The following is a 144,179-nucleotide window of genomic DNA, read 5'->3' as shown; positions in this document are numbered from 1 at the left end:
GGGGCTAGTCCAACGAGATCTCAGTTTTCCTGGAAATAAATGGAGCCTAGAATTATACAAAAGGACTTTTTTATGTGGCTCGAATGTTTTACGAAGAATATTCTGTTCATAGAACTTCTTCATCATGTCCTTGTAAATTCTAGAACTTTCATAAGCATTGTTTTGGATTTCTTCGAGTTCATTAATTTACAATTTGCACAGCAAGCTAGCATTGTCTAAGTTAAAGTTTAAATTTTTGAGTTCCCAGTAGGCCTTATGTTCCAGCTCCATAGGAAAGTGATAAGCTTTCTCATAGATGAGTCTAAAGGGAGACATTCCAATGGGGGTCTTATAGGTAGTACAGTGTGCCCATAAAGCATCAGTCAATCGAATTGACCAATGTTTATGATTAGGGTTAACCATCTTTTACAAAATTTGTTTGATCTCTCTGTTGGGGATCTCAACTTGGCCGCTTGTTTGTGGGTGATAGGGGATACTCACCTTGTGTTTAATGTCGTATTTCTTCATTAAACTTCGACCTATTACAAAAGTACGACCCTCCATCACTAATAATGACTCAAGGCATACCGAATCAAGAGAGGATATTTTCTTTTAGAAATTTTATGATCATATGATGGTCATTGTTTCAACATGAGATCGCTTTGACTCATTTGGTAACATAGTTTATTGCGAGCAGAATGTAAAGATTTCTAAAAGATTGGGGGAATGGTCTCATAAAATTAATGCCCCCAACAATCGAATGCCTTAATGGTCAGAATGGGGTTTAGTGAAATCATTTTTCGATGGGACAATCCTCCCAAATTTTTATAGTGCTCGCATTCTTTATAAAATTCATTAGTGTCCTTGAATAAAGTGGGCCAGTAAAAGCCACACTGAAGAATTTTCATTATGGTTTTGTTTGCTAAAAAGTGGTCACCACTGGCATGAAAGTGACAAAAGTAGATTATACTTTAAAGTTCATTGTCTGGCACACATCTTCTTATAATTTAATTTGGGCAGTACTTGAATAAATATAGATCATCCCATATGTACTTGTGCAGCTTGGTGTAGAATTTTTTCTTATGTTACTTGGTCTAATAAGTCAGCCTAATACCTAGAGCAAGATAATTCACAATATAAGCATACCAAGGTTAATTGTCGACAAATAAAAGTTGTTTGTTAGGGAATATATCATTAGTCTGGGTCACCTCAATGGAATACGTGATAGGAAGCCTGGAAAGGTGATTAGCTACTGCATTCTCTGCTCCTTTCTTATCTCTGATTTTTATATCAAACTCCTGGAGTAGGAGGATCCATCTTAATAATCAGGGCTTAGCATCCTTCTTAGAAAGAAAGTACTCAGTGCTGAGTGGTCCATGAATATTATGATCCTGGATCTGATCAAGTAGGACCCAAACTTGTCCAGTGCGAAGACTACTACTAGGAGTTCTTTCTCTGTAGTAGAATCATTCATCTGGGCAGAGTTTAAAGTTCTACTTGAGTAGTAAATCATGTAAGGCTTTTTATCTTTTCTTTGGCCTAATATCGCCCCAATGGCATAGATGCTCACGTCACACATGATCTCTAAAGGAAGGCTCCATTTGGGTGGTTACATGATTGGAGTGCTAGTCAACATGCCCTTAATCTTGGAGAAAGCTTTGTGGCATTCTTCAGACCACTCGAACATGATTTTCTTTTAAAGTAGATTACATAAACGACGAGAGATATGGCTAAAGTCCTTTACGAATCTTCTATAGAAGTTGGCGTGTCCTAAAAAGGAATGCACATCGCGAATGCTCATGGGAGGAGGTTGGTTAGAGATAAGATCAATTTTTTGCTTCGTCCACTTTGAGTCTATTGGACGATATAATATGTCCAAGTACAATTCCTTTGCAAACTATGAAATGACATTTCTCCCAGTTGAGCACAAGGTTCTTTTCCTTGCATCTTTTCAGCACTTTTTTTAGATTTCCAATCCATAAAGACCTCTAAAAATTCTCCCACCATGTCTGAGAAGATACTCAACATGCATTGCTAAAATGTGGTGGGGGCATTACATAATCTGAATGGCATCCTTCGGTATGCGAAAGTGCCAAAGGGACATGTAAACATCATCTTCTCTTGGTCTTCAGGGGCTATCTCCATTTGGTTATAGTTCGAATAACCATCTAGAAAATAGTAATATGAATGACCAGCTAACCTTTCTAGGATTTGATCAATGAAAGGCAAAGGAAAATCGTCTTTTGTAGTGATGGTGTTCAGATTTTGGTAGTCAATGCACATTCTCCAACTGGTTGTAACTCTAGTTGACACAAGTTCATTGCCAGCATTAGCTATGATGTTGATCACGAACTTCTTAGGAACAACCTGAATTGGACTCACCCATTGGCAATTGGATATTGGGTACCACATCCAATAACTTAAGCACCTCGGCTTTAACCACCTCTCTCACGTTTGGATTTAATCTTCATTGTGGTTGTCTAGACATTTTTGCATTATTCTCAAGGTTAATGCAGTGAGTACAAATCAAAGGATTTATTCCCTTAAGGTTTGTGCTGGTCCATCCAAGGGCTCCTTATGTACTTTTAGAGTAGCTAGGAGCATACTCTCTTGTCTTCCATCCAAGTGGGCAGAAATAACCACTGGATATGTCTCATCTTAACCTAAGTATCCATATTTAAGATCATCCAGCAATGGTTTTAAGTCAAGCTTCGATGCCTTGATGCTTAACGGTAGAGGCTTTGTCTCATTTGGGAGCAATTGTTCAAATTGTGGCCTCCACCGGTTAACTTCAAGTACCAGCATTGAATTAAGGCATCCATCTCCCTAATCATGTCATCATCCAAATCGAGGGAGTGGGCTAAACACATCTACAGAGCATCAGAGTATAGAGTTAGGATAGCTCTATCTTCCACGAATGAGTTAATCAGATTGATTTCGTGGACATCATCAAATTGCTCGAGTGGTTTGCACATATTGAAAATATTTAGTTCTAATGTCATGTTCCCAAAAGTTAATTTCATAACTACATTCCTACAATTGATGATTGTGTTTGTGTGGCTAGGAATGGGTGGCCTAAGATGATTGGAATCTGAGTGCTTGTATCTATAATAGGTTATGTATCCAAAATGATAAAATTTACTGGGTAGTAGAATTTATCAACTTAGACAAGCACATCCTTTATTATTCCTCTCGATATACGAACTGATCGATCAACTAATTGAAGTATTGTCCTGATGGGTTTTAATTCACCAAGGCCAAGTTGTTCGTAGAGCGAGTAAGGAATCAGATTTACACTTGCTCCTAAATCTAGAAGTGCATGCTTAATCTGGTGGACCCTGATTATACAAGAGACAGTTGGATTACTCAAATCTTTGTGTTTTTTTGGCACATCTTTCTTTAGGTGACACTCACTTTTTTAGTTAACAGAATTTACTTTTGTATGCTTGTCGTCTTTTGGTCGTGCAAAGGTCTTTCAGGAGCTTGACATATGATAGTATTTATTTAATGGCATCTAAGAGAGGACTGTTGATCTTCGCTTGTTTTAGAACCTCTAAAATATCTTGAGAGTTAGATAGAGGTTTTGGTGCAATCAACCATTGGGGGAATGACACAACCAACTTGTATGTTCTTTCCAGCTCCTCTCATGGAGCAATGCTAGGTCCATCATCTCTCTCAGCTTCTCCCCAGTCCTTAGTTTCATTAGCCCTTGTCGGGATAGTCTTACTAATTATTTTCCACTTCTAAGAGTGGTGATGGATTTAACTTGCTCTACATGATGAGAAGAGCTCAGGTCACTTATTTCACATTGCAGTTTCAGATTGGGTAGAGGTTAGGCTAAAAAAGTCCCTTTTTCCCCAATCAGTAAGTGTGACTCAATCCTTTATATGGCCTTAGTAAGGTCTTGGAATACTTGTAGTGTGCCTTGATGAAAGAGGTCTTGGTTTTTAATGTGCTTTAGGACCGGTTCCTCTCGAGGTTTCCTTTGATTGAGAAGTTAAGTAAGGGCCGCTTGAGGATTGGCCATTTATTCGTTACTCCAACTGAAGTTTGGATGGTTCCTCCAGCTGGGACTATAAGTATTTGAGGTGGGTCCATTGAATAGTCGTTGGTAGTTGTTTACGACATTTGACTATTCATTAAATAATTCTTAAAAATTAGGAATTGTGGGACAATCTTGGGTTATATGTATGTTGTTAGCACAAATACCGCCAAAAACTTCCACAACCTCAACGGGTTTGACTGTTTCCACCTTCTTAAGTTCCCTAGCCTCGACTTTCCTTATAAGATTGGCCACATTTGCACTCATGTTGTCTTCTTCCTTTAAGATATAAATTCCTCTCCTTTCTTTTAATTAAGTAGGCTTAGAAGTGGTGGGTCTTGGGGAGGTGTCCCATGATTGCATGTTTTCATCGAGTAAATCTCATGCACCAATGGCCTCCTTGTTCATGACTTCACCATTACACATCATTTCTACAAACTAGAGCATGAACGAAGTTAATCCATTATAGAAAAAGCTTATTACCCACCATATTTCATAGCCGTGATGCAGACACAAATTTATGAGATCATTGAATCTCTCCTAACATTAGAAGAAGGTCTCTTCCTCTTTTTGGCTGAAATTCATGATCTCCCTCCTTAAGGTGTCTGTTTTGTGCACCGAGAAGAACTTTTTAAAGAACTCCCAGGTCATCTCAGCCCATGTGCTAATAGATCGTGGTTTTAAGGATTGCAGCCACAACTTAGCCTTCTCTTTCAATGAGAAGGGAAACAACTTCAGTCTTACTATGTCTTCAGACACATTTGGAAAGAGCAATGTGACGACTATATCGTCAAATTCATTTATATGCAAGTATGGACTCTCAGAGTCTAGTCCATGAAATTTAGGAAGGAGTTGTATCACTCCTAATTTTAAATCTATGTTTCCTGCATTAAGTGGAAATACCATGCAGTAAGGTGTACATACCCCCGCTGGTTGTAAGTAATATCATAAAGTTCGAGGTGGTGGAGCATGATGCACCTCATTCTCATCTTGAATCTCCACAATTAGGTGTTGAGGTTGATTTGCAGCCATTACTTTAATTAACTCAAAGGATCTTAAGTGATGTCTAATCCAGCGATGGATAGACAACCCCTTAACAAATCCTCATTCACTCAAGAGACATTGAGTGTTGTTATGAACCCATTTGGTCATAAAACACTCATATCCTTCAAGTACTAAAAACTAGTCCTACCAACAAAAATTCAGAAACTAGAAATTATAAAAGGAGAAAAAGTTAAAAGGATATTACCAAAGAAGAATTGCAAAGTTAGATGCTCCAAAACAAAAGACAAAGGTAGTACTTAAAAAAATTTTCAGGAAATCTAAGAAGAATAGGAAAAAAAGTTAGTCATAATCCTAACTAATTCTGAACTTGAATAATTCAAAAAAATATAGCACGTTGGAATCACTGGCAACGGTGCCAAAAACCTTTTTACTTGTACACCAAGTGTAGGGTTGCGATGTATTAATAATCTCGGTGAGGCCGATGTTGTACTCATAGGGACAACATATATGTAACTTTTCTGAACTAATTTAGAATTAGAACTAGAAACTAAACTTAAAACTATAGTTGAAGAGATATTATTGTGAAGTAAACTATCAATAAAAGAAACATTAGAGCTCCAAGGATCCACTTATAGTCATCTCAATGCATCCCTACTTGATTCAGTCAATACTTCAATTGGAATCGAAGTCCTAATCTATCCAGTTGAGCGGTTAAAACACCATAAACAGTTCCAAACATATTTTGAACATTCATAGCAATGGTTCCCATATAAAGCTGTCTTCTTCTTTTTTCGTAGAGAGTTCAAATCATCTACCATGCCTGTAGTCAATGGTAGATCAAAGAAATTTATAGATCAAATAATCATAAAAAGAGAAAGAAAGCATTCATGGAAGTTCCTAAGCATCCACCGTGCCTAGAGTTGACGATAGATCAAAGTAATAATCAAAATACTTCCTAAATCAAACCATAACTATGAAATATTCAACATGAAGATCATGAATGTGAGTCAAAGTAAAAAAAAAAAGTAATAAAAATAAACTGCAAGCTTCATCTCTTAGATTTAGTTAAGAGATTAGCCAACCAAAAACATGATTAAGCTACAACTCTTAAAGAAAAACATGAAAAACTAACTAGAAAAGAAAAGAGAACTCCTTATAATTAGCTACACCCTTGCTCTACTCCTCTGAGCCTAATTCGTGCTTAGAATCCCTTGTAAAACCCAAATATAATGTATTTGTCCGGCAAACTTTAGAAAACACCTCAAATTTATGCACTCTACGTAACCTTCAATGTCACCTTCAATGACACTTCAATGTCATCGAAGGTCCAAAACCCAGTTGGATTTGAACTCGAAACTCGCACTTTTCATATTGCATGTCTATCAATGTCATTATTTGACCTTCCATGTCATCTAACATGCTTCGATGTCATCGAACAACTCCTCAATGGCATTGGAAATCGTCCAGAACAATTCATCGAGCTAGGCTTGAAAATAATGAAATTCTCAATGTCATCAAATTGGCTTCGATGGCATCGAACCCTATCTTCGATGTAATCGAAGGGTCGCCGATGGAATCGAGAATGACACCCAATAGTCTAACAACCAAACTTGATTTTTCTCTAAAATTTTGATAGGATTGAATCTCCTTCGATGACATCGAACACTTACTTTAATGACATCAAAGTGTGTTCGATGTCATCGACAATCAAGTTTAGCAACTTCTAAATTTTGCACTTTGCAAAATCAATTTTCTTCCTTCTTCACTTGGTTTTCTTGTATCTTGGACTCTTGAAATCTTCAATCTTGATCTCCACAGTCCATCCTTGCCTTGGTAATTCTTAAGCATCAGTTTCTACGATTTTAACATCCTTTACATCTTAAGCTCTCAAAATCCCCTTTTAGGACAAACATGCATAAATATATCGATAAAGTGATATCATCTTCATAAAACCAAGGAATAAATAGGGAAAGTAAGCAATATTTGACACTTAACAATGTACATGTGTAAGTCTCAGTGGAAGCCTCCTGTGGGAATGTACATTTGTAAAGGTTAGGGTTGAATCTATTGAAAATTCCTAAGATAGTGAAATCTGGTACGCTCAAGGAAAGGGCGTGCACCAGGAGTATAGTAGGAAATTAGCTGAACCACTATACATCCATATGTTTATAATCGCTAATGTTTGCAATTCTATTCATGCTTATGTGTTTAATTAGTTGAATTATATAAATGCTTGAATTAGATTATATGTTAAGCAGTTAACTTGTAAGCATACACAAGATCACTATCTCTAATCCATAGATTAGTAGCTTAATTAGTTGAATCTTTTGTAATCTATGAGAATTGGATCCTTATGCTTTAATTATTCATAATTGGTAAATTTGTTAATTAGGAAAAGAACTTTTAAGTGGTCGTATTCACCACCCTCGTGGATTAAGCTGTAATTATAAGCTCCACTAAGTTTTGCATGCTATAGTAGACAATCCATGCAATTTCAATTGGTATCAAAGTGGGTTGCTCTTAAAGAACTTAACCATTTAGAGTAAGATCCATCGGGAGCTTTAGAATTATGTCTACCCATGTGGGGAGTACCATTATACAACTGCTTTATTTTGATGGGTCTAACTATGCCTATTAGAAAGCTAGTGTTGAGGGTCAAATATTGTATATTATTTCCCATTTATATCTTGGTTTTATGAACATGATACTACTTAATGTCCTATTTTACTCATGTTTGTGTTACAAAGTGAATTTAAGAGCTTTAATTGGAAAAGGTGCTAAAAGCATGGATTTGATGCTCAAAGATCACCAAGGCAAAGAATGGATCTTAGGAGATAAAGATTGAAGATTTCAAGGTCTTAAGATTCAAGAAAACCAAGTGGAGAAGGAACGGAGTCGAAAGAACAAGTGAAGAATTCACATTGACTGTGTCATTGAAGACACATTCGATGACATTGAACACGGGTCGATGACATCGAATTTATAAATGAAAATCGAGTTGGTCGCTAGAAAAATTGAAGACATTTTTCGATGACTTGAGAACTCGTTCGATGACTCGAAGCCTCGCTCGATCACATCGAAGCCAGTTTAATCACATCGAATTTTCTGTGGATTTTCGGCAAAACTTGTCGAACTGTTTTGGACACATTATCAATTCCTCCAACAACGCTCGATGACATCGAAGGTAGGTTCGATGACATAAAACATTACCTAGTTCATACGAAGTTATGGGGTGTGGAAAAAGCATATATCAAAGTTACCATCGATGACATCGAAGGCAGTTCGATGTCATCGAACCACTTACGTAGGGTTGCTAAAAATTACGTGGAGTGCGTAAATTTGAGGCAGTTTTTAGATTTTTCCAAGGAGGCGCAAAAGGAGGTGTTGCAAAACTATAAATCGGAGTCCCCAGGGCATCCCTAAGAGGAATCTAGGGTTTGGAGGAGTAAAGCACAAGGGTGGAGAGCCGTCACCGAGCATTTTTCTTATTTCTTCCTTAATTTTTCATGTTTTCTTCTAGGGTTTTGGATCCAATCATCTTTATGGTTGGCTAAACCTCTTAGATAGGGCTAAGAGGTGAAGCTTGCAACATGATGGGATGTTTCTATTGCTTTGATTCATGTTTATGTTGAATTCTCTTTGATTCTAGTTTCATATTTAATGAATACTTTTAGTTTTTAATGGTTTGTTATGACTTAAATTACAATAGATATGCAATAGCTTTGAGTATTTTCTTTTCATGGTTTGAGATTGTGGAATTGGTATATCCTGTTGTTTGTCATTGTCTCCTAGGCATGGTTAGGTGATGGAATCACTTCTAATGCTCATAACTCTCATCCATTGAGAATTAGATCAATGGTAGTTTAGATTTGATCTTAATTATTATATCTTCCAACTGGATAAGATAGGACTCTGATTCCAGTTGTATCCTTGAATCAAGTAATAGATCTCCCTGATTGCTACAAGTGGATCCTTGGAAACCCTAGTTCCTACCTTTGAATTCTTAAGTTTCTAATTAAATCCCTCACAATTACTTCCAATTTCGATTGACATCTTCTTCTAGTTCTACTTCTAGTTGCTTTCAGAATACACACGAGATTACTCCCTGTGGATTCGACCTCAGTCTCACCAAGATTATTACTGCATCCCGACTCTACACTTAGGGTTGTGAACAACTAAGATAAGGGTGTTCTTGAGATCCCTTGACCCTATGGTTTGGACTATTGTTGAACAAGGATGAATTATGCCCGTTGAACAAGTCATGGTTGACAGAAGATACATTAGCACTAACAAAGATAAATCCAAATGAAGTTCGATGAGAGCTCTTGATATGCCTTTGATGTCAAAGCTCTTAATACAGTTTACTATGTGATTTTTCTCAATTAATTTAAATACATTCATACATGTGAAATGAGAATGGAAGCATGGGGCATCTTATAAACCACCCACGAGGGAACTAGCATAGTAAAACAACCCAACCTTCAGCTCTTAATCGTATAATTTGATAATATTAAGATGGAAAAGTCAGGAACTTTAATTTAGTTTTATGGTAAATTGAATGATATTTTAATCAAACCCAAGGGTTTACAACCCTAAGTGCAGGGCTATGATGTAGTTTTTACTTGGTGAGACCAAGATCTAATCATCAGGGACTTATATTAATACATTCTCAAAAAATTTTATAACTAAAATTAGAACTATAACTAACTATAAAATTTGAATTAGAAGAGGCAATAATGGAAATCTAAGTAATGTAGAGAGAAAATTAATAAAATAAAACACTAGAGCGTCAAATATTAACTTCTAACCATTCTCAATGCCTAATTCACTTTATTCAATTGGAATCGAAGTCCTATCCTATCCAGCCAAATAATAGAGCGATTAATTTAATATTCACAAACTAATATAGATTTGAACTTCAACTAATTCAGTTCCAACATAAAACACTAAGTTATTAATTGTAGGGAATCCAATGTATCTATCATGCTCATAGTAAATGATAAATCCATGAATTTTACAGATCAACCCCTTACAAAACAAATAACCAATCAATCTTAGCCTTCCTAAGCATCCAAAGTGCTCGGAGTCGACAATGAATAAAAGTAAAGTAAAATTAAAGCTTTATTCAAACTAAAATCAAAGAATTCTTCATCATTCAAACCATCAAAATTGAATCAAAGTAAACTTAATATATTAAAAACAACTACAAGCTTCACCTCTTAACCCTAGGGAAGAGATTTAGCAAACCATTATCATAGTTGAACTAAACTCAAATAAAATTATATAATAATAATAAAAAAAAAAAACCTTAGAACCAAAACATAGAAGAAGAAAATCAACTCCATAAAAGCTTTGTAACCTCTTGCTCTCTCTCTCCCTCTCTCAAACCCTAATTTGTGTTTAGAATAGCTTAGATCACCCCTTTAATATAGGAAAATTATGCACCAACTTTAAACTAACTTCAATTATCCGTACTTTTATTATGCTTTGGTTGCATTGATCAACACCTTCCGTTACACCGAAGTCGAGCCAAATTAACTTTCGGTTGCAGTTGAATTTGTTTAAAACATGTCTAAACTCTCTGTCTCCTTTTAGTCACACCGAACCTATCTTTGGTGGCACCAAACGTCACTTCGATTGAACCTAATAGTTGAACTGAATTATCCCTAAAAATCAATGTTTGTTGAAGGGTTGTCTTTGGCTTTTTCAGTCAGACTGAACCTACCTTTGATGGAACCGAATAGTTTGTTATTTTTGTTACTTAACTCTGTGATTTTTCAGACTTTCTTGGATAAGTGGTCTTTGGTTTTCTTGGATCTTTGGTAGTTGAATTCTTCAATACTTTCTTCTAAATATCCAATTCTCTACTTGATCATTCTTTAAGCTTTAAATTATTAATTTAATCATTCTTTTCATCTTTAATCTCTAAATCACCTCACATAAAAAAATACGAGTAATTGGATCAACTTAACACATCTATGGGTATAAAATCAATGAACAATTGAGGGGTAGATATATAATATTTCATCCTCAACACTTCCTTTAACCAACATTTTACTAGTCTCGAGCAAAACACATGAAAACTAAATCCATATCCCAAACTTCAAACATATTTCAAAAGAACGATGTTTTGTGTAATCAAAGGCTACGTGTTGTAGAATTCAGAGATACAATGATTAGATGTTATTAGTCTAAATCTTAATACGACTAGTTATAACACCCTGAACTTTTCAATACCCGAGTATTGAAAGTTCTTGAGTGTTACCATGAAATTCAACTTATTATGTATATGTGTATGATACCAATCTCGCTATCCTAACCTTATATCTATTCTTCAATACGAATTTGACCGTTGGAAAAAATCTTCATTCAGAGATCAAGTTATTTGACCGTTGATTTTAAGATAAGATCATTATCTACCTAAATATTCTCACTTGTCCACCATAACCAACTGCTCAGTTAAATATACACTGCTAAATAGAGACATCCAACGGTCCACTTTGATTTTGGACTACCCGATCATAGTAAACTAGCTACTTGATCTCTACATCCGCTCGTACACACATCAAGTTGAGATTCTAATCTGTTTATCTCGTTCATCACCTATGAATATGCTTAACCCATAATCAAAATTACAATCTGAGAAACTTATACATATGAACAAGACACTTGAATCTAACGATACACATGTTCTACCCCCTAATCGCTCCAGAAACCCACTTTGTGCTCTTCTGTTCACAAAGTCGGTTGTATATATACCAATATACACTGTTAGAATACCAACCATCAAGTCTTCATATTTTATATGACATCTAACCATCCATTATGTTGGTTGATATATGTATGTTCCCTGAGTTAATTTGGTGAATATTTATTTATTTATAATGATTTAAATATAAGTTTTTTTGTAAAAATTACTTAGAAACATGCCTATAACCATGTAGAACCATTAGATTTTTCAAAACTCTCATATCAACAATAATTACAAAAATGCTATTAACCTATACCCTAAATTCTAGATTACATGGTTCTCATGATCCGTTTCATGTGAAAATTCATACCATGCTTATGCATCATAAATTAACCACACACTTTGAATTTTACCTATTAGATCATTATAAGTGTCCCAATTGACAAATCGGCCCCTTAACCATTGATTTTGTTGTGCATTGAGTGAAGAAAGGTCATGGGTAGTCGTAGTAGGATATATCCCTTCATATGAATAGCTTGGATTGCCCATAATATGGACCAAGTGTGAAATATTATTGAGTTGGCCATTGCCATTCTCCTCTTTGTTGAGTTAGCCATTGCTACTCTCTTTCTTATATTACTAGCCTTATGTTATTTATTTTTAAGGCTTAGCCATGTGTCTTGATAGTCTGAAGTTCCCATGATTCAATGGATTTCTATCTTTGTGCAAGTACTATGTGTGAATCCCACTAATAGCGATCAAATAAATATCGTGGACGTAATAAGGTTTTGGTAGCGGCCCCTGGGGCGACACGTAATTCAATGTATCATGGGTAGTGGTGCACAAATCGATATAAGTAATTCACAATGCATGTTATATCACCTCCGGGATTAGATGGCGCAAATAGTCACTCCATGAACAAATTGTGTCACATAATTTATCCAGTTATGTATTGCGTCATCTTGGGATAACCATGTAAATCCATGTTAAATGTGGGACATGCCGACGAATCTTTGTAGAATGGGATGCGGGCAATCTGGATAATTTTAAATCATTTTTCACATTGTGGAGATCACTAAATGTGATGAACCGCATATACTTTGCTAAGCATGCATTTCATGTAGGTTACTTACGCATATTAATACCTCTCATAGTTGTGGAGTACGGGACGTATCAGAACCCTTACATTGCTCTTATGAATCTCTTGAGTTATTATTAATCTTAAAGGATAACCATCACTATGAGTAGGGCATTGACCCTCTCCAACCGTACAGTTGATGCAAATGATGTACAGATTGAAGACCTAGAGGACCATCTCCCTATGGAAGATTTTACTAAAAGAATAAGAAAGTTTTATGATTTAGTTTTATACTTCCACTGCAAACTCGATAAATGTAATAAGCTCCAATTGAGTGGGCACCCGATTTTCTAGGGCACGAGTATAAATCTGGACATGAAAATTTGAGATGTTACACTAGTAAACAATTAAACCATGTTCTCATCCATTAATCAACTAATATTAATGCATTCAAACATCAATTCCTAGTGTGTTTACTGGATTCCAACTCATCATCATTAAGAGCCAGTCTTCCCACAATAGGTTTAACTATGGAAATTACCCAAAATCATTCATATCAACACAAGTTAATGATTCTAAACCCAACTCCCTTTCCACTTATTTCTCCACCTTTCAAAATTTCGTTGACGAATTTTACATTATCGCATTTTTCTTTTCTCTCTCTTTTTTTATTTAAGCACATGCAATAGGTAACCCCTTTTTATTCCACATTTTTTTAGCTCATCCTCTTTTATATAAGGATAGACAAGGATATTCATGCTTGGTTCCTAACACTTCTGAATAATAATCAAGCTAAGTGTTATGGGCTCAAGTTGGCCTTAAAGACTATGAGTCACATGTGAATTGTGAATTGTGAATTGTGAACTATGAAATTGCGTGGAATAGGATACCACGACTATGTGCAGAAGGTGTCTAAACTCTAAAGAGAGCTTGAGATATCATGATGGTTGGGTTCAGAATCATTATTTACTTAAACACAATTATTTACTTAAACTAATATCCAATTTAAGCTATACATGTCAATTAACTTTAAGGCTTTTAAGCCATTAGAGGGTCCAATCACATAGACTACAAAGTATGTGGCAATTAAGCAACTAGTCTATAAACATGATGGTGTATATCTGTGTGTGGGATGTGCTAACTATCAACATCTATTATTTATCTAATCATGCATACATATAATTAAACATTTACCACGTAAGCATAATTAAATAAGTGTTTAAATAAAAAATTCAAATAAAAGCATAAATAGTGGTTCGGTTTTCCTATTCCACTCCCAACGGACTTACTCAACCCATAAGTGTACCGGATTTCACTATTAGAAGTTTTAAATTAGGTTCACCTCTAACCTTTACAATCCTACAGAAGGATCGGCTCACGCAAGATACTTTACATGCTTTTCTATAAGCTCATCACGAACCTCGGTCCTACACAAGAAGCTACTAACGTACATTCCCACTAGAGGCTCACGCAAGAGACTTTAAATGGATTTTTTTATAGGCTAACGACCAATTTCAATACTAATCCAAAGACCTATGTTTACTCCTGTTAGAGGCTCACTTGAAGACTAACATGTACACACCCATATCAAGTGGCCTGCATAAAGACTTTGATTTAGGCCCTACAAAATAAACAAAATCCTACACAAGAACTTAGTCGAGTTTGGCAATTCAAACTCTTACACTCAATCCAACATAAAGAATGAGTGTATACAGACTCTTACACATGACAACTTGTCTGATTAAGCCCCTTTTATAGTGTCTTCTCGATTTGGTAGATTGATACTCTCTAGTACTTCAATCAGTCCCCCTTTGCTCTCTCAATCATAATGTCGATGCTTTGACAAGACTTCAACTTTAAGATCAAACACCTTACAAGAGATACTCTGATGTGGTGACCAAGGTTATGGGAGGTTGGGTAGAATCTCCTATAATTAATGGAAAGTTGTAAAGCTTAGGGTATTATACTTGATGGACACTTTAGAGGTTGATAGACACTTGAATTTTCTAAGACAAATGGTGTCTAAACTCTAAAGAGGGCTTGAGATCATGATCTTCAAGTAGAGGAGCATGGAATGCTTATTACAGTAAAGAATCACTAAGAGAGTATGCATCTCATTAGGATAGAGTTTAAGAGGTTTGGTAGAGCTTGGGATGCACATGGGTGTCGAAAATGTCAAAATCTATCATTTTCACAAAGATCTAGCTGTTAAACTTATAAGAAGAAAGCTCCAATGGATCTATATAGCAATTGTTCGATCGTACCGAATTATGTTCAGTCACACCAAACTGAGCTTTGGTCAATCCAGATTAGACAGGAAAGTTACTGGATAGATTTGGACATTTTCGATCGCACAGACAGTGGTCTCCGGTGAGACCAAAGATGACACTCAGTTGTATCTAAATTATCGAAGATTTTGCCTAAGCATGTTGTCCTATTTTAGTCATTTTTGGTCGGATCGAAGGTAGGTTCGTTGGGATCGAAGGTTGCCGAAATTGTGCAGTTTTTCAAGCAACACCGGACCTCTAAAGCCAATCTAAGATGGTCCATTTAGGCTCCTATAGCTTAAGGTATGATCAATGAAAGGTTTATTTATTAGGTTTAAGACTATCTAGATGTTTAGGTTATTTTGGGTCAAGGTTTAGGGTCACCAAGGCATCACACTTTCCTGTTATTTGCTCCTCGATGCTCCACCTTCACTCGTGTCTTCGGTTTTCAGTTTCCAAGGGCTTAACTGACTACATGACACAAGGACTCACATGATTGACAAATAGGGTGCATAAATCAGTGCACTAACAAACTAGACTCATTTGATGTTTAAAACTTCATATTAATTAATTCATTAGAGGAACTTGTCAAAAAATCACTAATCAAATAGACTTTAGGCTTTTCAAAAATTACATTGTATCTTATCATCTCATACATAAACACACTCCGGTATGCAAAAAATCAGTCTTCAAAAAGTGTTTTGAAATGAAGGAATTGAGAATTAAAAAAGCAAAAAATTAAAAAATTAAAAAATTAAAAAAAAATGTTGATAATTCAGCTTGAATCTTACCCCAACCTAAAATATACATTTCCCCCAATGTAAAAATATATATAATGCATCATAAAACAAGACAATAAAAATAAAAGAGGAGTGTGTAAGAGAGAGTACCTAAGAAGGATCAAAGTAATTGCATGAATTCTTCATTCACTAAGGAGGTTTTCTAGGTTGCCAAACAAATAAAAACAAACTAACAAAAGATAACCTAAGCAACTCTAACCTAACCTAAGAAAGTAGTAAGAGGGGAGAGGGACGTCCATCAAAGTAGAAGGTTAGTCCTAGTAAACAAGATCTTTAAGAGGAACAAACATATCCTCTAAATCAAAGTTCTCTGCAAATGGCTTAAGGCATTGACCGTTCACTTCAAAGATATTACCATTCGTTGTATTCATTATCTCAACAACCCCATGAGGATAAACCATTTTAACTATAAAGGGGTCGGTCCAACAAGATCTCAATTTTTCATTAAAAAAAAAAAGATTAAGTCTTGGATTGTAAAGAAGTACTTTCTTATGAAGTTCAATCTTTTTTTAAAGGATGTTCTTATCATGGAACACCTTCATCTTATCATTGTATATCCGAGAGTTCTTGTAAGCCTTGTCAAGCCCTAAACTTAGGAACCGGGCTAACAAAATTCCTGGCTGTTGAATCTGGTGCTGACAACCTCCGCAGTACTCCATTCTCAACTCCTAACTCCTATGCATCAGGTTCCGATACTTGGATCCTACAAGGAGGATTTTTAGGGTGATTTTTATTATTATTATTATTATTAAGAAGCATAACCAAAAATGTACGAAAGTCACAAAACATCACCATATATCCACTAATATAATCTTTGAGTACAATGTTGAAAGGAAAATACATGATATAACAAAACTCCAAAAGATCGAGTAGATGCTCCTGCCTCAATACTACTACGGTCTAGCATAATCTGCACGTAATGAACGTGCATAAGCTTACTATGAAGCTTAGAGAGTGTGTGCGTATGTTCCCAATGCATGTGCCAAGTATACAAATGTCAGAAGTCAAACCAGCGAGTCCATAAATACCATCAACCCTATTCAGGCTATGTGATGTAAAGACATATTGGGTCAAATGTCATACGCTGAGGATGCAATACAATACACAAATCCCGACAAGTCTATAAATACCATCAGCCACACCCAGGCTATACAATACAAAGACATACTTGGTCAAATATCATATGCCGAGGATGCAATACAATATACAAATCTTAATGTCTAATCCATATCTCAGTATGGTTCTCGTTTGGAATCATCGGGGTCTAGTACACTCTGACATTGGCCTATCGCCCCATCGTGCGCATGACACTAGGAGTGGAAGAGACCTCACTATCCACCTCGTTAGTAGTATGTCAATCCCCATCTATCTCGCCAATAACGGACCTATTTCACGAGCTGGTCAGGCTCAACCTAGGTTATAGCCCTGTTCACCCGAGCAGGTAAGGTCACATCCCCTTCCAACCGACCACGACACAGTGGGAGATATGGTCTACTTGTATTTGACAATCAGACACTCATGTTATCCACTGGGTCTCAACGTTGGAGCATCCTATTGGCCCACAGGGTTTAGAGACTTTCACCCAGCGACATCCTATGTGCCCAGTAAATGTAACCAGATTTTCGATATCCATACTCAAGCTACCAACCATGACAATCATGTGGTGGCCACAACCCTGATGTCGCTAGTGTGCAGATGCAAATGCATTGTGCAATGCGTGAATGCATGATTCCATCATTCAAGTCAAGCAACCATGTCTTGCAAGTCATGCATACATACATGCTGACCCTATCTCATACAAGTCCCCTAAAATGCCCTAAGCCATAGGGACATCAACTTTGTTGTACATAAGCAAGCCAAAACCATGAATGAGCCATCATCCACACGTAATGCGAATGAGATTTGATAACATACAATCATAACCACTATGCATAAGGTGTTTAATACCATGTCAAGCATAAAGCAAGGCTAAATCAATATAAGGAAATGTTAACTTGAATATAAAAGCAATGCTACATCTAATATAAAATAAGTCCCGCATCGATATAAAGAAAGCACCATATCAATGTGAAGGAAGTATTATAGCAATCATAAGCGTAAACATCGCACAAATCCCTAAGGTAATGCTACATAAATTATCAATGAAGTATTGTACAAAAATAGATGTAAAATATCGCCCCACTTATAAGGAAAATTCATCATTCATAATGGGTGGATCCCACTTGGAAACTAAGTCCATCAAGACCCACAAGGCTCTACTGAATGTTCTTTCAAGCCAATGAGCCTACTCAACAAGCTCGCACATAAGCGGCCTAAAAATACTGATATCAATGTCCTATCAGGGCATCCATTATAGGGTCCACAAATAATCATGATAGGCCTGGGATAGACATCAAAGGGGGCCCTCCAACCATCCCCAAGTAAGGGCCAAGAGTGTGGTGTAAAAGTAACCAAGCACGGGCTAGAGATATGCTTAACATAGGCAAAGTGTGAGGCTCAAACGGTAGGTCCCCGCACATCTTAAGAGAGTCCCATGGAAGAAAAGGCATGGCTACAATACACATATGAAGGAGGGCCGCAGCCGAGTTGGATGACGAACAAACATCATAGCGGGCCCCATGGTACATATAACTCCTACATAAGGTTAGGCTCCAAACAGTTGGATGGATAATAGACATTACGGTGAGCTCCAAAAAGAATCCAACGGTGGCCATCATTATCCCCGTTATTGGCCTCAAGCCTGAAAGTAGTACGGTAAAACGGATGAGCGACATGGCTAGAACGTGTGTCACGGCAGCCCCAAGATGGCGTCAATGGTGGACTTCCCAACAACAGTATCTCTAGTGGTACACCCCACTTTATCATCAAATCCACTTAAATATTGGGACCATGCAGTAAAATGAGTTGTCAAAATAGATGGACGGCTGGATATTAATACATCAATCAAGGTGGGGCTCCCCAGCATTTCCCACATGCTGACCAGCAAGGTGCGCCACCTGCCAGCGTGGCCAAACACAGGTCAGGGTGGACCTCGCAAGAGCGGCGTGGATAAGACACGTACACCGATGGACGGTTGAATAAAACATAAACATCATGGTGTGGTCCACAGATGGCCACTTCGATGGCGAATAAACATCACGACCAACTTTAAGAAGGTTTTTTTTATAATGGTGGCTGTTACCCACTAATTCCAGTAGTGTGGCCCATCTGAATTTCGATATGCTGCCTATACCTGGGCTGGAAAAATGGATGGTCGAGATATGTTTTGCTTACGTGCATTAGGTCGGCCCCATTAACCAGCGGACCTACACAAAGTGAACTAGAAAGAAAAAGGATGGGTCCTATTGAAATAAAACAAATACGTCAAAGTGGACCCTACAGCCCAGCAGGTGCACAGTGGGCGTATCTCTCACTGTTTCAAGGATTGGGGCCACCACAGCTTTGGGTCAAGTTGATATTCATGATTTTCCTTAAACTGAGGTCTGTGTGATCTAAACAACGGATGAATAACGGATAAACAACATGGTGGGCCCATAAAATGGTTCCAACGGTAGGTGTCATTACCATATTCCTTCCTATGGCATGGTCCACCTGAGATTCGGATCTGATTCATTTTTATTTTTTTTTGGGTTTAAGCATCAGGGGTGCGTGACAAATAAAATTATAGTGGAACCCACGGTGGGGCCCACCTAAGATTTAGATCTGCCTCTAGTTTGGACCGCGCCCATTAGGTGGACCGACTTGGCTGGCATCACATTGGCCCTGATCTGACTATAGAAGGACAGTGTAGATGTGAGACACGTACATTATAGTGGGTCCCACCCACTGGATGAGCCATGTGAATGAAAGGCACATATGCCCAGTGGGTCCCACCCACTAGACAAACAACAGTGATGCAAGGTACATACAACACGGTGGGCCCTAGGAAGTTACAATGGTAGGTGTTCAATTCTCAATGTTTTGTTTGTCATGGTCTGCATGAAAGCGGTCCCCACGCCCTAAAATGATAGGAGAAGATGAATGGACAGTGTGGATACATGCATTCATCAAGATGGGACCCTACAGTGGCCCCGCAGCGTGGGAGAACACGCTGGATAGCATTGTTGTCTAGCGGTGTGCTCCACATGAGATTTGAGTCTGCTGGGTTTAGACGGCCCATGGCCCATACTAGCGGCTAAAATTGGTGGGCCACCTGGTCATGACCCATACACCATCAATGAAGTGCGCGGTGGGTCTCACAGCCCTCAGGTTGGGCGGCAAATAAAATCACAGTTGGCCTTGGAAAGTTTCAAAAGCACTATCATCATCACTGCTGTTGCTATGGTGCGGCCCACATGAACTCTGGATCTGGATGATTTTTGTTTTTTAGGCCAAAAATAATTTGGCAAGATGAATGAGCAGCATGGATGAAACATATACATCAGCGTGGGCCCCACGAGATGGGCCACCGTTGGGCAGCATACAAACTCGTGCTGCCAACATGGTCCACGTGGGTGGCCTCCAAGAGTTTGGAATAATCCGCTACTTGTGTTTTCTCTTCACTCACGTCAGTGACCTATGAACATGATAGGTGGGGATTAAACCTCCTGATGGAGCCTTAAGAAGGTTTTAACGGTGGACATCATTGTTTTACTGTTCTCCGTATTGTGGTCCATCTGAGATTTGGATCTATCTCATTCTTGGGCCCAAAGCTAAAATGACCTGAAGAAATGAATGGACGGTGTGGATTAAACATATACATCATGGTGGGTCCCATCGGTGCCCCCGTTTAACGCCCAATAAGGGCTCGTCCGACTTCTTGACACTGCAGCGTCCAGAGGACGTTGTCTGTTTTCAGTGTTTCATCTTCTTCTTCTTCTTCTTCTTCTTCTTCTTCTTCTTTTTATTTTTGTTTTTATTTTTATTTTTATTTTTTATTTTTTATTTATTTTTAATTTTTTTATTTAAAGTTTGGTTCATGTGTGGATGATCCATTCCATCCATCTGTTTGGCCATCTCATGGTAAGTCCTAAAAGCTTTGGATCAATCTCATCTCTATATTTTTCCATCACCCAGATTTGTATGATCTAATTAACAAGTTGAATTGAAAAAAAATATATCATGGTGGTCCACTCTGTCTCACAGCCTGGCCCACTTGTTGGCCCCACAATAGTCCACTAAAGTAAGGGAAGGAAGGGAAAATGAAAAGGGAAAGATGGAAAGGTGATCCTGATGATCGGGTGGGCCTCCACTATTATTGAGCCCTCCATACACATCTAAACATATATTAAGGTGGGTCCCACCCTCGTGGGCCCACGAAATGAAAGAAAAACAAGGAGAAATGGAGATTATGTCCTCCCTTACACTCACTTTTTGACTATCGGATGGTGTGATCGGATGGTCCGCCGAGCTCTTAACCTCCTCTCTTTAGCTTTCTTTATCTCTCTCTCAATCTCTCTTTTCTCTCAATCTCCCTGTCTCTTTTCCTTTCTTTCTTTTCTTTTCTTTCTCCCTTTTTTATCTTCTTCATCTCTCCTCCACTAAGATTGGATATGTATGGGGTTTTGGCATTTTGGGTTTGTTGTAGAATGGAGTGGGATAGAGAGGGAGATTGGGGAAGAAAGAGGGGGTAGGATGGAGAGAGAGAAAGAGAGATGGGGATGGTTATCGTGGGAGAGAGAGTGGGATGGTATGGGAGAGGGCACAAAAGGCACGGGTTCTCTTGACTTTTGTGGTGAGAGGGGTATGGGTAGTAAGGGCAATTTGGGAATGTAGGTGGTAGGTAAGGGGTAAAGTATAGGAAATTTAATTCTCTTGGTTAAGGGATAGTCAGGGTGGTATGGGTGAGGTTCAGAGGGTGGAATGAGAACTTATGAAAATTAACTATTAGATATTCACTTCTAAATTACTTGCATGTGAACCCCACTCACCATGCGACGTTGTGTGGCCCACCTCAGATTACACTAAAAATTGCAACTTTAATCTATGGTTTGTAATGAGGCGTGTCGCGTAGCATTGGAATCATAGAGCCCTCGTGGTTGTTAGGGTGTAAGTCTCAGGATGTTGCGGTACTAAAATAGGGTGACAATTAAAACTCGCCGATCTGCTCCACCAATAATGTATTGGCACCAAAAATGAAGTGTATAGAGGGTTAATTAGGGTATGGGTCTTACAATTCTCATTCCAAATTTTTTCAAGTTCATTCAATTGGAACTTGCGCAGCGAACCAGCTTTTTTGAGATTGAAATTGAAAGTCTTTATAGCCCAATACGCCTTATGGTTTAGGTCAACAGGAAAGTGACAAGCTGATTTTTCCTAAAGGATGACAACCCCAAGTACAAATAGGTTTGAGGTTTAAACAAAATAATAAAAGGCTAAGGATCCAGGAATCCATTCATAGCAATTACAACATTTCATTAATTGATTAAGCTTTTATAACTTAATTGGAATCGAAGTCCTATCCCATCTAATTAGATAATAATTCTGGTAAACTAATCATTAGTCATTAACACCAACAAAAACATGAATTCGATTGAACATTTCTCTCATGAAGCACTTAGATATCAATCAAAGGGAATCAAAAGTATTTAGTGTACTCGAAGGTAACACTAAATCAATCAATTATACAGATTGATTCTTTCTCTAATCCACCATTCTAATTGCACTTCCAAGCATCCAATGTGCCTAGAGTTGATAATGGATCAAAGATAAAACAACACAAAAGCTTCAAAGTGAAATCCAAATATATTTCAATCTACTATCATCATTCAAACCATTGTTATTAATCAAATAAACTAAATATTATAATTAACTACAAGCTTCATCCCTTAACCTTAGCTAAGAGATTAGCCTAACATGGCTAACATCCTAGAACAAAAACAAAATAATTTTATATAAAAAAACATAAAAGACATACTAGAATTGAGTGTTTAAAGAAGAACAACTCAAAATAAGCTCCACCACCCTAGGTCTCTCTCCCAAGCCCTAATTTGTACTTAGAATAACCTAAAACACCCCTTTAAATAGGAAAATTTTGCACCAACTTTATACCTACTTTATAATTTTACATTTTTGTTACGCTATGGTCGTACTAACGATAACTTTGGGTTGCATCGAAGTCGAACCAAGTCCAGCTGAAGATGCCTTCGACTGCTATCAAATTTTCTAAAAATATGTTTGAAGTCTTTATCTCCCTTATGTCGCACCGAACCTTGCTTCGGTAGCACCGAACATGACTTCAATCAGACCTAAGTGTCGATCCGAATTAAGTTTGAAAATCACTTCTTACCGGACTATCTTGGAAACTTTCATTCGGACTGAACCAACCTTAGGTGAGACTGAATAGGCTGTTATTTCTATTATTGAACTATGAGATTTTTTATTCTTTTCTCCATCTTTTATATTTTGTTTTCTTGGATCTTTAGCATATAAATTCTTTAATAATATCTTCCAAATATCTAATTATGCACTTTATCATTCTTTGAGCTTTAATCTTTCCTTTTAACCATGTATTTATCTTTACGTCCAAAATCACTTTACATGTAAAAAAATATATATAATTAGATCAAATTAACACTTAAATACGAGCAAAACTAACGTAATTGAAATGATAAATATGTAATATTTAGGTGTTATCACATCCCAACTAACATTTTGTTAGTCATAAGAAAAACATGCAAAAGATATTTGGAAATCAACTGAATAAATTCGACTAAACTCAAGAAATTCTAAAATCAATCTAGATTCTAGAAATCTAAAATACATTAATGGAGAGCACAACTTCCACCTAAACTCCAGTAATTGGTAAACATCCTAATCGAATTCGAGGTATTAATTCTCTAATAAGAAATATTCTAAACATTGAGTTCTATGTGTGTATAATGAAATCTAGACTTAACACAACCTAAGGTTTAGTTATCTACTTTCATTTTAACATTTATAATCAAAAGAGTATTCAAGATAACCAAAGCCTAAACTAAAACTTGCCTTATAGTTCAAAACTCTATTCTTCTAGCATTTTTTAATTTTTTCCATCGATGAATTTCACACTATTTTTTTTTCTTTCCACAACAATCATTTCATGGAATTTCGATAGGTAAACTTTTTCGATGGCAACTATTTTTTGGTTAGGTATTACTTTTCTTCTCTTTTTCTTACTTGAACATGATGGACAAATTCTTTAGGCTTGGTTCTTATCATTCTTAATAATCATCAAGTTAACAATTTAGTATCAAACTAAAATTTTATTGTATAAGCTAGATGTGAAATGTAAATTACATAACTCAATCTATCTTTAAAAAAACAAATAAATAAATAACTTTGAAATCTATCAAATAATTAGAATCAAGCTTAATTTTAGTAAAAAAAAGATTCAAAATTCAGAACAAATCTGAAGAATTTCCAAAGAAAACCTACCCCCCAACCTAAATTTTACAACTTCCTTAATGTATAAACATATGCAACAAGAGAAATATGATAACAATGAAACTAAAGAAGAAATGATGAAAAGTAACCAAGAGACAATGAATATACAAGTGCAAGTACGAACTTCCTATCAGTTGGTGTTTCAACTACTAAACGAAACTAACAAAGCAAATTAATTCCAAGAACATAATAAAACTCCCAATCTAAAAAAATCAAAGTTAAGATCACTGACAACCCATTTTACAGTAGGCTTGGATGTCATGGAGCCCGAATGTCTGGAGAAAATTACTAACCCCAACAAAATATCTTCTTGCAAATTTTTGAGGTATCCAGCATGCATACAATTCACTTGTGATGAATAAGAGACTACAATTAACTATAAAGATTTATCCTTTATTGTTGTAGTCTTAAAAAATTCAGAAATTTCAAATTTTGATTCAAATTCCTTCTCCTCCACCTCTAATGGTAAGCATTCAGAATTAGTGGAAAGAGGCACTTTAAAACAAAATTTTCCCTGGTCAGTGCCAACTACTAGGGTAAGGTCTTGCAAGGCATTCACTTTGTTTTTAATCATATCATCAATAAAATCCTCAAAGTGTTCCAAAAAAAACTTCTATAAAGTCGAAACATTCAGAGAAAAGTGACTCATTCTCCACAATGGAATCAAACATGTGATGTTGGTGGATTAGATCAATATCATCATGTTTGAAACTTTCATGTATTTCTTGATCATTAACTAAAGATTTAGATGAGGTAAACCTTTGGGGAAACTAGACTATAGGATCGTAAATTGTTGAGGGTCAAATATTGCATATTATATCCCATTTATATCTAGTTTTATGAACATGATAATGCTTAATGTTTTATTTTACTCATGTTTGTGTTGCAATGTGAATTGAAGAGCTTAGATTGAAAAAGGTACTAAAAGCATGGATTTGATGCTCAAGAATCACCAAGGCAAAAGATGGATCTTAGGAGACCAAGATTAAAGAATTCACATGCCAAATATCCAAGAAAATCAAGTGAGGAATGAAGAGAATCAAATATTTGAAGTGAAGAAAAGGAATCCTGAAATTGTCCTGAAAACAAATATATTCCTGAAATTATCCCGACGAAGCATATTTTGAAACTCCATGTCATTCTATGAAATTATGCAGAGTGAAGTCTATTTTGGAAAACTACATAAATTTGAGGCGGTTTCTAGAGTTTTCCAACTAGGTGCGAAATTTAAAGTTCCACAACTATAAATAAGACTCCCTAGGATGTTCCTAGGCATCTTCTAGGGTTTGAGGAGTAGATCAAAAGCATGGAGAAGCCATCACCAAGAGTTTTTTTCATTTTTCTTAGTTGTTTTTATGCTTTTCTTAAGAGATTTTAGTTCACGCATGTCTATGGTTGGCCAAACTTCTTAGCTAGGGTTAAGAGGTGAAGCTTATAGCATGGTGGGATGTTTCTCTTGCTTTGATTTATGCTTATGTTGGACCTTCTTTGATTCTAATTTGATATTTAAGGAATACTTTCGGTTTTTAATGATTTATTATGACTCAAATTACAGTAGATCTGCAATAGCTTTGAGTATCTTCTTTTCCTGATTTTGAGATTATGGGATTGGTAAATCCTATTGTTGGCCATTGTCCCATCGGCATGGTTTGGTGATGGAATCTCTTCCAATTATCACAATCATCCTCCACTAAGAATTAGGTCAAGGAAAGTTCAAATTTGATCTTAATTGTTATATCTTCCAATTGGATAAGATAAGACTCCAATTCCAATTGTGGTACTTGAATCAAGTAAGAGGACTCCTTGATCACTGCAAGTGGATCCTTGGCACTCTAGTTCACTTTTGATATTTGATAAATCCTTCACGATTACTCTCTTTTATTCCATATTTAGATTTAGATCGTTTTCTAGTTCTAGTTTAGTTCTTTTTAGAATACGTACAAGTTTAGTCATTGTGGATTTAACCTCATTCTCACGAGTTATTACTACATCGCAACCCTACACTTGGGGTTGTGAACAAGTTTTTGACGCCATGGCCGGGGACTAATAGTTGCGTTTTCTGAATTTAAATAGTTTTGGAATTAGGTTAAGATTTGGATTTATTTTCTTTTTATTTCTGGATTTAGAAACTTTCCTAATTTGTTTTTAGAAACTAACTTAGCTTTCTATTTCTAGGTTTAGAAACTTTACTTTTTCGTTTTTAGAAACTTTTCTAATTTGATTTTAGATTTTTTTTAAAAAAAATTTTAGAAACTTTCCTTTTTCATTTTTAAAAACTAGGTTTTTTTTTTTTTTTTTTAGTTTTTTTAAGAAACTTTCCTTTTTAGTTTTAGACACTAACTCATCTTTCTATTTCTGTTTTTAAAAACTTTCTTATTTCTTTTTTGGAAACTAGTTTACTTTCCTTTTTCTTTTTTTTTTTTTAGAAACTAACTCACTTTCTATTTTTAGAAACTTTCCTTTTTTTAAGAAACTAGGTTGTTTTCTTAGTTCTTTTTTTTTTTTTGAAACTAACTCACTTTCCTTTTGCTAAGTATAGAAATTTTCCTAATTTATTTTTAGAAACTAAATCATCTTTCTATTTTTTATAAACTTCTATTTCTCTTTTTAGAAACTAATTCACTTTCCTTTTTCTTTTGTAGGATCCTAACATAAAAACTTCTAATTTGGTAACTTCTTTCTAATTCTCTCTCCTTTTATTTCTAGATTTCTATTTCCCATTTCCTTTTTAGGTTTAAGTTAGATTTGGAAATTGAGGACTGAGAGTGTTTCATGCCCAAGTAAGTCCGTGACAACACTCGACGTCTCTTGAATGAAGGAGGATTGGTTGAGGGGTTATCTATCCATCATAGGATTAGACATCACTCGAGATCCACAGAGTTAACTAAAGTTATGGCTAAAATCAACTGGCCAATCAACCTCCAAATCCACCCCAAACTAGGGTGGAAGAAATCTAGGATGAGAACAAGGTGCATTGAGCACCCCCGCCTGTATGATTTTTTCAGAAAATACAGGAAACATAGACATCAAGCTAGGAGTGATCCAACTCCTTCCAAAGTTCCTTGGACTTGAATCTAAAAATCCATATTTACACTTAAAAGAGTTTGATGAGATCATAGCCACTTTATACTTTCCTAATGTATCTGAGGACACAATCCGACTGGAACTCTTCCCTTTCTCCCTAAAAGAAAAGGCTAAGACATGGTTACATTCACTACGTCCACGATCCATTAGCAGATGGAATGACATGACAAGGGAGTTCATAAAGAAATTCTTCTCATATCATAAAACGAACACCATCAGAAAATTGATCATGAACTTCGCCCAAAGGGAAGATGAAACATTCTTCCAATCTTGGGAGCGGTTCAAGGATCTTGTCAGTCATGCCCGCAACACAGTTTTAAAATGTGGCTCATAAAAAATTTCTTCCATGAAGGACTAACATCTTCCATTCGCCAATTTGTCGAGACAATATGCAATGGGGAATTCTTGAGCAAAGATGTTAATGAAGGTGGGATTATTTTGATAAACTTGCTGAAACCGCACAATCATGGGACATCTCCCTAAGAACGAGCATCATGTCTAAGGCTACTCAATCAAAGGAGAGAGATGGAATATATCTTTTGAAAGAGGAAGATGATATCAACATTAAAGTGGTCAATCTCACAAGGAAACTCGAGGCCATTGAACTTAGGAAGGATAAGGACGAGGAAGTTGTCTGCGGTATTTGTGCTTGTAACATTCATACAACTGACTTACTTCGAACACAAACAACTCCAGCAGGAGAAATCATCTGAATTTCAGTTGGAGGAATGGACAATCTGTTACACCTCAAGTAATCCCTAATCAATTCTTAAATTAAGGGAAACCTCAAGAGGAATTAGTTCAAAATCCTCAAGAGCTCATCTAGCAAAGTACTCTTCAAGCCTTATAAGAACTCACAAAGGCTATACAAAAGATAAACTTACGTGTTACGATTATGGAGAAAGGGATACTTCCAGCCCAACCTATCCCCTATCCTAAACCGCAATACGAAGTTAGTGAACCAAGCTCTTCAAATTCAACAGAGCAAGCGAAGTCTATCACCACTCTTAGGAGTGGGAAGATAATTAACAAATCTCTTCCAGTAAGGGCTGAAAAGTCTAAGTACCTAGATGTAGATGAGAATGATAGACCAAGAGATGCTTCACATGAGGTAGAACCGGAACTTCAAAGCAAACCAGTTGCTCCATTCTCCTAGCGGTTGATTGCACCAAAACCTCCCTCTAACTCTTATGATATTCTAGAAGTGCTTAAGCAAGTGAAGGTCAACATTCCTCTACTAGATGCCGTAAAACAGATACCTTCATATGCCAAATTTCTGAAAGACTTATGTATGACCAAAAGACGACAAAATATCCAAAAGAAAATATTTTTGATAAAGAAAGTGAGTGTCATCTTAAAGCAAGATGTGCCACAAAAATACAAAGATCCCGGTAGCAAAACCATTGCTTGCATAAGTGGGAATTACCGGATTGAGCACGCACTTCTTGACTTAGGTGCAAATGTAAATTTGATCCCTTACTCCGTCTACAAACAATTGGGTCCAGGTGAATTAAATCTCACCCAAACTACATTACAACTTTTTGATCATTCAGTTCATGTACCGAGAGGGATAATTGAGAATGTGTTGGTCTAGGTTGTCAAATTCTACTACCCAGTAGATTTTATCGTCCTAGGTACTCAACCCATCGTGGACATGAGCACTCAAATTCCCGTCATCCTTGGTCGCCCATTCCTTACTACATCAAATGCAATCATCAATTATAGGAATAGAGTCAGGAATTTTTCTTTAGGGAGTATAACATTGGAGCTCAATATCTTTTTCAATATGAGTAAACAAGCAGAGGATGATGACGATGCCCATGATGTTAACTTGATTGATTCTTTCGTAGAAGATAGAACTCCGATGACCATATCCTCTAACCCTCTAGAGACGTGCTTACCTCACTCCCATGATTTAGATAATGATATTATTAGGGAGACAGGTGCCATGCTTGATACTGTGCCAGTACTTGAAATTAACCGATGGAGGCCATAATTTGAAGAATTGCCCCAAACTAATGTAGTGCCTCTATCATCTAACCTCAAGGCACCGAAGCTTAACCTAAAACCTTTACCCTCTAATTTGAAATATGTCTATTTAGGTCAAGATGAGATATACCCAGTGGTGATTTCTTCCCACCTGGAGCAAGAACAGGAGAGTATGCTTATCTTTGCTCTCATTAAGCACAAAGGAGCCCTTGGATGGTCGATTGCAGACCTCAAGAGAATTGACCCTTTAATTTGTACTCATCGCATTTATCTAGAGAATAATGCGAAAACCTCCCGACAACCACAATGTAGACTAAATCTAAATATGAAGGAAGTGGTTAAGGCCGAGGTTCTTAAGCTATTAGATGTGGGTATCATATACCCAATATCCGATAGTTAATGGGTGAGTCCAACTCAGGTGGTTCCTAAAAAGTCAGAAATCACCATCGTAGCCAATGTCGACAATGAACTCGTGCCAATTAGGATCACTATAAGTTGGAGAATGTGTATTGACTATAAAAAAGTTGAATATTATCACGAGGAAAGACCACTTTCCTTTGCCCTTCATCTATTAAATTTTGAAAAGGCTAGCTGGTCATTCCTATTACTGTTTCCTTGACGGATATTCGGGCTACAATTAGATCGAGATTGTAAGACCCATATCCTAAACTGTACCATTCCATAGGCTTCCGTGGTCTTTCCGGTCGAATTTCGGCAACCTTTGACCCTTAACCGATATTTACGCGCGACCCTGCGTCGCACGCTGTCAACCTGAATCAACTCAAACCGAGACTTGTACCCTTGCGACGACGCCGTCGCCACGGTTCCGATGCCGTGTCTCGCGCGCTGATCCGAAACTCCAGCCAGGGGATGCGGGTCAGCGCTCGGTGCGAGGAAAACGCTGTGCATGCAAATTCTGAGAGAATCTCTACATTATGTCACATCAATCAATCCCATCATGTTAAGTACATGTCAAGTACACATCACCTTTCACCCATTCCCAAGCAACCCCAAGTCAAAAGTTTCTTACACAAGCCCGTACTTTCCTTACACAAAAAACCACAAAAGTCAAAAAGTTCTTACACCCATCACTCACCACATCCATCACTCCACTCCATCACCCATTTCTCTTTACAACCCTCTCTCTCCTTCATTTTTAAACCACAATCTAAGCAACCCAAAAACCTCCATACGTCCAAGCTCTTCCACTCCAAGAGAGCCACAAGTGTGGCCCACCTTTCCTACCCTTTCATCTCTCATCTCAACCATCTAAACCTCATCTCCTCCATTGGAATCAAAGCTAAGGAGCTAAGGAAGCTTAGGGTGCAAGAAGAAGCCGGTGGGTGATTTTGGATCTTCATTTCTTTGTCTTTTTGAGATGTAAGGGCCCACTTATTGTGGGACCCACCTTGATGTAGGCTTTGTATGAAAGAGGGGCCCATAGTGGCGGGGCCCCTCCATCTTCGCCGATGTCTCTCTCTCTCTCTCTCTCTTTCTATGATCATGGCCCACCTCTAATGTGTGTATTTCATCCATGCCACCTACCGGTGGACCCCTTCCATATGGGACACACTATGATGTTTATATGTGATCCCAACCATCCTTAGGGTGGCCACCTTGATGTGGCTAACGGTGGGGCATGGCTGTTAGTGAAGTGTGATCTGACGTGGGCCCCATAGCTCACGTGGTGGACTAATTGAAAGGTGCCTTGTTTCAATGCTGGAACCACCCAACACTTAGCTCAACTGGTAGATTGAGTGAGGACGCCTCGTTGCAGCACCTGAGGTCTTGGTGTTGAACCTATGGAGGTGGCTAGCATGGTGTGTGTGTGTACTGACATGGGTGTGACATGACGGTGGGGTCCATGGGACCCACCCACATCATCCATCCATTTTGGTGGGGCCCCCTTAGTGCATGTATTATATCCTAACCGTCCAGACAGTGGGACCCACGTCCCTGAGGGACCCTCCCTGGTGCATGTGCACACCCAGCTCCATAGCTCAACTGGCAGACTGAGTGAAGCATACCTCATTTCAACACGTGAGGTCTTGGCACTGTCTTCCTAGTGGGGGCAGCTGACAGTGAAATGTTGACTGACGGTGGGCCGTGGGATCCATCCACACCGTGCTTTCATTTGGAGTGGGCCACACCACCATGCACGTGTGGTGTCCACCATCTTTGGACAGTGGGACCCACCCCCACGTGTGGGGCCCTCCCTGGTTTATGTGACCATCCAGGCCCTGGACGGCCTGGACATCTTGCATATAATATATATGTATTTTAGTATATATATTATATATATTATATATTATATTATTATATATATATATATTATATCTAATATTTATAGCTACTGTGGTGGGCCCTACGTGGGACCCACCTCTGTTTTGTCTCTGACTAGAGAAAGGAAAGGATAAAGTAGAAAAAATAATAATAAAAATAAAAAGGGCAGCTATGCTGCTCATTTCAGCAGCCACGTGCTGCTCTCTATCTCTCTCTATCTCACTCTCTTAACGTCCAGAGCTCTGTGGTCCTACAATGACGCATGTGTGATCTGATGGTGGGACCCACCCTAGATGTATGTGTTTCATCCCCCTGACATGGGCCCCAACGATGTATGTGGTCTATCGACACCGTCCACTCTTTGAACGGCGGGGCCCACCATGATGCATGTGTTGTATCCATGCCGTCCAACCATTTGTGAGATCATTTTATAGCATGAAAAATAGTGGTGAGCCAGATCTAAAGTTCAAGTGGACCCCACCATTTAAGTAGTGTATCGTGTCATCCACCGTTCAAACTCCTAAGGGCCACAGTAATTTTCAAGTATTTTCATTTCATCTATCTCTATGATAACGTATGGATATGTCAGATCTCAAACACATAAGGGTGGGCCCGATTTAATATACATTTGGCCCATTTGACTCGACCATTTAAATCGGCCCATTGATTTGACCCATTTGATTAGGCCTAATGCAATGTACTTGGGGCCCAGTTGGTTGGGCAGATATGATATACGAGGCCCATTGTTGAGGCCCACCTGGATATGTATGAGGCCCATATGATTAGACCCATCTTGAAGTAGTTATGGCCCATCCATTGAGGCCCACCTGATATACATAAGGCCCATGTTATGCGGCCCATTTGTTGTATCTAAGGCCCATGGGTTGAGGCCTAATTGGATGTACACAAGTCCATTACAATGTATGACTCTACCATGGTTTGAGTGATGATGTTTATGACAGCCGTGCCTTGGAAGGAATGTTGGTTTGACATCCACATTGTAAGAATAATGTTGGTTAAACGTTCGCATTATAATTCTCCCTATGGCCCATTGCTAGGCACATACTTGTAGGCCGTCTAGGCCCATCTTCGTTATGAACAACATCCATCACCATATAACATGTTTAGTATAGTTCCATGATTCATGATCATACGCATCATATGTATGCTTGATATGAGAAGTGACTGATCATAGCATATGCCTTCGGGCAGATTTTTTAGGGGCTCCCGGTTAGGCAGTGTTGCCCTACGTGAGCGCACGATACACAGGATTGCCGCATGACTGGATAGTGCGATTCATGCATTTCACATTATGTGACATGGTTATTATATGCCCTAGCGACATCAGGGTCGTAGCCTCCACAGGCGTATCGTGGTTGGCAGGATTGGATACCAAAAATCTTATTCTACATGGGGTGCTATAGATATCCCGAGGTGAAAGTCCCTAAACCCTTATGGTACCAAGAGGTTGCTCCAACGTCTAGACTGAGTGGGTGTATGAGCGTCGAGTGCCGACTACCAGATGGTCGCACTTTCACTGTGTCGTGGTCGGTTGGAAGGGGTTGCAGCCTTACCCGCCCGAGAGGAGGAGGCAAAGCTAGACTGAGTTTGACCAGCTTGAGGAATGGGTCCGTTATCGACGAGTCGAGCCCGATATTTGCAAGTGGATAGTGAGGTCTCTTCCACTCGCCTTATTGTACGCAATGGGGTGGCAATCTGGTTTGGAGTGTACTAGACTCCGGTGATATTCCAGAGTTGAGCTATATTGATATGTGAACTTAGATGAGGATTCGCATACTTGAGCTACATTTCGCACCGCATGGCCCTGGTATGGCCGACATCATTCATGCCTTGCACTTCATGGCCTTAGTATGGCTAATAGCATTCATGGATTCATCAACATATTCTACATTACTCTGACACTACATAATTGTATTACTACCTTACGCACACACTCACACCACCTTCCAAGCTTTCCATAAGCTTATGCATGACTGTTGCGTGCAGGTGACGTTGGACCGCAGCAGCGCTAAGGCAAGAGTGCATAGCAGATCATCTTGGAGCTTTTTTTTATCCATTATCATTGTATTTCCCTTTATGCTCATTGTACTTGTAAAGTTTCTAATCATAGTGGAAATGTGATGGAGTTTTTGGTTGTTGTTTGTGGTTTATGCCTTTGGTTATGCTTATTACGAATCAAATTGATGTTGAAAATCCTCCTCGTAGCATCCCAGGATCGGAACCTGGCGAATGGGCATTGGGAACTGAGAATGTGGTACTATGGAGGCTGTCGGCACTGGATTCGGCGATCGAGAATTTTGTGAACCCGGTTTTCGAGTTTGGGGCGTGACAGAGATAGCCCTTAAAGATCAGGAAAAGACAACATTTACATGTCCTTACGGCACCTTTGCTTACCGAAGGATGTCATTCGGACTATGTAATGCTCCCACCACTTTTTAACGATGTATGTTGAGTAATTTTTTCTGATATGGTTAGGCAATACTTGGAGGTCTTTGTGGATGACTTCTCGGTCTTTGGCTTATTCTTTAGTGAATGTTTAAAAATTTTGAAAAATGTGCTGAAGCGATGTGAGGAAAAGAATTTGGTACTTAATTGGGAGAAGTGTCACTTCATGGTTCGTAAGGGAATTGTCCTGGGACATATTATCTCTTCCAAAGGAATTAAGGTAGATAAGGCTAAGATTGATCTTATCTCTAACTTACCTCCACTCAAAAACATACGTGACATGCAATCCTTCTTAGGACACACCGGATTTTACAAAAGATTATAAAGGACTTTAGTTACCTCTCTCTCCTTTATGCAATCAACTTCAAAAGGATGTACCATACGAGTGGACTGTACAATGCTAGAAAGCTTTTTCTAAGCTCAAGGGCATGTTAATCACTACACTTATCATGCAGCCACCCGATTGGAGCATCCCTTTTGAACTTATGTGCGATGCGTCCGAGTATGCTCTTGGAGTGGTATTAGGTCAGAGAAAAGATAAGAGGCCCTATGTTATACATTATGCAAGTAGAACCTTAAATCCTACTTAAGTGAATTACACTACTATAGAAAAGGAACTCTTAACTGTAGTATTTGCTTTGGACAAATTTATGTCCTACCTAATTGGATCTAAGATCAACATCTACACGGATCATGCAGTGCTCAAGTATCTTCTTTCTAAGAATGATGCTAAGCCCCACTTGATAAGATGGATCCTTCTATTACAGGAATTTAATTTAGAAATAAAAGATAAAAAGGGAGTAGCAAATGTAGTGGCTGACCACCTTTCCCGCATTGATCTCTCTGATTCTCTTGAGATGACACATATAAACGACATATTCCCTGACGAATAATTGTTTAAAGTCTCTCGATCACCCTGGTTCGTGGATATTACTAATTATCTTGCCACAGGTTCCATGCCAACACATTGGACTGTGCAAGATAAAAAGAAATTCTTTGCTGAGGTACGCAAATTCTTCTGGGATGATCCGTATTTATTCAAATATTGTCCAGACCAAATCTTCAGGAGATGTGTGTCAGATAATGAACAACAAAGTGTCATCTCCTTCTGTCATTCTCAGGCCTGTGGTGGTCAATTTTCTGCTAAAAAGGCCACGACTAAAATTCTGTAATGTGGCTTTTACTAGCCCATTATGTTCAAGGATACTCATAAGTTTTGCAAAGCTTGTGAGCATTGTCAGAAATTGGGAGCATTGTCCCATCAAAATATGATGCCCTTGAACCCCATTCTGATCATTGAAGCCTTTGATTGTTGGGACATCGATTTCATGGGACCATTTTCCCAATCTTTCAGAAATTTATATATATTGCTCGTAGTAGACTATATCACTAAATGGGTCGAAGCAATCCCGTGCCGAAAAAATGATCATCAGATGGTCATTAAATTCTTAAAAGAGAACATCCTTTCTCGGTTCGAAACACCTCGAGCCATCATTAGTGATGGAGGTTCACATTTCTGTAATAAGTCATTTGCAAACTTAATGAAGAAATATGACATCTGCCACAAAGTGAGCACTCTATACCACCCACAAACAAGTGGGCAAGCAAATTTTCTAATAGGAAAATTAAACATATTTTGGAAAAGAAATGGTTAACCTTGACCATAAGGACTGGTCAATCCGATTGACCGATGCTTCATGGGCTTACTGTACTGAATTTAAGACCCCTATTAGAATGTCTCCCTTTAGACTTGTCTATGGGAAGACTTATCACTTGCATGTGGAGTTGGAACATAGGGCCTATTGGGCGATTAAAATTTTGAACTGCAATTAGGCTCACTGCCCAAACTTCAGTTGAATGAACTGGAAGAAATCTAGAATGATGCATATGAGAACTCAAGAATTTACAAGGACAAGATGAATGTATCTCATGACCAACACATTCTTCAGAAATTATTCACACCAGGTTAGGAAGTCCTTATGTATAATTCTTAGTTACACCTTTTTCCGGATAAACTCCAATCTCGTTGGATTGACCCTTTCACTATTACTAATGTTTATCCTCATGGGGTTGTTGAGATTTGGAATCCAAACAATGACAATCAATTCAAAGTAAATGGACATCGTTTAAAGTCATTTATTGAGAATTTTGATTCAGAGGGCATGTCAATACCTCTGATTGACCCTGTTTATCATGATTGACCTCCTAGTCTGATGGAGGTATAGGTAGATTTATTTACTTTCACATGATTTAGGATTAGGATAGTTTGCTTTCCGCTGTTTAGGATAGTTTACTTTCCACTATTTAGGATAGTTTGCTTTCTATTGGTTTAATTCTTGTGCTAACCCATTTTCACACTGAGACCATTTGAAAAGCCTTAAAATTCCTTCTTTAGGTATTACCTTTCCATTACTTCTCTTCTCTTTTCATTGCCTCTTTTGCATTACATGCTTATTTCTTTTTACAATGAGGGCAATGTAGATTTTTCGGTTGGGATGGGGGATTAGGTGAACTAATCAGTGTTTTCTCAATTTTGAGCAATTTTTTTTAAAATTTTCAATGTTTTAAGTTGAAATCTATTTGGGAAGCGATGAGTTGTGTACTTAAGAATGCATCGGGTATAATAAAAATAGAGATTGAATTTTAGATTGGAGTTTGATCAACTAATTAATCTATCACCTAAGTTCTTGCGCTCAATTAATTAAGAGATAGTTTGAATATCATGTTAATCTAAATCATAAGACACATTCAATTTGTCTTTTGTAAGACATGCTAGAAGTTTTGATTGTTAGTATGTGAATCATTGATAGATAATGAAAATCGAGTCTGGAGAATTTTATCCACCTTAAAAGAAGAAAAGAACCAGTTAAAAAAAACAGGAGATCGATAAAGAGGTCATGAAAAAGAATAAAAAGAATGAAAAAGTATGGAAAAGAATGCAAAAATAAAAAGAATGAATAAAAAATTGACCATCGGTATAGAATTAAAGACTGGAAAAAGAAGGAAAAGGGGATAAGTTCGGAATTAGTAATTGATTTTCAAACTGATCTTGAAGTGATGAGTATGGCTAACATGATGAACTAATAGTATTCGTATAGGAAGTTGATTTTACTGAGCACATTGAAAAACTTGATATGCAAATTATACTTGATTTAATGGATAAAAAAATTTACTTAATTAGTTGCTTGCGTGGTTCAGCTCTAAGTTTTCAAAACCCCACTTTCGTATCTTAATTATACTCATTCATACTTAAGTGTATAAAAGATTGTTTTCCTAAAAAGGTTTTGAACATTAAGCATTGAGATTTATTTCATGCATACTTTGCTCAGGACTAGCAAAATGCTAGTTGGGGATTGTGTTGAGGGTCAAATATTGCATATTGTCCCCCATTTATATCTTGGTTTTATGAATATGATAATGCTTAATATTCTATTTTACTCATGTTTGTGTTGTAAGGTGAATTTAAGAGCATGGATTGAAAAGGGTGCTAATAGCATAAATTTAATGCTCAAGAATCACCAAGGCAAGGGATGGATCTTAAGAGACCAAGATTAAAGAATTCACATGCCAATGATCAAAGAAAATCAAGTGAGGAATGAAGAGAATTAAATATTTAATGTGAAGAAAATGAATTATGAAATTGTCTTGAAAGCAAACATATTCCTGAAATTATCCTGAAGCATATTCTGAAACTCTGGGTTATTCTGTGAAATTATGCAGAGTGAAGTCTATTTTGGGAAACTACGTAAATTTGAGGCGGTTTCTAGAGTTTTCCAAATAGGTACGAAAGTTGGAGTTACACAACTATAAATAAGACTCCCCAATATGTTCCTAGGCATCTTCTAAGGTTTGAGGAATGGAGCAAAAGCGTGGAAAAGCCGTCGTCAAGAGTTTTTCTTCTTTTTCCTTAGTTGTTTTTATACTTTTCTTAAGAGAATTTAGTTCAATCATGTCTATGGTTGGGTAAACCTATTAGCTATGGCTAAGAGGTGAAGCTTGTAGTGTGATAGAATGTTTCTCTTACTTTGATTCATGTTTATGTTGAACCTTCTTTGATTTTAATTTGATATTTAAGGAATACTTTCAGTTTTTGGTTTATTGTGACTCAAATTACAGTAGATTTGCAATAGCTTTGAGTATCGTCTTTTCCTAAATTTTGATATTGTGGGATTGGTAAATCCTGTTGTTGGCCATCATCCCATGGTCATGATTTGGTGATGGAATCCCTTCCAATTATCACAATTCTCCTCCATTGAGAATTAGGTTAAGGAAAGTTCAGATTTAATCTTAATTGTTATATCTTCCAATTGGATAGGATAGGACTCCAATTCCAATTATGGTACTTGAATCAAGTAAGAGGGCTCCCTGATCACTATAAGTGGATCCTTGGTGCTCCAGTTCACTTTTGATATTTGATAAATCCTTCACGATTACTCTCTTTTATTCCATATTTAGATTTAGATATTTTTCTAGTTCTAGTTCTAGTTCCTTTTTGAATACATACAAGTTTAGTCCTTATGGATTCGACCTTGTTCTCATGAGTTATTACTACATCGCGACCCTATACTTCGGGTTGTGAACATAAACACTCTCTGGCTCTCCATCGAGTTAAACATTCACTACAAGAAATTGGCATTTTACTGACGAACGTATTACCGACGAAATAAATTTCGTCAACAAACATGACTTTCACCGGCGATACATAATTTCATCGGTAAAAGATTCCCGCCACGACCAAATAGTTCCCACCACCATTTACAATGACGGGCTGGACCCTTTTACCGATGAAATTATGTATCGCCGGTGAAAAATATTTTCCTGAGGGTTAGTTTGTCGGTAAATGTTATTTTTCCTGATGAACAAAATAGTTCGTCGGCAAAAGATTGGAAGGTGATTTTTACTGACGTAGTACAATATCGTCGGTAAAGTATCTTTTTACTGACGAAAAGATTCGTCAGTAAAGGATCTTTTACCGATGAAATAGATACATCGTCGACATAAATCGGCATTTTGATTTGATGTTAGTTAAGTTTTGTGGGCCCCATCATGATGTGTGTCGAACATCAACACCGTGCATTTGATGTGTCCATTTTAGGTTATGAGATATCTCAAAACTCATCCGTATACAAAACTCAGGTGGGCCATACTGCCTAAAACTATGTGAAGACATCATAAAAAATATAAAAGCACTTGGTGGGGCCCACATGAGTTTTGGCTGCGGCTAAAACTTGGTCTAACCCCTCACCCAAGTGGGACACACATAATGAGTGGGTTGGATATGTGAATCATATCTAGGCAGGCACAATATATGATTATGAATGTTTTAAGGAAACCCATATCCACTACATTTAGGTGAGTTACTCATTACCCTTAGCATACTGAGTAAATTCTGTGGGGTCCACCATTATTTATTTATTTTATCCACTCCATTCATCCATGTTAACAGATGATTTGAGGTCTCTAAAGAACAAAAAGGGAGCATATCCAAAGCTCAAGTGGACCACACCATAGGAAATTGTGTGATTGAACCTCTACCATTGCAAATTTCTTGGAGGCCATAGAAGTTTTGGAACAAGCTGATGTTTGTGCTTTCTCTTCATTCATATCTTTTTGATATTATGAACAACCTTTTACCATTTTTGGACAATCTGATTAGTCCAGATTGAAGAGTAAATAACTTCAGATGTTTAAATCAAAATTCACTCAAATTGTTGACCAATCTTGTATGCCCAATATCTTTCTCATATGTAGCATGATCAAATTGAGGGTATTGATTAGTAAAATAGAGTGAATGGACCAGACAAGTAAAATGGACCAATATTCTGGTCAAAATTGTGACCCAACTTATCGACCCTGTGAGAACCTAAGAATTAATGTTAGTAAGTTTTGTGGGGCCCATCATGATGTGTGTCGAACATTAACACTGTGCATTTGATGTGTCCCCTTTAGGTTATGAGATATCTCAAAAATCATCTGTATACGAAACTCAGGTGGGCCATACCATCTAAAACTATATGAAGATATACTAAAATATATAAAAGCACTTAGTGGGGCCCACATAAGTTTTAGATGCGGCTGAAACTTGGTCTGACCCCTCATCCAAGTGGGACACACATAATGAAGGGGCTGGATATGTGAATCACATCTAGGTGGGTCCAATATATGATTATGAATGAGACAGGTCCAAGGCTTAAGTGGAGCACAAAGTGGGAATTGAACGTCCACCATTAAAAACTTCTTGGGAGTTGGGGAAGTTTCAGATCAAGCTGATATTTGTGTTTTCATTTCATCCACGTCTACATGACATTATGAATAGATTGGATGGTAAAAAAAAACATCATGGTGGCCCTTTGAATGGTTTCAATGGTGGGCGTCATTATCATTGCAACTTCCTTTAGTGTGGTCCACAAGAGTTGTGAACCTGCTTCATTTTTAGGAGCATACCTTAAAATGATCTAAGAAAAGTGATGAACGGAGTGGATAAAACAGTTACATCATGGTGGGCCCATAGAGCCCTGCCTGGATGTAATGAACTTATTATCGATGAAATAAATTTCGTTGATAAAAGCTACTTTTACAGACGAAATAATATTTTGTTGGCATAAGATTCCTGCCCATACCAAAAAAATTCCTACCAAGAGGCTATTTTCACCAATGATATACAATATTGTCGATAAAGGAGATTTTTACCGATGAAACAAATCGTCGGTAAAGGCGGACAAAATGACCGGTGGACATATTATTTCATTTTATGTGGTTGATCATGGATATTGATTTGTATTTTTTTTTCTATAGCTAATAAGTATATTTAAAAACATATGTATGGAGTGGATGGGACTGATAGAGCATGGGTGGGCCCAAATAATTTGGAATCCTTTTACCGACAAAATGTTAAAACTATCACTGACAAAAATGTTCGTCGGTAATAATATTAAGTTTTAAATCGAAACGTCTCCAGCGCCCATCTCCACTATCATTCTCTCTCTCTCTCTGATCTCTCTCTCTCTCTCTCTCTCTCTCTCTCTCTCTCTCTCTCTCGCTGTCGCTCTCTCTCACTCTCACTCTTTCTCTCGATGTCGCTCTCCACCGACGCTCTTGTTGTCGAAGCCCTACCCACGCATGCCTTCTATCACTCTCTCTGAAGCTCGGTTGAGGTATTTCTCTCTCTCTCTCAATCTCAATGACGATTTAGGGATTTGGGGATTTTAGGGTGGAATGTCGAAAATAGGAATTTTGGGGATTTTTTTCTAGCCGTCCATAATCCAAGGAGGGGCCCACTCTGTGAAAAATGATGGGACAATCTATGGCTGCACTTGTCCTGAAGAGAACGCGGGTTCCACAACGTGCATGACCCATTGTTCATCCATTTTCCATTTCATTTTAGGGCATGAGCCAAAAATTGAAGAATATCCAAATCTCAGGTGAACTATACTTTAGAAAACAGTGGTGATTGAACACCCACTATTAATTCCTAGGGGCCACCATAATATTTATTTGTCATCCGACTTGTTGATAAGGTCACACAAACTTGGATGATGTATGTGTTTTATCCACTCCGTCCATTCATTTTGGATCATTATTTTATGTCACACAACAAACAATTAAGAGTATCTTCAAATTTCTAAGTGGATCACACCACCTGAAAACAGTGGAATTGAACTCTCACCATTGAAAACTTCTTAGAGCCCACTATAATATTCATTTGCCATCAAACCTGTTGATTAGGTTACAAAGACCTGGATGAATGGAAAAAGGCAACTATCAGCTTGATTTAAAACTTTTGTAGCCCCGAGAAGTTTTAATGGTGGTCGTTTAATCACCAGAATTTTCCTGTGGTGTGGTCCTCTTGATATTTTGATCTGCCTCATTTTTGGGATCACTCCCTAAAATGATATGGAAAAATGGATGTACGGTGAGGATAAAATGCATACATCACAGTGTGGCCATAGAACACGGTCCAGTAGTGTGTCCGGTGTGTCATTGCCCTTTGGGGCCACATGCTGAGATCGTCGATGATTTGAACCATTCATATTCTCTTTGCTGCCATTGATGACCCTAAACTTAGAAGTTTCAGAGTTAATGCAAGCCATTGTATTACAAATATTATTTTCAATCTCTTGAATTCATCTCTAAAGTCATCCATTCATCCTATGGTGGGCCTTGAAGCATATATTCCACAATGTGGATGGTTCAGATCATCTAGCCACTCAAAATGTGGGTTGTGTCTTCGTAAGTCGCGAGAGAGTCAAAACACTAGATTAAGAAAAATCCTCTTTGGTTTGAATTTTAAATATTTTCCATGTAAACTATAATTTTTTTCCAAACTAGTATGGGTTGGATTGAGTCACTTGAAGCCTTAGCAAATCTGAAGCTAATCTAGCTAAGTTATGTAAGGTTGAGGATTTTCAACCCAAGTTAGATAAAACAAAAACAACTACAGTGGGCCACAACATAAAAAAACAATGGACAACCACCCAACAACCACCAATTCATAGGGTGGTCCACCAGATGATTGGATTGGCTTAATTTCTCGAGCATCACATAACTTCAAGGTGGGCCAGCCCTTCTAGACAGGTTGGATTCAATCAAAACATCACAGTGGGCCCCATACACAGGTCATTAGAGTAAGCTTGTTTCATAAAGGAGGTAAGGATAGCCTCTTTCTCTTCTCCTTTTGCATATGAAACTGCGGAAAAAAAGTTGTGTTTGCCCTAATCAAGCAATTAGAGGTGGACTTAGCAGCAAATTGAAGGCACATGTATCATATCCACTTTGCCACCATTCGGTGGATTTCAAAACGTAGGTCGATACAAGGCTTAGGTGGGCCACACTATAGGGAATGGTTTGAATGCATTCATAGAACCTCTAAATTCACATCATGTGGCCCACACGATTTCTAAAATATCTTGATTTTTAAGGCGTCCCTTCATTGTAGTGGAACATGTCACGTGAGTAGGTTGGATGGCATATCCACACTATTGTATAACCATTACATAATGTGGAAGATTTTTAAATGTGGTCATCTTCATCCCAACCGTTCCTTGTGGAGTAGGTGAATTGAGTTTTGGATTGATTTGATTTTTGGCAGCAACTTATAACAGAGTGTGGCCGTTCTAATATGCTTAATATGGGAAGTATGCTTAATATGTATTACATTTTTTTCTTAAATTATTATTGCGACTTGTTAGTTTATAGTTGTGACTTGTGATTGTGATTTGTAAGTTAGATAATTAGTTACCCGTTGAGGATTTCTATGTGGCCATACATAGATATGGTGTATTTTTGGTGGCATAGAAATCGTTCAAATTGTCCCATTTTGGACAGTTCAAGGTTAGATGGATAGTATGCTTTCATATAATCTATTTAAATGTTCATGCCTGATCTGCGGTCCATCTCCTTATTTCTCTCTAGATATGTTTCTTCTATTTCGTATCCAATGCCAAATATCATTACATTGCTTTAGATATTTGGCATCAGAATGTAATGTAAGATCAACTTATCTGAAGAGGCATGAGAAATTGCTGCCGGATTTTTCACGTGGACGTTTAAATGGGAATATGAAAGTATTACAATCTATCCGACCTTGGATGGGTAATTAATTTAGGATTTAACTGAGTAGTGGTCCCGGGAAGGTGGGAACTACTGTTATGACCATGACGAAGTTGTCCATTTCCTATGGAAAACAATATGGGTGAATGGTCAGGCTTGTGTTTATGTATTAGCTCGAAATTGATGGAGCATACCCGGATGTGCATCGGAGTTATCCGGATGTTGAGTGGGGGTCCCTGGAAGGTGGGAGCCGCTGTCATGACCATGATAAAGCTATCCATTTCCTATGGACAACAAAGTTTAGCTCAAAATCGATGGAGAAGACCTGGATGTGCGTCAAAGCTATCTGGATGTTGAGCAGGGGTCCCTGAAAGGTGGGAACCGTTGATATTTATTTTTTCCCGTCGTCACTGTCTATGTGATCTTGTGAACAGGTTGTCCCTAAACCTAAACCTATAACTTAAAACCTAAACCTATAACCTATACCTAAACCTATAACTTAAATATATTCTTAAATCCCTAAACCTATAACCTATAACCTACACCTAAACCTAAACCTAAACCTAAACCTATAACCTATAACCTACACCTAAACCTAAACCTAAACCTATACCCAAAACCTATAACCTATAATCTAAACCTAAACCTAAACCTAAACCTAAACCTATAACCTAAACCTAAACCTATTCTCAAATCCCTAAACCTATAACCTAAACCTAAACCTATAACCTATAACCTAAACCTAAACCTATAAGCTATAACATAAACCTAACAGTACCAAAAAAAGGGGCAAAGGATTCAGACTACGTTACTTTTTTACGATGGATGTAAGCCTTAGCTAATATTGCTACGGTTTTAATCCGTAGCTAAAAGTCAATACACCATTAATATTTAATAGTGATGTAGGGGGCTCTATGAGGCTTAAAAGAAACTATATGTTCTATCTAAGCCATCAATATATTTTTGAATATTAATTTATAGGACTAGAAAAAAAATCAGCTAGATCGAAGGCTCAGGTGGACCACACAGTAGGAAACATTGATATTAAATTACAGTAGCTTCTTATGGTGTGGTCCACTTGGATCTTCAATATATATGGAATTTGTTGTAGTAAGCTAAAATAATTTATTTAAATTATATATCGGAATGGATTGAGTAAGTACATCATGATGGGCCCCATGGAGCCCCTGATCGGACCGTCGATGTCCGTCTGTCAGAAACGCCTAAGAGCGCGCGCCCAAACACAATATTTCTCTCTCTCTCTCTCCATTCCCTTATCAGAGCATTCCCTACGTTCTTCTTTCCCTGATCCTCTCTCTCCCTCCCTATCTCTGCTCCATCTCTCTCCAATGCATCAGCCATGAACGCCCTCCTCTCTCTCTCTCTCTCTCTCTCTCTCTCTCCATTGCAGCAGCCATGAATCTCCTGCCCGAAGATACACACGCTGTGAAGCTTCTCTCCACAGGTTTGATATCTTCTTCTATTTATATCTCTTTTCCTGTCTTTCAGATTTGATATACGCCATCTGTTTCTTGAAATGGCATGTTATCTGTTTGTTGAAATGGCATTGTATATATTTGATGAAATGGCATGCTATCTGTTTGTTGAAATGACATTCATGCTAGGAGATATTGACCAGGTTTTTTTATTTTTTTATTTTTATTTTTATTTTAATGCAAGGTCCCCATCCCATTTAATTTGTGAGCCTTAATTTTCAGCTTAGAGTCCAACCTCATAGAGTTGTTACCAAGTTGTCACGAAGTAGGCTGTCCCTGGAAGTTCATCAGTACAGGATAGCCCACTCGCACCCTGGTCCACCAATTCAACAGTTTGGATAACTGGCTTCTTTTCTCTCTCTCTCTCTATCTCTCTCTCTCTCTCTCTCTCTCTCTCTCTCTCTCTCTCTCTTTCTGCTATCTCAGCAGTCCCCCCTGTTTCCCTATTTTTCATTCTTATTAAATTCCAGTTGCTTTAAAATGCAGACATGAAAAACCCCTATGAAATCCTCAGGAAACGAAAACTGTGGAATTTTGGATTTGATGTATGGTCAAGTAGTAACTTGCCTTGCCGCTCAGAACCATGGAAATCTAGATTTAACATGTTTTTTGGGGAATCATTTTACTCATTTTTTGAGGAAACTGTGGAAATGGAAATCAATTTTCACCTACAATTGGGTATTCACAATCTGGGGAAAACATCACATTTGTGGAAATAGATTTCATTTCCATGATTTTCCATTGTTTGCCACCAATCCAAATACCCTCAGTTAATTCTTGTGTATGTATCTTCAGAGATGAATCCATGGCGAGATGGGCAGCTTTATAAACATGTAGACTTATTATCTACACCCCATCTCGTGCCTACCCTGCCCAATGGTCCATAAAATCTGTAATGGCCACATGGACCCTCAAATCATTTCTTGGAGGTAGTCCTAACTCAACCTACTATAGGGGAGTTTGATAAGAAAGATCAAACCCACTGAAACTCTCAAGATGACAGCAAGATGACCATTTAAAGTTATTCCATTTGGTTATGGAAGAAAACTGAAAGGTGGGAACTTCGTATGGACAATCATATGGATGTGCTACTTTTCATGTTCCGAACAAGAATCCGCACTCCAACCTAACATTGTCTGGTTTTCTCTTTTTTAAATTTTAACAAACCAAGTGAAATTTCCTCTTGCTTGGTATTTTTTTCAAGAACTGCATTCAGCACCCTAAATGGTCGCCAAACCATTTGGACAGGAAAAGAAGATGTCCCAAAATAGTTGTTTGGCTGCTATGATGCTAGTTTTTCACAATCCCAAACAGAAAGTCTGAAACATTCAACACAACATTTATTTATTTTTTAGCATTTCTTCATGTTAATAGTTCCATAAAAGAGTGCCTAAAAACCACTTTAAACATCCATGCTGACTAAGATCACACTCAGAAGTAAACAATCACAAAAATCACAACTTATTTGTTTTTGTAGTGCGAATTAAACCCATTTAATTAAAAAAATATGTGATTCTTTATTAACCATCAAGACCTAAATGACAAATCCCAAATTGAAATGCACACCCAAAATAGCTAAAACTTGTTGATAGCCATGAAGAACTCATGTCTCAAACATAGCTCAGGCCTTGTTTGATTGCCACTTAAAAATGATTTCATCTCATTTAACAGTAATGATGTATTAGAGAAAATAGTTTATGTAAATTATGGGTTATCAAAATATGTAAATCATTTTACTCTTTCTACCAACCTAACTTGTAACTTTGGTTCCATTGTATTGTTTTTTCTTCTGGAATGTAGAATCTCTAATGTTCTTTATGATAGAAAACAAACTATTTCCCACTCACCCGACAAAGGATGCATCCAGCTCCTTGGACAAAGTTATCTTGATCATTGACATGTGCCTTGTGGTTTCCAGGCTAAAAGGTGTATAAAAGACACTTATCAGATACCAATATAATAACCACAACAAAGGAAACAATAATATTAGTAGTAATAGTTTTAACAGACCATAATAATAAATAAGGTATGCACACAATTATATAAAAGACAATGCACCATCCATTTCAAGTATATATCTTTAAATTCTCCAATCATTCATTGCCTATATATATTTTCTGGAGATCTGATTTTAGGTAGTCCCCCATCACTCCCATACTAAATCTTGTTTACCCCATGACATCAGGAAGCTCATTCTGCAAAATCATCTACAAACATTGAGAGAAAGAAATCACTTAGCTTGGTCAGGTTTGTCAAACTGCACATAAACAAAAGAAATTAGGTGAAAAAATGGAAAAGACAAATGAATTTGTAGGATTCAAGTTTTAAAGCGCTCTTTTATCAAGGACAAACTTCCACTAATGTTGCAATAAAGTGCACCATCACCATCCATTTTTCTTCTTCTTCTTCTTCTTCTTTTTTTTTCCAATTAATGCAAAACAAGTCTATGATTAACAAATGGTCATATTAGTGAAATAGTTTGTTTTCTTTGTTGTGCTTGTAATCGCATGCTTATGCGCCAGACCCTCATCAAGGGGGCTGTTATGTATTTGAGCTATTATATCACGATGGTACTTTTCTCTATAATGCACGCATGTCATGATGTTCCACATATTACATTGAGGAATCTGTCTACCGTACATGTGCCGCACGAGTGTGACACCATAGCAACTGTTGGGCTGTCACGTGGGTGGGCTGTAGCTCAAAGTTTGGATTTTGATAACCATTTGATAAGTAGTCTGCGAATGGATGGTTTAAAAAAGGTGGAGCGGACTTCCTCATTCAACAAGGAAAGTTTGTAATGAGAAAATGATTAAAATCATCCAACTGCTGTTGTTCTCTTGGTCATTGCTCCACAAACATGATTACCTGTGTACCACATGTACTAGGACATCCGTCCTGATCACCATAGTTGTGAATCAATAGCTTATATATATATATATATATATAGATAGATAGAGAGAGAGAGAGAGAGCAAGAGCAATTTTTTTTAATACACATTTGAAATGGGATGAATGACGAATATGGCTATGTACACTTTTCTTGAGCTATATCCCATTTTTGAGATGAAGATTTTGCTTCGCTTTAGGAAAATGGGTCAAATGTGAAGACAACTAACACAGGAAAGACCTTATAAAAATCTAATCATGGTGATGGTTAGATTGGAATCGTTAGCTTATGTTAAATTTATGCAGAAGTCTTGGTGCCTTTTTTCCCCCCCCCCCCACTGAATATGGTTTTTGACCATTGTCTATTTGTTGGTCATCATCTAATATGGAGTATTTGGTGGGGTGGAATGTAAGATCACCATTTTGGATTATCAGTCAATGGGCCCCACATTTCTGATCAGCAAACTGCATGCTCAGTTATTGCAGCAGCTGCATCATGACATTTCCATGTTAGTTTACCCAATCTAGGTCCTTGTGATATGCCCATGAAAAGTTAAAGTTATTCAAAGACTAATCTCCAAAGATAGTCATATATGCATGTGTTAAGAATTAGATCCGTGAATGGGTGAAAAATAATAATAATAATTATTTTTTTTGTAAGGTGCAGGTTCAAAATGAACCCCGTGGTTAATCAGGATTCGGCTATAACAGATAGGGAATGGATGACACTAAGTTTTCCGAACCCTTGTTTTATTTATGGAATCAAAAGCTTTGTGAAGTTTACATGAGAACACCTTCCTGGTAGAGAAACCATTCTTTGTCCATGCGCCACTTGCAGATGTTTACGATTACCGGTTTTTTATGATGATTTGGAAATACATCTAATGAAAAATGGATTCGACTCAAGCTATAGGGTTTGGGACATGCATGGTGAGCATGGATCACCTAAGCGTACTGAATATGCATCAAGTTCCCAACAGTACCACAATGTCCTGAACTTAAATGAGGTTCACAATGCGATTGTTTAAGAACTCAGTGGTAATAACCTAGATAAAGTTGTACAAGATGAGCCGAATGTGACCCCTGTAGTCGAAGGCGTCTTTGGGGAAAATGAAACTGATGAGTTTGAAGAAAATCTATGAGACGCAATGACTGAGCTATACCTAGGGGCCCAAGATTTCACCGTGCTGACTTTTATTGTACAACTTTTCAAATTAAAGGTGAACCATGGATGGAGCAAAAAAATCTTTACAGAGCTCCTTCAACTACTAAAGAAGGTATTACCTTCCGGTAACAAGGCTCCTACTAATACCTACCAAGCGAAGAAGATCATTACAAAGTTGGGTCTTGATTATGTGAAGATCCATGCTTGTCCAAATGACTGTTTCTTGTACTGGAAAGAGAACGAGATGAAAACCAGTTGTCCAACTTGTAAAGCTCCTAGGTTCAAGATAGAAATGAATGTTGAGAAAAAATAATCTAAAGTACCTGTCAAGGTGTTAAGGTATTTTCCATTAACACCAATGCTACAAAGAATGTTTAGTGTGCCATGGTTAGCGAAAGAAATGTCCTGGCACTCAACCAGAAAATTGCAACCTGAAAAGATGGAGCATCCGGCTGATTCTATTGCATGGAAGAATCTCGATGAGAAGTATATGGATTTTTCAGCTGAGCCTCGCAATGTTCGATTGGGCCTGGCTACAGATGGGTTTAACCCATTCGGTGCTTTCACTACAGTTCATAGTTCATGGCCCGTTATGTGTGTGACGTACAATCTTCCACCAAAGCTTTATATGAAACCTTAGTTTACTATGTTGACTTTGCTCATTGAGGGACCATAACAACTAGGAAAGGATATTGATGTTTATTTACGACCATTGATTGATGAATTGCAAGACTTATGGCATAAAGGGGTCACGACGCTTGACGCATATCATAAAAACAAATTCAAGATGCGTGTTGTTTTGCTCTGGACAATCCACGACTTTCTAGCATATGGTAATGTTTCTGGTTGTAGGACCAAGGGTAAGTACGGTTGTCCTGCATGTGTCCTAACACAGATTCCTTGCGACTCCAATATGGAAAGAAACATGTTTATATGGGTCACAGACGATGGTTGACAATGTCAAACTAGGCAAGGAAGGACACAAGTGGTGGCACATTCAATAAGAAGGTGGAGATACGACGTCAACCCATTCGTCTGGACGGGATTGAGGTCGAAAGACAGACTGCGAACCTGCATATGCAATGGGGGAAGACTGAAAAGAGGAATATGAGGGGTATTGATGGAGGCCGACAAGAGCTAACGGGTGATGTTAAATCACCATGGTTCTTCAAACGGTCTATATTATTTGATCTGGAGTATTGAAAAGATATTCCAGTGCGTCACAACCTTGATGTTATGCATGTTGAGAAAAATTTATGTGAAATCCTTATCGCCTTATTTTTGAACACACCCGGCAAGACCAAAGATGATACTAATACGCGCAGGGACCTGAAACAATTGGAAATTAAGAAGCGTCTATGGCTAAAAAAGAGCAATGGCAAGATGATGCAGAAACAAGGTCCTTTTTGTTTAAGAAAAGAAGAGAAAAAGCTTTTCATCCAGACTTTGCATGACTTGTGTGTTCTAATCGGTTTTAGTGCGACTTGGAAGACCATCATAAAGGAAGATTGCATGGATTTAAAGGGAATGAAGTCTCATTCTTACCATGTGTTGATGCAACATTTGCTCCCAGTTCTCATCCAGCATGTATTCAGGGAAAGGAAGGTCATTCGTCCTATAATTACAAGCTTTTGCACCTTCTTTAATGCCTTGTGCTCGACAACAGTAGACGTTCAAATGCTCCTCACTCTTGAGAGGGGTATGGCTAAGACGTTATGTCAGCTTGAGATTATATGCCCTCCATCTATATTTGTCGTGATGATGCATCTGTCAATACACTTGGCTTACGAGGCTCGTATATGTGGTCCTGTATACTATCGATGGATGTATCCATTTAAAAGGTACGCTATAAGTTTAATAAGAATAATCCGGCTTAACATCTACGGTTGTATGTATTTATAATATATCATTATCTTTGTCAGGTTCATGAAGACATTCAAGGCCTATGTCTGTAACAAGACGCGACCTGAGGGTTGCATTACAGAACAATATATCCAAGAGGAGACAATTAGATATTGCAACCAATATAGATGAAAACAAAAAACAAGCCTCTTGGAAAAATTGGAAAAATGGTTTGATGGAGTCATTTCAGGACTACAAAAGTTACAAGATATCGTTGATGACGATAACAATGATGACAATGTTGGTCCAATCAGTTCAGGTCAAAGTGTTACCCTAGCGTGTATCGAATACGAACAGACTCATACATGGGTACTGAAGAGTCATCCCAGCTATGATGTGTGGGAAGGGTATGCACAATTAGCTCATTTGTATATATCTTCTTTACTTTATGCGATTTCAATATAACAATGGTATCAAATAACGCGCAGGAAGCACAAAGATTTCTTGCAGCGATGTTACAGGAGGACCAACAGGGTGCTTCTCGAGGATGAATTCATACCTTGGTTGAAGAGGCAACTAGAGTTTAGCGAATCTGACGTTGAAGAATTTAAAAATATAGTGAGAGGACCTCTAGCTTTTTGTACTCAATACAATAAGTATTGTATTAATGGTTTTCTCTTTGTCACTAAGGACTATGAGGAGAATAAAATGAACCAAAACAGTGGGGTTATGACAGAGGGTATGACCACCTTCCGATCTAGTGCTAAGGATATGAATACAGTGGATAAAAATCAACCTTACTACAGAGTCCTTCATAGAATTATCCAATTAGAGTACAGAATAGGGTACAAGCTCATCTTATTTAAGTGTGATTGGGTGAAGGTGATGCATCATGGTGTTTCTTTTAATGTTGAAGCGAATCTGAGATAAGTAAATTTGTCCAGTCTTTACAGTTCAGACAAATTGAGTGACGAGCCGTTCATTCTTACGGAGCATGCCATGCAAGTTTTCTACTCTAGAGATCCAAAAATCTTGAATGACATGTGGTATTAGAGGTTCCAAAAAAGATTTTTATCAAAGAAGAGACATGCCATCTATTGGAACGATTTAAGGATGTAACTGATGCCGATGCAGGACCTAATCTCACCTCATTAGCAATTGTTGATGAGTTGATATTTAATGAACCTGAAGACATCAATGTTGTAGTCAAGAAAATAAAGAAAAAAAAGTGACCAAGGTGAATCTCTTGAATTGTTTATATTTACTAAGCATGTAATAATATGATATTTATTGGAGGAAATCCAATCAAGGTATGGATAATGTAGTGAATTGTTTGTACTTTATCTGTTATCCAAATTATTGTATTAATCATTAGTGTTTTTATTTTATTTTATTTTAAACAGGCACATGGATTCACAACAAGAGCATTGGGTGTGCACTTGACTGAGACTACAGATGCAAGCAAGACCAAAGGTAATATGATAGTTCTCCTGAATTAGATATGTAAATTTCAATATTCTTATATATTGACAGTAATCAACGATGTATATATATAACTGTTATTCTTTTTATGTTGTTGTGTCAGCTTCTTCTTCTTCATCTAGAAAGAGAGGTCCTACTAGGGGTGCTTTTTTACATGAGTAACCTGATAGGAAAAAAGTCCTAAAGACGAATGAATTCGGGCAACCGAATGAGGATTGTCTTGAACAAAAGCAATTTACATCGCATATCGGTATCCTCACCCATACTCATATCCCGATCATATACCAGGACTTTCGCCAGGTGCCTCATGCACACATTCAAATGGTCATAGAGTCATTGTCACAGGCTTATGAGTTTGAGGGTCAAAGTTGGGATGCGAGTCTTACATACGTAACAAAACACATCAAGGAAACATGGCAAAATTATAAGAAAAGGTTGACTGCAAAATATATTAAAGGCAAGGATCCTGCAGTTGTGAGAGATAGTCCTGCCCCCCCCAGGCATCCTTATGGAGGATTGGTTAGTCTTCGTGAATCAACATGGCACTGAGGAATTCAAGAGAGCAAGCGAAAGGAATAAAATCAATCGGTCCAAGCTAAAAGGACCTGTGTGTCTTGGGAGGAACAGCATGACTGTTCTTCGCCATCAGATGGTATGTATTATTTATTTATAAATATAGGTATTATAGTTTAATATTGAATTTACTTTTGAATTATCACTCATCTAACTCCATTAATATGTAATGTGCCAAAGGCGAAGGAGAAAAATCTTACCTCTGATGTCGAGATAGGTAGATGTAATGTATACTTAAGAGCCCATACAAGCAAGGACAAAGTTGTCCAGTATCCTGACCTTGTTACAAGTACATCCCCTTCTACCACTAACTAGTACCTTTATGAGATGCCAATGTATAACTTTGAATTATTTTACATTCATTTGTATTTTGTCGCAGGAAAAATTAGATGAGCTTTATTCTAGCAATCCTTCTTCTAAGATTACCGGCGTTGACGATGCCCTTACACAGTTAATAATAAAATTTAAAAATTATAGTGAGATTCATGGTAATTATGAATTTTCTAATAACTTGATTTGCAATGTTTTACAGTTGGTTGGTTCTGATAGTAGAGGGCGAATGCGGGGTCTAGGTTGCTCAATAACTAAGACAGGACTGAAGATGTCAGCCCCTGCCCGTTCAAAGGTAGAGAATTTGATAAAAGAAAAAGATGGCCTAGTGCAGGAGATATTTGATATAAAGAAATCATTGGCTAAGATGGAGGCCTGGATGGAGTTGCAGCAACAAGGACAATCTACTCAAAACCTCTCATCACCAACAATTGCTAAATCTGCTCATGCATCGTCGGTATGCAAGTGTAAATTTGCTACAGTATTGAACTTACAATTATTTTATAAACGATAACAATACTAATGCCATTTTATATGTGTACATGTAGCCAGATGTTATATATATTGGTAGGAGATGCGACTTGCTTGGTGGGGAAATCATGATGTAGTTGCTCGTGGTCAAGTACACGAAGTTAATCCAAATGCAGTTGTTCATTGCGAACCATTGGAGGAGGGAGCTTTTGTTGTTACCCTGATTGAGATTATACATCCTGACACTCATTTGTGGAAAGAAGATGGGTTCACATCTACACTTGGAGAGGCCAGTCCAGGATCACTTGTGCAATGGGGGAAGGAATCTTTGAGATTTCGATAATTTGAACAAATTTGGTACTCTATAATTGAACTTGGTGTGGATGTTTTTTTTAGTTACTTGATATGATGTTTCGCTTGTTTTTTTTGGTTAATTTTGAACTAATGTGGCACTTTAGTTACTTTATATTGATGAACTCAGAACTTAGTTTGATTTTTAGTTACTTTATATTGATGTTTCGCTTGTTTTTTTTTTTGGTTACTTTATATGTTGTTTGGTTTGGTTTTTGTAATTTTGAATGAATTTTATACTCTATATTTAAACATATTAGACTCCATTTGGTCGTCACAAACCAAATGGAGCCTAAGCCCCTTTTTAACTCCGCCAATGCAACTCCTTACATTCTGGTCCCAAGCCCGGGTAAAGGAGGAGGGAGAATGGGCATCAAGGTGAGTTGTGTACTTTTCTTTCATTTTCTGATTATCTATTTATTCTATGTCAATCTTCATGGTTCATTATTCATTGAAACCTAATTATCTATTTATTTGTTATTGTTTTTCAAGATGCTGAGAATGTTATCAATGACTTGACTGGTAAGGCATCTAGGGTTTGCAAATTTTGGGTTTGTCAGAATGCTTGTATATGGTATTTTTCTTTGATTTTACTATGCTCCTGTCAGGTAAATGGCTCGAAAATAGACAAATAAGATGTAATTGGGCTGCTAAAGGAGCTGGCTTTGCTGAGGAAAAACCCCAAAGTGAAAATGAAAATCAAAACATGGTGGTCCTGACAAATGGTAGTTCAGGTAGTATGGGTACGGTATCCTCCATCTTCTCCTTTCTATTGAAAGTTAGGGCCATTATTTCAATGCCAATGACAAATGACAATGGAATAGACCATTTGGTGGACTTACCAAACCGTCAATTCCACTGGTATCGATTTGACTCTGTACTGAATGATGTTTAAAATGATGGAATTCTTGTTCATCATTCATGCATGGGGTTTTTGTTCTAGAGATCATAGCTTTTATGCATTTGATGATTAAATAGAACTTCTCTTATTTTCCTTCTTCCTTTCATAAAGGTTCCAGCCACGTTTGGAGACCATGCTGCCAGCTGAAATTGACCTCCAACTGGGCCATGAAGAGAGCTGTAGCAGGCCTTTAAATGGGCTTCAATCCAAGCTATAAACAGGCCTCAACCTTAGGCTGAAACCAAGCCTTCTTCAGGCCATACAAGGGAGCTGAAAATCATCCTTCAGCCAGCCCCAAATCTAAGTCTAAATACCTCCCAGATAGGCCGTAAAGATGCTGAAAATCGGCCCGCAGTCGGACCTTCTGCTGGCCATGAAATGTACAGAGATATGGGCTGAGTGTAACCTAGTTGAGAAAGTGTTTTGAGCCAGAAATAAGGCCTTCAATCAGACCGCGTAGAGGGCTGAGAAACGCATTTCAGATGCCTAGCAGTCAGGCCGAACATGGCTCACGGTTAGGCCATGAAACCTGGATCCAAACGGCCTCCATCTAGGCCGTGCTGCGTGCTAAAAACAAGCTCCAGATGGGTCCGATTTGAGATGAAATCAGGCCCTGACTGGGCCTTGATCTGCACTAGAATCTGGCCTCAAACAGGCCCTTGGTACCAACCTTATAGCTAGGCTTTTTATGGGCAACAAATCAGTCCAGGCCAGACCTCAATTAGGCCTTCCATCTGGGCTGAAACCAGCAAAAAAATCATGCAGTGGACCTGTGTCCAGCCCCTGCACTATACATTACAAATTGCGTGTTTGATATTTTCTTATATTTCATGGTAAACAATTTTGAGCAGTTCTGCATTAAATTCACAAATGAGAAGCTGCAACAACATTTTAACCAGGTTAGCTTACTCCATAACAAGTTGTTGCCTCTATCTTGGAAACCTCTGATATCTTGATTTTTTCTACCTACACAGAGATTGATGTCAGATGTGGAGAACATGGCATCTTGGCCTCAACCGCATTTATGGCAGAGGTCGTGCCCAACTGACAGTGATAATCTGAATGAACAAGAGGAGTTGACAGTTGAAGGGGGGCACAATTCGCGTGTCTAGCATATATTCTCAAGGGTGAGTATGCTTATTTCATATGCTTGCTGTTATTTCAACTTTCAAAGTTTGTTTTAGCTCCTCACGAAGGTATTTCATAATGACCACTGTCATTACCTTTACAATACGGACTGTAAAGCTGTTAAAACCTTGCATCTACCCTGTAATAGACTGTTATGGCATTACGGGGAGTAATGGCAGTTACGGGTCATTTTTTCCATAATAGTCACCAAGTCATTATTTGGACTTGTTTTCTGATTTTAATCTGTAGTGTGCTGAGTCTTTCATTGGTATTACATACGAATTATAAGCTGATTACCATATGTGTTGGTGTAAAATAGGTTGTTGAATTCTCTAACACAGGCATTGCAAAGCTCTGGCGTAGATCTGTCACAAGCCAGCATTTCGGTGTAGATTGATCTCGACAAGCGAGCAAATAACAGGCCATCAACCACAACATCTAGTGTTATGGTAGTTTTGGCCATTTCTAAATTCAAGCGTTTCTGTTAGTTGGGTGTCAAGGGCCTTATCATCATGCAATATTCCTAGATGTGTGGCCCTAGAAATCTCCCACATTGTAAAATCCCAACCCTAGATATTTGGCCTTAATTCCCATATAGAATACAAACTGTTGCTGTATTTATTTATTTTCCTCTTGAACACCAAAGAAGAGAAAATAGATTGATGAGTTTTGGAACTTGTAGGATCATGAAGACCCCTCATCAAGCAACCGTGCAATGGCCCACTCGAGGGTGGCTAGCAGTGGGGAGGACTCACATCAACAAGCTCAGAAGAGGCTGAGGACAGCTAACAACTAAGCTAGTATTTGCAATCCTCTTCTTCCTTCATTTTTATTTAATTTATTTGTTTTTGGGTAAGATGGCCTGGTTGATACACTATAAGTTCGGTGTACATGCTTTGCTTTGACAGTTTGGGGGGACGACAGGATGTCTCACAAACCCTTAGGTATCTATTCTTTTATTCGTGACATTTCTCAGGTATAGGCTTCATGAGAATTTGAGAAGCTACTTTTCTTTCAAGGCTTCCATTCATATGAGAGAAATTTCTTTCTTTTTCTTATGTTTCTTTGTTGTGTTCTCTTTGCTTTTGTTACAGAAGTTCATGGAGAAGGACGCAGTCATTCAAGAGCATGCTTCCCTGGAAAATCAATGAAATAGTATGATTCAACACCTAATTGATGTTTGGTTTTGCATTCAAGAGCACACACTTCTTTGCTTTCTTTTCCATGACAATGAAATAGTATGATTCAACACTTAATTGATGTTTGGTTTTGCATTTTTTTTTAAAGAGGAAGGTTAATGGACATGCATCTCAGTTAATCTGATTGATTGCTTTCAGCCTTAAGAAGAGGGTCAACAAAAAAGTTATGGCAATGTTCGAGAAAGATGAAGATAAATACAATGACAAATTATCCAAGAAAAACATCATTGAGGTATATTGTTGTATTTCTTAGCCTATAAAGGATCTCATCTTCTTCTTTTTTTTAAATTGAATTTGTTTATGTCTGAAGTTGTTTGTTTACTGTATTCTTCTCTTCTTAGAATGATAAGTCAAAAATCAAGAAGGTGATTGAAGAGCTTGACGAAAAGAAGAAGGAAACACTAAAAGTTACTTGGGTTAAAGTGAACAAGTGAGTCAACACTTCTCTGCTCTCAATGTTCCAGTTCATAATTATAGTATCCGGCTTCCTTGGTTCCCTGGATCAGATGAATTCAGTGGATCCTGGGGACAGGCCGTGTTTATGTATTTGCTCGAAATTAATGGAGCAGACCCGGATGTGCGTCGGAGCTATCCGGATGAGCGGGGGTCCCTGGAAGGTGGGAACCGTTGTTATGACCATGATGAAGCTGTCCATTTCTTATAGACAGCATTGGAGGGGCCTGGCTATTTGGACAGGCCATGTTTATGTATTTATTTAAAATTGATGGAGCAAACCCGGATGTACGTCGGAGCTATCCGGATGTTGAGTGGGGGTCCCTGAAAGATGGGAACCGCTGTAATGACCATGATGAAGGTGTCCATTTCCTATGGACAGCATTGAAAGGGCCTGACCAATTGGAGCAGGCCATGTTTATATCTGTATTTGCAGGGACCACACTCTTAACCTATAACCTAAACCTATTCTCAAATCCCAAAACCTATAACTACAACCTAAACCTATAAACTATAACCTAAACACAATTCTCTAAACTTTAACCTACAACCTAACCTAAACCTATACTTATAACCTAAACCTATTCTCAAATCCCAAAACCTATAACCTAAACCTTAACCTAAACCTAAAACCTAAAACCTATAACCTATAACCTAAACTCAATTCCTTAAACCTTAACCTACAACCTAACCTAAACCTATACTTATAACCTAAACCTATTCCCAAATCCCAAAACCTATAAGCTAAACCTAAACCTTAACCTAAACCTAAACCTATAACCTTAACCTAAACTATAACCTATAACCTATAACATATAACCTAAACCTAAAACCTAAACCTAAACCTATAACCTAAAACCTAAAACCAAAACCTAAACCTAAAACCTAAATGTATTCTCAAATCCCGAAACCTAAACCTACACCTAATCATAATCTCAACTCCCTAACCAAAACCTAAACCTAAACTTGAAAACCCAATCCTAAACCCGATCCTGAACCGGAACCCGATTTCCTAAACCTAAACATTAACCTATTCTCAAATCCTAAAAGCTATAACATATAACCAAAACCTAAACCTTAACCTAAACCTATAACCTATAACCTAAACCTAAACCTAAACCTAAAACCTAAATGTATTCTCAAATCCTTAAACTTAAACCTACACCAAATCCTAATCTCAACTCCTTAACCTAAACCTAAACTGGAAAACCCAAACTAGCCCATTCTCAAACCCGAACCCGATTTCCTAAACCTAAACCTTAACCTATTCTCAATTCTCTAAAGCTTTAACCTATAACCTATAACCTAAACCTAAACCTTAACCTAAACCTAAACCTATAACCTTAACCTAAACTAAAACCTATAAACTAAACCTTAACCTATAACCTATAACTTAACCTTAACCTGAACCTAAACCTATAACCTAAAACCTAAACTTAAACATAAAACCTAAATGTATTCTCAAATCCCAAAACCTAAACCTACACCTAATCATAATCTCAACTCCCTAACCTAAACCTAAACCTAAACCTAAACTTGAAACCTAAACCTAAACCGATCCCGAACCCGAACCCGATTTCCTAAACCTAAACCTTAACCTATTCTCAATTCCCTAAAGCTATAACATATAACCGAAACCTAAACCTAAAACCTAAATGTATTCTCAAATCCTTAAACCTAAACCTACACCTAATCTTAATCTCAATCCCTAACCTAAACCTATAACCTATAACATATAACCTAACCTTAACCTAAACCTAAAACCTAAACCTAAACCTATAACCTAAAAACTAAACCTAAACCTAAAACCTAAATGTATTCTCAAATCCCTAAACCTAAACCTACACCCAATCGTAATCTCAACTCCCTAACCTAAACCTAAACCTAAGCTTGAAAACCCAATCCTAAACCCGATCCCGAACCCGAACCCGATTTCCTAAACCTAAACCTCAACCTATTCTCAATTCTCTAAAGCTTTAACCTATAACCTATAACATGTAACCTAAACCTAAACCTTAACCTAAACCTAAACCTATAACCTTAACCTAAACTAAAACCTAAAACCTAAACCTTAACCTATAACCTATAACTTATAACCTAACCTTGACCTAAACCTAAAATCTAAACCTAAACCTATAACCTAAACCTAAACCTATAACCTAAATGTATTCTCAAATCCCTAAACCTAAACCTACACCAAATCCTAATCTCAACTCCCTAACCTAAACCTAAACCTAAACTTGAAAACCCAAACCTAAACCCGATCTCGAACCCGAACCCGATTTCCTAAACTTAAACCTTAACCTATTCTCAATTCCCTAAAGCTATAACATATAACCTAAACCTAAACCTTAACCTAAACCTTAACCTAAACCTAAACCTAAACCTAAAACCTAAATGTATTCTCAAATCCTTAAACCTAAACCTACACCTAATCTTAATCTCAACTCCCTAACCTAAACCTATAACCTATAACATATAACCTAACCTTAACCTAAACCTAAAACCTAAATGTATTCTCAAATCCCTAAACCTAAAACTACACCCAATCGTAATCTCAACTCCCTAACCTAAACCTAAACCCGATCCCGAACCCGAACCCGATTTCCTAAACCTAAACCTTAACCTATTCTCAATTCTCTAAAGCTTTAACCTATAACCTATAACCTAAACCTAAACCTTAACCTAAACCTAAACCTATAACCTTAACCTAAACTAAAACCTACAACCTAAACCTTAACCTATAACCTATAACCTATAACCTAACCTTAACCTAAACCTAAAACCTAAACCTAAACCTATAACCTAAAACCTAAACCTAAACCTATAACCTAAATGTATTCTCAAATCCCTAAACCTAAACCTACACATAATCCTAATCTCAACTCCCTAACCTAAACCTAAACCAAAACCTAAACTTGAAAACCCAAACTTAAACCCGGTCTCGAACCCAAACCCGATTTCCTAAACCTAAACCTTAACCTATTCTCGATTCCCTAAAGCTATAACATATAACCTAAACCTAAACCTTAACCTAAACCTAAAACCTAAATGTATTCTCAAATCCTTAAACCTAAACCTACACCTAATCCTAAGCTCAACTCCTTAACCTAAACGTAAACTTGAAAACCCAAACTAAACCCGATCTCAAACCCGAACCCGATTTCCTAAACCTAAACCTTAACCTATTCTCAAATCCCTAAAGCTTTAACCTATAACCTAAACCTAAACCTTAACCTAAACCTAAACCTATAACCTTAACCTAAATTATAACCTATAACCTATAACATATAACCTAACCTTCACCTAAACCTAAAACCTAAACCTAAACCTGAAACCTAAAACTTAAACCTAAACCTAAAACCCAAATGTATTCTCAAATCCCTAAACCTAAACCTACACCTAATCATAATCTCAACTCCCTAACCTAAACCTAAACCTAAACTTGAAAACCCAATCCTAAACCCGATCCCGAACCCGAACCCGATTTCCTAAACCTAAACATTAACCTATTCTCAAATCCTTAAAGCTATAACATATAACCTAAACCTAGCCCTTAACCTTTTTTTTTTTTTTTTTTTTTTTTTTTTTTTTTTTAAAAAAAAAAAAAAAAAAAAAAAAAAAAAAAAAAAAAAAAAAAAAAAAAAAAAAAAAAAACCTAACTTAAAAAAAACTCTTCCCAACCAACCATTCCTAAACCTAAACTTACATAATCCCAAATAAACACCGAACCAACCAAACCAAGATTTCAACTAAACCTAAACTAACCATTACTCAATCCTACTAACTAAACTATAACATATAACCTAACTTAAATATAAACAAAACAAAACAAACCAAAACAAACAAAAAAACCTAAATTATTCTCAAATCCTAAACCTAAACCTACACCAATCTAACTCAACTCCTAACCTAAACCTAAACTATAAAACCAGTTGCCCGATCCAACCCGAACCCGATTTCCTAAACCTAAACCTAACTTATCTTTCCTAAAGCTTTAACCTATAACCTATAACATTAACCTAACCTAAACCTTAACCTAAACCTAAACCTATACCTTAACCTAAACTAAACCTAAACCTAAACCTTAACCTATAACCTATATAACCTAACCTACCTAAACCTAAACTAACTAACCTAAACCTAAACTAAACCTAAACCTAAATGTATTCTCAAATCCCAAACCTAAACCTACACAATCTATCTCAACTCCCTAACTTAAACCTAAACTTAATCTTGAAAACCCAAACCTAAACCCGATTCCGAACCCAAACCCGATTTCCTAAACCTAAACCTTAACCTATTCTCAATTCCCTAAAGCTATAACATATAACCTAAACCTAAACCTTAACCTAAACCTAAAACCTAAATGTATTCTCAAATCCTTAAACCTAAACCTACACCTAATCCTAAGCTCAACTCCTTAACCTAAACGTAAACTTGAAAACCCAAACTAAACCCGATCTCAAACCCGAACACGATTTCCTAAACCTAAACATTAACCTATTCTCAAATCCCTAAAGCTTTAACCTATAACCTAAACCTGAACCTAAACCTAAACCTAAACTTATAACCTTAACCTAAACTATAACCTATAACCTATAACATATAACCTAACCTTCACCTAAACCTAAAACCTAAACCTAAACCTAAAACCTAAAACTTAAACCTAAACCTAAAACCCAAATGTATTCTCAAATCCCTAAACCTAAACCTACACCTAATCATAATCTCAACTCCCTAACCTAAACCTAAACCTAAACTTGAAAACCCAATCCTAAACCTGATCCCGAACCCGGACCCGATTTCCTAAACCTAAACATTAACCTATTCTCAAATCCTTAAAGCTATAACATATAACCTAAACCTAACCCTTAACCTAAACCTATAACCTATAACCTAAACCTAAACCTAAAACCTAAATATATTCTCAAATCCTTAAACCTAAACCTACACCAAATCCTAATCTCAACTCCTTAACCTAAACCTAAACTGGAAAACCCAAACTAAACCCGTTCTCAAACCCGAACCCGATTTCCTAAACCTAAACCTTAACCTATTCTCAATTCTCTAAAGCTTTAACCTATAACCTATAACCTATAACCTAAACCTAAACTTTAACCTAAACCTAAACCTATCACCTTAACCTAAACTAAAACCTATAACCTAAACCTTAACCTATAAGCTATAACCTATAGCCTATAACCTAACGTTAACCTAAACTTAAAATCTAAACCTAAACCGATAACCCAAAACCTAAACCTAAACCTATAACCTAAATGTATTCTCAAATCCCTAAACCTAAACCTACACCTAATCCTAATCTCAACTCCCTAACCAAAACCTAAACCTAAACTTGAAAACCCAAACCTAAACCCGATCCCGAACCTGAACCTGATTTCCTAAACCTAAATCTTAACCGATTCTCAATTCTCTAAAGCTATAACATATAACCTAAACCTAAACCTTAACCTAAACCTAAACCAAAACCTAAAACCTAAATGTATTCTCAAATCCTTAAACCTAAACCTACACCTAATCCTAAGCTCAACTCTTTAACCTAAACCTAAACTTGAAAACCTAAACTAAACCCGATCTCAAACCCGAACCCGATTTCCTAAACCTAAACCTTAACTTATTCTCAAATCCCTAAAGCTTTAACCTATAACCTATAACATATAACCTAAGCCTAAACCTTAACCTAAACCTAAACCTATTACCTTAACCTAAACTATAACCTATAACCTAAACCTTAACCTATAACCTATTACCTAACCTTAACCTAAACCTAAACCTATAACCTAAAACCTAAACTTAAACCTAAAACCTAAATGTATTCTCAAATCCCAAAACCTAAACCTACACGTAATCTTGATCTCAACTCCCTAACCTAAACCTAAACCTAAACTTGAAAACCCAAACCTAAACCCGATCCTGAACCCGAACCCGATTTCCTAAACTTAAACCTTAACCTATTCTCAATTCCTTAAAGCCATAACATATAACCTATAACATATAACTTAAACCTAAACCTTAACCTAAACCTATAACCTAAACCTAAACCTAAACCTAAACCAAAAACCTAAATGTATTCTCAAATCTTTTAGCCTAAACCTACACCTAATCCTAATCTCAACTCCTTGACCTAAACCTAAACTTAAAAACCCAAACTAAACCCGATCGCAAACCCGAACCCAATTTCCTAAACCTAAACCTTAACCTATTCTCAATTCCCTAAAGCTTTAACCTATAACTTATAACCTATAACCTATAACCTATAACCTAAACCTAAACCTTAACCTTAACCTAAACCTAAACCTAAACCTATAACCTTAACCTAAACTGAAACCTATAAACTAAACCTTAACTTATAACCTATAACCTGTAACCTAACCTTAACCTAAACCTAAAACCTAAACCTAAACCTATAACCTATAACCTAAACCTAAACCTAAAACCTAAATGTATTCTCAAATCCTTAAACCTAAACCTACACCTAATCCTAAGCTCAACTCCTTAACCTAAACGTAAACTTGAAAACCCAAACTAAACCCGATCTCAAACCCGAACACGATTTCCTAAACCTAAACATTAACCTATTCTCAAATCCCTAAAGCTTTAACCTATAACCTAAACCTGAACCTAAACCTAAACCTAAACCTATAACCTTAACCTATAACATTAACCTAACTCACCTAAACCTAAAACCTAAACCTAAACCTAAACCTAAAACTAAACCTAAACCTAAAACCTTAAACCTAAACCTAAACCTACACCTAATCATAATCTCAACTCCCTACCTAAACCTAAACCTAAACTGAAAACCCAAACTAAACCCGTCCAAACCCGAACCCGATTTTCCTAAACCTAAACCTTAACCTATTCTCAAATCTCTAAAGCTTAACCTATAACCTATAACCTAAACCTAAACCTTAACCTAAACCTAAACCTAAACCTTAAACCTAAATACTATTCTCAAATCCTTAAACCTAAACCTATAACCTAATAACCCTTAACCTAAACCTAAACCGTATAACCTAAACTAAACCTCTAAACCTAAACCTATATTCTCAAACCTAAACCTAAACCTATTCAAAATAACTAATCTTAACTCTATAACCTAAACCTAAACCTAAACTAACCTAAACCTAAACCTCAACCTTACCTAAACCTAAAACCTATAACCTAAACTTAACCTATAACCTATAACCTAAACCTAACGTTAACCTAAACTTAAATCTAACCTAACCGATAACTCAAAACCTAAACCTAAACCTTAACCTATTACTCAAATCCCTAAACCTATAACCTAACCTAATCCTAAACCTAAACCAATAACCTAAACCTAAACCTAAAACCTAAACCTAAATGTATTCTCAAATCCTTTAAACTTAAACTACACCTAATCCTAATTCTCTAAACCTATAACCTAAACCTAAACTTGAAAACCCAAACTAAACCCGATCCAAACCGAACCTGATTTCCTAAACCTAAACCTTAACCTATTCTCAATCCTAACTAAACTTTAACCTAAACCTAAACCTTAATAACCTAAACCTAAACCTTAAACCTAAATTTCCTAAACCTAAACCTTAACCTGTTCTCAAATCCCTAAAGCTTTAACCTATAACCTATAACCTATAACCTAAGTCTAAACCTTAACCTAAACCTAAACCTATAACCTAAAACCTAAACTTAAACCTAAAACCTAAATGTATTCTCAAATCCCAAAACCTAAACCTACATGTAATCTTGATCTCAACTCCCTAACCTAAACCTAAACTTAAACTTGAAAACCCAAACCTAAACCCGATCCTGAACCCGAACCCGATTTTCTAAACTTAAACCTTAACCTATTCTCAATTCCTTAAAGCCATAACATATAACCTATAACATATAACTTAAACCTAAACCTTAACCTAAACCTATAACCTAAACCTAAACCTAAACCTAAACCTAAAACCTAAATGTATTCTCAAATCCTTTAGCCTAAACCTACACCTAATCCTAATCTCAACTCCTTGACCTAAACCTAAACTTAAAAACCCAACCTAAACCCGATCTCAAACCCGAACCCAATTTCCTAAACCTAAACCTTAACCTATTCTCAATTCCCTAAAGCTTTAACCTATAACTTATAACCTATAACCTATAACCTATAACCTAAACCTAAACCTTAACCTTAACCTAAACCTCAACCTAAACCTATAACCTTAACCTAAACTAAAACCTATAAACTAAACCTTAACTTATAACCTATAACCTGTAACCTAACCTTAACCTAAACCTAAACCTATAACCTATAACCTAAACCTAAACCTAAAACCTAAATGTATTCTCAAATCCCTAAACCTAAACCTACACCTAATCCTAATCTCAACTCCCTAACCTAAACCTAAAGATTAACTTGAAAACCCAAACTAAACCCGATCTCAAACCCGAACCTGATTTCCTAAACCTAAACCTTAACCTATTCTCAATTCCCTAAAGCTAAAACCTATAACCTAAACCTATAACCTTAACCTAAACCTAAAACCTAAATGTATTCTCAAATCCTTAAACCTAAACCTACACCTAATCCTAAGCTCAACTCCTTAACCTAAACCTAAACTTGAAAACCCAAACTAAACCCGAACTCGATTTCCTAAGTGTTTTTTTTCTCCATATATAAGTGTTTTATTTCTCCATATATAAGTGTTTTTTTTTTATCTTTCTTCCTTTTGAGATGTGTACAAAGGCATGCTTGATTGATTGTGTCTACAAATGTTGTTTTATACAGGCTGACAAACTAAAGAAGTCAATGGAGGATGGAAGTGATCTTGTGTCAAAGACCATAAAAGTTACATATGCAGTTTCAAGGAAAGAAGAAGCTCTATCTTCTACATTTGCTGAAATTGACCGTCTGAAGGAAGAAAATTCTGTAAAAATGTGAGCATTATTGAATGCATATAGAGGGAGTTTACTGTGTTGGAGTGTATTTGTTTCTTGTACATGAGGGCACGCCTTACTTGTAATTCTTATGATAGGTTGAGCAAAGTGAAGTATTGTTTATTTAGAAATGTGAATGTAGGATGCATTATATGATTTGATTGCTATTTGTAATAAACGCATCGTTTCATTTTTTTCTGTTTGCATTTTATGTACTATTTCTTTCAGCATTAAGCTTAGATGAGTTATCAATGATAGCAGGTTCTTGCAATGGAAACAGGTCGTATTATGACATTTAAAAAAAAAAAAATAGGTAGAAATATAATCTGTAGCTATAGCTACGGCTTTTGTCCGTAGCTATTGGTATCTACTGCTATGGACTATATCCGTAGCAATTATATCTATTGCTACAGATTTAGTCCGTAGCTGGATCTTTAGCTACCCCACCAATAGCGGCGAACGTGCTACGGATCAAATCCGTAGCAAAAGGGCTTTTGCTACAGTTTTTGTCCGTAGCCGTTGCCCGTTTTTCTTGTAGTGTAAACCTATACCTAAACCTAACCTATAACATAAACCTAAACCTATAAACTAAACCTAAACCTAAACCTAAAACTATAACCATAACCTAAACCTACAACCTAAACCTAAACCTATAACCTATAACCTAAACCTAAACCTATAATGTAAGACCTGTATCCTACACCGTACCGTTCCATAGGCTTTCGCGGTCTTCCTGGTCGAATTCTGACAACCTTCGACCTCTATCCAATGTTTACACGCAATCCTAAGACGAGTCCTGCAAACCTGAGTCGACTCAAACCGAGACTTGTACCCTTGCGACCGCGCCGTTGCCATGGTTCCGATTCCACATCTCACATACCGAGGCGATACCCAGGCTAGGAGATGTGGGCCCGCGTTCAGTTCTAGAAAAACGCTGCGCGTTGTAAAACCCAACAAAATGTCTACCTAAATGTCACATCCATCAATTCATCAATCCCATCAAGGGTCAAGTACAAGTCAAGTACTCACATCACTCAACCCATCACTCAACACATCACTCAACCTATCACAACTCATACCCTTCTTACACAAGCTACCCCAAAATTCAATAATCCCTTACACAACCCATCCCTCTCTCTCATCCATCACTCCATCCCATCTTCTCTCTCTCTCTCTCTCTCTTATTTCTCCCTTCTTTTCCAAGTAACCCAAAACACAAAGAACTCCAACGTCCAAGCTCTCCCAACCTCCATGAGAGAATTTTGAGTGTGGCCCACTTCCTAACCCTCTCATCTCTCATCTCAACCCTTCATTCCCCATCATCTTCCATTGGGATTGAAGCCAAGGAGAGAAGGAAGCCAAGGGAGCAAGAAGATTAACAATCGGTGGGCGATCCACCGTTGATTTACTATTAGAAGGCCCACTTGTGATGGGACCCATTTTTATGTATGTATTATGATCATGGAGGGTCCATAGTGGCGAGGTCCCTCCACCACCATCCGATCTCTCCTTTCTTTTCTCTTTCTCTCTCCTTTTTTTGTATGGTAATAATGATGATGAGGTGTGTGGCCCACTATGATGTTTGCATCCAAGCCATCTACCTGTGGACCCCATCCATGTGGGACACACCATGATGTTTATATGTCATCTTAACCATCCATCTAGGACATGGCCCATCCCACACGTGTGGGCGGGGCCCTCCTTGATGTATTTATCCTAATCCACCCATTCATCCATCCAAAGCAGTATGGCTCACCATGATTTATGTATTTTTTTAATGCCGTCCATCTGTTTTATCCAAGCCATCTAGCAGGCCTGAATGATGAGAAAACACATATATCAGGCTGATCCAAAACAGGTGGGCCATGTGGGACCCACCTTGATGAGGTATATGCCTCACTATCCGTTAGTGGAGGTGGCTAATAGTGAAGTGTTAACTGATAGTGGGGTAGCTAATGGTGAAGTGTAAACTGGCAGTGAGGTGTACTCGCCAGTTGCATCAAGGAAAATGATAAAATATTATTTTTAATATATTAATATAATATGCATTATGGGGAGGGTGGCTTGCACGTGGGACCCACCTCTACTCCTTGAGCTGCAACATACACCAGCTAGGCAGTTGCCCTGGTAATGTCATCAAGGTCCATGGGATCCATCCTTGTCGTCCATCTATCAGCTGGGCCATGCCATGATGCATGTGGCGTGTCCACCATCCAAGGATGGTGGGACCCACCCCTGGCGTGGGGCTACACTTGATGTATGTGTTGTTCAAGCTGCCCAGGGCCAGGATGATTATATATATAAATATATTATATTATATTATATATACTATATATTATATAATAAATACATGTTATGGTGGGCCCTACATGGGACCTACCTCTACCCTCTTTAAAAGTAGTAAAGCTACATGTACCACAGCTATACAGCTGATCTATTGAGTGTTAACAGTTCTGTGGGACCTGCTTCAGCTATATGGACCCCACCACTAGCTGATGTACAAATGGCAGTGAGTTCCATGGGTCCCACCTGTTTCATCCACGCCATCTATCTATAGGACCCACCATGATGCATGTGTTCTATCCAAACTGTCCAACCATTTTGAAATGTTATTTTACGGCATGGGTAAAATAAGTGAGTTAGATCCAAAGTTCAAGTGGATCCCACTATTTGCAATAAATAGTGGGGCACAGAGACATCCGCCAATCAAACTTCTAAGGGCCACAGTAGTTTTCAATCAAGCTAATATTTTGTTTTCACTTTATCTATCTCTATGTTAACTTATAAATAGGTTGGATCTCAAAAATACATAATGGTGGGTCCGACTTGATGTATATGAGGCCCATTGGTGCGGCCCGTGAACGCGGTCTACTTGATGTATAGGAGGCCCATTGGTGCAGCCCATGTGATATGGCCCACTTGATATGTTTGAGGCCCATTGGTGCGGCTCGTGGTCGCAGTCCACTTGATGTATATGGGGCCCATTGGTGCGGCCCATTGATGCAGCCCACTTGATGTATATGGGGCTCATTGGTGCGGTCTGTAAGTGCTATGGTTGAAAGCCCCTTTATGTTGTCAAATTTGTGGTGCCAAAAACACTGCTTGTACTTTGTGAAATTATATAAATGTAAATGTTCGAGACACAGTATGGATGAAGCATGTACGAATGAAGCGAGTCTCAATGTATGGATGTTGACTACATTAGTGAAGCACAATGCTCAACTCAAGATATGTCAAGCCGCAACATTGTCTCGCAAGATCGACTTCGAAAGATAAGACATGTTTACAAGTCAAGACTCGAGAATGTTCAACTGAATTTACAAGTTACAAGTCAAGATTCAAGATTGTGTAATTGAAGCTTTTAAGGAAAAGCTACATCAAGATTTTAAGCTTTACTTTCTTTAAAGGTTACATATCTTAAGGGTTCAATGTCCTTAGTTCACTATTAAGGTATGTTTGACCTTAGGTTGACCCTTAGAGTAGGTCATTTCGGATACATAATGTAAATGTTTTATATTTGGGAATCTGGTGTGTTCTAAGACTAGTCCTAGACCTTGCTCGACTAGTCCTATCACTACTTCGACCTGTCTAAGATTTTTGTGGACCAGTCATAAGTTTGTTGCAAAAATTTAAAATTTTTGTTAAGCTTCTACCAGTCCAGGGGTCTGTTCGACCAGTTGTATGAACAGTGTCGACTGTTCCTTCGACTAGTAGTGAACCTACGACTCAGACTACAGCGATGTGTTTTCTTGGCTTCAAGTAGTCGTGAGCAACCTAAGACCAGTCGAAGGTGTCCTTTGACCAGTCGTAGCCTACCTACGACCAGTCGTGAAACTGCCTTATCTTATCACGCTCAAATTTTCAAATATCCGTTGGTTCTAAGACCAGTCGTAGCAACTTCTGGACCAGTTGAAGATGCGATTTGCTTACCTATAAATAGAGCACGAATATCAGAATATTTATTACGAATCAAGCAATTTTAATCTGGCCTTCTGAGAGTTAAGTCTGTGCTCCATTTAAGCTAAGTGTGCATATTTAATATTCTCTTTCTTTAGCTTTTTAAATTGATTTTGTTTCTTGTATTCCAATCTGATATGAAAAGAGGAAGTGTTATTTTCCTTTTTTTGGAATCAAAATCAATTAAAGCTAGCTCATTTTGGTTTAATTTAAAATCTATTAGAACCTGGAACCATTATAAAGTGAGTATTGGACATTGAACTTTGACATTCGAACCTCTACTCCGACTTGGTTCTTCCGGGCTGCTAGAAAGGAGAAATCCAGGTATTTTACATTATTGTAATTTACATTCTGTTTTTGGTTTCTTTTGAGATTAAGACAGAAAAATCTCACTGTGTTTGGTTGTCTGAGGAGAGCCAGAAAATCAAAAAGTGTGGGTTTTTGGATTGTGTAAGCCCAAGTTAAAAAGACATAGTTGTGAAGGTTTTAGGTGAACCTGTGAAACCTATTTTGATCGTGAACGCTAATATCCCCTGTGTGAGGATATTAGGAGTGGAGTAGCATTCTGTGTGGCTATTGTTTAACAGTTGGTGTACACACAGGCGAAGCACTATAACTCCTTGTATATTGTGATTTGAATGTTTGCTTAATTTCTTATCTTTTATCATTCAAGTTGTGAAATGTATGTGTGGATGTGAATGTTGTAATTTTTACATTTCAAGCACAATGGGGAATGTTGTAATAATTTAGATTTAAATTCCTGTAATTTATTTCAATTCATTGCTATTTATTTATTCCTCTTCGGTTTGAGTTTTTGATACAATGACCTTTCTAGAAATAAGGTTGTCCTACCATAAGCTCTGGTCTTTTGTGTAAGGTTGTCCTTAGAACAACATTTGTATCAACTTCTCAAGACTTGAATTTTGAGGTTGCTTTACATTCCTGTATTGTGGTTTTTTTTCTTTATGCCTTTATTTTTTGAATTCATTTCCTGAGCTAATGGTCTAAGCTATATATAAGATGTCAAATTTTGATAGCCTTTCAGTCACTAGGCCTCCACCATTTGATGGCTCCAACTATGCTTATTGGAAAGACAGGATGAAGATTTTCCTCAAATCAATGGATGAGAGAGTGTGGCAAGCCACAATAACTGAATGGAACCCACCTACCATGGAAGAGACTGGGATTAATGGTTCAAAATCAATGATAGTAACACCGTATTTCTCGTGGACCACTCTTTAGAAAATGAGGGTAGTACCAATGCAAAAGCACTAAATGCAATCACTTGCGCACTATCACCGGATGAGTTCAAAAGAATTATATCCTGTGATACTGCAAAGCAAGCTTGGGATATTTTAGAAATGACACATGAGGGCACTTCAATTGTCAAGAAATCTAAAGTCCAACTCCTCACAACCAAATTTGAAGAAATTCATATGAAGGAAAATGAAATGTTTATGGACTTTTATACAAGATTAAATGACATTGTAAACTCTATGTGGGGTCTTGGCGATAAAATCACAGAAAGTAAAGTGTGTGCAAAGATACTATGCTCACTTTCTGAATGAATCAACTCTAAGGTAACCGCGATCCAGGAACTTCATGATATAGACAATATGAGGGTAGAAGAACTAGTTGGTTCTTTACAAACCTATGAGTTAAACTTTAAAGCTCCCAAAAGTAAATCTATTGCCCTTAAATCTTCTAAATGTATTTCTCAAGATTCTAATTTAGAAAATTCTGAAGATGATATGGCTCTTCTTACTCAAAAAATTTTACAAGATTTTCAAAAGTAAAAAGAGGGTTGATTTTCAAAAATCTAATGATAAGAGATCAAAATCTAAGCCTCGAAAATCATTAAAAGTTAGTCTATGTTACAACTACCAAGAATATGGGTATTTACCAAACAAGTGTCCTAAAAAGGGCAAACCTAAAAAGAAAGGAATGATGGCTACTTGGGATGAATCTTCTGACTCTGAAGCTACTTCTGAATCAGAAGATTCTGAAACCGAGTTAGGCAATGATAAGGCTCTTATGACTCTAGCCAAGTTCACTTTTTCAGATCATAATGATTCAACTAGTGAAGAAAATCTGAATAGTGATCATGACAATGAAGAAGATCTTTAAGATGCTTACAATGCCCTATACAAGGAAAGTTGTAAAATTGAAGTAAAATTAAAACTTTGGAAAGAAAAGTTCTTGAAGCTTAAGGAAAATTTTGATTCTCTTATTTTAGAAAAATCCCTCATTTTAGATAGTTTTGAAAAATCAAAATACGATTTAGATTTCAAAACTTCCTTGATTGAAAACCTATAATCTGAAAATGAGAAACTTAAATTTGAAGTCTCTTCACTATTGAGTTTAAAGGATACATGGAGGTATGCCCAGGGTGATCTGAAATTAGAAAAACTTCTGTCTGGATCAAGAAAATGTGGTGATCGATCCGGTCTAAATACGATAGAAATATTCCTCCTAAACAAAAGAATACTCCTCCTAAATTTGTGAAAGGAGAGTCTTCAAACTCAAAAGAAAAGAGTGCAAATCATAAGTTTTCCAAAGATTCCAAAACTTTTCAATCTTTTAGAAATAATCATATCAGCTATAAGAATTAAAACCGAAATCCTTTAGCTAAAAAGATAGTTGATTTGGTTAAGGAGCTCTTAAAATCTAACTCAGTGGGTCATTACAAATACAAGAAGACCAACTATACTTCTAAACCCAAAATAGTTATGAAATGGGTTCCTAAGGTTACTTGCTTGGTTTCCCACACCGCTTTCAAAGCTACAAGTCATTTGAAGTGGTACCTTGATAGTGGATGCTCTAGGAATATGACAGGCAACAAGGCTTTATTCACCGATCTTAAAGATATGACTGATGGACCAGTCACATTTGGTGATGGTAGCAACTGCAACATTATTAGCTAAGGTATGGTTCAACTCTATAACCTCCCCTTATTTAAAAATGTTTTATATGTTGAGGGACCAAAACACAACCTGTTAAGCATATCTCAAATATGTGATAACAATCATAGTGTGAAATTTTCTAATAAAGGTTGTGAAATTTTAAATAAAAAGGGTTTTGTAATATTAGCTGGTCGCAGGACTTCTGAAAACTGCTATATTGTAAGTGATGGTAGCTCATCTAAACAATTGTGTTACAAGGTCCATACCGATGAGACTGAATTATGGCATAAACGCCTTAGATATGTACACTATCGTAATTTATACAGATTGAACAAAAGAGAACTAATAAGAGGTCTACCAAAATTACAAAAGTAGACAAAATATGTGGTGAATGCCAGTATGGCAAGCAAACAAGGAGCACTCAGAAAAAGGTGAATTCCAATGCCACATCAAGACCACTCGAGCTACTCCATATGGACCTTATAGGACCTACCAAGACGGAGAGTCGAGAAGGCAAAAAATACATTCTGGTAATCGTGGATGATTTTACCAGATTCACTTGGGTAGCCTTCTTAAGGGATAAATCAGAAACCTTTGATGAAGTAAAAAAGATTCTCAAACGGATCCAAACTGAAAAAGGTTCTCAAGTCTGTAAAATCCATAGTGATCATGGATATGAGTTCAAGAATAGCAGTTTTGAGAAATTCTGTAACGATTAGGGAATATTGCATGAATTCTCTGCGCCCAAAACACCACAACAAAATGAAATTGTGGAAAGGAAAAATAGAGTGCTTCAAGAAATGGGAAACATAATGTTGAATAGTATGAAGCTCCCTAGAAATCTTTGGGTTGAAGCCGTAAATACTGCATGCTATATTATAAACCGAGTGTATGCATGTAAGTTTGATAATAAAATTGCTTATGAACTTTGGTTTGATAAGAAGCCTACTGTCAAATACTTTCGAGTTTTTGACAGCAAGTGCTATATTTTACGTGACCGTGAAAATCTGAAATAGTTTAATACAAAGAGTGATGAAGGGATCTTCTTAGGATATTCTTTAAACAGTCATGCATATCATGTTCTGAACAACGGGAGTGGTTTGATTCAAGAGTCCATCAATGTAGTCATTGATGATCACTTGAATACACCTGCCCCAAGTTCAAATAATGATGAAGTTCTTTTGATTGACAAACCAGATACTTCATCAAATCAAGTTAATTCTGAACTAAAGACTGTCAAAGATCATCCAACCAATCAGATACCTAGAAACCCTCTCACTGGTGTGCGCACTCGTAAACAATTATAAGACATATGTAACTACGTGTGTTTTATATCCCAGATTGAACCGGTAAAGGTAAAAGAAGCGCTTTTTGATGAAAACTGGATAATAGTTATGCAGGAAGAACTTAATCAATTTGTTCGAAATGATGTCCGGTATCTTGTTCCTAGACCTAAAGATAAACATATTATTGGAATAAAGTGGATTTTTAAAACTAAGTCTGACGAACTTGGTAATATTATTCGAAACAAGGCAAGACTGGCTGTTCATGGGTATACTCAAATAGAAGGCATTGATTACGATGAAACCTTTTCCCTAGTTGCTCGCCTTGAATCAATCAGACTTTTCATATCCATTGCATGCTTTAAAAATTTTAAAATTTATCAAATGGATGTAAAGAGTGCCTTTTTGAATGGCGATGTACATGAAGAAGTATATGTTGAACAACCTACAGGGTTTGAAGACCTTAAGCTTACTAATCATGTATATTGTCTTAAAAAGGCTCTATATGATCTAAAATAAGCTCACAGGGCATGGTACGGAAAATTGACCAAGTTTTTACTAAGTCATAATTTTCAAATGGGTAGTGTCGATAAGACACTCTTTGTTAAGAAACATAACGATGATATCTTAATGGTTCAAATCTATGTTGATGATATTATTTATGGATCAACATGTACTAACATGACTGTTGAGTTTATAGATTTAATGAAATTAAAATTTGAAATGAGCATAGTTGGGAAATTAAATTATTTCCTAGGGTTGCAAGTAAAACAACAATCTAATGATATTTTTATTTCTCAAACCAAGTATGCCTTGAACCTGATTAAAAGGTTTGAATTTAAGAATGGTAAGAATTTTGATACTCCTATGAGTACAACTTTGAAACTCTCAAAAGGTTCTGCAGGTAAAAATGTGGATCCGAAATTATATCGGAGTATGATAGGTAGTTTACTGTATTTAACTGCTAGTAGACCTGATATCGCTCTAAGTGTTGGTATTTGTGCTAGATATCAGTCTGATCCTAAATAATCGCACTTGATTGTTGTCAAGCAAATTATGAGATATGTCGCAAGTATTGTTAATCTCGGTCTCTGGTATCCACTCAAGACTAGTGTTCAATTAGCTGGGTACTCGGATGCTGATTGGGCTGGTAATCTTGATGATAGAAAATCAACCAGTGGTGGTTGCTTTTATATAAAAAATTGTTTAGTTTCTTGGTTTGGCAAGAAACAAAGTTCAACTGCTGAAGCTGAATATATCATAGCTAGTGATGCATGTACGCAACTTGTTTGGATGAAACGTATGCTAAGTGATTATGGAATTAAATAGGATTTTATGTTATTATATTGTGATAATTCCAGTGCCATAAATATTTTGAAAAATCCAATTCAGCATTCTTGTACCAAACACATTAACATTAGATTTCATTATATTCGTGAATTAGTTGAAGAAAAGGTTATATCTTTGGAATATATCCCTACCGAGAATCAACGTGCTGACATTTTCACTAAATCGCTTGATAAAATCAGGTTTAAAAAAATAAAATTTGATCTTGGCATGTGCATTCTAAAATGATTATTTATGCCTACTTGTATCATAGTGTACTTATATTTGATAATTTAATGGTTTAAATTTTAAATTTCGATGAAAATTGCATTTTTCAGTCGGTACATGACTAGTCATGTATGTACACGACCGATCTTGGTACGACTGATCGAGCACATCCACGACCTGTCGTGGAACTCGGTGGTGGTTTTAAATTGGTGAAAATTTTCATCTTCTTCATTTCCACTTCCTTCTCCAACAAGTCGACGCTTGACCAGTCGAACCTAACTTCCAAATCCATCAAGGTTAGTGTTCCATTTGCTTATTTCCTGTGGATTTGTGTCAAGTATACTTATATTTCCCTCTTGAAGTTGTCTTTTGCTTGTTTTGTTGAGATTTGGGGTTTTTTTTCTTCACCCATATCTGATTTGAGAATACCCATTTCTCAATCCATTGTAAGTATTTATTTCTTTCAAATCTTTGTTGCATATGACATCTAGAGGAAGAAAGACAGCATCTCGCGGTCCATCTTAAATCTACTCCTATTACCAAGCGTCATCTTCGGTTCTATGAAGAAGATCCAACTTATGTACGGGACATTAAATTGAGGAATGTTATTGTAGAATGTCCTGTTTTTGTAGATCATGTTGCACCGTATGATATCCTTCCTATTCTTCAAACTGTAGGTTGGGATAACTTATTGCATTGGGGTGGGCCAACATACCGGTCCATTGCCCAGTCCATGTTCTCTTGCATAAGTGAGTTTTCATTAGAAAATTTAACTTTTAAAATAACCATAAGAGAAGGACCATTTGACGTTGATCGTCATTTGATTTCAGTTCTTATGGAAATTCCTATGAATGATGAGGGCATTCCCATCCATATCTTATCTGAAAAACCCTTAGAAACTGAAAAACGTATGCTCACTAGAGCCTTATGCAATTTGGATGTACATTGGACGCATAAAGGGAATGCGCTCCCCTCAAAGTTTTTTGTTACCCAAATACAGAGTTCTTCAAAAAATCTTTATGTCTAACTTGTATCCTTGATCCGGTAATAAATCTGAATTGACTTCCTTCATGATTTGTGTTCTTCATTCTGTTGCCAGAGGTGTTCATGTTTGTTTACCATCCTTGATTTGTTACTCCATTATTCAGTTTAGACTCCATCCAGGTCACAGTGACATCCCTTTTGCTTATTTGATGACTATGTTGGCTACACATATGGTAGTCAACATGCCTATTGGAGAAGCCCCAATCCATCGTCTGATATTTAACAATTCTAACCTTAATAAGATGAAGCTGGATTTGCTTCCTGGCCAAGGTGATGGTAATGGTGGTACTGAAGCTGGAAATGAGGAGGATGCTGGTGATCTTCGTCATGATGACATTAACATGGATGATATTTTTGAAGAACTTGAATCTAATTCTGCTAATGATCCAAATTATGAGCCTTTTGAGTTTGATGCATGTTTACGCGCTTTGGAGGAGAAGGTTGAGAATATGCATGTTACCAATGTTATGCAGTTCAAATCTATGTGTAAATATCTTGGGTGTTTGAACAAGGGCATGCATTAACTTGATCCTTCCATCCCTGCTCCTTCATCTAGCTCAGATTCGTTCTTTTTATTCTACTAGACTGTAATAACTTTATTACTCTTTTGCTCTCTTTATTTGTGAGATTGTTACTACTTTTGACTTATCTCTGTTTATGGATTATTTTTTTACTCTCTCTTTCATTTTAACTCCTCTACCATTTGATCATTGCTTCCTTTGTCCTATTATGACAAAAAGGAGGAGAATGGATGTCTAATGGATGTCTATGGTATTGGATTTATGTGATGTATGTTACTCAGGGGGAGTATGTGCAGGTATGTGCAGAGGTGGACTATATGTTGAATTAATTATGAATGTGGGCCAGTTAATAATAACTGGTGCATGACTCTTTAACCATATATTCTGCTTTATGTAATATATCTTGAAAGTGTATTTTGTCACTAATTTGACAAAGGGGGAGATTATAAGTGCTATGGTTGAAAACCCCTTTATGTTGTCAAATTTGTGGTGCCAAAAACACTGCTTGTACTTTGTGAAATTGCATAAATGTAAATGTTCGAGACATAGTATGGATGAAGCATGTATAGATGAAGCGAGTCTCAGTGTATGGATGTTGACTACATTAGTGAAGCACAATGCTCAACTCAAGATATGTAAAGCCAGGACATTGTCTCGCAAGATCGACTTCAAAAGATGACATGTTTACAAGTCAAGACTCGAGAATGTTCAACTGAATTTACAAGTTACAAGTCAAGATTCAAGATTGCGTAATTAAAGCTTTTAAGGAAAAGCTACATCAAGATTTCAAGCTTCACTTTCTTTAAAGGTTACATATCTTAAGGGTTCAATGTCCTTACTTCACTATTAAGGTATGTTTGACCTTAGGTTGACCTTTAGAGTAGGTCATTTCGGATACATAATGCAACTGTTTTATATTTGGGAATCTAGTGTGTTCTAAGACTAGTCCTAGACCTTACTCGACTAGTCCTAGACCTTACTCGACTAGTCCTAGCACTACTTCGACCTGTCCAAGATTTTCATGAACCAGTTGTAAGTTTGTTACAAAAATTCAAATTTTTTTGTTAAGCTTCGACCAGTCCTGGGATCTGTTCGACCAGTCATATGAACAGTGTCGACTGTTCCTTCGACCAGTCGTGAACCTATGACTTAGACTACAACGATGTATTTTGCTTGGCTTCGACTAGTCGTGAGTAACCTAAGACCAGTCGAAGGTGTCCTTTGACCAGTCGTAGCCTACCTACGACCAGTTGTGAAACTGCCTTATCTTATCGCACTCAAATTTTCAAATATCCGTTGGTTCTAAGACCAGTCGTAGCGACTTCTGGACTAGTCGCAGATGTGATTTGCTTACCTATAAATAGAGCACGAATCTCAGAATATTTATTACGACTCAAGCAATTTTAATCCGGCCTTCTGAGAGTTAAATCTATGCTCCATTTAAGCTAAGTGTGCATATTTAATATTCTCTTTCTTTAGCTTTTTAAACTAATTTTGTTTCTTGTATTCCAATCTGATCTGAAAAGCGGAAGTGTTATTTTCCTTTTTTTGGAATAAAAATCAATTAAAGCTGGCCCATTTTGGTTTAATTTAAAATATATTAGAACCTAGAACCATTATAAAGTGAGTATTGGACATTGAACTTTGACATTCGAACCTCTACTCTGACTTGGTTCTTCCGGGCTACTACAAAGGAGAAATTCAGGTATTTTACATTATTGTAATTTACATTCTGTTTTTGGTTTCTTTTGAGATTAAGCCAGAAAAATCTCATTGTGTTTGGTTATCTGAGGAGAGCCAGAAAACTTAGAAAGTGTGGGTTTTTGTATTTTGTAGGCTCAAGTTAAAAAGACACAGTTGTGAAGGTTTTATGTGAACCTGTGAAACCTATTTTAATAGTGAACGCTAATATCCCCTGTGTAAGGATATTAGGAGTGGAGTAACATTCTGTGTGGCTGTTGTTTAACAGTTGATGTACACACAGGCGAAGCACTATAACTCCTTGTGTATTGTGATTTGAATGTTTGCTTAATTTAATATCTTTTATCATTCAAGTTGTGGAATGCATGTGTGGATGTGAATGTTGTAATTTTTACATTTCAAGCACAGTGGGGAATGTTGTAATAATTTAGATTTAAATTCCTGTAATTTATTTCAATTCATTGCTATTTATTTATTCCTCTTCAGTTTGAGTTTTTGACACAAAGACCATTCTAGAAATAAGGTTGTCTTGCCATAAACTCTGGTTTTTGGTATAAGGTTGTCCTTAGAACAACATTTGTATCAACTTCTCAAGACTTGAATTTTGAGGTTGCTTTACATTCCTGTATTGTGTTTTATTTTCTTTATGTTTTTAGCTATCCTATTTCTTATTTTTCGTTGTTAATAGTTTTATTTGGGATAGTCCTATTCACCCCCCCTCTAGGACATTTAGCTTGGCCTTTTCACGGCCCACTTGATGTTTGGGGTACATGATGCGGCCCATTGGTGCGGCCCATGGATGCGGCCCACTTAATGTATATTTGAGGCCCAATGTGATGTATTTATGACCAATGTGCCGAGGCCCATTGCGATGTATTCGAGGCCCATTGTGACATATTCCGACCCATGTGATGCGACTCATAGTGATGTGTATTAGGCCCATGTGAGTGGCCCATTGCAATGCATATTAGACCCATGTGATGTAGCCCATTATGATGTATTCGAGGCCCATGGTTGAGGCCCAATGCGATGTATGTATGGCCTATTACGTTGTTTATGAATCCCTTGTACGGGCCGCTCCTTGGGAGCAATGTTGGTTAAATGTCCACATTGAAGGGCAATAATGGTTGAAAGTCCTCATTGTGACCTTCTCTTAGGCCTGGATAGTCTCATTCCCATCATTCTCTTATGGGTTAACCCTAATTAGTGGGCCCCATTCACCATAGACAGATGGTTTCGTGCTATTGGATTTGATATAACCACGGCCGAGGGCCAATCTTCATATTATGGTTGATCAATTATTCATCTATGGACCCCGCCTTGTTTATGTGCTGATTGTCGGTGTTGATTACCAATGCTGATTATCGATGTCGATTATCGATGCAGATTTTCGGTACAGATTGTTGATGCCGATCATTGATGCCGATTGTCGAGGTCGATTCTGATTATCGAGGCTGATTTTGATGGTCAAGGCTGATTCCGATTGTCAAGGTTGATTCCGATTGTCGAGGTCGATTCCTATTGTCGAGGTTGATTGTACAAGATGATTATCGATACCGATTATGAGTATGTGGGAGAATAGCATCATCATACCTACACCTTGGGGCCCACCTAGGTGATGTATCTGCCACACCATCCAGCATGGGATGGTGAGCCTGCCATGTTGTATGTGTTTCATCCCTACTATCCACGTGGGACACAAGTGATGTATGTGCCTTATATCTCAACCGTCTATGGGACGTGGACCCCACACGAAGTAAGTTTTATCCACACCGTCCATGAGACGTGTGATCCACCTTGATGTGCGATTTCATCCACGCCATCCAGGGATAGGGGACCATCGTGATATATGTTTTACCCTTGATGTCCATCAGTTTTTAGGGCCCACTTGCTTCTGTACAAGGCCCACCTGTGATATATATTTTAGGCTCGATGTGATGTATTTATGGCCCATGTGCCGAGGCCCATAGTGATGTGTATTATGCCCATGTCATGCAGCCCATTGCGATGCACATTAAGCCCATGTGATGAGGCCCGACTTAATGTATGTTAAGCCCATGTGAGCAATCCATTGCAATATATATTAGATGCATGTCATGTGGCCCATTGTGATGTGTATTAGGCCTAGGTATGTGGGCCGTTGTGATGTATTTGTAGCCCATTTGCTAACGCCCATTATGTGTACATGCGGCCCATATGGCGAGACCCGATGTGGCATATATGTGGCCCTTGAGTGAGGCCCAATGCAATGAAGGTTCAGACCGATGTAATATGTGATTTCACTATAATGTATGTAATGATATTTATGTGGGCCACTGTTTAGGAGCGATGTTGGATAAATGACCACATTGATGGGTAATGATGGTTAAATGTCCACATTGTGACCTTCCCTTGGGCCTATTGTGAGGCCTATTCTTGTTATGAGTAGGCTGTCTAGGCCTATCCTTACTATGAGGGAAGTACACCATTATCATATAGCATGCTTAGTATAGCTTCATGACCCATGCCCATACGCATCACACCATCATCATATAGCATGCTTAGTATAGCTTCACGATCCATGCCATGCGCATCATATGTATGCCTGATATGAGGAATGATTGATCATAGCACATGCCATTAGGCAGATTATTATGAGACTCTTTGATAGGAGGAGTTTCCCACATGAGCACGTGGTATGCGCAAGTTTGATGCATGACTGGATGGTATGACTCATGCATCTCACATTTTATGATATGACCACCGTATGTCCTAGCGACATCAGGGTCGTAGCCTCCACAGGCATATTGTGGATGGCTAGATGGGATACCGAAAATCTATTCTACATGGGGTGCTATAAATATCCCTAGGTGAAAGTCCCTAAACCCTCTTGGTTCTAAAGGTTGCTCCAATGTCTAGACCGAGTGGATGCATGAGCATGAGGGCCGTATACTATTAGGTCGCGTCTCTCACTGTGACATGGTCGGTTGGAAGGGGGTATGGCCTTTGAAAAGGCCAAGCTATATGTCCTAGAGGGGGGGTGAATAGGACAATGCCAAATAAAACTTATAACAACGGAATTAAAAAGAAAATGATAGCCAAAGCAAATCACAATGCAGGAAAGTAAAATAACCTCAAAATTCAGATCTTGAGAGGTTGATACAAACGTTGTTCTAAGGACAACCTTACACCAAAAACCAGAGTTTATGGTAGGACAACCTTATTTCTAGAAAGATCTTTGTATCAAATCTCAAACCGAAGAGGAATATAAAAATAAATACAAACGGAATTGAAATAAATTGCAATCACAAATGTATTGTTCTAGGGACAGCCATACACCATAAAAATGGCAGGGCAACCTTGCTGGAACAACTTTCAAAAGAAATTAAATATCAAGCTGATAAAGGAATAGCAGAAAATAAATTCTAAACTATTACAACATTCTCACAATGCTTGAATTAAATGATTACAACATTCAACACCATACATACATCCCACAAAAGAATAATTAAAATTAGAAGTATAAACCATTCAACCACAACACAAGGGATTATAGTGGTTCGCCTGTGTGTTCATCAACTGTTAAACAACAGCCACACAAAATGCTACTCCACTCCTAATATCCTCACACAGGGGATATTAGTGTTCACTAACAAAATAGGTTTTCCCAGGTTCACCCAAAACCTTTACAATTGTGTCTTTGTCTGTGGGCTTACACAATTAAAAAAACCCCACTTCTGAGTTTTCCTGGCTCTCCTCAGATAACTAATATAACAAGATTTTTCTGGCAAATCTTGAAAGAAACCAAAACAAAAAGGAATTTACAATTAAATGTAAAATACCTGATTATCTCCTTCGATGTAACAGCCCGGTAGAACCAAATCAGAGTAGATGATTGAATGTCTAAGTTCAATGTCCAGTACTCAATTACAATGGTTCTAATTCTAATAGATTTTAAATTAAATCAAATAGGGTTTGCCTTAATTGATTTTGATTCCAAAGAAAGGGAATAAAAATTCCCCTTATCAAATTAGATTGGAATAGCAGAAACAAAATCAATTAAATAAAGTTAAGGAAAGAGAATATTAAATAAGCACACTTAGCTTAGATGGAGCACAGAATTATCTCTCAGAAGTTTGACGAAGATTGGCTTGAATAGATTAATTAATTCAATGATTTCTTCTAAGATTCGTGCACTATTTACAGGTGAGCAGATCGTGTTTTCGACTGGTCTAGAGAGCTCTTCGACTAGTTGAAGCAATAACAGATATTTGAAAAATCCGGTGGGATATGCTTTGACCGTTCTACGACTGGTCGAAGGTCTCCTACGACTGGTCGTAGGTCTCCTTCGACTGGTCATAGGTCCTGAAAAGCTTCGCTGGATTTCGAGTCGAAGATTGTCAACTGGTCAAAGATGCAGTCGACACTGTTCCTACGACTGGTCGAACAGATTCCTGGACTAGTCGAAGCCTAACAGATTTCATTCGAAATTTGTAACAAACTCATGACTGATCGAGGAATTTCTTAGACTGGTCGAAGCAACTCTAGGACTAGTCGAAGAAGGCCTAGGACTAGTCGAAGAACAGACTAACCTCATGTAAAATAAACATTCGGTTTATGTATCCGAAATGACCTACTTCTAAGGTCAACCTATGGTCAGTCAAACCTCAACCATGAAGTATGAACATTGAAACATTAGGAACAAGTGACCTTGAAGTATGAGCCTTGAAGTCTTGATGTAGTTGAAACCTTGATGTAGCTCAATCTTGAAAGTGTACAAACTGCCTTGAACTCTTCTTGAAGTCTTGCAGCCTGAGTCTTGTCTTGTGAGCTTTGCTTGTTTATGAATGTTGATCCTTGAGAGAGCTTCACTTATGCAAGTTATTTATAACAGTGATTTTGGCACCACAAATTTGACAACAGACAGGGATATAAACTATAGCACTTACAATCTCGCCCTTTGTCAAATTAGTGACAAAACACATTACCAAGATAAACAAAAAGTAAAACAACTGGTTAATACCTGCAAATCAATATTCAATATTCAACATTCAACCAATTTCATTCAACAAGCTCAAACATACTCCTACTCTCCCTGAGTAACATAACCAATGCTACTCCTCTCACAATCACATCGTTAAGAACAAACCATTCTCCCCCTTTTTGTCACAATATGACAAAGGAGAACTAAATAAAGGGATAAATGAGAGTAAACATGAGGAGTTATGAGAGTATAGCAAAAGAGTGAAAGAGATACTCAACATAGCATCACATAGAATAAATATCCAGCATAAAACATAGATAGTATCCAACTCAAAATCAGTTAACCAAGTGCTAAGTTATAAAGTTATTACAAACCAGAAGTCTCATAAAAACTACTCAGAACCAGAACTTGATGACGGAGCAGGAATAGAGGGATCAAGTTGGTGCATGCCTTTGTTCAAGCGCCTAAGATATTTGCGCATGTACTTGAATTGCAAATCATGAGCAACGGACATATTTTCCATCTTTACATTTATATTCTCAACTTTATCCTCTAATGCTCTCAGACGAGCATCAACATCAGATGGTTCAAAATCTAGATCATTTGCTGAATCAGAATCCAGTTCCTAAAAAATGTCATCCATATTAATGTCAACACCAGCTTCTTCATGACCACCACCACCACCTTGTTCAGGAAGCAGATCCAACTTCATCTTATTGATATTAGTATTGTTGAAAATTAGATGATGGATAGGTGCCTCATCAACCGGCATATTGACTAACATATGAGTAGCTAATACAGTCATTAAATACGCAAAAGGAATGTCACTATGACCAGGATGAAGTCTAAACTGAAGAATGAAATGACAGATTAAGGATGGCAAACAAATCTGAGTACCATTGGAAATAGCATGGATAACATGAACCATAAACGAAGTCAAGTCAGATTTATTACCCGAACGAGGATACAGATTAGACACAAAGATTCTGTGGTGAATTCTATATTTGGGTAACAAATACCTTACGGAAAGCGCATTCCCTTTTTGAGTCCATTGAACATCTATGTTGCACAAATCTCTAGTGAGCATGCATTTTTCAGCCATTGAGGGTTTATCAGTTAAGTTATGGATAGGAATACCCTCATCATTCACAGGAATGTCCATAAGGGCTGAAATTAAATGACGATCAACGTCAAAAGACCCTTCTCTCATAAATATTTTAAAAGTTAAATCATCCTGTGAGAAAGCACTAATACATGTAAACATGGATTGGGCAATGGACCGGTATGCAGGCCCACCCCAATGTAATAAGTTAACCCAACCTACAGCTTCAAGCATAGGAAGGATGTCAAAAGGTGCAATATGATTAACATCAACAGGATGTTCAACAATAACATTACGTAATCTAATGTCCCTAACATATGATGGATCATCATTGGGAACAAGAAGATGACGTTTAGAGATAGCGGTCGATCTGGAAGAAGAAGAAGGACTACGGGAAGTAGTTTTTCTACCTCTAGAAGCCATTTGCAACAAGGATTTCAAGGATTTAAGAAGTTGCAAAGGATTGAGAAGTGAGTTTTCTCAAAACAGATTTTTCAAAATTCAAACCCCAATTCTCAATGAAATCTAAAATAGAAAGCTTCAAGCTTGAAAAGAAAGCAATCTAGACACAAATCAGCAAGAAAAAGTGATTTGGAACACTAATCTTGAAGAACAAGAAGGATGGGTTCGGCAAGTCGAAGCTCGGCTCCAAGGAGAAGAAAGATAAAATGAGGAAGAAGGCAAAAATCTCCAATTATAATTGAAACCCGAGTTCTACGACTGGTCATGGGTATCTATGACCGGTCGTAGGACGACTGGTCGAAGAAGCCCCAGAAATTCAAATTTCTTGCAAATTTTACAAAAATTGGAATTCAATCTAGCAAATATATACACTATAATACAAGTAGGCATAAATAATCAATTTAAAATGCACATGCCAAGATCAAATTTCATCTTTTTGAACCTGCTTTTATCGAGAGGTTTTGTGAAAATGTCAGCACGTTGATCTTCAGTAGGAATATATTCTAGAGATATAACTTTTTCTTCTACTAATTCCCTTATATAATGGAATCTAATGTCAATGTGCTTAGTACGAGAATGCTGAATAGGATTTTTTGAAATATTTATCGCACTGGAATTATCACAATGTAATAACATAGAATCCTGTTTAATTCAATAATCACTTAGCATTCGTTGCATCCAAACAAGCTATGTACATGCATTACCAGTTGCGATATACTCAGCTTCAGCTATTGAAAGTGATATAGAATTTTGTTTCTTACTAAACCAGGAAACTAGACAATTTCCAATGTAAAAACAACCACCACTGGTTGATTTTCTATCATCTAGATTACCAGCCCAGTCAGCATCCGAGTACCCAGCTAATTAAACATTGGTTTCATGAGGATACCAGAGACCGAGATTTACAGTACTTGCGACATTTCTAATAATTCGCTTGACAGCCATCAAGTGAGATTCTTTTGGATCAGATTGATATCTTGCGCAAATACCAACACTTAGAGAAATATCAGGTCTACTAGCAGTTAAATATAAAAAACTACCAATCATACTCTGATAAAGTTTTGAGTCAACATTTTTACCATTAGAGTCTTTTGATAGTTTCAGGGTAGTACTCATAGGAGTATCGAAATTCTTGCCATTCTCAAATCCAAATCTCTTGATTAGATTCAAAGCATACTTAGATTGAGAAATAAATATTCCTTCAGGTTGTTGCTTTACTTGCAATCCAAGGAAATAAGTCAATTCCCCAACCATGTTCATTTCGAACTGTGATTTCATCAAATCTGCAAACTCAGTAGTCAAGTCAGTACAAGTTGATCCATAAATGATATCATCAACATAAATCTGTACCATTAAGATATGATCATTATGTTTTTTAACAAACAGAGTTTTATCGACAGATCCCATTTGAAAATTATAACTTAAAAGAAATTTCGTTAGTTTCTCATACCATGCCCTAGGTGCTTGTTTTAATCTATAAAGTGCCTTTTTAAGCCGATATACATGATCAGTATTTTTAAAATCTTCAAAACCCATTGGCTGTTCAACATAGACTTCTTCATGTAAATCGCCATTTAGAAAAGTACTTTTTACATCCATCTGATAGATCTTTATCTTTTTAAAACATGCAATGGATATAAATAGTCTAATAGATTCAAGACGTGCTACTGGTGCAAAGGTTTCATCAAAATCAATCCCTTTAATTTGAGTATAACCTTGTACCACTAGTCTAGCCTTGTTTCTAATTATATTTCCACACTTGTCAGACTTATTTTTGAAAATTCATTTTGTTCCAATGATGTGTTTATCTTTAGGTCTTGGTACGAGATACCAAACATCATTTCTTACGAATTGGTTGAGTTCTTCTTGCATCGCAACAATCCAGTTCTCATCAGCAAGAGCTTCTTTTATGTTAGATGGTTCAATTTGGGATATAAAACATACATAATTACATATATCCTCAAGTTGTCTACGGGTGCGAACACCGGTGAGAGGATTTTCAAGAATTTGTGTGGTTGGATGATCTTTAACAGTCCTCAACTAAGAATCAGTCTGATTCGATGAAGTATCAGGTTTATCAATGATTAGTACTTCATCATTATCTGAATTAGGAATTGGCGTGTTTAAGTGATCATCAATGACAACATTAATGGATTCTTGAATCACACCAGTCCTTTTGTTCAGAACCCTATAAGCTCGACTGTTTAAGGAATATCCTAGAAAAATCCCTTCATCACTCTTCGTATCGAATTGTCCCAAATTTTCACGATCACGTAAAATATAACACTTGCTGCCAAAAACTCGAAAGTATTTAACAGTAGGCTTTTTATTGAACCACAATTCGTAAGCCATTTTATTTTTATCTTTGCTAGTGTAGACACAGTTAATAATATAGCAAGCTATCTTGACTGCTTAAGCCCAAAGATTTTTAAAGAGCTTCATGCTATTCAACATGACATTAGCCATTTCTTGAAGCACCCTATTCTTTCTTTCAACAATTCCATTTTGTTGTGGAGTTTTGGGAGCAGAGAATTCATGTAATATTCCTTGGTCGGTACAGAACTTCTCAAAATTGCTATTCTCAAATTCAGATCCATGATCACTATGAATTTTACTGATTTGAGAAGATTTTTCAGTTTGAATCCTTTTGAGAACTTTTCTTACTTCTTCAAGGGTTTCAGATTTATCCCTCAAGAAGACTACCCAAGTGTATCTAGTAAAGTCATCAACTATTACCAAGATATACTTTTTCCCACCACGACTTTCTGTTCTGGTAGGTCCTATCAGATCCATGTGGAGAAGTTCGAGTGGTCTTGATGTGGTATTTGAATTCACCTTTTTGTGTGAGTTCTTTGTTTGTTTGCCTATCTGACACTCACCACATATTTTATCTAATTTCTGAAGTTTGGGTAAACCTCTTATAAGTTCTCGTTTGCTCAATCTATATAAATTTCAATAATGTACATGTCCAAGACGTTTGTGCCATAAATCAGTCTCGTCTGTATGGACCATGTAACATGTTTGATTAGATGAGCTGGATTCATTGATAATATAGCAATTTTCAGACGTTATACGTCCAGTTAATATTACAGAACCCTTATTATTTAGTATCTCATAGCTTTGATTAGAAAACCGAACATTATGGTTATTATCACATATTTGAGATATACTAAGCAAGTTATATTTTAATCCTTCAACGTATAAAACATTTTTAAACACAGGAAGATTAAAAAGTTGAACCATACCTTGGCCTATAATCTTGCAGTTGCTACCATCACCAAATGTGACTGAACCATCAGTCATATCTTTCAGATCCATGAATAAAGCTTTGTCACCTGTCATATGCCTGGAGCATCCACTGTCTAGGTACCACTTTGAATGACTTGTTGCTTTGAAAGCAGTGTGAGCAACCAAGCAGGTGACTTTAGGAACCCATTTCATAACTGTTTTTGGTTTACGAACATAGTTGGTCTTCTTTTGTGTATATTTGTAGGAATGACCTATAGAGTTAGATTTTAAGAGCTCCTTGAGTAAATCAACTATCTTTTCAGCTAGTGGATTTCGTTTCTGATTAAAGTTGACATGGCTGTTTCTAGGTTTTTGAAAAGTTTTTGAATTTTTAGAAAAATCTTGATAAGTACTTTTCCCTTTTGAGTTTGAGGACTCTCCTTTAACAAACATAGGAGTATACTTTTGTTTAGGAGGTAGATTTTTATCATAGCCCAACCCGGATCGATCGCCACATTTTCTTGATCCGGATAAAAGTTTCTCTAACTTTGGATCACCTTGGGCATATTTCCATGTGTCCTTTAAACTCAGAAGAGAAGATACTTCAGTTTTAAGTTTCTCAATTTCAGATTTTAAATCAATAATTAGAGAGTTTTTGAATTCCAAATTGCATTTTGATTTTTCAAAACAATCTGAAATTTGTGATTTTTCTAAGACAAGTGATTCAAAACAATTTTTGAGTTTAGAAAACTTTTCTTTTTGAAGTTTAAGTTTGACAACAATTTTACAACTTTCCTTATATAGGGCATTGTAAGCGTCTTGAAGATCATCTTCATTTTTACATTCACTATTCAGATTTTCTTCACTTGTTGAGTCATTATCTGAAAATGTGAATTTGGCTAGAGTCATAAGAGCTTTAACCTCATTGCCCGACTCAGTTTCAGAATCTTCTGATTCAGAAGAACCTTTAAAATCAGATGATTCATCCCATGTAGCCAACATACCCTTCTTCTTGGGTTTGTCCCTTTTAGGACATCTATTTGCTAAGTGCCCATATTCTTAACAGTTGTAACATTGACTATCTTTCAAAGATTTTCGAGATTTGGGTCTAAACTTCTTTTTATCATTTGATTTTTGAAAATCAACCCTTTTCTTGCTTTTGAAAATCTTGTAAAAATTTTTAGCTAAGAGAGCCATATCATCTTCTAAATCAGAATTTTCTTCTGAATTACATTTACAAGATTTTAGTGCGATAGATTTAACTTTAGGAGCTTTAAAGTTTAACTCGTAGGTTTGTAGAGAACCAACTAGTTCTTCTACCCTCATATTATCCGTATCATGAAGTTCCTGGATCGCGGTTACTTTAGAATTGAACCGTTCAGTAAGTGAGCGTAATATTTTTGCACACACTTTACTTTCTGGGATTTTATCGCCAAGACCCCACATTAAGTTTACAATGTCATTTAATCTAGTGTAAAAGTCCATAAACATTTCATTTTCCTCCATATGAATTTCTTCAGATCTAGTTGTGAGGAGTTGGACTTTAGATTTTTTGACAATTGTAGTACCCTCGTGTGTCATTTCTAATATATCCCAAGCTTGCTTTGCAGTATCACAGGAAATGATTCTTTTGAACTCATCCGGTGATAGTGCGCAAGTAATTGCATTTAGTGCTTTAGCATTTGCACCACTCTCACTTTTCTGAAGAGTGGTCCATTGGTAATATGGTGTGACTTTCATAGATTTTGAACCATCAACGCCAGTAACTTCCATGATAGGAGGATTCCATTCAGTCACTGTGGCTTGCCACACATTTTCATCCATTGATTTGAGGAAGATCCTCATTCTGGCTTTCCAATAGGCATAGTTGGAGCCATCAAAGGGTGGAGGCCTAGTGACTGAAAGGCTATCAAAATTTGACATCTTAAATAGCTTAAATTGTTAGCTCAGGAATTAAATCCAAGAATTAAAAAAAAAAGAGCTATTAGGCTCTGATACCACTTGAAAAGGCCAAGCTATATGTCTTAGAGGGGGGTGAATAGGACAATGCCAAATAAAACTTATAATAGCGGAATTAAAAAGAAAATGATAGCCAAAGCAAATCACAATGCAGGAAAGTAAAATAACCTCAAAATTCAGATCTTGAGAGGTTGATACAAACGTTGTTCTAAGGACAACCTTACACCAAAAACCAGAGTTTATGGTAGGACAACCTTATTTCTAGAAAGATCTTTGTATCAAATCTTAAACCGAAGAGGAATACAAAAATAAATACAAACGGAATTGAAATAAATTGCAGTCACAAATGTATTGTTTTAGGGACAGCCATACACCATAAAAATGGCAGGGCAACCTTACTGGAACAACTTTCAAAAGAAATTAAATATCAAGCTGATAAAGGAATAGCAAAAAATAAATTCTAAACTATTATAACATTCTCACAATGCTTGAATTAAATGATTACAACATTCACCACCATACATACATCCCACAAAAGAATAATTAAAGATTAGAAGTATAAACCATTCAACCACAACACAAAGGATTATAGTGGTTCGCCTGTGTGTTCACCAACTGTTAAACAACAGCCACACAAAATGCTACTCCACTCCTAATATCCTCACACAGGGGATATTAGCGTTCACTAACAAAATAGGTTTTCCCAGGTTCACCCAAAACCTTTACAATTGTGTCTTTGTCTGTGGGCTTACACAATTAAAAAAGCCCCACTTCTGAGTTTTCCTGGCTCTCCTCAGATAACCAATATAACAAGATTTTTCTGGCAAATCTTGAAAGAAACCAAAACAAAAAGGAATTTACAATTAAATGTAAAATACCTGATTATCTCCTTCGATGTAGCAGCCCGGTAGAACCAAATCAGAGTAAATGATTGAATGTCCAAGTTCAATGTCCAGTACTCAATTACAATGGTTCTAATTCTAATAGATTTTAAATTAAACCAAATAGGGCTTGCCTTAATTGATTTTGATTCCAAAGAAAGGGAATAAAAATTCCTCTTATCAAATTAGATTGGAATAACAGAAACAAAATCAATTAAATAAAGCTAAGGAAAGAGAATATTAAATAAGCACACTTAGCTTAGATGGAGCACAGAATTATCTCTCAGAAGTTTGACGAAGATTGGCTTGAATAGATTAATTAATTCGATGATTTCTTCTGAGATTCGTGCACTATTTATAGGTGAGTAGATCGTGTTTTCGACTGGTCTAGAGAGCTCTTTGACTAGTCGAAGCAATAACAGATATTTGAAAAATCCGGCGGGATATGCTTTGACCGTTCTACGACTAGTCGAAGGTCTCCTACGACTGGTCGTAGGTCACCTACGACTGGTTGTAGGTCTCCTTCGACTGGTCGTAGGTCCTGAAAAGCTTCGCTGGATTTCGAGTCGAAGATTGTCGACTGGTCGAAGATGCAGTCGACACTGTTCCTACGACTGGTCGAACAAATTCCTGGATTAGTCGAAGCCTAACAGATTTCATCCGGAATTTGCAACAAACTCACGACTGATCGAGGAATTTCTTAGACTGGTCAAATCAACTCTAGGACTAGTCGAAGAACAGACCAACCTCATGTAAAATAAACATTCGGTTTATGTATCCGAAATGACCTACTTCTAAGGTCAACCTATGGTCAGTCAAACCTCAACCATGAAGTATGAACATTGAAACATTAGGAACAAGTGACCTTGAAGTATGAGCCTTGAAGTCTTGATGTAGTTGAAACCTTGATGTAGCTCAATCTTGAAAGTGTACAAACTGCCTTGAACTCTTCTTGAAGTCTTGCAGCTTGAGTCTTATCTTGTGAGCTTTGCTTGTTTATGAATGTTGATCCTTGAGAGAACTTCACTTATGCAAGTTATTTATAACAGTGATTTTGGCACTACAAATTTGATAACAGACAGGGATATAAATATAGCACTTACAGCCTTACCTGCCTGAGAGGAGGGGACAATGCTAAGCTGAGTCTGACCAGCTCGAGGAATGGGTCCGCTATCAACAAGTCGGGCCCGATATTCACAGGTGAATAGTGAGGTCTCTTCTACTCACCTTGTTGTGTGCGATGGGGCGACAATCTGGTTTGGAGTGTAATAGACCCTGGTGATTTCCCAAAGAGGAACCATACTGATATGTGAACTTATTAAGCAGGAATTGCATACTCATTCATTTATTCATTCTTTCACTATCCACTCGGGCTAGTGGTGCGCAACTATTTATTTCATTACCTTTGCATTGTGAGGATTTCAGTTGGGTGCGCGACTAACCTAAGATTAGGAGCTTACCACATTAAGTCTGACTATCCAAAGTTTGGATAGAAGTCCCTTGTAATGGACCCTGTAGCCTGTGATACTACTTACTATCATCCCAACCTCACACTCTAGCTTGGTCATTTCATTCGCATCACATATTGCATCCGCAAGCATATGACATTTTGGGTTGTTATGTTTTCTGTACTTATATGGCCTTAATGGACTTAGCAGGGTTTATGTATTGCATTGTTCCCTCAGCATCTAATATTTGGCTCTCTATGACTCCTCATTTGCATAGCTGATTTATATTGCGTACTCTGATATTGTATGATTTATAGACCTGCAGTATTTCTGCTTACTTTGATATCATATGATTCATGATCTTGCCAGTATTTCTGATATTGTATGATTAAGGCATCGTGTTGAATACTTGGCAATTATCTTATGCACACACTTACCCCACCCTCTAAGCTTTCTATAAGCTTATGTATGGTAGATGCATGCAGGTGACGATAGGACGCAGTCGAGCTGGGGCAGGAGCATGCGGTAGAGCTTCTGGAGATTTTATTATATGCATGTATTTCCTTTTCAGTATTATACTTAAATAATTATATTAGTGGATATGTGGTAATGATGTTGTTCTTATGATTTCGGTATACTTATGGTTATACTTCTTAGGAGACAAATTCATGTTAAAAATCCTCCTTGTAGGATCCCATGATCGAAACTTAGCATATGGGCACTAGGAGCCAAGAATGGGGTACTACGGAGGCTGTCAACACCAGATTCGGTGATCGGGATTCCTTTTAATCTGATTTCCGGGATTGAGGCATGACAAAAATTGGTATCAGAGCATAACTTGGGAATACCGGAGGATAACATCACATATCTACTGATAGCTATCCTGCACTCTATGATTATTGAGAACTTTGAACGGTTAGCTCCCCAAGTTCGAAAACTTAGAGATTTTCTGATATAGCTCCCTACCATTGAGATTATGAGGTTGAATAGTATTCTCGTTTCGATCATTTCTGATATGGGATCCAAGGATCAATGGGGTCATCATAAGCGTTGACAAGGCATCCTGAGGGCACGAGGTTCAGATTAGAGAGCGTTATTTGTTTATATATTGATTATGCCTTGTATGGTATTGATTAATATATGTATAAGTCGATGCTTCCTCTTCCCTTGTCTATTCTGTAAATTTTGAGGATGAAATTTTTATTAGGTGGGGAGAGCTGTAAGACCTGTATCCTACACCCTACCATTCCATCGGCTTTCGCGATCTTTCTGGTCAAATTTTGGCAACCTTCGACCCTCTATCCGACGTTTGCGCGCGATCCTAAGACGAGTCTTGCAAACCTGAGTCGACTCAAACCGAGACTTGTACCCTTGCGACCGCGCCGTCGCCATGGTTCCGATTCCACATCTCACATACCGAGGCGATACCCAGGCTAGGAGATGTGGGCCCGCGTTCAGTTTTAAGAAAACGCTACGCGTTACAAAACCCAACAAAATGTCTACCTAAATGTCACATCCATCAATTAATCAATCCCATCAAGGGTCAAGTACAAGTCAAGTACTCACATCACTCAACCCATCACTCAACACATCACTCAACCTATCACAACTCATACCCTTCTTACACAAGCTAACCCAAAAGTCAACAATCCCTTACACAACCCATCCCTCTCTCTCATCCATCACTCCATCCCATCTTCTCTCTCTCTCTCTCTCTTATTTCTCCCTTCTTTTCCAAGCAACCCAAAACACAAAGAACTCCAACGTCCAAGCTCTCCCAACCTCCATGAGAGAATTTTGTGTGTGGCCCACTTACTAACCCTCTCATCTCTCATTGCAACCCTTCATTCTCCATCATCTTCCATTGGGATCGAAGCCAAGGAGTAAAGGAAGCCAAGGGATCAAGAAGATTTGCAATTGGTGGGTGATCCACCGTTGATTTACTATTAGAAGGCCTACTTGTGATGGGATCCATTTTTATGTATATACTGTGATCATGGAGGGCCCATAATGGCGGGGTCCCTTCATCACCATCCGATCTCTCCTTTTTTACTCTTTCTCTCTTTTTTATATGGTAATGATGATGATGAGGTGTGTGGCCCACCATGATGTTTGCATCCAAGCCATCTACCGGTGGACCCCATCCATGTGGGACACATCATGATGTTTATATGTCATCCCAACTGTCCATCTAGGACATGGCCCATCCCACACGTGTGGGTGGGGCCCTCCTTGATGTATTTATCCTAATCCACTCGTTCATCCATCCAAAGCGGTATGGCCCACCATGATTTATGTATTTTTTTAATGCCGTCCATCTATTTTATCCAGGCCATCTAGTAGGCCTAGATGATGAGAAAACACATATATCAGGTTGATCCAAAACAGGTGGGCCATGTGGGACCCAACTTGATGAGGTATATGCCTCACTATTTGTCAGTGGAGGTGGCTAATAGTGAAGTGTTAACTGATAGTGGGGTAGCTAACGGTGAAGTGTAAACTGGCAGTGAGTTGTACTTGCCAGCTGCATCAGGGAAAAAGATAAAATGTTAATTTTAATATATTAAATTAATATGCATTATGGGGAAGGTGGCCTGCACGTGGGACCCACCTCTACTCCTTGAGTTGCAATGTGCAGCAGCTAAGCAGCTGCCCTGGCAATGTCATCAGGGTCCATGGGATCCATCCACGTCGTCCATCCATCAGCTGGGCCACACCATGATGCATGTGGCGTGTCCACCATCCAAGGACGATGGGACCCACCCCTGGCGTGAGGCTACACTTGATGTATGCGCTGTTCAGGCTGTCCAAGGCCTAGATGTTTATATATATAAATATATTATATTATATTATATTATATATACTATATATTATATAATAAATACATGTTATGGTGGGCCCTACATGGGACCCACCTCTGCCCTCTGTAAAAGCATCAAAGTTGCACGTACCACAGCTATAGAGCTGATCTATTGAGTGTTAGCAATTCTGTGGGACTTGTTTCAGCTATGTGGACCCCACCACTAGCTGATGTGCAGACGGCAGTGAGTTCCGTGGGTCTCACCTCTTTCATCCACGCCATCTATCGATGGGACCCACTATGATGCATGTGTTCTATCCAAACCGTCCAACCATTTTGAAATGTTATTTTACGGCATGGGTAAAATAAGTGAGTCAGATCCAAAGTTCAAGTGGATCCCACCATTTGCAATAAATAGTGGGGCACAGAGACATCCGCCATTCAAACTTCTAAGGGCCACAGTAGTTTCCAATCAGGCTAATATTTTATTTTCACTTCATCTATCTCTATGTTAACTTATAAATAGGTTGGATCTCAAAAATACATAACGGTGGGTGTGACTTGATGTATATGAGGTCCATTGGTGCGGCCTGTGGACGTGGTCCACTTGATGTATAAGAGGCCCACTAGTGCGACCTATGTGATATGGCCCACTCGATATGTATGAGGCCCATTAGTGCGGCCCGTGGATGCAGTCCACTTGATGTATATGGGGCTCATTGGTGTGGCCCATTGACGCGACCCACTTGATGTATATGGGGCCCATTAGTGCGGCCCATTGATGCGGCCCACTTGATGTATGGGGCACATGATGCGGCCCATTGGTGCGGCCTATGGATTCGGCCCACTTAATGTATATTTGAGGCCCAATGTGATGTATTTATGACCCATGTGCCGAGGCCCATTGCGACGTATTCGAGGCCCATTGTGATATATTCTGACCCATGTGATGCGACCCATAGTAATGTGTATTAGCCTCGTGTGAGTGGCCCATTGTGATGCATATTAGACCCATGTGATGTAGCCCATTGTGATGTATTCGAGGCCCATGGTTGAGGCCCACTGCGATGTATGTATGGCCCATTACATTGTGTATGAATCCCTTGTATAGGCCGCTCCTTGGGAGTAATGTTGGTTAAATGTCCACATTGATGGACAATGATGGTTGAAAGTCCTCATTGTGACCTTCCCTTAGGCCTGGATAGTCCCATTCCCATCATTCTCTTATGGGTTAACCCTAATTAGTGGGCCCCATTCACCATAAACGGATGGTTTCGCGCTATTGAATTTGATATAACCACGGTCGAGGGCTGATCTTTATATTATGGTTGATCGACTATTCATCTATGAATCCCGCCTTATTTATGTGTTGGTTGTCGGTGTTGATTATCAATGCTTATTGTGGGTGTCAATTTTTGATGTAGATTGTCAGTACCGATTGTTGATGTCAATCATTAGTGCCGATTTCGAGGCCGATTTCGATTATCGAGGCTGATTCTGATGTTCGAGGCCAATTCTGACTGTCGAGGCCGATTCTGCTTGTTGAGACCGATTTCGATTGTCGAGGTTGATTCCGATTGTCGAGGCTGATTGTATAGGCTAGTTATCGATACCGATTATGAGTATGTGACAGCATAACATCTTCATACCTACACTTTGGGGCCCACCTAGGTGATGTATCTACCGCACCGTCCAGCATGGGATGGTGGGCCTGCCATGATATACGTGTTTCATCCTTGTTGTCCATGTGGGACATAGGTGATGTATGTACGTTATATCCCGACCATCTATGGGACGTGAACCCCACACAAAGTATGTTTTATCCACACCGTCCATGGGACGTGTGATCCACCTTGATGTGTGATTTCATCCACGCCGTTCAGGGACAAGGGACCATCGTGATATATGTTTTACCCTTGATGTCAATCAGTTTTTAGGCCCACTTGCTTCATGTACAAGGCCCACCTGTGATGTATATTTGAGGCTCGATGTGATGTATTTATGGCCCATGTGCCGAGGCCCATAGTGATGTGTATTAGGCTTATGTCATGCGGCCTATTGCGATGCATATTAGGCCCATGTGATGAGGCTCGACTTAATGTATGTTAGGCCCGTGTGAGCAATCCATTGCGATGTATATTAAACGCTTGTCATGCGGTGTATTATGATGTTATTAGGCCCAGGTATGTGGCCCGTTGTGATGTATCTGTGGCCCATTTGACTAGGCCCATTGTGATGTATTTGTAGCCCGTATGGCGAGACCCGATGTGGTGTATATGCAGCCCTTGAGTGAGGCCTAATGCAATAAAAGTGCGGACCGATGTAATGTGTGATTTCACTATAATGTATGTAATGATATTTATGTGGGCCACTACTTAGGAGCGATATTAGTTAACTAACCACATTGATGGGTAATGATGGTTAAATGTCCATATTGTGAGCTTCCCTTGGGCCCATTGTGAGGCCCATTCTTGATATGAGTAGGTTGTTTAGGCATATCCTTGATATGAGGAAAGTACACCATTATCATATAACATGCTTAGTATAGCTTCATGACCCATGCACATGTGCATCACACCATCATCATATAGCATGCTTAGTATAGCTTCACGACCCATGCCCATGTGCATCATATGTATGCCTGATATGAGGAATGATTGATCATAGCACATGCCATTGGGCAGATTATTATAGGACTCCTTGATAGGAGGAGTTGCCCACATGAGCCCGTGGTACGCACAAGTTTGATGCATGACTGGATGGTATGACTCATGCATCTTGCATTTTGTGATATGACCACTGTATGCCCTAGCGACATCAGGACCGTAGCCTCCGCAGGCATATCATGGATGGCCAGATAGGATACTAAAAATTTGTTCTACATGGGGTGCTATAGATATCTTTAGGTGAAAGTTCCTAAACCCTCTTGGTTCCAGATGTTGCTCTAATGTCTAGACCGAGTGGATGCATGAGCGCATGAGGGCCGTATACCGTTAGGCCACATCTCTCACTATTTCGCGGTCGGTTGGAAGGGGGTACGGCCTTACCTGCTCGAGAGAAGGGGGCAATGATTGGCTGAGTTTGATCAGCTCGAGGAATGGGTCCGCTATCGATGAGCCAGGCCCGATATTGGTCGGAGGATAGTGAAGTCTCTTCCACTCACCTTGTTGTGCGCGATGGGGTAACAATCTGGTTTGGACTGTAATAGATCCCAGTAATTTCCTAGAGAGGAACTGTACTGATATGTGGACTTATTGAGCAGAAATTGCAAATCATTCATTCATTCATTCACTATCCATTCGGGTTGGTGGTGCGTAACTATTTATTATGTGTACCTTCATAAGGCCAGGATTTTGGTTAGGCGTACGACTAACCTGAGATCAGGAGTTTACCACATTGAGTCTGATTATCCAAATTTAGGTATGAGACTGGTTTGGATAAAAGTCCCTTATAATGGACCCTGTAGCCTGCGATACTACGTACTATCATCCCGACTTGACACTCCAGCTTGGTCATTTCATTCGCACGCATATTGCATCTGCAAGCATATGGCATTTTGGGTTGTTATATTTTCTGTACCTATATGGCCTAGACGGACTTAACAAGGTTTTCGTATTGCATTATACCCTTGGCATCTGATATTTGGCTCTCTATGACTCCTCATTTGCATAGCTGATTTATATTGCGTACTCTGATATTATATGATTTATTAACCTGTAGTATTTTCGCTTACTTTGATATCGTATGATTCATAATCTTGCCAGTAATTTCGATATTGTATGATTAAGGCATTGTGTTGAATACTTGGCAATTATCTTATGCACACACTTACACCATCCTCTAAGCTTTCTATAAGCTTATGCACGATTGATGCATGCAGGTGACAATAGGACACAGTTGAACTGAGGCAGGAGCGTCCGGTAGAGCTTCTGGAGATTTTATTATATGCATGTACTTCCTTTTCAGTATTGTACTCAAATGATTATATTGGTGGATATGTGGTGATGATGTTGTTCTTATGATTTGGTTATACTTGTGGTTATGCTTCTTATGAGACAAATTCATGTTGAAAATCCTCCTTGTAGGATCCCAGGATCAAAACCTGGCATATGGGCGCTGAGAGCCGAGAATGGGGTACTACGGAGGCTGTTGGCACCGGATTCGGTGATCAGGATTCCTTTGAATTTGATTTTCAGGTTTAGGGCATGACATATAACCTATAACCTACACCTAAACCTATACTTATAACCTAAACTTAAACTTAATTCACTTAACTAAAACCTACACCTAAACCCAAACCTATAACCCTAACCCGAACTCGAACCCGAATACCTAAACCTAAGCCTAAACCTCTGACCTATAACCTATAACCTTGACCTAATCTTAAACCTATAACCTAAATGTGAACTTATAACTTTAACCTAAACCTAAACCTAAACTTATAACATATAACCTACACCTAAACCTAAACCTAAACCTAAACCTATAACCTATAACCTAAACCTACACCTATAACCTAAACCTATAACCTAAGCCTACAACCTAAACTTAAACTTAATTCACTTAACTTAAACATACAACTAAACCCAAACCTAAAACCCGAACCCGAATACCTAAACCTAAGCCTATAACCTATAACCTATAACCTTAACCTAATCTTAAACCTATAATCATAACCTAAACCTATACATATAACCTATAACCTATACCTAAACCTAAACCCATAACCTAAACCTAACCTATAACCTAAACCTATAACCTATAACATAAACCTAAACCTATAACCTATAACCAACACCTAAACCTAAACCTATAACCTAAACCTATAACTTAAACTTAAATTTAATTCACTTAACTTAAACCTAGACCTAAAGCTATCACCTAATCTTAAACCTATAACCTAAACCTAAACCTATTACCTTAACCTAAACCTAAACGTAAACCTGTACCTAAACCTAACCTATAACCTATATAACTTAACCCTAAATCCTATATAGCCTAAATCTAAACCTATAACCGAAACCTAAACTTATAACTTAAACCTATAACCTATATAACTTAAACCTATATCCTATATAACCTAAATCTAAACCTATAACCTTAAGCTAATATTAAACATATAACCTAAACCTATAACCTAAACCTACAACTTAAACCAAAACCTATAACCTATACGCTAAACCTAAACCTATAACCTATATAATCTAAACCTAAACCTATAACCTATAACCTACACCTAAACCTAAACCTATAACCTAAACCTAAACCTATAACCTATATAACCTAAACCTATACCTATACCTATAACCTAAACCTATAACCTATATAACCTAAACCTATAACCTATACCTATAACCTAAACCTAAACCTATAACCTATAACCTAAACCAATAACCTTAATGTAAACCTATAACCCAAACCTATAACTTTAACCTAATCTTAAGCCTATAACCTAAACCTAATCCTATTACCTATAACCTAAACCTAAACTTATAACCCATAACCTACACCTAAACCTAAACCTATAGCCTAAACCTATAACCTAGACATAAACCTATAACCTAAACCTATAACCTATATAACCTAAACGTATACCTATAACTATAACCTAAACCTATAACCTATATAGCCTAAACCTATAACCTATATAACCAAAACCTATAAACTATACCTATAACCTAAACCTAAACCTATAACCTAAACCTAAACCTATAACCTAAACCTATAACCTTAACCTAAACCTATCACATTAACCTAATCTTAAAACTATAACCTAAACTTAAACCTATAAACTATAACCTAAACCTAAACCTATAACCTATAACCTTCACCCAAACCTATAACCTAAACTTAAACATAGTTCACTTAACATAAACCTATACCTAAACCCAAACCTATAACCCGAACCCGAACCCGAACCCGAATACCTAAACCAAAACCGAAACCTATAACCTTAACCTAATCTTAAACCTATAACCTAAACCTAAACCTATAACCTTAACCTAAACCTAAACTTATAACCTATAACCTACACCTAAACCTAAACCTAAACCTATAACCTATAAGCTAAACCTAAACCTATAACCTATAACCTATAACCTATACCTATAACCTATAACCTAAACTTATACTTAATTCACTTAACTTAAACCTACACCTAAACCCAAACCTATAACCCTAACCTGAACTCGAACCCGAATACCTAAACCTAAACCTAAACCTAGAACCTATAACCTACCTTAACTTAAACCTAAACCTATAACTTATAACCTACACCTAAACCTAAACCTAACATATAACCTAAACCTATAACCTATAACCTAAACCCAAACCTATAACCTATAACCTATAAACTTAACCTAAACCTATACCTAAACATATTCCTAAACCTAACTTATAACCTAAACTTAAACCTATAACTTATATAACCTAAATCTATACTTATAACCTAAACCTAAACCTATAACCTAAGCCTAAACCTATAACCTAAACCTATAACTTAAACCTATACCTATAACCTATAACCTAAACCTAAACCTATAACCTACATAACCTAAACCTATAACCTATAAGCTACACCTAAACCTAAACCTATAACCTAAACCTATACCTATACCTACACCTATAACCTAAACCTATAACCTATATAATATAAACATATAACCTATATAACCAAAATCTATAACCTATACCTATAACCTAAACCTAAACCTATAACCTATAACCTAAACCTATAACCTAATCTTAAACCTATAACCTAAACCTACAACCTATAACCTAAACCTCTAACATAAACCTATACCTATAGCTATAACCTAAACCTAACCTATAACCTAAACCTAAACCTATAACCTATATAAGCAAAACCTATAACCTATACCTATAACCTAAACCTATAACCTATTAACTAAACGTAAACCTATAACCTATAACCTAAACCTATAACCTTAACCTAAACCTACAACCTTAACCTAATCTTAAACCTATAACTTAAACCTAAACCTGTAACCTTAACCTAAACCGAAACCTATAACCTATAACCTACACCTAAACCTAAACCTATAACCTAAACCTAAACCTATAAACTATATAACCTAAACCATAACCTATAACCTAAACCATAACCTATAACCCAAACCTAAACCTATAACCTATCTAACCTAAACCTATAACGTATATAACCTAAACCTAAACCTAAACCTAAACCTAAACCTATAACCTGAACCTAAACCTATAACCGATAACCTAAGGCTATAACATATAACGTAAACCTATAACCTATAACCTAAACCTAATCCTAAACTTGATCCCGAACTCAAACCCGAATCCGAATACCTAAACCTACACCTAAACCTAAACCTAAACCTATTCTCAAATCCCTAAACCTAAACTTAAACCTACACCTAAACCTAAACCTATAACCTAAACCTAATCTTAAACCTATTTTCATAAACTGACTCTAATCTTTTCATTGTAGAGATGGATAAGAGTTGGATGCAAGCTAAGAACAAGTTTGGCCCAGAGTATAAACACGGGGTTCAAGAGTTCATGGAATTTGCGGGAAATCGCACAGATTCAGGCAATAGGATTAGGTGTCCACGTCGAAAATGCAAGAACATGGTTCATAAGACTTTAAATAAAGTAGAAGATGATTTGTTCATAGTTGGGATTGACCAGGGTTACATTTGGTGGATACATCATGGTGAAGAGTTTCACCAAAAAGTTAAGGCCACTAAAGTCCTTGCTAACCTGATTATGCCAGATGACGAGGATGAAGATGTTGACGAAATGCAAGATATCATAGGGGATGTGTTCAAGGGAACAATTGCAGATACTAATTTTACAATGACAAGTAGTAGCCAAGATATTCCTCCTATGGGTGATGTCGAATCAGAAAAGTTTAGTAGGTCATTGAGGGACGTGCAACGTCCACTTTATCCGGGGTGTGAGAACTTCTCCAAATTGAATTTTCTTATAAGGTTACTTCATTTGAAGACAATAAATTGTTAGAGTAACAAATCGTTTGACATGTTGTTTGACTTGTCAAAAAAAGTATTACCGGATGGTGAGACATTGCCTAAGTCTCATTACGAGGTAAAATCCTTGATGTGAGACTTGGGCCTTGGTTACATCCCCATACATGCATGTATAAATGATTATGTATTGTATTGAAAAGAGCATGAAAATGTTGAAGAGTGTTCAGAATGTGGAGAGTCTAGGTGGAAGTACGATGAAGCCAAGCGTAAGAAAATCCTATAAAAGGTGTTAAGGTACTTCCCATTGAAACCCAGATTGTAAAGATTGTTTACGTCTCGTAAGACGGCTAAAGATATGAGGTGGCATAAGGAGAAATGCATTCATGATGATAGTACACTAAGGCACACTGCGGCATCTGAAGTCTGGCAAAATTTTGACGAGTATAATTGGTTTGCAGAGGATTCTTGCAATGTTCGACTAGGTCTTGTAAGTGATGGCTTTAATCCATTTAGTAATATGAGTAGCTCGTATAATATATAGGCAGTGATACTTATGCCCTACAATTTACCTCCTTGGTTGTATATGAAGGAGTCATTTTTTATGATGTCATTGCTTATTCCTGGACCTAGGTCACCCGGAAATAACATTAATGTGTATTTGTGATCGTTAGTAGATGGGTTAAATGAGTTGTGGAGTGAAGGTGTATAGACGTATGACACATTTGTAGGACAGACATTTTGATTGCATGCAGTGGTCTTGTGGATAATAAATGACTTCCCCGCATATGGAAATTTGTCTAGGTGGAGCACGAAGGGAAAGTTGGCTTGTCCTACATGTAGTATTGAGACTTGTTCATTGTCATTGAAGCATGGTAAAAAAAAACGTGTTATATAGGCCATCGTCATTTCCTTCCAAGCGATCGTAATTGGCACAGGAAGATGATTATCTTTGATGGCAAACAAGATCATAGGCTACCACCAAAAGAGCTATCTGGAGAAGATGTGATATAAGAACTGAGTAACATTGGAGAAGTTAGATTTGGTAAGCCACCGCACTTGAAGAAGAGGAAACATATAGTATTGGAGTATAACTGAAGGAAGAAGAGTAATTTTTTTAATTGCCCTATTGGAGTGATTTGAAATTACGACACAACTTAGATGTCGTACATATTGAGAAGAATATATGTGACAATGTCTTCGGAACATTGATGAACATAGAGAAGAAAACAAAAGATAGTTTCATTGCTCGATTGGATCTACAAGCATTAGGTTTAAGGAAAGAGTTGCACTTGCAACCACATGAAAATTCATATACTATACCAGCAGCCCGTTTCACATTGACAAAATTAGAGAAAAAGCGTTTATGTGAATGGTTGAGATCGGTGAAGTTTTCCAATGGATATGTGTTAAATATATCTCAGCTCATAAACATTACGGACTGTAATGTAATAGGAAGGAAAAGTCATGATTATTACGTCCTTCTGCAACGTCTACTACTGGTTGTGATTTGTGGATTCTGTCACAAGGATATAGTGCGCTACTGATTGAGTTGGGGATATTCTTTAAGGATTTGTGTTCAAAATTGTTAAAGGTAGAGGTTATTAAACGACCGGAGAGGGACATTGTCATATTCCTTTGCAAACTTGAAAGAATATTTTCACTTGTGTTTTTTGATGTCATGGTATACCTAACGATTCACTTACCACATGAGGCTAAGCTTGCAGGCCCAATACAATATCGTTGTATGTGTCCGATCGAAAGTGGTAGAACCTATTAAAATTTTTATTCATTCTATAAACTACATATATCTATGTTTTCGTATGTATAACATAGTGGTTTTGTATACAGATACCTTCACAAACTAAAACAATTTGTGAGGAACAAGGCACGTCTAAAGGGATATATTGCTGAGGTGTACATTGATAATAAGTGTCTGACATTTTTCTCTATGTATCTTCATGGCATATAGACTGGATTCAACCGAGAAGATTGGAATGCCGATGAAGGGCAGGAGCATGAACAAGGACTCATATCTGTCTTCGCACATAACATCCATCTTTTAGGATCCCCGATGTTTCAAGATATAGGCCTTGGGGATCAAGCAAAGGTGCGGTGGTATGTGTTGTATAATTATGAAGAAATGGAGTCGTACATAGAGTAAGTCTTCCCTCGATAATTGTATCTCTACATACGATGATCTTAATATTTCTTACTGATGACGTGCCAATTATGTGTAGCAAACACACCGAGGAAATGAAGTCCCAATACCCGATAAATTATGATCGAATGTATCTGGCTCAGTTTTCAGAATGGTTCGCAAAACATGTAAGATTTCACCTTGTATCTCACCACACTTAGAAATTTGTTGTATTGCATAATATTTAAACCTAAGAAAATTCCTAAACAATTACTGTTTGTACGTGATAATAGATAAAGACATTATGTGCTAGCAACTCTGTGGATGCGTCTGATGCACTCTACTCACTAGCGTGTGGCCCTGATAGATGTGTATCTAAATATATAGGGTGTATTGTAACTGGGATTCGGTTCCACACTGAAGAGTGTGAAAAGTATAGGACCACACAAAATAGTGGGGTGGTTGTGAAAAGAACACATGAGGAGGTAGAAATTGACTTTTATGGCATTTTTACGGATATTATTGAGCTAAGTTATTGTATGAGAAAGCGGGTGTACTTATTTAAATGTGATTGGTGGGACATTAGAAATAAGAAGTTGGGAATACAAACTGACAGCTACTTTACGAGTGTAAATTTATCTCGAAAGTGGTTTAAGGACGACCCATTTGTCCTCGCCAGCCAAGCCAAACAAGTATTTTACCTCGCTGACACCAAGTTAGGCGGCTCTTAGCACGTGGTGCAGAAAATAAAGCCTAGGAACATATTTGACGTTCCCGGAGAAAACATTGAAAATAGCGAGGACGGGACAAATGAAACATCTAGGGTTAAACAAGCATATCAAGAAGACATGCCATATAAGGATAGAGGGACTGATCCAAATGTTAATATTGATGTGGTGCAATTGGACAGAGATGATGTGCCACCTGATTAAGTTGGTGCCCTAATAATGTATGACATTGTTAGAGATGATAGCGGTTTCATTGATGATGACGTTGCAGACGATGAAGAGGAAATACTGATCAGTAATAGTGATGGTGAAGAAGAAATAGTCCTAAGCGATAGTGATACAGATGACGATTATTAAATGTACACATGATTTACATGTCATTTTTCAATTCGAATAATTTATGTATTACATGTATACGTGAAAATTACAAGTCATGATTTATTCCTTTAATTGACTTGTTTATAATCCATATTTGCAGTTGAGTTAATTTCTGATCATGTCTTCCTCAAACCGGAGCGTAGCGGAAGCAAACAGCATACTTCATCAACTATTGTGGATGGACTTTCTGGCCCTATCTTCATCCGGTAGGGCCAAAGAGATACTCGGTCTGGTCGATGAGTGTAGGGAGGAATATATTGACAATGACTCGGATCAAAGCTTATACAATCTTAAAGAAATTTCAGACCTGATGGAGGAATATAACCGCGAAAAACTTTGTATGGAAGATGCGATTTTCTCACTTGCACATCTGATTGGAATCCCGAGAGACTAGATTTCTTTTATTGTGATTGGCATGTTGGTTGTAACAATGTTGAGTGTTTCACACAGCTTGACATATACTTCTGCAGCGTACAATAACTTACGCAGGAAGTACTTCGGATAGTTGATCCAAAGTGTTTCATATTACAATGAAATATATGTATTTAATATAGAATGACAATGTGTAATGGAATTTTTAAATTTTACTAGAATGTTTACGGTTTTATTATATTCTGCTTGCATTATAGTGTAATGGGTACAAATTCATTCTACTATCAACACTACTTGTATAATGTTTTAGTATATTTCACTTGCACTGTAAAGTTTAATGTGTTTATTATATTGATGTTCATACACTTGTACTAACGTTGTTTAAATTTATAAGTTCGTACTTCGTACATATTCAGTCATAGCACTAGGTGAGAGATCACATCGTTCGTGCATTGGATATATCCCTTCCATCCGTGATGCGGTGGAGACAACATCGATGTTGCATGCTGCATCATAAGCGTCTGAGCCCTCGGTTCAACATACACTGGGCACTGCATGTGAGTGTAGACATCTATTTTTTTTAGTAACATTTGTTTATGTTTAGACTTACATATTTATTTTACGACAGCATCGTCGACCAGCCGACGAGGACGTGGACCCATGCTTGGGTTAGTTTTAGAGCGATTTACGCATGAGGGTAGGGTGACGGTAGAGTTCCCATAGGATTGCCTTAGACTTGTTGGAGACAATGCTAGATTGTTTACATCGGAGGTTAGTGTCCTATGTCGATCTCTGATCCCTGCCACGACCCCTATTAGGCAGACGTGATAAATGATGTGCGTCAGCTCATCCGTCAGCGCCTTCAAGTGAATTTTAGTAAATTAAATTTTATATTCTAAAAGTTCATTTATAGTTAAGTTATTTTCTTAATATGATTATTGCCATAATCTATTATTTACAAAACTGTAGGATAAATTTGTCCTAGATCTGAGTGTTCCCTACATTTCCCATGCCGTTGACGACATAGTCAAGGAGTGGTTCAAGGAGTACCGCGGGGAGTCCGTACTGTCCGCACCGCCGCAGGTGACTACAGACGACTGGTGGACACTTTGTGAGAGATTTTCGTCTGAGCTTTTTCAGGTAATATTTACATGTTTATAATATCTTAAAGTAACAATTAAATTCACAATTAATAACAATATATTACGAATAATGTGTTCAGAAGAGGAGTAGAATAAATTCTGTGAATAGGGGAAAGTTGGAAGTGAACCACGTAGCTGGTTCAAAGTCATTTGTATGACATCGTCACGACATGGTAAGAAATTTCTGGTGATTATTAAGTTCATATATTCAAAGTCATTTATATTAACTTTATTGTCCTTTCAATTGTGCAGCGAGATTCCATCACCGGCCAAGAGCGTGGACCAGGAGACCTCTACAGAGGGACTTATTGTCAGTAGGCAACGAGATCTTAGGTTTATCCTAGAGCCAGCGAGAATTGGGTAAAAATCCTTACATTGTAAAATTTAATTGCATTGAATTATAATAAGGTCATTCATTATGAAAATTCATATGTTTTTATTACAGGCGACGATGGACAGCATACATAATCAGCCCACTCCCAATAGTAGTCAGCGGAGTGAGATAGATATCCTAAGCGAGGTGCTTGACACCCGTTCTAGATATGTGCATGGGCTTGGCCATAGTGCTAAGCTCATGACACCTACTAGACCTGCCTCCAGCCGATCCGTCGCTGGCGAGAGCGCCCTACGCCGAGCTGATATCGCAGAGAGAGAGGTTCAGCAGATACAGGTCATCATCGATGAGATCAAAGAGTAGCTGGACAGGCAGAGGTAGGAGGACAAGAGACGATGGAAGGAGTAGGAGAGGAGGATCGAGGAGATGCGGGTGGAGTATAAGCGATGGATGCAGAAGATGTTTCAGGCTCTCGCTACACTCTTAGCCATCAATGCCCCACCACCTCTGCCTTCATCTTTGTGATTTTTATTATTTTATTTATGATTTATTTTATACGAATGTTAAACTTATATGTATTTGTGCATGGATGAATGTGATGTGGTTAAGATTGTTTGTGTATGTATGTATGTTGTTTGTGTTTGGATGGATGTAGTTTGTGTTTGGACGGATGTGGCTGTGAGTATAATGAACATATATTGTAACAAGTATATATCAGAAATTTTTTCCTGAATTTTGAAAAAAATACTATTACCGACGAAATATTTTGTTGGTAATAGTACGTTGAAAACTTACACCGACGAAATATTTCATAGGTAGAAATTTATACAAAAATTTATACCGACAAAATATGTTGTTAGTAATAGTAGGTTGAAAACTTATACCGATGAAACATTTCGTAGCTAGAAATTAATACAAATAGTTTATACCAACGAAATATCTCGTAGGTAAAAGTTTATACTAGTGACATATTTTGTAGTTAAAAGTTTAATCCACAGTTTATACGGACAAAATATTTCGTGGGTAAAAGTTTAATCCACAGTTTTTACCTACGAAATATTTCATAGGCAAAAGTTTAATCCACATTTTTTACCTACGAAATATTTTGAAGGTAAAAGTTTAATCCATATTTTTTACCTACGAAATATTTCATAAGTAAAAGTTTAATACACAGTTTTACCGACGAAATATTTCGTCGGTATAAACTGTGTTTACCGACAAAATATATTGTTTTTTTACCAAAAGTAACATGTTTTGCTGACAATTTTTTTCATCAGTAATTATGTTACCATTGCCGACGAAGTAGTATTTCGTCGGGAAAAGCCTTTAGCTACGGTCTTACTACGATAGTATTTCTATGACATATTTCATCGGTAATAATAATTACCAATGAAAAAATATGAAATAACGATGAAATATATCGTCGGTAAAAGAGCAAATTCCTATAGTGATTATTATTTTCACTATCACCCTCAAATTTAGATGCTCAACAAACGAGTTAGAAAAAATTGTGATCACTCTCCTCGCATTGTATTTCTTGATTATCTTGAGGTTGAATTATTAATGAGGCATGACTTAATTATCCAAATGGAGGATGCAAACGTTCTTAATAATCTTTTGACATCTTGGAATGTTTGCATGATGTTTTAATTGACTTGTTCTTGAGCATCCATGAATCTCTAAACTAGATCTTCTTGGGTATTCTTCGGTAGGATCTTATAAGTAGGGGGCCCAAGGAGATAATTGTTAGAATTTATGGTTGATTCCCCTCTTTAATTTAAATTATGATGGTTCCTCCAATCAAGATCATACGTGTCATATGTGGGTGTACACAATGGTTATTAATAAGCATTTTAACCCATATAATAATCATGTATTTTCTTCTCAACTAGTGGAACATTATGTACTTTGTTTTCATCATAACCTAGTTGGTCTCAATCGTAGTTCCAACTAAATTATGAGATATAAGGCTTTTCCTAACATAATGATCTGACAACTCTTCAATCAATATCTCGTCTCTTAGAAGCTAATTAAAGTATTCTCATGTCCACTCTGGCATAACATTATAAAATTCTAATTCTAAACCTAAACTTTAAAAAAAATAATTAAAAAAAAAATCCTACAACAATATGAAAAGCAAGTATAGGGAGTGAGGATGGTTGTTACCGGTCAGAAGGGATTCAACAATCCAACAAAACCAAAACAAGAAAACAATGTTAGTAATGTTAGAAAAATTCAAAAAAGAAAAAAAGAAACTTAAAAAATTCTAGAATTTTGAAACCTAAAAAAAAATGAAACACTATGTTAGCAAAATTAAAAAAAAATAGAAAAACCTAACTTAAAAAAAAAAATCCTTAAAAAACCTAAAGCTAATTGTATTCAACACTACTCCCTGAAAACGACACCAAGCCCTTAGTCTATTCAAAAGAATAACAACGCTAAGTGTAGGTTTATGATGTAGTAATAACTCGGTGAGACCAAGGTCAAATCCTCAAATAATGGGAAACCTAACTAGAACTAATATAAAAGTAGAGGGTTTGTCCGGGTTTTAATACAATGAATAGGTTAAAGCTTTAAAAAAATAAAAAATAAAAGACTAAGGACCAAGGAATCCACTCATAAGAATCATAATATCTCATTCATTGATTCAACTTTTATAACTAAATTGGAATTGAAGTCGTATCCTATCAAATTGGAGAATAATTCTATTAAACCAATTATCAATCATCAATACCAACAAAAATATGAATTCGATTGAATGATTCTCCCATAAAGCACTCGGATGTCAATCGAATGGAATCAAAAGTATTTAGTGTACCTGGAGGCAACAATAAATTAATCAATTATTCATATTGATTTCTTCTCAAATTGATCATTGTACTTGCACTTTTAAGCATCCAATGTGCCTAGAGTTGACAATGGATCAATGATGAAATAACACAAAAGTTTGAAAGTAAAATCCAAATCTATTTCAATCTACTATCATCATTTAAACCATTGTTATTAAATCATAAAAACTAATTATTATAATTAACAAAAAGCTTCATCCCTTACCGTTCGCTAAGAGATTAGCCTAACATGGCTAAGAACTTAGAAAAAATTAAAATAAAATAACATAAAAGATAAATTAGAAACAATGGATTAAATAAGAAGAACAGCTCTGTAGAAGCTCCGCCACCCCTAGGTCTCTCTCCCAAGCCCCAATTCGTACTTAAAAGAGCCTAAAACACCCATTTAAATAAGAAAATTATACATCAACTTTGCGCTGAGTTCAGAATTTTGCACTTTTGTTTTGGTTGGTCACACTAACGATGACCTTCAGTCACACCAAAGTTAAATTGAGTCCAGACAAAGATGCCTTCGACTGCAATCGAATTTCCTTAAAATATGTATGGAGTCTTTAACTCCCTTAGGTCGCATCGAACATTCCTTCTATGGCACCGTACATGATTTCGGTCAAACCTAAGTGTCGAGCTTAATTAAGTCTAAAAATAACTTCTTCTTGCTAGAATGTTTTGGGCACTTTCAGTCGAATAAAACCAACCTTAGGTGGGACTGAACAGTCTGTTATTTCTGTTGTTGAACTTTGGGACTTTTTAGTCCTTTCTCCATTCTTTGTAGTTTGTTTTCTTGGATCTTTTGCATGTAAATTCTTCAATAATGTCTTTCAAATTTTAATTATTCACTTGATCATTCTTTGAGCAAATTAACCCTTAAATATAAGGAAAGATAATGTAATTAAGAGGTAATATGAAATATTTAATTATTAACAGAAGCCTTCCCTTGGACAAGTTTGTAGAGCAACATACCAATAGTGTTTTATAGGTCATAAGGTAAACCTACAACGCGTTGGTTATTCAAAGATTTATTTATAAAAGTGCCCTGGAAGTAAGGTAATCCTTGTAATTTGGGTTAATTGTCTTCTCCAAGATTTATTTATAAAAGTGCCCTGGTTTGTTAAATTTCATGAATGTTGAAGTTAGTCTTACAAATGAGCCCTAAATTGAAGATTACAAGATCAAGAACTCAACTGAGAAGAAGTTTGAGTGCTCCAAACAGGGAAATGAAGCCTCACTTCCCTAACCAAACCCTTGAGGTATATGACCCCATTTAACTTAATCTTACCCCAAAAATCATCTTTGGTAAGCTTAAGTTTTGAACACTTAGAATATTAGAGGAGTAGATGTAAGACCCTAGCCTGAGTATCCGTTTTGATTATCTTAGTCCCGCGGTCCTACTGGTCAAATCCCAGCAACCCGCAACCTATAGAATCTATTTGCAGTCATCCTTAAGTCCTTTCATATAGACCCAACCCAGATCAACTCGAAACCTATGCCATTATGACTATATCGATGCCACAATTCCAACACCGTGTCTCGTGTGTCTATCTGATATGTACATCTTAAGTTATGGGCCGCGCATTATATGGGTCATTGATCATGCATCTGGGACTCACCTCGACCCTTGCACGTTTCCCCATGTGGGCCCCACCCTAGTGCACCTTTTTCTATACAAGCTACCATGATTGCCTAGCCTAGCCTAGCAATTATGTGTTTCTCTTTTCTAAAATAATCATGAGATTTCTTTTTTACTTCCCCATGTATTTCTCTTCCCCAAGCAAGTTATTCCCTTAAAACCCATATTTCCCTCCTAACTCATCATTGCTACTACTACTTCCCTCCTCTCTCTTCTATTATCTCTCATTTCTCTCTTTCTCCTTTCCTTACTAGGTGGAACATTCACCTCTCCCTCCAAAATCTAGCAACATCTCCATCTTCTCTCTCCCAATCCCACCATCTAAACCCCATCACCACCATTAGAATCCCACCTTTGGAGCTATGGAGTCTATGTCTTGAAGAGGTTGGGCGATCTTGAAGGTGGGTGATGCATTTGGAGCTCCTTCCTTCCTTTCTTCTTACATATTTCTTTTCTCATGTTTCGGAGTATGTAGGACCGACCAATCAATGGTGGAGGTCTTACATAACTCCATGATGTGTGGCTAGAAGCCCACTTGATGTATGCATGTTGCCATAGTGGGCCATTCTCCATGGATCCATCATGATGGACTCGTTTCGATTTAGGATTTGTTGGGTCAACTAGACCATAACTGTATGGTGGGGATGGCATCCCTACCTCAGAAATTTCTTGATTTGTAGAGATCTTATGCATGCATGCATGTAAGATGAAAGGTGTGGATTGCATTGGTGGAGGGTTCATAGTGTCGGAACCCTCCCCTATGGTCATTGATCTCTCTCTCTCTCTCTCTCTCTCTCTCTCTCTCTCTCTCTCTCTCTCTCCCTCTCTTTCTCTTTATTTCTTCCCTCTTTACTACTGATGTGGTGGCCCACTGATGAGACGAAAAACAACCCCAACCCATCAGATTTTTGGGACGCCCAAGCCCACTAGGCTGGATGTCCATATGCATGTTGGTTGTATGGATTGGATGACCCCATAAGGCATGATTTCTTGGAGATTTATGGGTGGATTTGGGTCTGGAATTTTTATGGTCCATTAAGGTGGACCTCACTTATATTATTGGGCATAAATCCCTTTGGATATTTTTCTATGGGCTGAAAATGGACAGCATATGTTGCTATCCAATTTTCAAGCCCATTTGCTGTATGGTTTTTGGGCATGGTTTTAGGCTTGTTTGTGAGGCTTCTTTCCCTGATTTCTTTTGGGGTTTTCTGAGGTGTGGACCCCACCTTGATGTAGGATGGGGCCCACATCATTTATCCCTTGATTGAAACCTATGGGATGGGCCAAAGAGGGTTGGACGTCCAGAATTTTCTGGACTATCCAGCAGTGCTGCATGTTGGAAATGGACCTATTACACCTTGTTTTTAGGGAAAGTGGGTCACTCTAGTGGACCCCACTTGTTGTCCATACATAGGAGGATGAAATCCATCCATTTTCCCCTGGGTTTGGCAGGCCTAAGACCACCCCATGAGGTGTCAAAGATGGTGACATCAACAATTTCAGCAGCAGAATTTTCTGGATATACCTTGCTGTACTTTTTTGTGTGATTGTTTTAAGCTTGTGTATGGCCTCCAAATTTGTCTCCATTGTGGCCTACCTTGCTGAGACCCCTTTTATATGATTGTAGGGCATCTGGGGCACCAGATTTTGGGTGTTCATGGCTGGACAGCAGCCATGCTGGACGTCCCATGGTGGTTAATGTCCAACATGGGCTGGCCGTACCACCCTCCTAGAGCCCACCATGATATAATGTTTCATCCAAGTTTCCATCCACTTTGTATGTCCAGCCCACCCTTAAGTGAGACATCTATGATGGGGCCCACTTTAACCTTTGATGTGGGCTAGGCTGTCCAACACCTTGGACCGCCCACCCCTAGTAGGATGCCCACTACATTGGGATGTTGTTGGACCTTCAATCCAGCAGGAAGGCCCACTTGATTTATGTGTTTTGTATGCACTCCCTATGTGGTGGCCCCCCCTGTACATGTTGTTGGACCACCTTGGACTTGTATGTCAGTAAAAAAATCTATTTTTTTACTAAGCTCCAGCAGGCGCAGATAGCTGGTGGGCTAAAAATCCAGCATGATACTCTATAAATGTGCATTGTTATGGCTAGAGTTTAAGGGTGTGGAGCCCACCATATTGTGAGGATTTGTGGAGATATTTCATGCCTTTATTCCCCTGGCTTTTGGGCTTAATTAATGCATCTTAGAGGCCCACTTTGGTTGGGTTGTATGGACATATATGTAACTAAATTTTTAGGACTCCTTGTAGGCCCAGATGGGTTGGAACTTCCTAGATAGGCCTAGTGGATTTATGGTCCATGTCCATCATTATGTTAGGCTGGTTCGATTGGAAATGAATGTGTGGTTGGACCCTTGGTTGCCCACCAAATCAACTAGACTTTGGGCTAAGGTTGTAAGGCCCAATTGGTTTAACTTGAATATGATTCTTGCTTATGTGATTGGGGTAATGGGCTGCCCACTAGGCCCACCATAATGTATGGACTTGGTGACCTCATTCTTAGGCCATAACCTTCCTTTTTGGGCTGACATTATTATGTATGGATTGGGCCATGTATTGCCCTTGGGACCCATGTGATGTATGTAGGCCTTGGGCCATTTATTGAGGCCCATCATGTGATGAATGTGATATATATATATATATATATATATATAGTTGCCCATTTTATATTTATGGTTGTACTCGGGCCGCCTTGATTCTTGGTAGAATGTTATTGGGCTACCTTCTTGGGACAAATGGTGGTTGAATGTCCACATTTGTAGCCTCATGGTAGGCCCACTTGCATCTATAGGTGGCTAAAGGTCCACCATAGACCCTAATTAGGCCCATTCTTATTATTTAGGCCCATGCCATTACCTATCCTAGTCTTGTGGGCTACCCCAGGATATTGGGCCCCCACTAGATGTTGTATTCTTTTTGAAAAATTGTCTAAGTACCTACACCCTACTTAGTTGGGCGGAGAGTACATCTTCACCGCATTGGCATCTTTGTTCATCTTCATGACCCACTCACATACACATCATATGCATACTTGGTTGAGATGTCAATGGTCATGGTTATGCCATTGGGCAGGATATTGTGAGGGATGGAGTTACCCCTCTTGAGCACGTTGGATGCTTGGGGCTGATGCATGGTTGATATGTGTGATTCATCCATTTGGTGTTGCATAGCATGATTGACATTCGCCCTCGCTTCATCAGGGCCATAGCCTCCATAGGCATATCGTGGATGATTAGATTTGGACACCAAAAATGTTACTTGAGCATTTAGGGCACTTAGGATGTCCTTGGGTGAAAGCCCCTAAACCTTCATGGTACTAGGAGACGCCTCAATGCCAAGACCAAGTGGAAAATATGAGTGCCTAAGTGCCTTATACAATTAGGCCGCGTCTCCCACTGTTACGCGGTCAGTTGAGATGAGGTGTGGTCGTACCTGCTTGAGTAAGGGGACAATAGCTAGGCTGAGTTTGACTAGCTCATGAATGAGTCCGTTACCATCGAGCCTTGCTGGCGATTGGCTGTCCACAGGAGGGTCATGAGGTCTCTTACGCTCATTAGACTATGCGGCTAGGAGAGCGGCAGTCGGCTGGCAGTGTATTTGACCCCGGTGATTTTCTTAAAGTGAAACTTTATGGATATGTGGACTGGATATGAGGACTGGCATGATTGCATTTGTACTTCGCATATGGCATTAGCTATGTAGGCCTCTTGTGCATTGCCTTAGTATAGCGCCCGGTACTCATGTGTTGCATTGCATAGCCTTGTGATGGCTTATGACATTCATGCTTAGTATAACATAGTATAGCATAGCCTTAGTATGGTTGTTGGCATTGATGGTATTCATGGTTCATGCCGCATTTCTGCGTTCTCTGATATTTCTTTTCCGGCACTGATATTACACACACTTTCACTGCCCTCTAAGTTTTTTATAAGATTATGCACAATTGATGCGTGCAAGAGATTCTAGGTAGCAGTCATAGTTGAGAAGGAGTGAGGAGCGTGCTAATGACCTTTTTAGAGTTGTCGTTATTTAGATCTTGTATTCTTTTGAGCCTATACCTTGTATAAAGTTTAAATTCCTAGTGGATTTTCTAATATTGCTCCTTAGTTATCACTTGTGGTTACTATGTTATGATCTTGGGTATGCTCTTTATGGATCAGATTTATGTTATAGAAATCCTCCTTATAGGATCCCAGGATTAGAACCTGGTGAATGGGTGCCAGGAGCTAAGAATGGGGTACTACGGAGGCTATCGGCGCCAGAATCGACTATCGGGATTCTTGTGAGTTTGGTCACTGAGTTCAGGGCATGACAGTAAACATGAACTATACAGGTAAAATTGATTGCATTGATTTGCAATCGAAGACATTTTTAATTTTATCGAACATGGTTCGATTGCATCGAGAAATAGGCCCATTTGGTCCAGCCACAAAAGGACCATCTGCTGAGAAATGTCGATTATATCGAATAGAGTTTAATGATTTTGAAATTCAAATTTTGATAGCATGGAACCATCTTCGATGGCATCGACTAAGGGTACTCCCTCTATACAGAAAATATTCTCTAAGTGTTAATCGATATAATCGATTCACCTTCGATCATATTGAGAGTAAGTTCTTAATGGAATCGAAGACTGTTCGTTTACATCGAACATCAGGAACATTTTATCCAGCAAGCCATTCAGGTGTTGAGGGTTAAATATTGCATATTATCCACAATTTATATCTTGGTTTTATGAAAATGATACTGCTTAATGTTATATTTTATGCATGTTCATGTTGCAAGGTGAATTTGAGAGCTTAGATTGAAAAGAATGCTAAAAGCATGGATTTAGTGCTCAAGAATCACCAAGGCAAATGAGGGATCTTAAGAGACCAAGAACGAAGAATTCTCATGCCTAAGATCCCAAAAACCAAATACAAAGGATGAAGAAAAGATTGGCAAAGGCATAAGTTAAGCAGTAGAAAAACAGGACAGATCAATGCCACCTAAGCCAACTTCGGTGCCACCAAAAGTGCACAAAATAGTCCAGCAAGAAAACAACTTAATACGGTGCTACCTAAGCTTAATTTGGTGCCACCTAAGCCAATTTCGGTGCTACCTGAGTACTATACACATACAATTTCAAATGCAATAAAATTTCAGATATGATTTCGGTGCCACCGAAGCTAATTTAAGTGCTACCAAAATCACACAAAGTTATTATGAAACAGGGCCGACATGGATTATGTAATTTGAGGTAGTTTGTTGAAATTCTAAGTCGGTGCATAAGAGGGGGATTCACAACTATAAACAGGAGTCCCTAGGATGTTCCTAGGCATCTTCTAGGGTTAAAGGAGTGGAGCAAAAGGGTGGAGCCACCGTGTAAGACCAGTATCCTAGACTGTATCATTCCATAGGCTTCCGCGGTCCTTCCGGTCGAATTTCAGCGACCCGCTATCTGTTATTGGCATTTGCGCATGACCCTAAGTTGTATCATATCGATCTAAGTCGGCTCGACCTGAGACTTATATCATTGCGACCGTGCCGTCACCGCAGTTCTGATGTCGGGTCTCGTGTGCCAAGACGATACTCGGACCAGGAGATGTAGGCCGTGTCCAGTTCGAGGAAAACGTCGCGTGTTGCAAATTCGTAAAGAATCCATCGTATCAATCACTTTACTTGTTAATGTACACCCATTACTCTATCCCATCCTCAAGTACAAAAGAAACCCTTAAAAGTCAACTCTCCCTTACACAAATATACTCATCCATCCCTCTCTCCCATCACTCCTCTCTCATCATCTCTCTCTTTCATTCTCTCTCATTTTTCCTCCCAAGCAACCCACGTCCAAGCTCCCAATGAGAGAGCTAGTGTGGCCCACCTTCCTACCTCCCATCTCCACCATTCAAGGTCCATCTTAACCGTTGGAATCATTTCCTTGGAGCTCTAGAGACTATAGGCGAAAAAAGGAAGAGAAGATCAAAGGTGGGTGCTTTTCTCTCTCTCTCTCTCTCTCTCTCTCTCTCTCTCTCTCTTTCTCATTTTTGTGTGATGTGTGGCCCACTCGGATGGACCCCACCTTAATATATGTCTTATCCAAACTGTCCAAGTCATGTGGACCCTACCTTATGGTGGTGGAAAAACACAAGTATCAGATTGATTCAAATCAAGTGGGCCATGTTCATGTGGGACCCACCTTGATGAGATGTGGGCCACGTCCATGTGGGACCCACCATGATGCCTGTGTCATTCCACACCGTCCAGCATCCAGAGACGCTGGACGTGGCTCAATATAGACGTGTGAACTGGCTTGGGGTGTGGCCAATAATGAAGTGTGAACTGACGTTGGGGTGTACTAAGCTTGGGGTGGGCCACTCATACAGGCCCCACCTTGATGTATGTATATAATCCATGTCGTCTATCCCGTTCCTCGGCTCATGTCAAGCGTTGAGCCGAAAAATGAAGCCAATCCGATCCCCTGGCGAGCCATAGCATAGAAAACAGTGGGTTTCACCATTAAAAATTCACTCTGACCTTTTTACACACCCAAACATACCAAATATTGGACTTTCCTGGCTTGTGTTGAGCCATAGGAGCCAATGGATGAGGTGGATTCTCCTGATGTGGGCCCCACCTATGAAATTTCTTTGATAAAAATTTCAAACAGCAAACGCTGTTGCTGTCAACGTCCAGAGGACGCTGCAGCAAGCAGCGTCCGCAACTGGTTGGACGCTAGGAGAGTGGGCCCCACTTCAGGCCCCATCATCATGCGTGTTGTTCATCAACACCATGCAATTGTTGGGTCCCATTTGGAATAGTGGGCCCCCCAAAAATCAGCTGCATTTAGGATGCATGTGGCCCACACGGGGGGAAACAGTTGGATTGAATGTTTGCCAATGAAACTCCTTTTGGGTGTCACAGGGAGTTTTGGATCATTCTGAAATTTATTTTTTGTCTATGTTGAGGTCCGTGTGACCTTACCAATCGATTGGATGGCATATAACCATTATGGTGGGCCCCACATGGGACCCACCTTCTTGAAGTAGATGGGCTAGTGCATCTCACACCAGCCATATATCTGGTGGAATGACGTCACCAGATTTGTGGTCCCCACGAGGTATGTATTATACTACACCGTCCAACCATTTGATGGTGGGCCCTCCCATGATGTCTGTATTTCTATCCTCAACGTCCACACGGGAGATCCACCTGCCACGTCATCCAGCGGTGGTGGGCCCTACCTGTTGTATGTGTTGAATACACACCATCCATTTTCAACGGCACAGATCCAGTACGTGTGGGCTGCACCATTACAACGTCTGGAGGGAGGGACAAAACAAATATCAGCTTCATTCCGGGCTAAGGTGGGCCACATGTGTGGACCCAACTTTGACGTACAAGTCTCACCCATACTGTCCGTCCACGGGTCCTACATAGGGACCACCTTGATGTATGACTCCATCCAAACTGTCTAGCAAATCTGGACGGTTACACCTATGCCATCCACCTACTGTGTAGGGGCCAACGTGATGTATTTGTTTCATCCACACCGTCCAGACCATCTGGATGGTGCTGGACAATGTTTGGATGGTGTCGATCCACATGAATAATGTTTGGATGGTGCTGATTTACCTAGACAATGTTTTGGACATGCTGTGAGCTCCACCGCGATGTGGGGGGCCCGCTATTATGTATGCAGGGCCCACCTGTTAAGGGAGAGGCCCGTGTGATGGGGTCCACCTTGGTGTACATATTCTATATTCGCACCATCCAACTTTCGACGATGCTAGTGGGCCCTACTTTAATGTTGTGTTGCATATTCCCACCGTCCACGTGGATGGTGGGGCTAGTCATGATATGTGTTCTCCACGTCATCCATCTATTTTGCTGGGACCTACCATAATGTATGTTTCATCCACACCGTTTAGATTATGCTGGACAGTGCTGGACAATGTTCGGACAGTGCTGATCATCATTAGTGGGCCATGTGCCCCATGGGATGATTGTGTACAGTGATACACCTGTTACACCTACAACTATTTAAATGGTTTTTGGTGCGGCCCATGTGATGAGGCCCACCTTGATGTATTTGTGGTCATCCATGAGGCCCACCTTGATGTATTTGTGGCCCATCCACAAGGCCCACCTCGATGGGTTTGTAGCCTGTCTATGAGACCTGACGTGTTGTATATGAGCCCCATGTAATGCGGCCCACTTGATGTTTATATGGCTCATCTGGTGTATTTGAGGAAACATATGCTAGACCCACCTGTTATGTGTTTGTGGCCCTTTTATCGAGGCCCAATATGATGTTTTTATGGCCCACCTTGATATATTTGTAGCCCATCTATGTGGCCGATTAGTGCGGCCCATTGATGCAGCCCACTTGATGTGTATGTGGCCCATTAGTGCGGTCCATTGATGAGCCCACTTGATGTGTATGTGGCCCATTAGTGCGGCCCATTGATGCAGCCCACTTGATGTGTATGTGGCCCATTAGTGCAGCCCATTGATGCAACCCACTTGATGTGTATAAGGCCCATGTGCAGGGCCCATTTGCTGTGTATTAAGGCCTATGGGTTGTGGCCCATTATGATACATTTCTAGCCCATTTGGTAAGGCCCATTGTGATGTATTTTCGGCCCATTTGATAAGGCCCATTGTGATATATTTTCGGCCCATATGATGAGGCCCATTGTGATACATTTCCAGGCCATTTGGTAAGGGCCATTGTGATGTATTTTCAATCCATTTGTTAAGGCCCAATTGGATGAATGTACAGACCGATGTAATATGTGACCCCACTGTACGTTTGGCCTCATGTGGGTCACTCCTTAAGAGCAATGTTGGTTGAATGTCCACATTGATTGGCAGTGATGGTTAAACCTACGCGTTGTGACCTTTCCTTAGGCCTTGTTCGGCCGATTGTCGAGGCCGAGTATCGAGGCTGATTATCGTGACTGATTTGCCGATTCTGAGTATCGATCGATTTTGATTGTTGTGGCCGATTGACCGATTAGGAATCAAGGCCGATTATCGGGACCGATTTGTCGATTCTGAGTATCGATCAATTTTGATTATCATGGCTAATTGACTGATTAGCGATCAAGGCCGATTATCGTGACTGATTGCCGATTCTGAGTATCGATCGATTTTGATTATCATGGTTGATTGGTAGATTAGCGATCGAGGCCGAATATCGTGACCGATTTGCCGATTCTGAGTATCGATCGATTTTGATTGTCATAGCCGATTGATCGATTAGCGATCGAGGTTGGTTATTGTGACCGATTGCCAATTCCGATCGAGGCTGATTGTCGAGGCCGAGTATCACGGCCGATTCTGATTTGTCGGGGCTGATTGTATAGGCCAATTCCGATTGTTGAGCCCGATTTTGATTGTCAGGGCCGATTTCGATTGCCAAGGCCGATTGTCAAGACTTATGTGATGTACATGAGGCTTATGTGATGAGGCCCATTGTGGTGCATTTGAGGGCCAAGCAATGGAGCCCATTGTGATGTAGATTAGGCCCATGTGAGAGGCTATATGTTAGGCTCTATGTGGTCCATTCCTTGGGGGGTAATGTTGGTTAAATGTCCACATTATCGAGGCCGATTATGAGTACATGATAGCATTGACGGTTATTGATACCGATTATGAGTACATGATAGCATAACATCATGATACATGTCCATGCGCATCATCTACATGTTTGTTATGAGATGTGGTTGATCATTGCATATGTCATTGAGCATGTTATTATGAGACTCCCTAATAGGCAGAGGTTATCTCACATGAGCGCACGGTATGCATAGGATTGATGCATGACTGGATTGTATGACTCATGCATCTTGTATTATGATTACTGTACTCCCTAGCGACAACAGGGCTGTAGCCTCCACAGGCATATAGTGGATGGCCAGATGAGACACCAAAAATTTATTCTAGCATCGGGCTATCATAGATGGCCCTGGATGAAAATCTTTAAACCCTCTTAGTACCAGAGGATGCCCCAATGTCGAGAACGAGTGGATAAATGAGCACCCAAGTGTGAATACTAGGAGGCAGCATCTCTCTCTGTGTCGTGGTCGGTTGGGAGGGGATGTGGCCTTACTCGCCCGAGGGTAGGGGGCATAACTAGGCTGAGTTTGACCAGCTCGTAAATGGGTTCGCTATCGACATGCCGGATAAGTATTGGCAGACTATTGGCTAGGTGGATAGTGACGTTTCTTACGCTCACTTAGACTGTGTTGATAGGAGAGGAGCAGTGCCATTTGGAGCGTATTAGACCCCGATGATGATCTCAAACATGAACTGTACTGATATGTGGTCTTATTGGGTAGGAGTTGCATACTCATTCATTCATTCATTCACTATCCACTCGGGCTGGTGGTGTGCAACTATTTGTTACGTGTGCCTTCGCAATGGTCAGGATTTTGGTTGAGGTGCGCGACTAACCTGAGATCAGGAGTTTACCACACTGAGTCTGACTATCCAAATTTAGGTATGGGATTGGTTTGGATAGAAGTCCCTTATGTTGGACCTCATAGCCTACGATACTACATACTATCATCCCGACTTCACACTCTAGCATGATCATTCTATTCGCACCTCATGTTGCATTACATCTACGGCATATGGTATTTTGGGTTACTATGTTTCTGCATTATATGGTCTACATACAACTGATGCTATTCGTGGACTCATCAGGAATTGCATATTGCATCGCATCCTCGGCATCTGATATCTGGCTCTTTATTACTCCTCATTTGCATAGCTATTCTATATTACGTATTCTGATATCGATTGACTCATGGAATTGTCCGTATTTTCACTTACTCTATTATCGTATGATTTATGATCTTATCAGTATTTTTATTTACCCTGATAATTCATGATCTTGTCGGTATTTCTGCTTATTCCGATATTATACGATTTATAGATTACTAGTATTTATGGTATTGTATGATGACGGCATTGTATTGAATACTTGGCACTTATCTTATGCACACACTTACACCACCCACTAAGCTTTCTATAAGCTTATGCATGATAAATGCATGCAGGTGATGTTAGGTTGCAGCAGTGTTGAGCTTAGAATGTGCAGTGGTCTTCTGGAGCTTAATTTTTCGATTTATGCATTTCCCTTTCAGCTTTGTACTCAAATGATTATATTAGTGTATATGTGATGATAATGTTGCCTTTGTGAATTAGGTAATCTTGTGGTTATGCTTATTACGAGTTAAATGTACAAAAAAATCCTCCTTATATGATCTCAGGATTAGAATCTAGCGTATGGACGCTAGGAGCCGAGAATGGAATACTACGGAGGCTGTCGGCACCGGATTCGGCGATCAGGATTCCTGTGAATCTGATCTCTGGGTTTGGGGCATGACACGCCGTCCAAGAGCTTTCTTCTTCGTTCTTTAGTTTATTTTATGCTTTGTTTGAGAGACTTTAGTTTAATCATATCTATGGTTGGCTAAACCTCTTAGCTAGGGCTAAGAGGTGAAGCTTGTAGCGTGATTGGGATGCTTACTTTTCTTTGATTTATGTTTATGTTCGAACTTCATTGAATTCTAGTTGATTCCAAGGAATATTTTCAGTTTTTAATGGTTTGTTGTGACTCAAATTACAATAGATCTGCAATAACTTTAAATCTTCTTTTCTATTTGAGATTGTGTATTTGGTAAATCCTGTTGTTTGCCATCGTCTCATGGGCATGGTTGGGTGATGAAATCCTTTCCAATTCACCACAATTCGCCTTCATTAAGGCTAGATAACTAAGAGGTTTAGACACTTGACTGTCTCTTCTTCCAACTAGATAGGATATGACTTTGATTCTAGTTAGATCTCTTGAATTAAGAAAGGAAGCATCATGAGAAGCTACAAGTGAATCCTTGGCACCCTAGTTCCTTTTTAATTGATAATTTAAACCTTATTCATAATTACTCCTTTAAATTCAAATTTCTGCTTTAGTTCTGCTTTGGTTCTGTTCTAATTAAATTCAGAAGACACACAAGTTCAGTCCCTGTGGATTCGACCTCGGTCTCACCGAGATTATTACTACAGCACGACCCTACACTTGGGGTTGTGAACATAGGCCAGGAGAGCTCCAACATACTTTGTAGTAGCTACAATATATAGCTTAAGTGGTCGACCTTCAACTGGTAGCATCAGAACCAGTGGCTTCTATCAAAGGTCAGTTGGTGCTCCACCTCTCATACCAACTCGAATGCGTGCTTTAGCTTTATTAACGGTGAGAAGATGTTAGTCATTCCTGAGTAATTAGATACGAACCTCCTCATGAAATTGACTTGTCCTAGAAATCATTGCAGTTTGGCTTTATTCTTCAGTGGGTGAACATTAATGATTGCTTGAGCCTTGTATTGGTCGAATTCAATTCCTTGTTAATGTACTAGGAATCTCAAGAAATTACCAGCCAAAGGAAATTTTTCTAAAGAGAATCCGATGGGATCGAACCACCTCTTGATTACATCGAAGCGCACATCGATGGAATCAAAGGGTGCTCAATAAGATCAAGCAGAATCTGTTCTACACAAAAATGAATATATGTGTATAGGAAGTCTATACAATCGAATAAGGCCTGATAACATCGAAGTTCAAATTTCGATGGAATCGAAGACTACTCGATAGCATCAACGATGACATATTTCTGCCTGTTTTTTTACCATTGGGATTCTTCTTTGTATATACTGGTGGGTTGCTTCTTAGCAAACAGAGTAAGAATTGAAAGAATCTTGAGAGAGTTAATGTAACAGATCATACCCTCATCTTCAACCCTTTTTTTCCCATAAGGGTTCATCATTCAATCCATAGCACAAGCATTTATTATCATCTTCTTTACTTTGATTGAATTTTCAACTCTGGTATTCATCGAGTTTTCAATAACATTTTTCATAGGGAAATCATTGTGCTAGAATTCTTGAATGCTTGCTCATGGGAATCTTCTTTAGATATTTAACTCATATAATTTAATAGAGAAGATAGTTCCAAACCCTAAACCTTATAACCTCAGAGCATTGATCGAAACTTTAGAAGCAGTTATGGTTCAAGGGAGCTGAAGACTCTTCATCAACATAGAAGATCTTCAGATTGTGCGATAAAGGGGCTCACTTAGTTATTTGTAAGTATAAGGAGTCCGTTGAGTCTGAAGCCCTTTCCTTGTGTATGATTATGATTCAGAGTTTGAGTGACAAACTCACCAAGACCTTTCATAAGGCCTCAAACAGGAGAATACGTTGTCCTTGTGTAGGACGTGTTTACCTTGTGTAGGCTCCCATGGGAGTTCTTGGGTAGAACTCATTGCCTTGTGTAGGTATAGGTTGCCTCGTGTACACTCTTAAGTGTGTCTTTGTGTCAGACTTGTCGACTTGTATAGGCATCCAAGGTTGCCTTGTGTAGGCTCCTTAATTAACCTTGTGTAGGTTGTGAAGGTTGATGGTTAACCTGATTTAGAACCATTGGATAGTGAAATTTGGTACACTCTAGGAGAGAGTGCGTCCACCGAGAGTGGAGTAGGCAAGTAGCCCAACCAGTATATATAACTGTCCTTGAGATTGCTCTTTGTGCATTGATATAATTATACTTATGTCTATCAAATGACTATTATAATGCATGATTTAGTAAATTTTTAACTATTGATAGGAATTACATTCCACACACTATCATATGCACTATCTTCATAGGCTAGCTTTACATGTAAATCATGTGTAAGCCTATGTGTTTGGACCCTCTATTGGCTTGGAAGCCATAGAGTTACTTTTCCTTACTCATCTTGATTAGAGTCAGGCATTGTTTGTCATTATAGGAAAATAATTGTTGAAAAGTCCTATTCACCCCCCTTTAGGACACTTGGACATACTTCCATACTTTAGTAATAGCGTTTCTACCTCAATTTCAATTTAATCTCCCTATTTGATATTTCAGCTTGGTTAGTCTTTTGTGGGTGATAGGGGCTGCTCACTTTATGCGTAATACCATAATTCTTCATTAACGTTTCAAATGTACTATTGCAAAAGGGAGATTTGTCATCACTAATGGTGGCTTGAAGCATTCCAAACCTAGATAAGATATTTTCATTCAAAAAATTAATGATCATTTGATCATCATTATTTCAACATAGAATAACCTCAACCCATTTGGAAACATAATTGATAGCAAGAAGAATGTAAAGTTTCCAAATAATGGGGGAAATGGTCCCATAAAATTGATGCCCCATTAATCAAATGCCTCGATGATCAAAATATGATTCAGTGACATCATATTTCTGAAAGTGCCCTGGTTTGTCAATTAGCGTGAGTGTTGAGTCAGTTAGACTGCAGAGTCTCATAGGAAGATCAAATCAAAGCGGCTGTCTCAACTAGATGTGTGCAAGATCGCCACAGGTAAATCTAAGCCTCACATCTCATGTCCCAAAACACCAAGTATATAAAACCCTTAAAACAAACAATAATATCATAGGATTTTTAAGTTAAGAAAACTTTTTTAAAATCAGAAAATTCTCTAAGTTTTCTTGCTTTATCGATTGTATCGATACACTTCTCGATAGAATCGACTTTTGCTGTCGATGTCCTCGATGCTTAAATGATATCATCGAAATCAGGACAAAATACGTGCAGCAAACACAAATATCTCTAGGCGGATTTATCGATGTATCGATATACCTATCGATACCATTGATATTTGAATCTCGAGTCCATCGATGTTGAGTCGATAATATCGACAGACAGATCTCCGACGCCCTTGTTTTTACTTAAGAAAATCACATGTGCATCGATGTATCGAAGCTGTTCTCGATACCATAGAATTTCAAATCTCGATGACATCGGAGGGCTCTCGATATTATCGGACATGGGCGCCTAGTCATCCAGCAATTATTTCAGGGTTGTTTATCTGTGATCGAGGGTCAGTCGATAGAATTGATATTCAAATATCGATGATATCGGTATGGTTTCGATGACATCGAACAAGGATAGAAACTGTCCAGCGAGCTTAAATGAAAATCCCTTGGATTTATCGATGCCTCGACACAGCTATCGATATCATTGACATACAAATTCCGATGATCTCGAAGGTCCCTCGATCATTCTTGTAAACCTAAAATATTTCAAAGCCAGTTTCTCTCATTTTTAAATGTCGAAGAATCAAACCTCACATTGATGGAATCGGAATTCGAAATCCGATGACATCGATACATGTTTTGAGTCCCTCGACCAGCTGGCAATTGGTTTCAAAAGTGTATGACATTTAAGTTTGTGTCATCGAGCGGACCGTCGATGCCATCGAGAGTATACGCTCGATGATATCGATACCACTTGATGATATCGAACTCTATCATAAATGTGTCCGTTTTATATCCATTGGAACCTTTTGCCTATATAAAGAGAGCTTATCTATTGTTGCTAGTAGAGAAAAAAGAGAGTGCTTTTGAGTGTTTTACCTCAGATCATATACCCAAAGCCCTTTCTCTCAGGGAAGTTCATCCTCCAATCCACCCTCATCATTGATATTCAATAAAGTGGATTAGGGATTGAACTTCCGCATTCAAGGATCCTCCAGCTACTACCTTAATGGCAAATCATTAAGCTGGGATGCCTTGAATACATAATCGGAATCACTCTATCTTCCTTATAGGAAAACATTTTATAGAGTAGGATTCCGTCTTAACCTTGACCCAACCCGAAGCCTCGTATTGGTACATCATTTGAGTTACAGATCAAGGAAGTCGAAGATTCTTCATCAACAACGAGGAGAACTTCGTCAATGTGCTTAATGGAACTCATCCACTTATTTGTAAGTTATTAGAGTCCAGAGGACACTTGTGATCATTCCTTTTTAGGATTGGGTATAAGGTGTTTCTCACCCTTGCTAGCCCTCGTAGGAGGCCTCTAGAGGGAGTGTACGTGGTGGGTGGGTTGTGTTGACACTTGCTCTGCAGAGAGCATAAACAGTTAGGGTTTTGTGGAAGATCCTTGGCCAGTGTACCTAAAAGTGGGTGCTATGTGTTGACTCTTGCTCATGAGAGCATAAACAAAGGTTCCTTGTGTGGATCTTTGGCTAGTGTGCCTAAAATCTGGGTGATATGTGTTGACCCTTACTCAGGGAGCATAAATAGTCAGCCTCAGTATAGGTTGTAAAAGTTGAAGGTGAACCTGATTTAAAACTGTAGGTTTGAGGTGAACCGCTGTGAAACCTCCTCAGTGAAATTCGGTACACTCAAGGGTTGGGTGCGGTTACCGGGAGTGGAGTAGAGAAGTAGTCGAACCACTATAAAAATGAGAGTGTTTGAGATTGTTATTCTTTTATTTGTGTGATTTAATTTAATACTTTCATATCTGAGATCACAGCTCACACACAAACACAGTCATATCCATCATAAATTATTTTGTATATTGTTCATTTCTTAAATAGTTTGCGATTGGATCCTCTACGGGGCTTGGAAGCCAGTAGAGTTACTTTTGAGTAATCCTGATAAGTATTGTCTGTTAGGATTGGTGTAATAGGATTTTCAATAAATCATAAAAACTTTAAAAAGTCCTATTCACCCCTCTCTAGGACATATTGGCATATTCCTACTTCAACTAAAGCGGTCCTCACTGCAATTTCACTTAGTTTTAGAGAGGGGCTCTCTTTAAGGGCTTCACTACTTAGAGAGTGATCTTGACCGAAGTTGGGAATATGGCCAAAGGAGAGGGTTCATCGGTCACTAGACCTCCAATGTTTGATGGATCAAATTATGCATACTGGAAGGCTAGGATGCACTACTTTCTGAGATCTTTGGATAATGATGTTTGGGATATAGTTGAAAGTGGATATGTGCCACCACCTAAACAAGTTGTACTTGACAGTGGCACAACCATCACAAAACCCAAACCAAAAGAAAAGTGGATGACGTTCAATAAAGAAAAATAGACTGCTGAAGCTAAAGCTATGAACGTCATCTACTATACCATGTCCCAAGATATATTCAATCAAATAAGTATGTGTGGGACATCTAAAGAAGCATGGGATCTATTGGAAACAACCCATGAAGGCATAAGCACTGTGAAAAGATCTAAACTGTAACTCCTAACTTCACAGTTTGAAAGTCTCAGAATGGAAGAGCATGAGACCTTTATGGAGTTTTTTACTAAACTGAATATCATTTACAACTCCATTGGTGGTTTGGGAGAAAAAGTTCTGGTTCCTAAAATCTGTAGGAAAATACTGAGATCACTGCCGGAATAGTTTAATCCCAAAGTAACAACCATTGAAAAGTGTAAGAATATTGATGAAATGAAAGTAGAAGAACTGGTAGGTTCCCTACAAACTTTTAAACTACACTTCAAACAAACCCAAAAATACAAAATTACTGTATTAAAAACTTCAAAGAAAACAACAAATGGGGACAGTGGAAGTGAAAAAGATGATGAAGATGAGGAAGTGACTTTGCTGGCACAACGATTCAGGAATTCTTTTCAGAAGAATCATGCACGTCCCTCCAAAGGTAGAAAGGTGGACAACAAACCCTCTGCAGGCAAATTTGGTAGAAAGACCAAAGAATCACAATGCTATACCTATCAGAAGTATGGACACCTATCTATTGAATGCTCAAATAGAAAAACTAAGGGCAAGGCTATGACCGCCACATAGTTTAAGAGTCAAACTCATAATCTAGTGACTCAGAGAGTGATGGAGATCAGAAATCCTTGAAAATTCTTTTGGTCTCCACTACTCTAATCATTCCCAGTGAATCTGAGAACGAAAAAGAACAGCAAGCCACTAAATCATTTCCATCAGATAATGAGAAAATTGAAAAGGAAGAAGAAGAAGAACAAAACAAGTTATAACATTCTTACAATCAACTATACATTCATAACATCAAAGTTATTAAAAGACTTGGAATATCTTAAGAATAAGAAGGAATTTCTGCAAAAAGATTTGGATAAAACTCTGGAAATAAATACACACCTAATCAATGACTTACAACAATATCACTCAAATAATGACAGACTTAAGAGAATTAACACCTTCCTTAAATCAGAATCTGAAAAACTAAATAGACAGGTTGAGCAATTAAAAGACAAAAATATGCTCCCACAAAATGAAAATCATACACTTCTGTTTAATCTAGAAGAGTCCAGAAAAATTGCCAAGCTAAACTGTAAGTTTTCCCAGAGTGGTGAAAAGATAGAAAAACTTTTAGGTATGGGAAAATCTGGAAATAACAAAAATGACTTTGGATATGAACAAGTTAAAGCAAAAACTGGATATGAAGCACAAATAGAAAAATCTGGTGCTTCCAAAAGTAATACAAGAACTAATAGGATGAAGGAACCATTAAATCAAGTGGGTGAATCAAATGAAAAAGCTAAAACTACCACAACAAAAATTTCTGTTACAAAATGGGTAATTAAAGAAAAGAAAAATTACTTTGCTACTCACACAAAACTTTCGACAGGCAAAAATACTAAGTGGTACTTAGACAGTGGTTGCTCAAGACATGTCACAGGTGACAAGTCCCTACTTTTAAACTATACAGATCTTTATAATGGGATAGTCACTTACGGAAATGGAACCACCGCCAAAGTAATTGGACAAGGAATCATTAGAGGAATTAATTCGCTTAAAAATGAGAATGCTTTCTGCATAAAAGGATTGACACATAATCTACTAAGCATATCTCAAATTTGTGATAATAAGCACGTGGTTACATTCAACAAAGACAAATGCGAAATCTTAGACCTATCAGGAAAAATAGTTATGAAGGGTTGTTGCACAAATAACCACTGTTATGTCATCAAAGGCAAAGGTAGGGCTGATTCCTATGCCTAGCAATGTCAGGCATGAAAAGACAAGTCCAAGTCATGCATTTAGATCTGGATATTTGCTGAAAGGATGCAATTTTTTGCTAAGCTCTAAATGATATATCTGAGGTTCCTCACCTCAATCTTTTGTATATAAACGTTCAAATATTTATAATTTTGATGTGTGCATTGATTGTACAAAATTTTGCTATGTATACTGTTGATACATAAATATACTAATAGTATACATGGAAGATTATCTAAATGCTGAAAACTAAAAACATTCACCTTTAAGACACCTATCAATAATTCGAGTGTACAGTTCAATTGCATCAACCTAGAATCGATACCATCGACGATCTCTCAAGAAGCTGAATTGTCGGGACGGTTGAACTTCCTTTGGATCTTCATTGAAAATATCAATAAGGTACCCCGATATCATTGAAACAATGCTCAATGATATCGACTGTTACTGGAAAATTAAAGATGAAAGAATGGAAAAAGAGACTCACTGGTTGATCTTGGAATGGGATTACATTTCTTAGAACAGGTTTCCTTTCAAACAAAAATGTCTAAAAATTTGTTTCTTCCACAGCAACCCTTAATGAAGAGCAAGAATGGAAAGAATAAAGCAACTAGCTCATCCCCACTTTTCAACTTGAACCTTGTGGCAGAACGGTTAGTTCAGAGGAAGAGCATTATACCTTTTGGGATCATCAATCTCTTAGAACTGATTAGATGGGGGAATATTATGAATCTTGGTGGTGGATTTCAGCATAATCTGGTGCATCAGTTTTTAAGTCTAATCTACAATGTTGAAAATAATCCTCCAATTGTTTTAGTAGATATCACAAATCGGAACGAGCACATCACTCCTAGATTGATAAGCCAATTGATTGGGGTAGAGGTCACTAGAATACCTGTATCAGAACGAAATATGAATGGTCTTGGTGTATGGGGTGAAGTTACTCGAGCGTTGTATAATAATGCTACTATACTGAGAAATGCAAAGAATATCCTTCATGTTAAATATCTCAATCCTGTATACAAAATTCTTCACAGCATTTTCAGCACAAATGTCTATCCCTGTGAAGTCTCTGTCAACATGCTTTCTCCATACATGCTAAATGTCTTGTATGATGTTCATCTCGGTATTCACATCTGCCTACCCACTCTTATTCTACAACAATTAATTCAAGTGTCTTCGGATGAATCCATCACTGTACTTACATTCCCATGTCTTATATCCAAGCTATCTCGACAATTTGGGTTGTCTCCTACTAACGATCTCCCATGCCCATGTGCCTAGTTTAATCATGAAGACATCTGCAATATCATTGCTAATGTGCCTCGTAAGGGAAAAATCGATTCAAGCTCAGACAGAGGGTATCCTATGCACAGCCCCATCTCTATTGAGAACATTCAGGCTGTCCCCGAACAAGATACTATCTAGGATCTGCTTGAGAGACAATCCTACATCATAAAGTAGCTGGATGACTGTGAAGCCTGTCTATTGGAGATCAAAACCTTGCTGGTAACTCAGCAACATGCTACTCAACAAATTCTCGATGCCTTATCAGCATGGTAAAGGTTTTTAATTGTCTAACGTATGACCAATGCATCACATACCTGGAGTCTCCTTGAAATGTTAAGAGTATAAAATGTCTTTTTGAATGCTCTTCGCTCATATATATGTGTGTTATGCATTACTAATCCACCAAGTGTGAATAGTTTTTGTTGATATCCTCTAATTAAAGAATATACTTCGGTATTGGGGGCCCGTAAAATTTACTACTGTCTATGGCAGTATGTGTTTTGGATATTTGGATATGACTATTATAATTCAATATTTTTACTATCATGCTTATGTCTCATCTGTCCCATGGTTTATTCAGTTTCTGACAAATGGAAGGCATGTGATGTTCTTCTCATGATTATCCTAACTGCTCTATCTAATCTACTATGTAGTTTCTGGAAATATTGTCTGCTTAAACTGTTTCAATCATTATACATTAATACTCTATGTAAATATGCTTACTGAATGAGTGGTTCTCCCAAATACTTCAAACTTTAGTTAATATCAACTGCTATATATTTGTCAACGACTGACAAAAAGGGGGAGAACGATTCAAACACCTCGAATAGAAAATTGTATATCTACTTGAATGGTGCTGCAAGTGTTAGGGGGAGCAGCTGCACCAAGCATGGGGGAGTGTTGCAGTTAGGGGGAGCAGCTTCTGGATGTGCTGTGTATATGTCAATGTTAGCATGGTACAATTGTGTAAAGAACATGTACACACAATTTAGGATGTCGGTATAGAAGCTGGTCTAGGGTGTTTTGGTATTTTGTGACATAATTGACAAAGGGGGAGATTGAAGATGCCCTATTTTGTCAATTAGCGTGAGTGTTGAGTCAATTAGACTGCAAAGCCTCATATGAAGATCAAATCAAAGAGTCTGTCTCAATCGGATATGTGCAAGCTTGCCACAAGTAAATCTAAGCCTCACATCCCATGTCCCAAAACACCAGGTATATAAAACCCTTAAAACAAACAAGAATATTATAGGGTTTTTAAGTTAAGAAAACTTTTTCAAAATCAGAAAATTTTCTAAGTTTTCTTGCTTTGTCGATTTTATCGATGCACTTCTCGATAGAATCAACCTGTGTTGTCGATGTCCTCGATGCTTAAAAAATATCATCGAAATGAGGACAAAATACGTCCAGCAAACACATATATCTCTGGACGAATTTATCAAAGTATCGATATACCTATCAATATCATCGATATTTGAATTTCGAGTCCATCGAAGTTGACTCGATAATATCGACAGATAGATCTCCGGTGCCCCTATTTTTACTTAAGAAAATCACATGTGCATCGATATATCAAAGCCATTATCGATACCATCGAAGTTCAAATCTCGATGATATCGGAGGGCTCTCGATATTATTGGTCATGGGTGCCTAGTCTTCGAGCAATTATTTTAGGGTTGTTTATCTGTGATCGAGGGTCACTCGATAGAATCGATATTCAAATATCGATGATATCAGTATGGTTTTGATGGCATCGAATAGGGATAGAAACTGTCCAGCAAGCTTAAACGAAAATGATTTATCGATGCCTCGGCACAGCTATCGATATCATCGACATTCAAATTCTGATGATCTCGAAGGTCCCTCGATCATTCTTGTAAACCTGAAAATTTCAAAGCAAGTCTCTCTCATTTTCAAATGTCGAGGAATCGAACCTCACATCGATGGAATCAGAGTTCGAAATCCGATGACATCGATACGTGTTTCGAGTCCCTCGATTAGCTGGCAAATGGTTTCAAAAGCATATGATATTTGAGTTTGTGTCATCGAGTGGACCGTCAATGCTATCGAGAGTATACGCTCAATAATATCGATCCCGCTCGATGATATCGAACTCTGTCATAAATGTGTCTATTTTATATCCATTGGAACCTTTTGCCTATATAAAGAGAGCTTGTCTATTGTTGCTGGTAGAGAAAGAAGACAGTGCTTTTAAGTGTTTTACCTTAGATCATATACCCAAAGCCCTTTCTCTCAGGGAAGTTCATCCTCCAATCCACCCTCATCATTGATATTCGATAAAGTGGATTGGGGAATGAACTTTCGCTTTTAAGGATCCTCCAGCTACTACCTTAATGGCAAATCATTAAGCTGAGATACCTTTAATGCATAATCAGAATCATTCTATCTTCCTTATAGGAAAACATTTTATAGAGTAGGATTCCGTCTTAACCTTGACCCAACCCGAAGCCTCGTATTGGTACATCATTTGAGTTGCGTATCAAAGAAGTCGAAGATTCTTCATCAACAACGAGGAGAACTTCGTCAACGTGCTGAATGGGACTCATCCACTTATTTATAAGTTATTAGAGTCTAGAGGACACATGTGATCATTCCTTTTTAGGATTGGTTTCTAAGGTGTTTCTCACCCTTACAAGCCCTCGTAGGAGGCCTCCAGTGGGAGTGTACGTGGTGGGTGCATTGTGTTGACCCTTGCTCTATGGATAGCATAAACAGTTACATTCTTATGGAAGATCCTTGGCCAGTGTGCCTAAAAGTGGATGTTATGTGTTGACCCTTGCTCATGAGAGTATAAACAGAGGTTCATTGTGTGGATCCTTGGCTAGTGTGCCTAAAACCCAGGTGCTATGTGTTGTCCCTTGCTCAGGGAGCATAAACAGTCAGCCTCAATATAGGTTGTAAAGGTTGAAGGTGAACCTGATTTAAAACCTTAGCTTTGAGGTAAACCATTGTGAAACCTCATTAATGAAATCCGGTATACTTAAAGGTTGAGTGCGGTTACCGGTAGTGGAGTAGAGAAGTAGTCGAACTACTATAAAAATGACTGTGTTTGAGATTGTTATTCTTTCGATTGTATGATTTACTTTAATACTTTCATATCTGAGATCACACCTCACACACATACACAGTCATATCCATCATAAATTACTTTGCATATTTTTCATTTCTTAAATAGTTTGTGATTGGATCCTCTACCGGGCTTGGAAGCCAGTAGAGTTACTTTTGAGTAATCCTGATAAGTATCATCTGTTAGGATTAGTGTAATAGGATTTTTAATAAATCATAAAAACTTTAAAAAGTCCTATTCACCCCCCTCTGGGACACATTGGCATATTCCTACTTCAACTAAAACGGTCCTCACTGCAATTTCAATTTCGACAAGATATTCTTTCCAATTTATGACATTACTCATGTGCTTTACAAAATCCATTGGTATCATTGAACATAATTGTCTAATAAAAACCACACTATAGAACTTTTGAGGGGTCTTTCAGTCAAAAAACCACATGCATATGATTGACAAAAGGAGTTGACTGTGTGTTATTCATGATTGGAAACACATCTCCTTATAATTTAATCTTATCAATATTTTAAAAGATAAGGTTCATCATAGAAGAACTTGCATACCTTGGTGAAAATTTTCTTCGTATCTTACAAAACGCAATGAATAGGAATCTTACCCATAGCAAGATAGTTAGTAATGTCAGTGTACTAAGTTAATTGAAAAACTTTAAAGAATTTTTCATCAGGGAACATGCCATTAATGGGTGTCGTCTCCGTGAAATTAGATAGAAAAAGCCGTGAGAGATGGTCAGCTACTATGTTTTCAACTCATTATTTTAGATTTCCAAATCAAACTGTTGGAGTAGAATGATCTATCTCAGCAAACAGGGCTTAACATCATTTTTGGAAAGAAGATGCTTTAACACTACATCATTGGTGAAGATGATTATCTTAGATCCAATCAAGTAGGTCCTAAACTTATCCAAAGCGAACACTATGGCTAAGAGTTCCTTTTTTATAGTGGAGTAGTTCACCTGGGTACGATTTAGAGTTCTACTCATATAATAGATAACGTAAGGCTTCTTCTCTTTTCTCTGGCCTAGAACTGCCCCAATTGCATAATCGCTTTGCATCAAACATCAAAAGGGAGACTACAATCGGGTGGTTGGATGATGGGGTGTTGGTTAACATGCCCTTAAACTTGGTGAAATCTTTTGGGCATTCCTCGCTCCACTCAAAAGGAATTTCCTTTTAAAGAAGATTAGATAAGGGATGAGGGAGTAAAGGAGAAGTCGATTCAAGTGTGAAGAAGTATATCTACAAAGGCTCTATTAATGGGGCTCATTTAACTAGTAAGAGTTCAAGTTTTAAGTTTATAGATTTTAAAACCCAAACTCGAATTGCTCCTTGTGTAGGACCATCTCCGGTGGGAGTATACGTACGATTAGTTCTTGTGTAAGACTAATCAAAGGTTATTGGTTAGTGTTGAGTGTTAAATATTACATATTTTCCCCCATTTATATCTTGGTTTTATGAACATGATAATGCTTAATGGTATAGTTTATATATGTTTGTGTTGCAAGGTGAGTTTAAGAGCTTGGATTGAAAAGAATGTTAAAAGCATGGATTTGATGCTCGGGAATCACCAGGGCAAATAATGGATCTTTAGAGACCAAGATTGTGTTAGTACACTCATTTTTGGGTTGTCAATCTCATGAGTCGTTGTGTTGTAAAGTCGGTTGAGCCTTTAAAAAGCAAAGATCAAAGACATAGTGGATCAGAAGCATCAAGGCAACAAGTATAGGTAAACAGGTGGCCTTGGTGACCCTAACCCTTGACCCAAAACAACTCTATAGCCTCTAAATGATCTTGACCCAAAATAGAAACCTTATTTAGATCATCCCTTAAAATCACTTAAAGTTCATATTTTCCATCACTCTGGATATGGCTTTAGATTGAAGTGAGCCACGTGAGGAACGCTCACTGGCTTTGCCTGGTCCATGTCATACTTGATCACCACATTTTCAAGATATTCTGCCTGTGATAACTAAAGTCTGCTCCTCTTCCTATCTTTATGAATATCTATGCCGAGAACCCTCTTTGCAGCCCCCAGATCTTTCATCTCGAATGTCTCTGATAGCCGAGTCTTCAGTACATTGATTTCAGACATATCATAACTAGTGATCAACATATCATCAATATATAATACTAGGATGATGAATTTGTCATCACTTAGTATCTTGTAATCGACACAATGATTGTATTCACTCTGAGTAAATTTCTTACTCAATATGAAAGAATCAAATTTCTTATACCACTACTTAAGCAACTGTTTCAGGCCATACAACGACCTCAATAACCTGCAAACTTTTTTCTCTGCCCCTTTAACTTCTTAGCCCTATGGTTGCTTCATGTAGATCTGCTCTTCGAATTCCCCATGTAGGAATACAATCTTAACATCCATCTGTTCTAGCTCGAGATCCTATTGAGTAACCAAAACTAATACGAATAAGATGGATACTTGCTTAATCACCGGCGTAAATATCTCTGTGAAATCAATTCCTTCTCTCTAAGCATACCCCTTCGCTACCAGCCTCACTTTTTTTCCTTTTAAATAATCACTTTCATCCGATTGCTTTTCAACCCACCAAAAGCTCTACCAACTCCCATGTGTGGTTTTTGTGCAATGAGTCCATCTCATCGTCCATGGCCGCCTTCTATTTTTCTTCATCAGGCTCATCAAGAGCCTCTTGAATAGTAGATGAGTCTCCTTTATTAGTAATGAGGGCATATGCGATATTAAAGTTATCCCTATATCTTGTCAGTAACCCGTGATCACGTGGTTGGTTCCTTCTCACAGGTGGCTGCTCTACCTGATCTTATACCTCTGTCTGTGCATCTGTTTCTACCTGACTATCATCTATGTCAATTTGGAAGTTTAAGATCAACCTTTCTGGTTCCTCGTGCTCATCTTGATCATTCTTGTGAAATAGGGAGCTTTTATTGAATCTGACGTTACGGCTAATAATGACCTTACGTGTGACCTTGTCGAATAACCTGTAACCTTTCACACTAATATCATAGCCAACAAAGACGTACTTTTTGACTTTATGGTCTACCTTATTTCTCTCAATTGATGGTACATGAGGGTAAGCCTCACGACCAAATATGTGCAAATCTGAGTAGTCCAGCTTATAACCACTACATACTTTCTCTAGGATTTTATATTCAATTGCCGTAGATAGGGATCGGTTCATCAAGTAGCAAGCCGTATTAACAGCCTCAGTCCATAAGTCCTTGCCCAACGCAACATTACTTAACATGTATTTGGCCTTCTCCAAGAGAGTTTGATTCATCCGCTTAGCCACACCGTTTTGTTCGGGCCTATGACGCATTGTATTATGCCTAATGATCCATTTATCCTTGCAATATTTATTAAACTTAGTGGAAGTAAATTCTCCACCATTGTCAGTCCTTAAAACTTTTACTTTTTGCCCTAACTGTTTTTCCACCATTGCCTTCTATTGTTTGAATACGGTGAAAACTTCGGATTTACGTTTCAAGAAGTAAACTCAAACTTTCCGGGAGTAGTTGTCAATGAATGAAACAAATCATGACGACCCCCCAACGGAAACCTCTGGCGATGGCCCCCATACGTCAAAGTGCACATGATCAAGCACTCCTTTACACACATGTTTTTCAGATTTAAAAGACAATCTAGATTGTTTACCATATATAGAATGCTCGCATATATCTAAATCATAATTTTTAAAAGCTATAATCAAACTACGATTAGATAGTACCTTCATGCCCTTCTCGCTCATGTATCCCAAACGAGTATGCCACATACAAACACAAGTGGAATCTGCAATAGCTGCTACTACTCCACCTGCTAAAGTGCTTCTGATCAACATATAAATGTTTTCGTGGCTTTGTGCTCTCATAACTACGAGTGCCTCCTTTGAAACTTTAAAGACACCATTAAGACCGCCGAACTTGCGCCCTATAGCTTTAAGTGCACCGAGAGAAATCAAACTTTTCTTCATATCAGGAACATGCCTGACATTAGTCACGGTACGCTCCATCCGATCAAACATCTTGATGCTCACCGTACCAATACCATAACTTTACAGGCATTGTCATTGCCCATAAAGACCTGTCCACCATCGCATTCTTTGTAACTGGCGAACTAATTCCAATGAGGAGTCATGTGATATGACGCTCTTGTGGTGTGAATGGAATGACCATGTTGGAGTGTGAAGTCGGGATGATAATACATAATATCGCAGGCTATGGGGTCTATTACAAGGGGCTTTGATCTAAACCAGCCCCATACCTAATTTGTGTAGTCAAACTCAATATGATAAACTCATGGTTTCAGGTTAGTTGTGCGCCCCAACCGAAATCCTGGCCATTGCGAAGGCACACGTAACAAATAGTTGCGCACCACTAGCCCAAGTGGATAGTGAATGAATGAATGAATAAGTATGCAACTCCTGCCTAATAAGTCCACATATCAGTACTGTTCATCCCTGAGATCATCACTGGGGTCTAGTACACTCTACACCAGCTTGCCGCCCCATCAAGCGCACAACTAGGTAAGTGGAAGATATCTCACTATCTGCCTGGCCAGTAATCAACTAATATATACCTGACACGTCGATAGTAGACTCATTCACGAGCTGGTCAAACTCAGCCTAGCTATGCCTACTCCCTCAGGCGGGTAAGGCCACACCCCCTCCCAACTGACCACAACACAGTGGGAGATGCAACCTACTGTTATACAACCCTCATGCGCTCATATATATCCACTCGGTCTCGACGTTGGGGTATCCTCTGTTACCGAGAAGGTTTAGGTATTTTCACCCAAGGCCGTCTATAGCAGCTCGATGCTAGTAATAGATTTTGGGTGTCCTATCTGGTCATCTACGATATGCCTGTGGAGGCTACGACCCTGATGTTTCTAGGGCATACAATAATCATAATCACACAATGCGAGATGCATGAGCCATATAGTCCAATCATGCATCAATCCTGTACATACCATGCGCTCATTTAGGATAACTCGGCCTATCAGGGAGTCCCATAAACCACCGGCACTATGACATATGCAATGGTCAACATATCTCATAACAAACATGCAGATGATGCGCATGGGCATGTATCATGATGCTATGCTATCATATACTTATAATTGACATCAATAACCGCCTTCAACAATCATCATCGACAATCAGCCTCAACAATTTGGACATTTAACCAACATTGCCCCCGAGGAGTGGCCCACATAGGGCCTAACATATAGTGGACCTATGACCTCACACAAGGGCAAATATACAATATGGGCCTCACTTAAGAGCTTAATACACATCATGATGGGCCTTTCACATAGCCTAACATACATCACAATGGGCTTCATCGCCTCACATAGGCCTCAAATGCATCATAATGGGCCTTAACACAAAGGCCTTATATACATCACATTGGGCCTTAAACTTGGGCCGAATGCACATCATAATGGGCCTCAAATACGGGCCGCATATACATCACATTGGGCCTTAAACACGAGCCGAATTCACATCACAATGGGCCTTAAATACAGGCCGCATATACATCACATTGAGCCTCAAACACGGGTCGAATGCACATCACAATGGGCCTAAAATACGAGCTGCATATACATACATCACATAGGGCCTTAAACACGGGCCGAATGCACATCACAATAGGCCTCAAATATGGGCTGCATATACATCACATTGGGCCTCAAACAAGGGTCGAATGCACATCACCATGGGCCTCAAATACGGGCCACATATACATCACATTGGGCCTCAAACATGGGCGAATGCACATCATAATGGGTCTCAAATACGAGCCATGTATACATCACATTGGGCCTCAAACACGGGCATAATGCATATCACAATGGGCCTCAAATACGAGCCGCAAATACATCACATTGGGCCTCAAACACAGGCCAAATGCACATCATAATGGGCCTCAAATACGGGCCACATATACATTACATTGGGCCTTTAACACAGGTCGAATGCACATCACAATGGGCCTCAAATATGGGCCGCATATACATCATATTGGGCCTTAAACACGAGCCGAATGGACATAACCACGGGCCTCAAATACGGGCCACATATACATCACATTGGGCCTCAAACACGGGCCGAATGCACATCACAATGGGTCTTAAGTACGGGCCGCATATACATCACATTGGGCCTCAAACATGGGCCGAATGGACATCACAATGGGCATAAAAAATGGGCCACATATACATCACATTGGGCCTCAAACATGGGACGAATGCACATCACAATGGGCCTCAAATATGGGTCGCATATACATCACATTAGGACTTAAACATGGGCCGAATGCATATCACAATGGGCCTCAAATATAAGCCGCATATACATCACATTGGGCCTCAAACACGGGTCGAATGCACATCACAATGGGCCTCAAATACGGGCCGCATATACATCACATTGGGCTTCAAACATGGGACGAATGCACATCACAATGGGCCTCAAATACGGGCTGTATATACATCACATTGGGCCTTAAACATGAATCGAATGCACACCATAATGGGCCTCAAATACGGGCCACATATACATCACATTGGGCCTTGACATTCGGCCTCGATACCTAATCTGCCTTGACAAACAAAATCAGCCTCGATAATCAACCTCGAAAATTGAAATCGGCCTCAAAAATCAGAATTAAAATTGGCCTTAACAATCGGCCTCGACATTCAGAATCAGAATTGGCCTAAAAAATCGGCTTCGACAATCAGAATCGGAATCGGC

General features: G+C 38.0%; 2 long non-coding RNA genes across 2 annotated transcripts; one reads left to right on the top strand and one right to left on the bottom strand.

The window, feature by feature from the left end:
• The first annotated feature begins 56,112 nt into the window (after positions 1–56,112).
• Positions 56,113–57,319, top strand: LOC131252036 (uncharacterized). The gene is made up of 3 exons (XR_009174116.1): positions 56,113–56,262; positions 56,583–56,712; positions 56,946–57,319. It is a non-coding gene; the product is annotated as an uncharacterized LOC131252036 (long non-coding RNA).
• Positions 57,320–60,071: 2,752 nt separating this feature from the next.
• LOC131252035 (uncharacterized) lies at positions 60,072–103,612 on the bottom strand. Its single transcript, XR_009174115.1, has 3 exons — positions 103,583–103,612; positions 101,140–101,178; positions 60,072–60,149 (listed from the first exon to the last, which is right to left on the bottom strand). It is a non-coding gene; the product is annotated as an uncharacterized LOC131252035 (long non-coding RNA).
• Between the last annotated feature and the right edge of the window lie 40,567 nt (positions 103,613–144,179).

This window comes from Magnolia sinica, chromosome 7 (genome assembly GCF_029962835.1).
Source record: "Magnolia sinica isolate HGM2019 chromosome 7, MsV1, whole genome shotgun sequence".
Lineage (NCBI taxonomy): Eukaryota > Viridiplantae > Streptophyta > Magnoliopsida > Magnoliales > Magnoliaceae > Magnolia > Magnolia sinica.
Note: the sequence above shows the minus strand (reverse complement) of the source record. Positions and strands in the feature narration are given on the sequence as shown.